Source organism: Sminthopsis crassicaudata, chromosome 1 (assembly GCF_048593235.1).
Source record: "Sminthopsis crassicaudata isolate SCR6 chromosome 1, ASM4859323v1, whole genome shotgun sequence".
Classification (NCBI taxonomy): domain Eukaryota; kingdom Metazoa; phylum Chordata; class Mammalia; order Dasyuromorphia; family Dasyuridae; genus Sminthopsis; species Sminthopsis crassicaudata.
Window position 1 is genome coordinate 428,987,059 of NC_133617.1, and position 144,179 is coordinate 429,131,237.

Below are 144,179 nucleotides of genomic sequence, written 5' to 3' on the forward strand. Positions count from 1 at the left end.
ATCAATTAGCTTCTATAAAGAGATATTTACTTTGAAAATAGAGCAAGAATACAAATGTTTCCCTTCAACGATTGTTTACTGATCAGTGAGATCACTTCTAGCTCTAAATCTATAAACTATGGTCCACTATCCAATGAGATCTGACTTTCAAAGGATTGACTATGTCACCACCATTTTACTGCAGAAGGCTTTCAATTAGTATAGAAAGTTCCAATTCTATTTTCCAAACTTCACTTATTAAGTTAGGAAAATGGACTCAGATGTTCTTAAAAAGACTTCTGGAACACATACTCCCCTATAAAACTTCAGTCCCTGGGAAGAGTGAGCCCAGACTTAACAATTTCTACATATCATTACTCTTCATATCCAAAAGCAGCATCACTACTGGATGAACACTTTTCTTAGTTACCTCTTGCCTGGGTCCCAAAGATTTCTCCTTGCTCCTCAGGACCTCAAGGTTGGCACAGATCACAGCCAACCTTGGCATGGATTCAACTCCTGGTCTTCTCAAAACCCACAGGGTCATAATCATCTCCTTGCAATGTCACCTGAAGTTATAGAAGAAATAGACCAAGACTTGTATTCACAAGTCTTCTGCAGATGGGTAAGACCTTTTCCTTTATATCATTGTCTCTTTTCTTTCAAATTATGCTGAAAACTGAAAAAAAAATCTGAAGAAAAAAAGTCCAAGGCTATGGTTGGCTAGTGTCCTCTGAATACACCCCATTAATTCTACCTGAGCCAATCCAAAAAGACTTCTTGATTGATTTCCTCAGGAATACTGAATAGAGGTAAACTCTAGGGGCAACTCAAAGCATCTACTGTGACCTTGAAAATCATTCTAATTTGGGCAGTTCAATATTTCCCAATGACTCAAACAAGTGGAATCTGTAGCCTGGGCACTGTCACTGAATGCTACCTGAGGAAGGCACCGATTGGTAGAATTTGAGGGAATGCTCATCCTAGACAACTTTCTTTCTTTTTTTTCTCATTCCCTCTCTTTTTCTCTACTTTTCTTACTCCGCTCTTTTCTTTCTTTTTCTTAAGTCAAATCATGATAGTGACTCCTTAGTGTTTTGTTTGACTACCCAAGATGACAAAATTGATCCGTATTCTAGATCTTAAGTTGTGTGTAACTTCCAGTAACCTTTTTTTCCCTGAGACAATTGGGATTAAGTGACTTGCCTAGGGTCACACAGCTAGGAAGTATTAAGTGTCGGAGGTCAAATTAGAACTCAGGATTGGTGCTCTATCCACTTCTCCACCTAGCTGCCCTATTTCCAATAATCTTTGCCACTTTCAAGCTTTATAGCTCATTCTCTCCAGATCAATTCCCCCTCTCCTCTATGGCACATTTATGAGGCAGCATTAATCCTGTTTGTTTTGAATATTTTCTCTGTCTCTATCTCTGTCTCTGTCTCTGTCTCTGTCTCTGTCTCTGTTTCTATCTCTCTGTCTCTGTCTCTCTCTGGTGAAACAGTTGGAATTAAGTGACTTGCTCAGTCACCCAATTAGTAAGATGAATGTTTTATCTGTAAAATGATATGGACTCTGAAAGCTACAATCGTTTTCTGCTCTATTATATATATATATATGAGTCTATTATCCATTAAACAATAAGATTTAACTTCTCCTTTCCACCTCCCTTTTGCTTCGGACCTTCAATTAGCAAAGGCAGTTTCAATTCCATTTACTAAACTCTACTTACTAAGTCAGGAAAATGGACTCAGATATTTTAAAAATAACCTTCAATCCTATGAGTTGAGATAAAAGGTTAAGTTAATGAGAAAACTTCGTTAACTCTCAGTTCCTGTTCTCCAAATGTTCCAGTTATTCAGGTTTTGTCTGTAGCTAAGGGACCTGGGAGAACTTGAAAGGCTGGCTATGAAAAGAAGCAAAACTCTCTTGGGTTCTCCTTTACTCTCTGGATACATAGTCTGTTGTGAAGGTAACTTATCTGTAATTACTTCTAATAAGTAAGAGCTTTTTTTAAATATCAAGATTTTTCCCTCTTGGTTTTTACATAATACTTTGTTTTATATTCCTCTAATGAACGGAATGTTCTGTCTTTGTTTGTGTCTTATTACTCTATTAGACTATAAGTTTCAGGAAATAAGGATTTGTATCTTATCTAAATTTTTTCTTTACTCCGGTGCCTAAGATGCTCACAAGATACTTTTTAAAATGTTTTATGAATGTTCATTTAGTTCCCATTTGAACTTAGGGTTTATTGGTTCTGATGGGTTTCAGTAGGATTGAACAGCTTTTTGAAAGATGTTTTGAGGTTTAATGATTTACCTTGAGGGAGTTAGAGTTTATGAAGTTTGAATCAGTCACAAAATTTTCAAGTTCAACATGAGTTTAAGTTGCAACAATAACAATAATATATCTGTAGAGTACTTTATAGTTATAAAATACTTTCCAATTTGTTATCTTATTTGATGTTAGGAATAACCTGGGGTAGGACATCAATAATTTTCCTTTATAAATATAGGAACAGAAGCTCTATACTTCCAATTGACATTTTTAAAGTGACACTAGTTAATAGCAAAGCTGAGATGCCATTGCAGCTATTCTCATTTTTTGTCCAGTGCATTGTGCCAATGTTCCCTCCCTTCATCTTGACTCCATGCCATTTGATTAAAAATACATATATATATTCAGAGTTTGCTATGTGTGTGGCTAGGCAGTGTGGCTAATGGAGAGAGAGCTGGCCTAGGAGTCAGGAATACTTAGGTTCAAATCTCAACTTGAGATGAACTGGCTGTTTGATTCTAAGTAAGTTTCTAAGTCTTTGAGTGCCCAGAGTGTCTAAATTGCAGAGCAGTTGTTGATCTGCATTAGTAGAGGGATTTTTATCATTTGGAGTTCTTTCCATCAATGAAATCTGTTTAAAAATGAGCAAGGCACTCTATTCAATACTGAAAAAATTATGAAGATTAAATAAAACACGGTCATTGTCCTCATAGAGTTTATAGTTATCATGTAAGGAATGAGGAGGACAAGTTAGATATACAAATAGCTATTAAAGTCATGGCATGATCATAAGAGAGATTCAAAGTACTACACATGGTCTGGGAAGGAAAGGTTATTTGTGAATAGGTAAGTTAAAGTGGAGTTAGAGTTAAATCTTAAGCATTGGACAGTATTTTAAAAGGTTAACAGGGGGTGGATTGAGAGGCGTTCCAGGCACACAGATTAGCATAAATAAGAACAAAGGCAGCAAAGTACAAGGAAGTGAGAAATCTAGTTGGGCAGGATTGTGGGGTGGGTAGGCTACAGATAAAAAGGTAGGCTAATGTCCAATTGTGAAGGACCTTGAATGGAAAACTAAAGAAACTGAACTATAGTTGAGGAGTCTGAACATCACTGAGTTATGGACAGATTTTGACTGGTGTGGAAAAATGACTTTGACTTAGATCTCTGCATAAGTATTTTATTCTTCCAAATTGTTTCCTGACTTCAGACTTTATATTAAGACCAGGCTCTATGCATTTTGGAAGGAATGTTGAGGTTGTATTTGTATCTTCTTTTGGCCCTGTTGCTTTTCGGAGGTGTTGAATGTGTTTTATTCTAGAATCTCAGGGAAAGTTCAGCTTGTGGACTTGAAAGTTTTTAGTGTTCTAAAGCCCTTTGATGGTCAAGACTAATTGTTAACCTCTTCTGAACCCTGCAAGTTCCTGATCTGGGTTTGGTTCTGAGAAACACATTTATGGGCTTTCCTCTAATTGGTGTTTCTGTAGGCTACTATTAAGCTATCTCAAAAGGCTTGCAGGTTCAGAGACAGAACTCTAAGTTCACTTTTTGTCTGTCCTTCCTGCCCTAGTTATTCTGGGAATGTGTGGCTAGAACAAGTACTCTGCCCTGTTTGTGGGATCATAGATAAATAACTGCTGCTTATTTCTGAATTTATTGTCTAGACCTATTACTACTTCTAACCCTGGACTACCATCCCTAGAAGTAGGTCCCCTCTTTTTTCCACAATGGATTTGTGTGACCTGAAAATAAATAGTGTAAGCAACAGAATTGCTAATTAACACTTTTTCTTGTCTTTTTCTTGTATTTATTTATGTTAAATAAATAATAGTCACTATTCTTATTCACCCCCAAGCGGGATAGCTCTGTGGGGTGCACTCCTGGCTACCAAGCCCCAGTGTCCACAGACCTTACTGTTGGCTTCCCTATGCTGCTCTATTTAGGATCGAACAATGACTCACTGTGATTTAAAAAAAAAAAGTCTTCATCAGGATTTGTTTCTTGATCTTTGTAAAAGAGTTGTGGAGGAGAGCCTGACTAGACTTCTTTCTGGTATTTCACCATATTTCATTGGAACTGTTTCTACTTCTGTTTCTAGCTGTACTTTCAATTCCCTTCTATCTTACGGGTACTTAGGATAACTCATTAAACCCTGGCTCTTTTAAAGCCAAGGTTGTGACTCTGATCTCAATAAGAGCACTTGCATCTTGCAGATTATGTGAAGTTCTGTTCATTATATTTCATAAAAGACATCAGCTTTGGTAGGACTGAGAGAAGAGCAATTTCAGTCATCAAAGAATAACAGGCAGACTAAAAGGATAAAGGCCCTTTGTTAGGGACAGAGAGATTGAGTATGATAAAAGTTGATAAAATCTTGAAGGTTGTAGATTGGGACAACACAGACATGTTCCCTAAATCCCAGAATAGAAAATAGAAAAAAGCAGTTTTAGTACAGTTAAAAAATCATGTCATTTATATGATGGATAGTAAATTTATGCCTAAGAAGGCATACAAACAGAAATTTAAGTAGGTTCAATGTGATTCGGTTCAGTTTGGTTCAATTCAATTCAATGAGTATTTATTTAGTGCTAACTTTGTGCAGGGTATTGTCCTAGGCATTGAGGATACAAAAATGAAATATTCTCTTCCCCCATGAAGTTTATGTTCTATTAGGGGAATATAGTGGATATACAGATAAAGAAATATGAAATATATATATATATACATGTATATATATATGTACATATACATGTATATACATATATATATATATATATAAATTCAAAGTAATTTGGGGGGTATGGTGAGAGTACTAGCAAATGGAGAAGGAGAAGGATCTGAAGGGGAAGGGAAAGTGGATGGGAATAAATATTTATATAGTGCCTACTATGTACCAGGCAAAACAAGCAAGGAAAAAAGTCTAGAGATTGAAGACAAAAGAATGTTTAAGATATATTCCTGACCTTTGGGAATGACATCATTTAGGATAAATACTGTATCATTGCTTGCTGCCACTGTCTGAGGGAGAAAAAAGGCTACGGTTTATACCTTGATATTGTAGAGTATCCCAACTACATGTATTCCATTGGTCATAAGAGGTCCCTGGGAATGGAATATAGCCAGTTTATTGCTAATCTACCTTTGACACTAGGAAAGTTGCTTATAAAATCTTTAGTGGTTCAAGAACATTATCTTTGTATATGAAAGTAGCACAAGTCAGTTATAATCATTGGATTGTTTTCTACTTGGCTCACATCTTTGGAAATTGCTCCTTCAGCCAAGTCTTATATTGACATCTGTCCTGCAACAAAACATTTTAACCCCCTCTGCACTTTCAATTTGCTCTGCTGTCGCTACATTACCATCCTACTTGGATAGGGAGTTTCTGACATTTCTGTTGGTTTTCATCTTTGCCTTCTTCTTGTGTGCTTCAATCAAAGAAGTGGTGAACGAGGACTGAAGGACTTGTACAGTCTGGCTTTTAAGTTTAGGTAGGCTAACTTTATAAATATACCAGGAAGGACATTCTCATTTCTAAGTGGGGGCCTTAGCCAAATTCAGCATTGTGATGAAATGGGCAGGGCTACCATATTGTTTCAGACTTGGGAACCTGTATACAGCTCTGCCAAGGGTATTCTGGCTTAAAAGAGAGGTTGGCAACCTTTACAAGGGGTTCTGCCAAAATTTTGTGTACTCCCTTGAGAGCAAAGTATGTATATATTTCCCCAGCCCCGTGCATATATGTCTATCCCCTCCTTCTGCCTCCTTAGCTGCTGTGCCCAGAATGAATCTTATGGCTTAGCTGCCTCCTTTTGCAAAGTCTCAACTCTACCACCTGTCATGTGGCCATTAATTTTGCATTCTTTTGGGCCTTGAAGGTTTTCCATGTGGAAATAAACCTCTATTAATCCAGGGTAAATCCCCCTGGAAAGTAATTGATCATCATAAGCTGTCAGTAGCCAACAAGCCTATAATCAGTTATGACTTCAGCAAGAATTAGTTGACAGCCAACTGAGAACAAGAATAGAACATAAAACAACTAGTTGGGAGAGATTTGGGAAGCTTAAGAGGGCAATGGAAATTGATAAGACTCTGAAGAGGCATGTGTATGGATGCTAGAGGCAAATTTTGCTTCCTTATCAATTCTGAGTAACATTGGTTGATGGTATTTTTGGCCACAGGGCCTTCGAGGGAGAATTTTATTCCTGGTTGTACATGGCTAACTTATAAGAAGAGCAAATACATCATGTCAGCAGGAAGTCAGATACCAGAACTGAAATCCAGCCCATACACCTGCTAGCAGCCTATTCCCTGAATTCTATTGTCAGGATCTGGTGCAAAGCCACTTAGATTCAGCACATCTGCCTGGGTAAAAAACCCTTAGTGTGGCTTCTATTTTTGCTTCTCCTGCCTTGTTCCCTTTGGCAGCTCGGTGGAAATTAAAAGGCTATTTGCAATGACTAATGTTTCTAATTCTGATCAAACAAATGAAAATTCATCCGTTGCCATATTGGAGACCCACTAGGGAAGAGAATTAACACATCATTTGTGGTAATTTCTATGACAGTCTGATGAAAACAAAAAAGACATTAAAATTGGTTTCAATTCAAACCACTGTTAGTTAAACTGCCTCCCTTAAAATATCCCATCCTGCATTGTACAATAGTGTGCACTGTTCCCAGGATGCTTACTGCAAGCTTATTAGCGGTGACAAGAGATCTCAATAAGTTGGCTGGTGGATTAGCCTTAGAAACTTTGGAATCTGATTTGAATTCATACTTTCAAGATTTTCCACAACATTTTTTAAAACTCTAGAAGTTTATTTTTGCTCTGGCTTACTCCAAAAGTGTGTTTGGGCAAAATGTGTTACAAAGAAAAATGTGGGAGAGAAGTCTAGGCCTGAGGTCTGGTCTTAGCTTTAAGACTGAGTCATCTTGGACAAGTCAATTCCATTCTCTGGGTCTCTTCTGTAAAAAGAAGATAAGAAGAGATGACTTATAAGTCTAAAATTTTCAATATTTCATAATTAGTATTCATTTTTTATTTTTCTTTACTAGTAGTCTAGGTCCTCCTAGAAAGACAGTTAATAGGTTTCACTGCTTCTTCTTTATCTCCTGTCTTGACTTTTCTTATGATTCTCATCTCCCTCCTTGGTTTTTAAAACAATTTTTTTAGTATTTTCCCTTACAAAACCAATTTTTCTTCTACTCTTGTTTCTCAGTTGTGTTTGTGTCCCCCTTTTTCCAGTTTCTTCTTTGTGTAGGGATTCTGAGCCTAGGGTCCATGAACTTGTTTGTGGTTCCAATATTCTGATAAATGTTTTTTAATATAACCAATTTTCTTTGTAATTCTATGCATTTTAGCTTTTGCATTTAAAAATATCATTCTGAGAAAAGATTCCTGAGCTTTATCAGACTGCCAAGGGATTTTATGGTAAAAAAAAATTAATTACAGCTCCTGACTTGAATATGGATCATTCCAATGACCAATCACAATTCTAGAGGACTGATGATACCAGCCCCACCAGAGACAGAGATGATGGATTCAGAGTGCAGAGTGAGACCTTTTTTCTGCGGGGGGGGGGGGGAGATAGGAAGCATGACCAATGTAGAAATTTGTTTTGTTTGGCTATATGTTTGTAATAGAAGTTTTATTTTCCTTGCTTTCTCATTGGGGATAGAAAGGAAGTGAAGGTGGATATTTGTCATCCCCCAAAATTATTATTATTTTTAAAAAAGAGCCCCTGTCTTAGTGCTTTGCCCTTTTTTCAATTATTTTTCATTGTTTCCTACCCTGATTCTTTCAGATGCTCTCATAAGTAATCTTTTCTCTGGGACTACAGATTTAGAGCTGGAAGAGGCTCTTAAAGATCTCCACCACTCTCATTTTATACAAGAGGAAACTTACTCACAAGGAAGTTATGACTTACCTATGGTCACAGGGCTAATAAGCGCTTGAAATGGAAGTTGGACTTGGGTTTCCTCACTCCAAATCCAATACTTCATTCATCATACCAATCTATCTTAGTCTGGAAAGTATATTTTCTTGTTTTAAGATGTCAATGTCTTCATCTGAAGTCATTAAGTCTGAACTTTTATTTGTCTTTTCTTTCTACCCCCTGCAGTTTGTAAGCAGCAGTATTTTTGCCTGGTCTGTGGTATAACTTCATTCAAATGCACTGTCAGCAGCATACAGGGATGTAGGACAATCACATCCCAATGTGGCATAGGAAGGGGAAGGAGCCTGCTGTCACCTGGCAAGAACACCTGCTAGGAATTCTACTCTGGAGAGAGATTATAATTACCTGTAGAGTATTTTGTGGATATCCCAACAGCAGGAAGCTGTTAATGATTTGAGACTAACTCCCCCTTCCCCAACTATTGTACAGAGGTAGAGTATGGGACAGAACAGTGTATATTTCAGAGAGATTTAGGGAATAGTCTTTAACTTGGTGTGCTGATGTGATATCAGGTAGGGCTGGGCTCCTATTGGGATATTCTCTGGGATTTTGTATAGTGTTATTGGACACTAAGATACTGCCTCTCATTCTATGTTTCTTTAGAACAGAGGGCTCTGGACATTTTTTTGATTGTGTGACCTATGAGGGCAGTTACAGATGCATCTTTGTCAGTAAAAATAAAAAGGAGTTGTTCACCAAAATCACTCCCAGCTACTAGATGGAGAACTAGATGGCATCTGAGAGACAGGGGTGTGCTGGAGCCAGCTCTAACCAGCTGGAGAGTCAATTATTAGGTTTTCAATGTAAGCATTTATATCTCAAAAACCTAAAAGTGCTGCAAATCTGGGTTTGTTTTGTTGTTTTGTTGATTAAGAGATGGAAAAATGTCAATAATACAGAATACAGAGTAGACTTAAAAGGAAATCTATGAAGATTTTTCAGTTGTCAAAACACTTACCAGTACACCCTTGCTTAAATATCACCTAATTCAATCGCCTTGTTGTACAGACAAGGAAAATGAAGTCCAGGAAGGGAAACTAATGTCCAAATAAGTAACTGAGATAGGATTTGAACCCAAGTCTTTTGACTCCAATGCTCTTTTCTCCTGTATTCTATTGGCCTATAGCAGAAAGGGAAGAGAGTTAACCATTCTATAGCACCTATAGAATATAGTACCTTGAATGATGATGAAGATTTGGTTTGTGAAACATTCACGTAAAGGTGTTATCATAGTCACAAGGAGCCCTTTATTGTTGTAAAAGGTGCAGGAGCTAATCAAAATGATTTAGTGAAAGCAATATTTAAAGATCAGAGGTAAAGAATAAGGGCAGGGTTTAGAGAGTTAGGGAAGACTAGGAAAGGTCCTCATAGAGAACAAACTTGCATGCTCATTATGTCTAATGTCAGCAGTTGGGACCGCAGGAAATAAGACGTGCTAACATAGCATAATGAAAGTGCTTAGTTGTAAAGGTTATTTGTGGGGCAAGAGTATATCTATTGTGTCTGCTCAGAGGAGGAGGTGTCTGTCTCTTATCTGACTTGGTGAGTTGAATAAGCCTTAGTCATGTTGACATGACAGTTCCAAGAATTTGGCCTCCCTTTGCATATGTGACAAAGTTGACAATGGTGAAGATTCACATTATTTCTGACCATGGAAATAGGATAGACTTGATTAGAGTTCACATTATTGCTGACAATGGCTGCATCACATCATTACCATGTGTTTTTATAAATATAGTTAAAGATTTCAGACTTTAATATGCATTTTGTTTTATACTAAACTAGTGGTAGCGTTAACATGCCTTTTTTGAGGGTGGGGTGAGGGCTGGTTTCCTAGTTTTAATTACTTCAGCCTAATTTTTAAGGTACCTGTTCTTTCAGGCCGCATTATTAACAGGAGTGGATTCATTATGGAGAATGATTCAGGGGATAGTTCTATGTATGGGAAGGGTTTGTAGATGGTAAGTGGGTCAGGAAGAACCTGAGAAGGATGGACTTTTAACAGTTCAGCGTCCTTTAATTTGTTGAAGTCATTTCTTTGCTTCTCTTTTTCAGGGGGATACCTTAAAAGTGTTCTTGTTTTGAATTTTTTCTTCATTTTAATGATGCTAATCTAAATGAATTCATTTAACATTCATGCATTTCATATGTAGTTCCTTTGGTGTTCAAACGTTCCACTTCAGCTAAATTGGCATTTCTTAAGCATTAGGTGAGGAGTACTTACATTGAAACAAAATTTAGCAACATTTTTGGAGAAAGCTGATGGGACTGGTATACAGCAGGAGTTGACAAGGAAGACAATATGAGAATGAGTTTAATGTACACAATTGGCTTATGTCTCCCTCTGAGATGTGAAAATGATGCTGACATTAATCAGGATAATTCAATTTAGTCTCCATATAAATGTGTGAACCATCAGGTTGCCAGCTTTGGGATCCTGGAAAGAAACTGAAAGACTCCCTGAAAGGGAGTTGGATCCCTTTGGGGAGCCTGGTGAAGGAAAGAAGAACAGAACTGGCTATCCACATACAGATTTTTTTCTCTTCTGGTGAAATACTCTGAAGGATTCTCAGGAATGAGAGTAGGAATCCTAGACATATGTTTCAATGGAAAGAGAGTTGGATGTGGAGACAGAACATCTGGGTTCAAATGATCTCTCTTCCACTTAACTACATGTATAACCTTGGGCAAGGCATTTCATTGCTTGGGCCATCACTTCCTCATCTGTAACATTTGTAAAGGAGTTGGACCAAGTAACCTTTAAAGTCTCTTTTAACTCTAAATGCACGAGCCTTTGAACTGTTATAACTGGAAGGGATTATCTTTCATTTACTAGAAGAGGATTCTGAACTTCCTTCCCATAGGCTTTTGACAACAGTCATCTAGTTGATGACTTGAAGAAAGTCCTTTGTATGAAGCAAATTATTTCACTTCCTTGGTCTTCATTAAAATATACTGTTGTTTACAAACATTCTGGGATAACATATGCATATTATATTTGTGCATATAGATATATATATATATATGCATAATCTTTGAAAACTTTAAAGTACTCTATAAACATGAGCTATTATCTTTGTATTTGTCTAGTCCTATGATTTCATCAGTATGGGGATCTCTATCTCAATATCTTAACCAATGTAAATCACCTCTTTGCAACTTACAGTCTTTGAGAGTTGCCTAAAGCACTGAGTGCTCACATGATTTTCCCAGGGTCATAGAGCAATATATAGTACAGGTAAAACCTGAACCTGGGTCTTTCTGATTCCAAGATTATTTCTGGCCTCTATGTCTTGCTGGCTCATTTTTATTATACGAAATCAGTCTTGAACATACAAGGGAACACTGCCAAATAGTCCTAATATGTAGTTTAATTTCACCTTGTAGTTTCCCCCCCTCCATTTCAGTATAGTAGAATGATTCTATTAGAAAGAATGTTTTGAGTTGGTGTGTGGGGATGAGATTGGGGTTTGAGCCCCTGGCTAAAGGGCACATCCAACCAGAGGCTTATAGTTCATTGTGCATGTTCCCTCTTTGGTTGATGGTGGGGCTGAGCCAAAAGAAGAAACAACTTGTGAAAAATGAATGCTTTGCTCTTGCATTTAATAACTAAATATTGTATTAGTACCAAAGTTTTTCCACTTTTATAATTCCTCACCCAGAAGCCAAGCAGTGTAGGAAATTTCTTTTAAAGATTTACCTGGGCCAAGATCTAATCAGATGGTAAAAGAAATTTTAAGTTTAAGTTAATAGGTATATTCTTGCTTATTGTGTTTGCTCAGATAGGTCTGGGAAAATGTTGATTTATCCTACTGTCAAGAAAGGTCACATGAAAATTTATCTCTTTGACCAAGATTTGGGTGTCTAACTCATATACCTGAAGCCCTTTATTGTAATAAGTTCACATCTCAGTGTGTTAACCAATCAGAGTTGATTGGCATCCCTCAGGAAAACCTGCTTTTCTGAAAGGCATATTAATGGTGAGCCCATTGCCATGATGGGTTGGTCCAAGAGAGACTGCCAATTGGCCATGCTTTTATTAATAATATGCTGATATTATTATATCTGATATATCAGCACATTATTAATAAAATCTAGAAACAATGTCTCTCAGAATTTTTTAATCACCACACTTGTATTTTAGTTTTCATTTTTCTCTCTTTTTAGCTTGTGTCTAACATAGGTGACCAAATAGCAATCATGAGAGATAGACCTTCCAAATTGGTAGATACTTGGAAGTCCATGAACATCTCATAACATTCATATACCACAATTTAATTAGCCATTCCCCAACTTATGGGCATCTACTCATTTTCCAGTTCTTTGCTATCACAAAAAGGACTGCTACCTTTTTGCATATCTGAGTCTCTTTCCCTCCTTTATGATTTCTTCTTATGATTTCTTTGAGATACAGATCCAGTAATGGCACTGCTGGGTCAAAGGGTATGCACAATTTGATAGCCCTTTGGGCAGAGTTCCAGATTACTCTCCAGAATGGTTGGATCATTTCACAACAGGAAATTTCATATTTTAATTTTTTATCACTGTGGCCTTATGTGTCTTTTGTGTTTTAAGCATTTTTTTCATATGGAAGAAATAAATAGTTATCCTGTACCTGACTTACTATCTATACCAAGTTCTTTTCTAGTTAAGAACTAATCCTATGGACATTGATACATTGTTGGTGTGAACTAATCCAACCATTCTGGAGAACAATTTGGAAATATGCTCAAAAATTGACAAAATTCAACATCCATTCCTAATAAAAACACTTGAGAGTATAGGAATAAATGGAGTATTCCTTAAAATAGTCAGGAACATATATTTAAAACTATCAGTAAGCGTCATATATGTGTAATGGAGATAAATTGGAACCTTTCCCAGTAAGATCAGGAGTGAAACAAGGTTGTCCACTATCACCATTACTATTCAATATTGTATTAAAAACACTAGCCTTGGCAATAAGAGTCGAGAAAGAGATTCAAGGAATTAGAGTAGGAAATGAGGAAATCAAATTATCACTCTTTGCAGATGATATCATGGTATACTTAGAGAACCCCAGAGATTCTAATAAAAAGTTATTAGAAATAATTGACAACTTTAGCAAAGTTGCTGGATACAAAATAAATCTACATAAATCCTCAGCATTTTTATATACATCACCGACAAAATTCAACAGCAAGAGATACAAAGAGAAATTCCATTCAAAACAACTGTCAAGAGTATAAAATATTTGGGAATCCATCTACCAAAGAAAAGTCAGGAATTATATGAGCAAAATTACAAAACACTTGCCACAAAAATAAAGTCAGATTTAAATAATTGGAAAGACATCCAGTGCTCGTGAATAGACTGAGTGAATATAATAAAGATGACAATACTCCCTAAACTAATCAATTTATTTAGTGCTATACCAATCAGACTCCCAAAAAACTATTTTAATGATCTAGAAAAAATAACAACAAAATTCATATGGAAGAACAAAAGGTCAAGAATTTCAAGGGAATTAATGAAAAAAAATTTCAAAAGAAGGTGGCCTAGCTGTACCTGATCTAGAACTATATTATAAAGCAGCAGCTACCAAAACATTTGGTATTGGCTAAGAAACAGATTAGTTGATCATTGGAATAGGTTAGGTTCACAAGACAAAATAGTCAATAACTATAGCAATCTATTGTTTGACAAACCCAAAGATCCCAACTTTTGGGATAAGAATTCATTATTTGACAAAAACTGCTGGGAAAACTGGAAATTAGTATGGCAGAAATTAGATACACAAAGATAAGATCAAAATGGGTCCATGATTTAGGCATAAAGAACGAGATCATAAATAAATTAGGAACATAGGATAGTTTACCTCTCAGACTTGTGGAGGAGGAAGGAATTTGTGATCAAAGGAGAACTAGAGATCATTATTGATCACAAAATAGAAAATTTTGATCACATCAAATTAAAAAGCTTTTGTACAAACAAAACTAATGCAAACAAGATTAGAAGGGAAGTAACAAACTGGGAAAATATTTTTACAGTTAAAGATTCTGATAAAGGCCTCATTTCCAAAATATGTAGAGAACTGACTCTAATTTATAAGAAATCAAGTCATTCTCCTATTGATAAATGGTCAAAGGATATGAACAGACAATTTTCAGATGATGAAATTGAAACTATTTTCACTCATATGAAAGTGTTCCAAATCACTATTGATCAGAGAAATGCAAATTAAGAGAACTCTAAGATACCACTACACACGTCAGATTGGCTAAGATAAAGGAAAAAATAATGATGAATGTTGGAGGGGCTGTGGGAAAACTGGGACACTGATGCATTGTTGGCGGAGTTGTGAAAGAATCCAACCATTCTGGAGAACAATCTGGAATTATGCCCAAAAAGTTATCAAACTGTGTATACCTTTTGATCCAGCAGTGCTGCTACTGGGCTTATATCCCAAAAGAAATACTAATGAAGGGAAAGGGACCTGTATGTGCCAAAATGTTTGTGGCAACCCTTTTTGTAGTGGCTAGAAATTGGAAAATGAATGGATGTCCATCAATTGGAGAATGGTTGGGTAAATTATGGTATATGAATGTTATGGAATATTATTGTTCTGTAAGAAATGACCAGCAGGATGAATACAGAGAGGCTTGTAGAGACTTACATGAACTGATGCTGAGTGAAATGAGCAGAACCAGGAGATCATAATACACTTCAACAACAATACTGTATGAGGTTGTATTCTGATGGAAGTGGTTATCTTCAACAAAGAGAAGATCTAATTCAGTACCAATTGATCAATGATGGACAGAATCAGCTACACCCAGAGAAGGAACACTGGGAAATGAGTATAAACTTTTGGCATTTTTGTTTTTCTTCCCAGGTTATTTTTACCTTCTGAATTCAATTCTTCTTGTGCAACAAGATATTCGGTTCTGCACACATATATTGTATCTAGAATATACTATAACATCTAACATGTATAACACTGTTTGCCATTTAGGGGAAGGGGTGGAGGGAAGGAAGGGAAAATCGGAACAGAAGTGAGTGCAAGGGATAATGTTGTAAAATATTACCCATGCATATGTACTGTCAAAAAAAGTTATAATTATAAAATAAAAAAATTTAATAAAAAAACTTATCAACTGTGCATACCATTTGATCTAGCAGTGTTTATACTAGGCTTCTATCCCAAAGAAATACTAAAGAAGGGAAAGGGACCTATATGTGCCAAAATGTTTGTGGCAGCCCTTTTTGTAGTGGCTAGAAACTGGAAACTGAGTGCATGCCCATCAATTGGAAAATGGCTAAATAAATTATGATATATGAATGTTATGGAATATTATTGTTCTATAAGAAATGACCAGTAGGATGAATACAGAGAGGCCTGGAGAGACTTACATAAACTGATACTGAGTGAAATGAGCAGAACTAGGAGATCATTATACACAGCAACAACAAAGCTGTACAATGCTCAATTCTGATGGCTCTCTTCAACAATGAGATGATTCAGACCAGTTCCAATTGTTCAGTGATGAAGAAAGCTATGTACACCCAAAGAGAGGACTATGCGAAATGACTATGGAAGACAACCTAGTATTTTCATGCTTTCTGTTGTTTGCTTCCATTTTGTTTTCCTTCTTAGATTTTATTTCTTTTTAGTTCCAATTTTTCTTGTGCAGCAAGATAACTGTATTAATATGTATACATATATTGGATTTAACATATATTTTAAGATATTTAACATGTATTGGACTACCTGCCCTCTAGGGGAGGAGTTGGGGGGAAGGAGGGAAAAATTTGGAACAGAAAGTTTTTGCAGGGGTCGATGTTGAAAAATTACCCATGCATATGTTTTGTAAATAAAAAGCTTTAATTAAAAAAAAAAAGAACTAACCCTTTGGTTTAAGTAATTGTGAACTGAAGTTCAGTGAGCCAGAAACAACAAGACAATGGCCACTTTCTTTAGAGGACATCTTCCTGGACTGAACCCAGTTTAGGTGAATCAAGAATTAGAGTTCTTTAGTAGAAGGGAACTTTAGAAAGGGGAAGGTGCCATGTGCCTCTGAACTATCAGGTCCTTGTTGACATTGAAGTGAAATGATTAATAACACTTTTCCAATAGTCATATCTCCTATAAAATTTAACTGATTTCTGTTTGACTATGCTTATATGTACAGGGGTTTTCGTTTTTTTTCCCCTTCTCTTCAAGGTTGGGGAGGTAGAAAGACACTTTTCAAGAATTAAAAAAAAAAGCAAAACAAATTAGATTTTCAAAAGTTTAAGAGATTTCAGCAAAATCTGTTTTGTAAATTGACCTTTGAATCATAGAGTTTTTGCATTGGAAGATATCTCAGAGGTCATCTAGAGCAGCCCTATGCAGTCCAACTTCTCCTGGAAGGCCTTAGGTGAAACCTACCACCTCATGAAGCAGCCCATTTGATTTTTAGACAGCTCTAATTATTAGGGAACTTGTCCTTAATCATGCCTAAATTCACATCATCAAAATTTCCATTTATTTTTCTTCATTTTGCCCTCTGAAGGAGAGCATAGCAATTCTATTACATCTTTTATATGACTATTCTACATGTACTTTAGAAAGATGATAGCACCAAATGAAGTCTTATTTTTATTTTTTCAATTGCTGTCAAATATTTTGAGACCTAGAGATTTGTTTAAGCCTTATATGGTAAATCACTTAATTAGCATATTAAATTAAGCAGAATATACTATTTCTGAACCATTCTGGATAGACACAATTCTACTATAAATTAATTTCAAAAATCTACTTTCCTTGTGCTTTTCAGTCTCCTCCAAATTCTAGAATTTTTAAAAAATTATTTCCATTTTACAGATGAGTTTATTGAGGAAAAAAGCAGATAAAGTTAATTCAGCTCATTTCTTTGAAAAATACTGGGTACTCTGAAGAGAACAAAGTTAACACATGATTCTTGCTTTTAAGGAGCCAGTAGAGGAAGGGAGAACTGTAGCTAAATAGTATAAAATAGAATATGATCTGTATTATGAGACGCCCATGTGAAGTATTATGGGAGAGTAGTGACAGAAATAACATGTTTTCCTAGTTAAAAAGTTTCATGGAAGAATTGACAATTGAAACTGTTTTGAAATATGAGGAGGATTTTGACTGGCAGAGGTGGAAAGGAAGGTATTGTGAGGAAGGTATTGTGTGAGTAAAGACTGGAGATGGGGAAAACACATAATGCTTTGTAAAAGGGTCAGCAGTCCAGTTTTGCCAGAGAGTAGTCTGTGTGAAAGGGAGTATTTAAAAGTAAGATTGCAAAAGAAAATTGAGTTCAGATTATGGAGGATGTATTTTAAATGATTCAGATTTTATTTTATAGGCCATACAAAGCCATTGGGAAATGGGATGATCTGGGGCCTTAGGCTACTTACTTAATCTCTCTTTATCTCAGTTTCCTCATCTCTAAAAAGTGGAGGTTGAATGAATATAGTTTGTCAAGTCTACATCTATCATCCTATGATCAGAGATATACTTTAGGGATTTTTTTTTTTTTTTATTTTTTGGCATCAGTGTGCAGAATGTCTTGTTAATTTTTGAAGGGATGGAAAGACTGGAGCCTTAGAAACTTTTCAGAAGTTAAATAGAGAGATAAAAAGAAACCCCAAACTATATAGCTCAGACCTCCTAATTTCCTCTTTAACCTGAAAGACATTTATTCCAAATCTTATTCCAAATACTTCAACTGTTTGTTTTGGGGAGAGGGATAAGTCTTAGGAAAAACAATGGAAGCAGAGAAGGAGATAAAGGAAGCACATCTATTTTAATCAATGGGGGGAGCCTTAGCTCTTAGAAATGCCTGTGCAGTGTGATCCAGAAATCTCATTTCCCAGCTTTTCCAAGCATAAACTTTTTCAGATTTTAGGAGTGACTTGAGACACCTTAAATGGTATAAAGACTAGACCAAAAACAGCTTTCTTTTAGGAGAAAGAAATATCTATGGGAAGTTATCTTACCATACAGAGGGAGTGGAAAATGAATGGGGTGATATAAAGCAGGACTGATTATTTTGTTATATTGTGTTGTAAGTTTTAGGCATCTCTAGCACCATGATGGTGTTGGGCTTCTGAAAACAGTAATTCAAACACTGGGGGATCCCTTTCCTCCATCCTTCTCCTTATGTGTGAAACTGTCTTTAGGATTTCTTAATGAATGCAGGTATTTATATTATAAGGCAAATTCATTCAGGGATAAGGAGTACTTACAGCATGTCTTTCATGCTCTCTGGTGCATGGGCACTCTTAGAAATATTCTCTATCCCCTCAGTCTCTCTCAGAGAAGAAACTCTGGCTGGGAATATTTCTTTGGCACTTGTGCTAGGGCTTTCAGTTTTATTTATATTTATATTTATATTGTTTTATTTATATATTTATATTTGTACTTATATTTATATTTATATTGTTGTTTGAATTGTGTTCTTGAAGAGGACTAGGATATCGGAGAGGTGGATTCCATGACATGCAAGTGAGTTGGATTTAAGTAAGGGAGAGCTGGGAAAGATCATCGCCTCACTTTACTCTCCAGAGCCATCTGAGTCCAGCGACCAGATATAGATCAGGATGATTGGACATGGGCCTGGATGTAATGCAAAAGACCAAAGGCCTTGGTCTTTTTAAGCTAAAGTCTTCAACTGGTTTGACTGACGCTGCACCCATTCAGTGGTTAAAGAATCTCCTCTTTTATCTAGTCCAAAAGAAAATCTAAATAAATGAATTAACTTGGAGGGGAAGACCCTCCAGATAGGTGATATAGTGGATAGAGTACTAGGTCTGGAATTAAGAAAACTTGTATTCAAATCCACCCTCAGACACCTATTTGCTATGTGACCATGGGAAAGTACCTTATCCCTGTTGCTTTAGTTTCCTCATTTATAAAATGAGTTGGAGAAGAAAATGGCAAACCATCTCAGTATCTTTGCCAGGAAGACCATAAATAGAATCACAAAGAGTCAAATATTACTGAATAATAGCATATACTATCTTATGATATGCAACCTCCTTTTTTTTCTTTATATGTTACTTTTTTTTTGTTTTTTTTTTTGGAACCAAATCAAGATATTTATTTATAATTTTTTTTGACAGTATATATGCATGGGTAGTTTTTTTTTTTTTAACATTATCCCTTGTATTCATTTTTACAAATTATCCCCTCCCTCCCTCTACTTCCTCCCCTTAATGACAGGCAATCCCATACATTTTACATGTGTTACAATATAACCTAGATACAATATATGTGTGTAAATACCATTTTCTTGTTGCACATTAAGTATTAGATTCCGAAGGTATAAGTAACCTGGGTAAATAGACAGTAGTGCTAACAGTTTACATTCACTTCCCAGTGTTCCTTCTCTGGGTGTAGTTGTTTCTGTCCATCATTGATCAACTAGAAGTGAGTTGGATCTTCTTTATGTTGAAGATATCCACTTCCATCAGAATACATCTTCATACAACAATGAAGTGTATAGCAATCTTCTGGTTCTATTCATTTCACTCAGCATCAGTTGATGTAAGTCTGTCCAAGCCTCTCTGTTTTCCTGCAGCCTCCTTTATGTATATTATTTAATTTTATCCTCACAAATCTAGGTGGTGCAGAAAATATTGTGCTGAACCTGGAGTCAGGAAGACCATGTTCCTGAGTTCAATCAGACCTCAGATACTGACTAGCTATATGGTCCTGGGCAAGTCACTGAACTCTGTTTGCCTCAGTTTCCTTATCTGTAAAATGATCTGGAGAAGGAAATGGCAAGCCACTCTAGTATTTTTGCTAAGAAAATGTCAAACGGGTCAGAGTCAGTCATGATTGAAGCAAATAATAAAATAAATTGTAAGTTTTGAATGAGCCACCATTAATCTCAAATATATGTGCAAATCTTGAGAGCCACTGTCTTTAGGATGAGGGCTCCTGTGCATCAAAGATCTAAGATGTAGATATAGGGTTATCTAGTCTGATAACTCTTTCCATTTCATAGATGAAGAAACTGAGACCCAAGGAGAAAAAATGCCTTAACCATAATGATCTATATCTGGCCACTGGACCCAGATAGTCCCGGAGGGGAAAGTGAGGCAGATGATCTTGCCCAGCCTTCTCTTCATTAAATCCAACTACTTTCCTGTCATGGTATCACCTTCTTGATATCATGGCCCAACAAAACAGGGAGTTAGCAGTATAAACACATTCTGTAATCTGGTTCTTCAACTTCAGACTTCAGTATGCCTTTGATATTACCATATTGGCTCATCATGGACAAATCTCTTATCCCCTTGGGAATTGTTTTCTCATCTCTAAAGTGGCATAATAACACTTGTACTGATTACCATATAGCATTTGTTTCAGAGAAGAAAGTGTTCTTCAGATCTTAAAATGTTATAAAATATTGTATTGTGCTTCACTTTGGCATAGCAGGACCAGTATACATGCAGTGCTGTGCTAGCAAATATTTAACAATCAACTCTTCAAAGTGGGGGTGGGATGGGGGGCAGAGAAGGAGGACTTTTAAGTTCAATCCATATCATTAACATTTTCTCCGTCACTTTCATAAGTCTATTCAATCAAAACCAACAACAAAAATAAAATAAACCCTGGTTTATAATATTTTCTGACTTCTTAGATGTGAATATTCATGCTGAAAATTTAACCACTGGCTCTCCAAAGCACTTTTTTGTTGTTTAGTCCTGTCTGACTTTGTGTGACTGCATTTGGAGTTTTCTTGATAAAGCTACTGGTGTGGTTTGCTATTTCCTTCTCCAGGTCATTTTATAGATGAGGAAACTGTGACAAACAGGGTTGAATGACTTATCCAAGGTCATGCAGTTAGTAAATGACTGAGACTGTATTTAAACTTGTTAAGATCAGTCTTATTCCAATCTTAGTATTCTAACCACTGTACCACCTTGCTGTCCATTTGGCACATAGCAAGTGCTTAATTACTACCTATTTCACTGATTGGTACTATCTGTCTGGACTTATGACAATTGATACTTGCTTCATTGGTGGATTCTCTAATGTTCTTCAAGCTAGCAGCTGAGTACTTCACTATCTCTCACTGGCAAGTGCATGTTCAGGTGTCATATTGATGTCATTTTGTGAAGATCTCTGCAATGTTTCTCAAGAATCCTTCCCTGTCAACTTCTCCCTAAAGCTTGATGTCTTGTTTTTCTTTTGTTAGGCAATTGAAAAAACTCTTGTCCACTGTTTTTACATTAAGTGTCCTATGATTCACCTCTACATCCAGCACTGTGAGAGAGCTGGAAAATACAGAAAGAAAAAAATTGAACAAAAGGAGATTTTATCTCTATAAATGCAGATTTTTATTATTAATGGCAGAGTCAGGTCTAGGACCCAAATTTCTGATTCTCAATGGAGTATTCATTAAATCACTAGTAAAAAAACAAAGTTTAGGAGTGGACATGAAACTTTCAATGTATCCATTTCCTTTTCTCCTTTTATTGATTTCCTGCACCACTTTATTCTCTTTTCCCTCTTAAAAGATCAATATTCCATTGGATAATGCCAACTTGCCCATTTACTTAACAGGATGCTTTGGTGTTCTCATCTGTGGATTGGGATGGAAGAAGAAATTAGAGCTTTGCTTTTGTGAAGAGAGAGAAAAGCAGGGGCCACTGGCTGAGGATGAGTATCAAGAGATGATGTCTCATTACTCTTCCTTCTCACTAAGAACCTTTGTTAGTGATCAAGAGCTAAAAGTGCTGGTATAAGGCCTAGGACCAAATGGAAACTTGGGTTAGGGCTTGAAGGGACCCCTAGTAATTTTCTGAACCCCTCCAACATTAATTTTCAACTAAATTGTCAGAGCTTTATTGTTTATTTAATGCTCTGTGGACCTGTCTTCACTGATACAAATCTATATCTGAGTACTCTCCAATTTGAGCTAGAGTGAAATCCCAGTTTTCCTTTGGTGGGATTCCTTGGTGGACAGAATGTTCAGAATGATAGAAACTGATTGTGGAGGAGGAAGCTGATGTTTAATTAAATTTAATAAGTGTATATTAAATATCTACCATAACAGGGTAGCAAGATGGCACAGTGGATAGAGTGCAGGCTTGAAGGCCCCCAAGTTCAAATATGACCTGAGAGCAGACATGTATTACTAACTCTGGACAAGTCACTTAATTCTTTTTGCCTCACTTTCCTCATTTGTAAGATGAGCTGGAGAAGGAAATGGCAAACCACTTCGGTATCTTTGCCAAGAAACCAAATGGGGTCATGAAGAGTCAGACATAAATGACTGAACAACAAAAGTACAAGACAACGTGCTAAGCCCTAGAGATATAAGATAAAAAAAGAAATAATACCTGCCTTGAAGGAATTTACATTCTTCTGGGAGAATGAAGCATATTCACAGAGAAGTAAGAAGGAAATATAAAGAAAGTAAATAAAAAGCAATTTTGTTGGGGCAGGGATGCACAACTAAGGGGTGGGGAGAGGGGAAGGTGATCAGGAAAGATCTTTGGAGATGAAGACAGCTTATCCTGGAAAGGCAAGAAGAGAAGTCAAGTCAAATCAAAAAGCATTTTCATTTATCTATCTATTCATTCATTTATCCATCTATCTATCTATCTATCTATCTATCTATCTATCTATCTATCTATCTATTTATTTTGCTGAGGCAATTGGGGTTAAGTGACTTGCCCAGGGTCACACAGCTAGGGAGGGTTAAGTGTCTGAGATCAAATTTGAACTCAGGTCCTCCTGACTTCTAGGATGGTACTCTATCCACTGCATCATCATGCTGTCACAAAAAATTTACTTTTTAAAATTATTTTTTCCTTGTTTCATATTTTAGGTCCCTCTAGTTTCATGTAAAATAATTTTTCACATTTGTTTTTAAAATTTTGAATTCCAGATTCTCTCTCTTCTTTCCTCCCCACTCCTCATGAGAAGACATATGTGAAGTTTTGTTCAAAACATTTCCATAAAAGTCATATTGCAAAAGAAAATAATAGATCTTCTCCCCAAAATATACTCAAAGAAAAATGGTTCTTAAAAGTATGCTTCAATCTACATTCAGACATAAATAATTGTTTCTTTGGAGATATATAGCATTTTCATTGGAAGTCTTTCAGAGTAATAACAAACATTTATTAAATACTAAATATGATGAGGTGCGAGAATTGAGGATAAGAAATCCCCTAACAGCAACGGGATCCCCTTGGCTGGTGGCAGGTTTTGGGAAAGAATTTGCAAACCCCAATAAATATAGGCATGAGGTTAGTGACAAAGAATGGGTTTATTTACACTAAGAAAGCAGTAGCTAAGAAGACAGTTTTCTTAGCAGGCAAACTCCTGATTAGGAATTTAGCAAAGATGGGTTTACACTGAGAAGAAAATATCTTCATCCGTGATCTAAGTCCAAAAGGGCATTTAGCAAAGCTTCAGGATTGGGGGCCAATCTCTGGATGAATCTGAGATACTGATTTTCAATTTAATTCAATTCAAAATTGAATGAGATTATTTATCTTGGGAGTTGTCTGGGAAGAGTTTGAGAGTCAAGAGCACTCTTCCCCCCAAAGGAGACACAGTTTACATCAGTCCCATCCAAAGATTAAAAGGGACACAATTTACATCAATTATGTGCCATACCCTTGATAAATGCTGAGAATTTATATTGAAGCAAAAAGGGACCATTCCTGCTTTTGAAGAAATTATATTCTATGGGAAGAAAAAATTTAAAAAAAAGGAAGCTGAGAAGAGGAGTTTTATATATAAAGTGTAGTAGAGAAAGTCTGGAAAGTTAGAAGTAGAGCTTGATGAGTAATGAAGACTTGGCTACTCTGGAAACTGTTATTTTTAAATGTAAATTCTAGGAGGAACCAATCAATCAGAGGAAGGGGCCACAAAGGTAAGCATTTATTTCCAGTGTGAAAAGTCCAGGAGTGGAGTGAATCTCCAAGGTGAGGGGACTTCTGGGACATGCTAGAGCAAGTTCAAAGGGTTAGGAGAGGAGCCAAATATATCACATCTGAACAGAGGAGACTCCTTGGAGTGCCTCAACATACATGATTTTGCATGGATTGGCAACAGAGTATGGTTGCAGAGTCTTGGATTCTTTTCAGTGCAGGAAGAGAGGGAGATGAAGGAAGAAAAGAGAGCTTTTCTTCCTAATCCCAAGGCACTGATAAAGAAGTGGGCTATGGGCAGAAGTGCTTAATTGGAAAAGAGGTTTAGTTAGGAATTCTATCTTGTCTCTCTTCTTTCTATCTGCTTCTATGCTGCATTCAATACAATTGAATATGTAAATGTTAAATGACTAGTATGTATCTGGAACAGTGCTAGAGTATGGCGATATAAGAACAAAAATGAAATAGGCTTTCATTTTTAAGGAGCTTGTATTCTTACTGGAGGTTGGAGTACAAATACATGTGGAAAAATAAATACAAAATAAAATGATCTTGGGAGGCAAGAAGGAACTCACAGATAAATTAAGAAAAGCCTTCACTAGTGGGGGGGGGCAAATCAAATCAAACCAGAAAGCATTTATTTAGTGACTACTATTTGCCAGGCATTATGCTAAGTTCTGAATTGAATCTTGAAAGGAGGAGGGGATTGTACTATGTGTAGAGTTGATTCTGAGCTTATTTCCCCTTTCCTTGATTCAGTTCTAATAGTGAGTTGTTTGGACATCTTTACCCTCATATTCAGACACAACAATTCTGGGTTTCAGTGGCTCCATAGAGCCTCTTCTTATCCCTTAGGAAAAACTAGAAAGTGAAGTCTGAACAGTAAGTAATTCATTTGCCACAGGGTTTGTCAAGTGAATTTTAAACATTTCTGTGTGAAGGTGGTCACTGGAGGCTCTTAGCTCAGGGCGACCACACACCATTGCAGCTGAAACATTCTATTAAAAAATTTAGGTTTCAATGGACAATTGACCTCTATAAACAAAGAATTGTGTATTGGGTAGCATGGATATTTGGTTGGGAGGAAGGGCAGGGTGCATATGGGTCACTTTTCTTTTCTGAAAAAAGAGGGATAAAGATTCCATTGGGATTTCATTGACATAGGAACTTCCTGACTCAGAAAGTCCCTCTACCAATGCAGGGTGACACCTTTTGATTTTAGAGAGTTACTTAAGAACTTTAAAATAAGTTACATGGCTTGAACAAAGCTATATAGCCAAATCTCTAACCTCAAGGTCAGCTCTCTATGAATTTACCTGAATATGTCACTGACTTAAGAGTTTTGTCAAGTTGTGTTCCCCCCCCTCAAACCTCCCCACCCTACCAAATTACTAAAAGGTTTATTGCTTTGATACCTTATAGGCTTAAAGTTCTAGGGCTAGAAAAGGAATTGTAGAGACTGTCAAGTCCAAAACCTTTATTTTACAAATGAGGAGACTGATGCTTGAGAGTGCTTAAGGGATTCAATCAAGGTCACACAGTAAGCTTCAGAGTTAAACCCAGGTCTTCTGACTTTAGAGACAGTGTTCTTTACACTGATTTTCAGTTTCTTTTGGGTGTGTGCTCTGTTCAACAAAGCAGATCAGAACCTCTTAAAAGTCTCTATAGCTTGTGGTATGTGATTATGATGAGATATTATTGTGCTATATGAAATTCCAAGCAGGATGATTTCAGAAAAAAAAAACTGGAAAAAACTTACTGATGTGTTGTAAAGTTAAGTAAGAAGAACCAGGAAAACATTGTTCACAGAAAGAGCAATATTGTGTGATGATTTATGAATGACTCAGCTATTCTCAGCAATACAATGATCCAAGAGAATCCTAAAGGACATACTATCTGAAAAAGCATAAATATAAATAAAGCATACTATCTACTTCCAGAAAAAAATTGATATTGCTTGAATGCAGACTGAAGCATGCTATTTTTTACTTTCTCTCATTTTTGTTTGAGTCTTCTTGTATGAAATGACTAATAAGGAAATATTTTAAATGATTACAATGCATAACCTATATTCTGTCTGCTTATTATCTCAGGGAGGGGAGGAAGAGATAGAATTTGGAACTCAAAATGTAAAAAAAAGTTTAAAATTATTTTAACATATACTTGGGAGAAAATAAAATACATTTAATTTTTTTTAATTAAAAAGTCTCTACAGCTTAAAAATCCATCATCTTTTAACTAGTTTTTGGGTTGGTGCTTAATATTTTGCTAGGCTGATTAGTCCTTGGAAAATAGACACAGTCTATAACTGAAGGTTTTCCAGCTTGCTTATAATCTGCCAAAGTTTTTGCTCCAATGTCATGCCTTTTGGGTCACCTTTATGCCTGCAGTGAGGCATCAGAGGAGGACTTTAGGGAACACCAAAGGTTTCAGAGTGATATATTTAAGCATTTTCTTTAAATGTTTGCCAAAGGAACTTGAGGTGAGAGGAATTTAAAGCTGGAGTTTAAAGCTAGTACCAATTGCTGACCCATCAGAAATGTTGACAAAACTGCTCTGAATTAGGAAAAAAAATGGAAAAGAAATCCATGTTACCCAGAAAAAGTGGCACTGTAGTATGAAAAAAAGACAACTGCTTCAGGAAACCTGAATTCTATTCTTTTTTTTTTTTTCAGTTCTGTCAGTGTTTGAGAGGTACTTTGTTTCTTCACATATCAAATGCTGATGCTAATTTTCATCTGGTTTATTTCAAAAGGTTATTGAGTGGATTAAATGAGAGTGACTGAGAAGCAGTATGGTATAATGGATGCAGAATCAGGAAGAAGGTAATTTAAGTCCTGCTTCTGAGATTTATGTAGCTATATGACATCAGAAACTTCTCAGTACTCCTTTCACTTTTTCCATCATGGAATCAACATAGTATAATATTGGCTTTGAATCAATAGAATTGGCTTAAAATTCTTTTGCTGTTCACTTGTTTTTCCTGGACTTCAGTTTCCTTGTATGTAACTTGAAAAAGTTGAATTGGATGAACTTTAAGGTTCCTTCTAAGCTCTAAGTGTAGGATCATAAGTTCTGCTTCTAACATATACCATATAACATATACAAGTGACCTTGGACAGAGTACCATTTCAGTGTATCCATTTACCATATCCCAGGAAACTCTCTAAGGCTGTAATATAGAATAGATAGAATAGGATGTTTTCTTATTGGTTCCCTACATCAATGAAATTCTAGATCATGTTCAAAAGTAAGTAGTGGGGAGGGGGGAGCTTCAGCGGATAGAGAAAATGAATAAGGTAACACACAAAAAAATAATTATCATTTTTATTTACCAGATATATGCATGGGTAATTTTACAGCATTGACAATTGCCAAACCTTTTGTTCCAATTTTTCCCCTCCTTCCCCCCACCCCAGATGGCAGCTTGACCAATACATGTTAATATGTTAAAGAATAAATTAAGTACAATATATGTATACTTGTCCAAACAGTTGTTTTGCTCTACAAAAAGAATAGGACTTTGAGACAGTGTACAATTAGCCTGTGAAGAAAATAAAAAATGCAGGTGGACAAAAATAGAGGGATTGGGAATGCTATGTTGTGGTTCATAGTCATCTCCCAGAGTTCTTTCACTGGGTGTAGCTGGTTCAGTTCAGTTCATTACTGCTCTATTGGATCTTATTTGGTTCATCTCATTGTTGAAGAGGGCCACGTCCATCAGAATTGATCTTCATATAGTATTGTTGTTGAAGCATATAATGATATCTTGGTCCTGCTCATTTCACTAAGCATCAGTTCATGTGAGTCTCTCCAGGCCTTTCTGAAACTGTTAGTCATCCTGTTAGTCATTTCTTACAGAATAATAATATTCCATAATATTCATATACCACAATTTATTCAGCCATTCTCCAATTGATGGGCATCCACTCAGGTTCCAGTTTCTGGCCACTACAAAAAGGGCTGCCACAAACATTCTTGCTCATACAGGTCCTTTTCCCTTCTTTAAGAAGTCTTTGGGATATAGGCCCAGTAGTAACACTGCTGGGTCAAAGGGTATGCACAGTTTGATAACTTTTTGAGCATAGTTCCAAACTGCTCTGCAGAATGGCTGGATGTATTTATTCACAATTCCACCAACAATGTATCAGTGTCCCAGTTTTCCCACATCCCCTCCAACATTGTGCATTATCTTTTCCTGTCATTCTAGCCAATCTGACAGGCGTGTAGTGGTATCTCAGAGTTGTCTTAATTTGTATTTCTCTGATTAATAATGACTTGGAGCATCTTTTCATATGGCTAGAAATAGTTTCAATTTCTTCATCTGAGAATTATCTGTTCATATCCTTTGACCATTTATCAATTAGAGAATGGCTTGATTTCTTATAAATTAGAGTCAATTCTCTATATATTTTGGAAATGAGGCCTTTATCAGAACCTTTGACTGTAAAAATGTTTTCCCAGTTTATTGTTTCCCTTCTAATTTTATGTGCATTAGTTTTGTTTGTATAAAAACTTTACAATTTGATTTAATCAAAGTTTTCTATTTCATGATCAATAATGATTTCTAGTTCTTCTTTAGACATAAATTCATTCCTCTTCCACAGGTTTGAGAGGTAAACTATCCTATGTTCCTCTTATTTATAATCTCATTCTTTATGCCTAGGTCATGAACCCATTTTGACCTGATTTTGGTGTATGGTGTTAAGTGTGGGTCCATGCCTAGTTTCTGCCATATTAATTTCCAATTTTCCCAGCAATTTTTGTCAAACATTGAGTTCTTATCCCAAAAGCTGGGGTCCTTGGGTTTGTCAAACACTAGATTATTAAAGTTATTGATTATTTTGTCCTTTGAACCTAACCTATTCCACTGATCAACTAGTCTATTTCTTAGCCAATACCAAATGGTTTTGGTAACTGCTCCTTTATATTATAATTTTAGATCTGGTACAGCTAGGCCACTTTCATTTGATTTTTTTTTTTCATTAATTCCCTTGAAATTCTTGACCTTTTGCTTTTCCATATGAACGTTGTTGTTATTTTTTCTAGGTCATATGAGGTAACATTTTTAAGAATGTGGTGTTAAATTAAAAAGCATTATAGAAATGTAAAATGGATAAGTTGTTGTCCATAGAAGAGGCAGGCCATTGGGGAAGGTATTCCTTAATCAAGAAACAACTTACTTGTGTTTTTTTCATGAGTGATTGCTATTCTTTCCCACTCCCTATCTACTTAGGACTAGTGTGTTGTTGGACATTCTTTTTCTGTAAAGCTTTTCCCTACCTCTTTAGGGTGGCTTCACTTCTAGCTTCTAGAGGAGGAAAAGGATATTTAGAGTGGAGAATGGCCTAGAAAGCATATTATCAAGAATAGGTCAAGGAACTAGGGAAATTGTTTTTCCAGATGTTCACATATTTGAAGCTCCAAAATGGATCTAAAGAACAGTAGTTACGCTTAATGTTAACTTGGAGAAAGAGAGCACTAGGGGAACATTTTAGGGATTTTCTATAAGGGCATGTTTTTTGATATTTATATTAATAGTTGAAGGCATAGAAAACTTAGAAAATTTCAGGTAGCTAGCATGTTGGATAATGGAGTAAGGATTCAAAAAAATCTTGACAGAGTAAAATGATGGTCCAGATTTAATGAGATGAAATGTGACAGGGATAAATGTAAAGTTTTATAGTTAGACTAAAATAATAATGATAATAATTAGCTATTATGTAGTACTTTTAGGCTTACAAAAGTACTTCATGTGTCTTGTCTCAATCGAGTCTCACAACAACCTTATGAAAGAAGTGCTATTATTATTCCCATTTTACAAATAAATAAACAGAGAAGGAAAATCACATAACATATAAATATTTGAGGTAGGATTCAAACTCACATGTTCCAGTTCCACATTGAATATTTTTTCTATTGTGCTGCCTACCTACCATCTTAGGCTTTTCTAAAAGAGACAATGACCTGAAAGAAGAAGGCTATTATAGTTCTGCTATATTCTGCCTTGGTTAGATCCTATGGAGTATGGCCAAATCCTGAATAGTTACAACAATGAATCCCCCAAAGTGGTAACATATATTCAATTAATCGAACATATTGAACATATATTCAATTTGAAATTGTTGGAATTACATGATGGTAATTAGTTCCATGCAATGGAAATACGCAGCATAAATTCAAATAATGAAGTCACTTTAGAAAGATGCTTTATTTTCTCTGTGTTCAGTTCTGGACTACACATTTCAGGTAGAGTATTAATAAAGTAAACCTTCAATGGTTTAGTTTAGAGGCTAATTCTCTACCAGAGTAGGAAAGTGAGTAGAGACCATACCATGTGAAGATAGTTAAAGGAAATGGTGATTTTTAAGCTTGAAGAAGAGAGATCCGTGGGGGAGGGAAGAGTAGAGATGAAAATTAATAGACATTTTCAGGCATTTGAATGTATTTGTCATTTGGAAGGGGCAATAGACTTGTTCTTGTTTTGGTCTTAGAGAGCATAACTAGAATTAATTAATGGATATTGTAGAAATATAGATTTGAATTTGGTCTAAGGAAAAAAATAATAATTGGGATTGTTTAGAAGGGATTTGGCTGGTTTTTGGAGGTGGTGGGTTTTCTCTCACTTGAGATTTTCAAATGGATATTGGATGACCACTTCAGGGACATCATGGTATGGTAGAGTAAAGTAGGGTGGGAAGTGTTTCTTTTTGCTATAGTTTGTGCAAGATGTCTTCTGGAGTCCTTTTCAACTTAGAGAATTTGTGCTTCTGTGATCTATGACCTCTAATATCCAATGATGATTGATGGGTAAAAGAGAGGATATAGGATAAATAATCCCTCTATTCCCAAATGCCTTCAATCTTCTCATTCAGTTAAACAGTATGAATTCTTGCCAAGACTTTCCACTGATCAGAGATTCCAATTCCATTCCCTCCCCTTACTCTCCTAAGCTTGGTGGATAAAACATTTGCTGACTCCCAAGTTAAAGCATTAAATTTGATTAAATGCCAAATGCCTGTTCCTGTCAAACTGTATTCAAAGGAGAAATGAAACTTCTGTTGTTAAGTGATTGCATATTATAATAACCAGAGTAAGAAGTGGGCTGAGAAGTCATTTTACTCCCTTGATCCTCTGCTGGTGATGGGACACAGGAAACATGACTGAAACTGTTATTTTGGGTCTGATAAAAAGCAGCAGTTTGTCATGGCTGAGGTCCCTTGTCCTGGGCTTTTAGAATCCTTTAGTCCTAGGTCAAGACTTCATTGTGATATTAAGGTGACAAGTCTAGTAGATTCTACCACACTAAAAAAATTTCTCAAACAGGTTAAGAAGTGAATTGATTTGTTCGTCTAAAGATCAAGCCAGCTAAGTTGTTTGAAGACTTTGTGAGAATAGAGAGCTGGACTTAGGAAAGAAAGGTTAGAACAATCTGGATTCAATCTCTCTCTTGGACATTAGTTGAATGACTCCTGGTAAGTTATTTAGTTGGACTTCTGTTTCCTCAGCTGTAAAATAAGAGATTTGGACTCAGCAATATATAAGATCCCTCCCATTTCTGAATCTATTATTTCTCTGTTCTATTATGTGCTGAAAGGCTCATTATCATTAGGTGAGTCACTAGGTGATAAATTCTTTGGCCAACGCAAATCTTTGGAGCATTAGGAAATTGTGTCTCTTTCCCCTTTGGTTTTGTTAGTTTCTGTCCATGGGAAGCAAGTACTGCAATTTCAATAATGTGGGAAAAGCAATCAGGAGGAAAGAAAGAGCTATTCATGCATCCACTATTAACAAATCACCATGAGTTTTATTAGCCACTCCAATAAAAGCATAGGATTATAGATTTAGGACTGGAATGAACTTCAGACCTGTCAATTTCAATTTTTCACTAATGAGGAAACTAGAACTCAAAGGCAATAAGTTTGTTTTCCTTGCTTCTTCAATGTCCAGGAAAGAAAAAAGGGAGAGACCTGGGACCTGAAAATAAAATAATTCATCTTTTTTTTTTAAATTAAGTTTCTTCTAGTTGTAGGAGATAGTAATTAGAATTAGAATTTGAACCCGAGTCTTTCCATCGAAGCTCAGTCTTCTGCTCATAACAAAAATCCTGGAAGATATTAGATTGGGCTCAAGATAAGACAATCTAGGAGTGAATAAGCAATTAATGGAAACAAAAAATGTGAGTCAGAATATCAGCTGTGCAGCCTGATGTTTTGACTGCATGTCAGAACAACCCTTTTTTGCAAAGCATTTGTTGTTCAGTCATTTTCAGTCATGTCTGACTTTTTGTGACCCCATTTGGGGTTTTCTTGGCAAAGATAGTGGAGTGGTTTGTCATTTCCTTCTCCAGCTCATCTTTCAGATGAGGAGGGGAAGCTAAGTGACATAATGCATAAAGAGCTAGTTTTGGAGTCAGATAGAGCTGAGCTCACATTCGATCTCAAATACTAGATATGTGACCTTGGGAAAGTCACGTAACCCTGATTGTCTCAAAAAGCCCTCAAAACAACCAAGCAGGTGGGGAAATGGAGGCAAATGGAATTAAATAACGTCCCTGGGGTGTCACAGCTAGTAAGTTTCTGAGCCATGTTGAACTCTAGTCTTCCTGACTCCAGTGCTGGTGCTCAATTCACACAGCTGCCCTAGGAAAGCATTAGTGAGAATTTGAAACAAAATTTGACCCCTGTCTTTTCTTTTCCCCTCAAAGAAAGGACCCTGCAGACCTGTTATTGACTCTTTCATTAAATGTGAAACTTGAAATAAGTCACTTCCAAGCTCAGCCTTAGTTTTTTTTTTTTTTTCCAATTATAACAAAAGAGGTCAGATCAGATGGCAGAATCTTAGGATCTAGATCCAGAAAGGGGTCTATAAGTTATTTAATCCATTTGTATGAGGAAATTGGAGACTGGAGTAAGTGTTTTTCAGGGTAACACAGTTAATGAATCTGTGCTCTGATTTTTAACCCGTTTTTTTTTTAAACTCCAAATCTATCCCTCTATTCATTGTGCCATGCTGCCTAGCACTTTCAATTTAAAAAAATCCTAAGATTTGACCAGTTAGCTCATTCACACAGAACTTCAGAGTTTTTTTTTTTATGGTCCTTTCCTGTCATATAGGATGTCCTGACAACGTTGCTTAATGTGATCCAGGTAGAAGGTACGAGGCTGACTCATTCATTATTCTGAGGCTACATTCGGCAAGATGGTAAATGGTTTGGTGTTTTATAAACATAGCCCTGCACTACTGGCCAGCTAAAACCTCAGATCACACCTTCTATATCAGAGTAGGCTTCTCTGGACTTGTTTCCATTAATAAAGTCAGTCAAACTTGCCTTTGGAAACCCTCGGGCATAACCAGAAGCCATAAGTCTCAGGAGCCTGGCAGAAACCATTTGAATTGGTCTGGCTAATTGTTTGTGATGGAGCTTATAACTCACCATTCACAACCACTATATAAGGGAACATTTGAAAGAATTATTTTTACTGATGATGCAGAGAAAGTCCTAAGTGAGATGAAGATGTTATAAATCACCAACTTCAAACACTGCCTTATTGCCAACTATAGAATTATTAGAAATAGAGTCTACACACAATTTCTCCACTCTGTCTTTTTTCTTTTACAATCTCTTTTTATTAGAAGTTGCAAAAGATTTATTTATCTCTGCCAAACTCTTTTCTTTAAGCTTACGGATTAAATGATCATGGATTTAGAACTAGAAGAGATTTATTTTTTTTTTTAAATTGGATTTTATTTTATTTTCAAGTCCCAGTTCTCTTTCTTCTTTCTTCCCCTTACTTTCTCCCCTGGACATTGAGAAAGCAAGATAAGCAAACCTCACTACAAATATGTACAGGCAAATAAAACAAAGTCCCCATATCCAAAACAAAAACAAAAATAAAAACATAAGCCTTAATCTGTACTTGAGGCAGCTAGACAGGACACTGCTGGGGCTGGAGGAAGGAAGATCTGTGTTCAATTGTATCCTCAGACATATGCTGACTATGTGAACCTGGGCAAGTCATTTAACTTGTGTGTACTTCAATTTCCTCATCTGTAATATAGGAATAATAATAGCATCTATCTCTCAGGATTGTTGTGAGAATTAAAAGAGATAATATTTATTATTGTTGTGTCCTTCATTCTCAAAGAGGAACATGACATTGGGAAGGGATGCTGTGATATGCAAGTAATTTGGATTTAAGTGAGGATGGGCAGTGCAAAATCACAACTTCATTTCTTTGCACATAGTAGCCACTTAACAAATTATTATTTTCCTTTATTTTCTTTCTTATACTCTGAGTATACTATCTCTCTGTTAGAATATCAGTGTCATGTTTCAGTAAAATATTCTGGAATTGTGATTGGTTATTGATTAGCATTCCTAAGTTTTTCAAATTTTTCTCTACAGCTTGTCATTGCATACATTATTTTTCTGGTCTTGCTTTTTTATTTTGCATCAATTCATATGATTCTTTCCAGTTTTATTTTGAAACCATCCCCTAAAATAAGGGTCATCTGGTCTAACTCCCTCCTTTTATAAATCAGGAAGACTCCTTCTAGAGTCAAATTATTTGTCCAAGGTCACAAAAGGAATAAGTGCTAAAGGTGAACATCTTCTTATTCTGCAATCAGTGTGCTTTCTGCTGTACCACATTACTTGTGCCTCTCATCCCTTTCCTCAATGTAGGATGTTTCCTACTGGGCCTCAGACATATTCTTTAAATATGTCTAAAGCCATCACCAATACAATTAGAGCAGGAATCAGACTAAGATTGGCATTCTGAAGAACAGGGAGAGTTTTTAAAAACAGAAAAGTGACTTTTTTGGGCAGATAGACCCAAATGAGAGGCAGTGTGATGTAATGGACAGAAAGATGTTCTTAGAGCTGGGAGATCTAGGCCCTCCTTCTGATATATTTTCCTTGTTTTATCTTGAGCAAGTCACTTAATTCCCAAAGTGCTCTAGCCAACCCTATAAAACAGGATTAGCGGCTCTTTTGAGGCATGGACTTCTTTCTCTTTGGCAGTTGGGTAAATCCCAGAGTCCCTTCCCAGAATGTTGTTCTGACAATATCTTTGAGTTCTCATGAGAAAGATGGGTTGGGCAATGAAACAATTAAGATATAGAAATCTGTAGAAATTGCTCCCAAGCTCTTTGTTACTCCAGCAGAAGGATTTCTCTGGATTTAGATGTTCAGAATATATCCTGTATTTTGAGAACAAGGAAGAAAAGCATCTGTCTTAAAGCCTAAGTTTATACAGAAGCTACTTCTAGTCCTGGAGGTTTGTAACCTCTTATTTATGTGTGTTACTGTCCCTGTTGACAGTGTGGTAAAACCTTCACATAGAAATGTTTTTAAATACATAAATCATAGGAGAAAATAATTATATTGAGATACAGTTTTCAAAATATTAAAAAAAAATCTTCAAGTTTACTAGCCCCAGATTAAGAACTTTTGTAAGACAAAAATTGAAGGGAAGATCCCAATCTTCATTGATGATCCCAATCTTCATTGATGGAGTTTCCTCATCTGTAAGTTACTTATATTAATGAAATCATGGGTGTAGTTCTGATCTTACTCATTGAAATAGATCTTGTAAAGATGGTCCAGTGGTTATCAGGCCTGGTTCCTTACCTTTTGTTCTGAAATTCAGTGTTAATTTAAAGGTGGGCAGAATTTGGGAAATTTTAGCTAAAGTTCAGATATTCCAATTTAATGAAAACAGTGACATATATTGTGTCCTTAGATTATGAAGACCAAATTTAGTAGAATATTTTATTCACTTAATGTAACTTCCTGGAATTGATACAAAACCAAAAGAACTTTGTGTTTAGGAGAATGACCTTCTTGAAGAAAGGAAAATGATAAGAAAGCAAAATGAGATCCAAAAAAGAATAACTTGCAAGGAATAGTTCTCCAGTCTTAACTCAATGTCCTATACCCTTCCCCTGTACATTTGAAGTTTGGTTCAAAGGGAAATGGTGTTTAATGGTAATTCTGATTTTTTGCAAGAATTCCTGGGTTTTCAGCCACCAGAGATTCAGTTTTCCTAAGAACAATTAAAGCTATTTGAGACAAGGACTTTCATTTTTTTCTTTATTTCTTTATGGACCAACAATGCCTGAGATGTGGAAGATATTTGTTTAAATAAATTTGATTCACTGGTTTTACTTTACTAACACAGAAAGAGAGAGAAATTATATTTTTAATATAGGTTAAAAAAGAAAGGGTTTTCTGGTTAATGAATCAGAAAATTAAAATCATTCAACGATTCCCATCCCCAAGTAATATGGATAATTGAACTTTGATGTAAAATAATGGTATTATATGTAGGATATTATTTCTTGGCTATGTCCATTGCATACCCACATACAATCTCTATAAAACCCTTGGAAGATATCCTCTTCTTATCTTCTCATATCAAAGAAGGACAATACTTTTTAGAGAAATACTTTAAGGAGATCATAGGTCTATAATTTAAGTAAGAATATTTAAAAATAGACCAAGCAACAGTTAATTAAGAAGCATTTTTTAAACATCCACTGTAATGGACAGATAGATGGTCAAGTGAATAAAACTCTGGGTCTGGAGTCAGAAAGACTGACTTCAAATCTGGCTTCATATACTTACTAGCTGGGTAAACCTGAGCAAGTCACTTGCTCTGTTGGCTTCAGTCCCTCATATATAAAATGACCTAGAGAAGGAAATGACAAATCACTTCAATGTTTTTGCTAAAAAACACCAAATGGGGTCATGAAGAGTTGGACATGACTGAAAATGATTCAACAACAAACAACAAAAACAATTCCTCTGTGATAGCACTGAACTAGACATTAGGTATATAAAAATTTTTTAAGAAGTCTCTGCCTTCAAGTAGTTTACATTCTGCATAAAGAAACTACAAACACACAAAAAACACAAACACACATACTATGTGTATATGTATATATACACACATATGTACATATCTATATATCCATAGAGATTTATTTATCTCCCTATATAATGATATAGATATAGATTTATACATATCTCTGTATGCAACATATTCAGCAGATGTTGAAACATATTCAAGATAAACAAAAGATAATTTATTAGGGATATATTATTAAATGGAGGAAGATTAGGAAAACTCTCCTGTTGGAAATAACATGTAAACTTTTTAAAAAAAACTTAAATTGTTCTTTATTCCTTTTAGGAATATTTTGTCATTGTATAAATATAAATCTTGAGTGTGCCTTGGGAGATTAACTACTGCATATTTGGATTTTTTTTATTTATTAAAATTCTGAACCAAAACATCAAAAAGGAGTATTTCCATATACATAGCAGAACACAAAAATATTATTCTATATGAAGTGATTAATCTCCTTTTTTATTGGCTTCCCCCCTCTCAATACTATTTTATTTTTCCAAATACATGCAAAGATAGTTTTTGAATCAATTAATGCAAGACATTGTGTTCCAAATTTTTCTGTCTCTCTTTATCTCCCTCTTTCCTAAGATAGTAAGCAATCCAATATAGATTAAACATGTGCAATCTTTTAAAGAATATTTCCAAATTTGTCATGTTGAGCAAGAAAAAAAAAGATCAAAAAGGAAAAAAAAACCCACAAGAAAGAAAAAGCAAGCAAATGAATAAAAGAAAGGTATGCTTTGATCCACGCTCAATTTCCATTGTTCTCTCTCTGGATGCAGATGGCACCCTCCATCCCAAGTCTATTAGAATTGTCTTGAATCACCCCATTGCTGAGAAGAGCCAAGTCCATCACAGTTATGATCATCACATAATCTTGCTCTTAATGTGTACAATATTCTCCTGACTCTGCTCACCATGTGAACTAAATTTTGAAAGATATTGGGTAATCTAAGAGGTAGACATGAGGAAAGAGTACACATCAGGTGTGGAAGATACCTTTGCAAAGGCGCAGAGATAGGAGATGGATTATTATATGAGAGCAACAGCAAGAAAACCAGTTTGGCTATCCTGAAGATTTGTTAAAATGGAAGGTACATTGGAGCCAAGTTGAAAAGAGCTTTAAATATCAAATAGTAGAGTCTGTATTTGATTCTAAGGCTAATGTTTATTGAGTGAAACAATGACATGCTCAGGCTTGATAAATATCACTTTGGTAACTATATCTCTCTTTTTATGTCTCCCTCCTTCCCTCCTTCCCTTCCTCTTTCCTTTACCTTTTTCTTTCTGTTTGTGAGGCAATAAAGGTTGTGACTTGCCCAATATCACAACCTCAAGTATCTGAAGCCAGAAGAGGGAGGAAACAGTTGAGGCAGGGAAGAGAGAAGGAGGAAGAAAAGAATTGCAATAGTACAAGTGATGGGTTATGGAAACGGTCATATAAATAGGGCTAAAGGGATAGAAGTGAGAGTTATGGAGGTAAAATTGATAAAATCAAGAGATTTGTCCAGACAACTAAATATAAATGAAAACTAAGTGGGACATTCTCTGTGTCATTTTGGTACTGACATGTGGAAAGGATTATGAGATCATAAAACGAACTATACTAGATTGTTCAGTGAGCCTGGTTTTCCATCTTGAAGAAAACCAAGGAATTTACCTGAAAGACCAGGACAATGGCCACACATAATGCACTTTCCTTGTCAAAATTTAGGGGTGTCTCCTCAAATCCCACTCACTTTCCTAAAATAATCAATCTTTTCATTATAATGGATTCAAACACTGATGAAGAACTTTGAAGGATCTCCCAATAAAACACGTACTCCAGAATTTCAGGTTTTCTTTTACCTTTATAATACACAATTAAGGAATAGTTTAACTGAATGGTAGTCAGTGTTATATCTTTCTGTGAATTTCACTGTGGGGAGGCAGCATGATATTGCTCATGACAAGAACAAATTTCAGCTCTTCTGCTTAGCAGAGAGCCAGGATCCAGATCTCTAATGTTCTTTCATATCCTCAAATCTTGGAGCACTTTTGGATTGTTCAGCAATAAATCAGATTATTTACAGGATAATTTTATTGATGACTGATCACAGATTGTTTTTATTCTTCCTTTGTTTTCTGTCTGCTTTTCTGTCCCACCCACCTTATCATTCTAGTAGTCAGACTCCAGTGTGGTAAATAGTTCTGCATTTGTCCACATTGGGAAATATTACTCCCAGAAACAAATCCCAATTGCCCACAGAGGAGCATTTTGATATGGAATAGGATTTAATTGCATTCCATCTTGTCTGAGGCCAATAATCCAAATTAGTTCTCCCTTTTTCTAATTGTTACCATTTACTTTCCCTTCCCTTTGTTGTATAAGTAAAGATATCAGGCAGGTTAGTTGTGAAGGTTGAATTCCTTTCTAATTATAAGAAAAATTGCTACTTCTTTCTTTCATTATCCTTAATGGAAATTAGCTGCATAAATTTTTGAGGCTTGAGGTAAGGCTATATATCTCTGATGGCATTCCCAAATTCAGGTCATAAACATTAAAGAAGAAATCAGACCCTGCTGAACTAAAAAGCATTCCTGAGAGATGGGCATGGTCTTGCCAGGGAATAAGATCAATCAACTAAGAACTCACCAAGGACAGCTCCAATTTGGCCAAAGAGTATGATGCAATTATTTTTTGAGGAGAAAAAAAATTCCTGGCTCCCTTGTTTCTTTTCTGAGAGTGCTTCTTATACTGGACATGATATAAGTGTTCTCTTTTTCAGCCTTTGTGCCTGAGGGACCATCATAAACCATGCAATATTCATTCAGAAAATATTTAATGAATTCCTATAATGTGCAAGGCTTTGCAGTAGGTAGGCTCTTAAATTGGGAGTGTTTCTTCCTAAAATAAATTTGAGCTATTAAAAGGCACATTGATTCCTTTTAGCAACTAGGGTAGCATATTGGATTATTGCCACAAAATCATGAAATAAAAAAAATTAAGTCAATTCTTAATTTTTTTGTTTCTATAGATTTAGTAATTTTCTTTCACTTTTTTGTAAGCAAAAACACCTGTTTTATTAAATTCTCCTGTTGAACATGGCTGATTTAGTAGTTCTGTCTCTTAACCTTTTTTTGTTGTGTTATGGGTCCCTTTGATAGTCTGGTAAAACCTATTAATTTCTGAGTTGCTCAGTAAACATCTATCAAATACCCACTATATGTGCCAAGTAATATGTTAAGTGTTAGAATGTTTTTAAATGCATAAAACAATACATAAGAGTACAAAGAAAATCAACTATATTCAAATACAATTATTAAAATATTATGAAAAACAGTTTCCAGAGTTCAAGTTAAGAATCCTTGATCTAGTTCAACTGCTCCATTTTTCAGATGAGGAGACTAAGGTTTGCCTAGGGGAAAAGATTAAATAACAGAGTTGAAATTCCAGTACATATTTTCTAATTTCCAAGGCTCTTTCTGCTACAATACAGCTGTCTCTTAATCCCACAACATTTCCATTACTTTATACCAAGGCCCAGGTTATGGAAGATGCCAATCCTTTGTTGTTTATGTGCCTCCATGGGATTCTTGCTTAGTGACTGTTCTGACTCAAGTAGTCATCTTACTCCTTTAAGAAAAAGAGCTGTGGTTGAGGTATGCAAGCAGAATAGATTCCTTTTGGAGATTTCCATACCATTATTCTGAATTTGGGATGTATTTGACATTATACATTCTCTAATGCTTGCTTACTTGATGCTAAATGACTGTATATTTCAGGGCTCACCTGATCTTACTAGAAGATTACCTATTCCATTGCATTCTTTCAATAATTGATAATTTTTGTGTACTCTGACTGTTTCTTCACTTGGAAGGTAGGGATAATAATAGCACCCACCCACCAGAGTTGCTGTGGAGATCAAATGAGATATTTGTAGAGTGCTTTATAAAACTTAAAGTTTTATATAAGTACTAATTATTAATTATTATTATTATTATAGTTCTCTCTCTAGAACATATTGGCTGTGTGGTCCTGGACACGTCATTTAATTATTCAGTTCCCCAAACAACTTTTTTATATTGGATGCAGTAGAATAGTTGCAAATCTGCATTGGTAGAAAGTTTCCTGTGGATGAAATCAGAGGTCAGGAATAAAAAAAAGTTCCTATTTAGAATCTGATAACAAATGTTTATAAATGTTTATTAACTACCTAATAAATATTTGTTTAATTGCCTGGAACTAACCTTCTATTACAAGCCCTACGGGTATTAATAATGAGGTCAGTTCTTTTCCAGTTCCATCATGAGAAAGCTGCGTGGCTGATAAAATCTTCCTTCTTCCTTTTCTTCACTATTGGGACAATAATAGTTACTAGTCCATCAATGCAAATTAGTAGAAGCTTTGGGGTCTCTCTGGATTGAATCTAAGTCTCTTACACAGAAATTCCAAGGACACAGAGACAGTTGAAGGATTGGTTTTTGCAGCATCACTGATCATGCTGTTGTAAAGAGTCATTTCTCATTCATATTTTCCTATTGAATATCTGGCTTTGTAAAATGTGAAGGACAGGTAATGAAAGATAAGAAGAAAAAGGGAAGAAGAAGAAGGGAAAGGAAAGGATAAGTGATGAAAGAAAAGGAGACCAGAGATAGAGAGAGAGGAAGAGGAAGAGTGAAGATAGAAAAGAGAAAATAGAAGGAAAAGGGAAAAAAGAGAAGGGCATAGAAAGAATGAGAAGGAAAGAGGAGAAAAGGGGAAAAAGAGAAAAAGTGAGAAGAGGAATGAGAAATGTAGGAGAAGAAAGGGAGAAATAATTAGGAGTCAGGAAACCTAAGTTTTGATTTCAGTTATGCCAATAATGAGCCACATGACTTTGAGTAAATTGTCATAAATTAGTTCAAATATATTTATTTTAAAAAATTTAATTTAAAATTTAGTCTCACTTTTCCTGCAGTAAAATAAAGGGTCGGATTAGATGATTTCTAAGACTTTTTGAACTGTTTAGAAAGAAAAGTGAGGAGAGAATCCTTAAAGGTTTGTCCAGACCACCATACTCTCTCCAAACATGCAGTGAACTCAGTTTTCATACATTTATGCTTTTGGTCATGTTATTGCTTTTGTTTCAAATATCTCTCCAACTTTTCTTTAGAACTGAATTATGCAATTTTCTTTTTGGAGGGGGGAGGTGGGAGCAATTGTGTTAAATGACTTGTCCAAGATCACACAGCTAGTGTGTTAAATGTTTGAGGCTGGATTTGAACTCAGATTCTCCTGATTCCAGGGCCACTGCTCTATTACCTCAAAATATTTTAAAGCTTTTTTCAAAGGCCTCTTCCATGAAGCTTGCCCTTTTGAGGTAAGGAACTATCATTCCCTTAAGTCTTTACAAAATACTTGGATTTGCAAGCAGGAAGGAAGGAAACAATTACTTATTAAACACTTTACAAATACTGTCTCTTTTAATCCTCACAGAAATTCTGGTGCATTGGTGCTAATATTATTCTCATTTTACAATTGAAGAAATTGAAGCAGACAAAGGTTAAGTGATTTACACAGCTAGAATGGAGCAGTGGATAAGAATGCTGGGCCTGGAGGCAGGAAAACTCAACTTCCTGAGTTCAAATCTGGTTTTAGGCATTTATTAGCTGTGTGGTCCTGGTTAAGTCACTTAACCTAATTTGCCTGTAAAATGAGGAGGAAATGGCAAATCACTCTATTATCTTTGGCAAGAAAACTCCAAATGAGGTCATGGAGAGTTGGATACAACTGAAGAAACGGAATAACAGCATCAAAAGTGTCTAAAGCTGTATTTGAATACAGATCTTCCTGAATCCAGTCCAAAATTCTATTTCTTATACCACCCAACAATCACCAATCCTATGGTTATGTAATCTGTATTGTAGGCATAAGATTTTCTGTTTTATCACTCTAACAGACTAAATTCCTTGAAAGCAAGGATTAATTAAACTTATCCCCTCTAGCACCCAGCATAGTCCTCTATGCATAATATGTACTTAATATGTTTGTTTTTATTACTAGCCACATATTACTCCCACTGTGGGAGATTCAGAACTCAATAAAACAGTTCAAAAACATTTCTAAAGGATTGAATAGATAATAATTAAAAAATAAAATTGCATTGATAACTTGTCTTTACATCATTTATGTTTCTCAACATATTCTTCCCTTTCTCTTCCTCTCCCAGAGACTCATTCCTTACAACAGGATATTAAAGTGGGCAATAAGTCCAGAGAAATTAAATAAAAATAAAAAGTCTGACATTATATGCAATATTCCATATGTATATGCTTCCATCTCTTTTCTTTTTTTATTAATTTTATAATTATAAATTTTTTTGACAGTATATATGCATGAGTAATTTTTTTATAACATTATCCCTTGTATTCATTTTTCCAAATTTTCCCTCCTTCCCTCTACTCCCTCCCCTAGATGACAGGCAATCCCATACATTTTACATGTGTTACAGTATAACCTAGATACGATATATGTGTGTAAATCCAATTTTTTTGTTGCACGTTAAGTATTGAATTCTGAAGGTATAAGTAACCTGGGTAGATAGACAGTAGTGCTAACACTTTACATTCAATTCCAAGTGTTCCTTCTCTGGGTGTAGTTGTTTCTGTCCATCATTGATCAACTGGAAGTGAGTTGGATCTTCTTTATGTTGAAGATATCCACTTCCATCAGAATACATCCTCATACAGTATTGTTGTTGAAGTGTATAGTGATCTTCTGGTTCGGCTCATTTCACTCAGCATCAGTTGATATAAGTCTCTCCAAGCCTCTCTGTATTCCTCCTGTTGGTCATTTCTTACAGAATAATAATATTCCATAACCTTCATATGCCATAATTTACCCAACCATTCTCCAATTCCAGTTTCTAGCCACTACAAAAAGAGCTGCCACAAACATTTTGGCACACACAGGTCCCTTTCCTCTCTTTAGTATTTCTTTGGGATATAAGCCCAATATATACTTTTCCATCTCTACAAAAGAGATGGTTAACTGACTTTTTCATATATCTTCTTTGGAGTCAAGCCTGGTCATTGTAGGAGCAGTTATGTGGTGAAGTGGATAGAGTGATTGTTCTGGAGTCAGGAGAACCTGAGTTCAAATGTGGCTTCAGACACTTACTAACAGACCCTGGGCAAGTCATCTAACTTTGCCTCAATTCTTTATTTATTTTTTCCTTTCTTTTTTTTTTTTTCCCTGAGGCTGGGGTTAAGTGACTTGCCCAGGGTCACACAGCTAGGAAGAGTTAAGTGTCTGAGACCAAATTTGAACTCCGGTCCTCCTGAGTTCAAGGCTGGTGCTCTATCCACTGCGCCACCTAGCTGCCCCCTCAATTCTTCATTTATAAAATGAGATGGAAAAGGAAATGGCAAACCACTTCAATATCTTTACCAAGAAAACCCCAAATGGGGTTCTAAAGAGTTGGATATGACTGAAATGACTTAATAAAAGCAATTGGTCATTGTAATTTCAGAGTATTCAATTTCTATGGTTTTATTGTTATTGTTGTTTCTATTGACACTGTTGCAGTCATTATGTATGCAATTTTCCTCATTGTACTTACTTCACTTTATAACTGTTCATTTAAGTCTTCCCAAACTTCTCTTGGAAGACTTTGAAGAGCATGGTCCTTTATTGTATTTAATAATAAAAATAATAGCTAGCATTTATGCAATATCTACTCTATGCTAGGTACTTTAAAATATTGTCTTATGAGCCTTACAATAATCCTGGGAGATAAGTTGATATTATTATCACCATTTTATAATTGAGAAAACTGAAGCAAATAGAGGCTGAGTGACTTACCCAAGATCACAAAATAGTATCTGAGGTTGCAGTTGAACTGAAGTCTCCTGACTCTTGGTCCAGTGTTTCATCTACTGTGATACTTAACTGCTTCAAAGTTTTCAAATTACATAATTACAGATAATTAACTGTATTGAAGAAGCATCACAGGGAGATGAATCTTTCAACCACAGCATTTCTCAAAGACCGTTTACTAAATCATAAAAGATTTTCAACTTGAGCTGGTAGAGGGAATACTGAGAGCAGAAAAATATGGAAAATACTTGACAAGGAGGTCATGGGAATGGTAGGAGACCCAGAGGATGCAAAAGTATTAGGAGCTGATGCCAATTGAATGTCCATTTTCCAGCTATTTCTCCATTGAGTTGTGAATTCTCCAAACATCATTACTGCTTCTCCACAGAAAACTTGGATTATTCTTCAAATCACTCTGGATACTGTTAGATAAGTTTTTATTTTTATCTAGGCCTCTCTCTTCTTCCTGGCCATCTCCAAACTATGGGACCTGCTCTCTGGCTTACATCCTCATCTACTCCCCAATGGAATCTTGGACTCTGTCCCTGGAGCTCTGGTCATCCTTACCCCCATTAGAATGCAAACTTCTCAAAGTAAGGACTATCTTGCTTGCTTTTATTTGCATTCACAGCACAGAGTAAGTACTTAATTAATGTTCTATCTGTATCTATTTCTCTCTGTCTCTGTCTCTGTCTCTCTCCCCTTCTCTCCATATATCTATATCTATCTATCTATCTATCTATCTATCTATCTATCTATCTATCCACACACACACACACAAACACATGTGTATCTATGTATATACACACATATATACATATGTATATTTATCTATCTCACTGAAGATAAATCATTCTGAAATTATGAAGGCTATGGGGAAATGTGATTTGAGTTACAGATGCAGGAGAGATCCAGGCTTTTTCAGTGACGCATTGGTTACATAAAAAGGAAGAGGGGGTGTATGTGGATCCTCATAAAACAAACCAGTGCCCTCACCTCTCAGAGGACTGACTGCATGTACCTCTCCTCTTCCTAAGAGGGTTTTGATGAACACTTGAGGGGAAATAAGAGTGCAGCTCAGCGGCTTTGGGGGTTGGAAGGGCAGCTGTGGATCAGAAGCCAAGTCAGTTTATCGGTTGAAGGCTTTGATCAGCAGAAATGTGGTGGGAAATAAGCCCTCTCATCATTTTAGTCTGTTCAGCAGAAATGTGCTGATGAGCATCGGAACTAGGACAGCATGCACAAGCAAAGACAAGGCAGCCGGGGGGTGCCTTTAGCTATTCAAAGCATTTCTCGAGACAGCCAAGGACCTGTAGCACTAACTTCCTGACTGATGACTGCAGTTAGAAAAGTCCTAGGACTTGAATTTAACTCTTGGTTGGAAGGGGAAGTTCTTTTCACAACTGAAAATTGCCCAACTAAATTAGAAAAAAAACCATACATATGCAAGGAAAGAAGCAGCCCATTGGGGCAGCTAGAGGTATGGCTGAGAAGTCAGGAAGGCTCATATTCCAGGCTTACATATGATAACAATCTGTGTGAACAAAGGCAAACTAAGTAACCTCTTAATATTTTAGGCAATATTTTAATTACTACCTGTGTGATCCTTTTGGTTTTTTTTGGGGGGGGTGGAAATGCAATTTATTTTATTTTTAATTTATGAAATTAAACTTATTTATGGGATAAAATGAAGAGTTTGGATTAGATGACTTCTAATATTCCAAATAGCTTGAAATTTATATATTGCATTTTGTTTTTGTTTATTTGTTTGTTTTTTGTTTTTTTAATTAATTTTATAATTATAACATTTTTTGACAGTACATATGTGTAGGTAATTTTTTACAACATTATCCCTTGTACTCCTTCTGTTCCGAATTTTCCCCCTCCTTCCCTCCACCCCCTCCCCTAAATGCAGCCATTCCCATACATATTAAATATGTTATAGTATATCCTAGGTACAATATATATGTGCAGAACCAAATTTTGTTGTTGTTGTTGCAAAGGAACAATTGGATTTGGAAGGTAAAAATAATTTGGGGAGAAAAACAAAAAAAATGCTAACAGTTTACACTCATTTCCCAGTGTTCCTTCTCTGGGTGTAGCTGATTCTGTCCATCATTGATCAACTGGAATTGGATTAGCTCTTCTCTATGTTGAAGATATCCACTTCCATCAGAATATATCCTCTATACATTGCATTTTGAAATGCAAAATGAATAATTTTGATTACATTAAATTACAAAGATTTTTGCACAAAAAAGCCAATGTAGCCAAGATTAAAGGGGAAGCAGAAAGCTGGGAAATTTACAGCCAGTCTTTCTGATAAAGACCTTACTTCTAAAAGATATGGAGAACTGAGTCAAATTTATAAGAATACAAGTCATTCCCCAATTGATAAATGGTCAAAAGATATCAACAGGCAATTTTCAGACAAAGAAGTTAAAGCCATTTATAGTCATATGAAAAAATGCTCTAAATCAGTATTGATTAGATAAATGCAAATTAAAATAACTCTGAGGTACTATCTCACACCTCTCAGATTGGCTAAAATGACAAGAAAAGGTAATAATAAATGTTGGATAGGATATAGGAAAACTGGGAATTGTTGGTGGAACTGGTGGTGGAACTCCATTCTGGAGAGCAATTTGGAGCTATTCCCAAAGGGCTATAAAATTGCATATCCTTTGATCCAGTAGTGACACTACTGGATTTATATTCTCCCCAAAATCATAAAATAGGGAAAAGATCCTATATGTGCAAAAATGTTTCTTGCAGCTTTTTGTAGTGGCAAAAGATACAAAAATGGGTAGATACCTTTAAATTGGTGGATGGCTGAATCAGTTATGGTACATGAATGTAAAGGAATATTATTGTTCTATAAGAAATGATGAGCAGGCTGATTTCAGAAAAGTCTAGAAAGATTTACATGAGCTGAAGCGGAATGAAGCCAGCAGAACCAGGAAAACTTTGAACACAGTAACAGCAAGATTGTGTGATGATTAACTATGACAGCTTTAGCTTTTTTTCAGCAATTCAGTGATTCCAAAAATTTTCAGATGGAAAATGCCAGAGAGAGAACTATGGAGACTGAATACACATCAAAGCATACATTTTCCTTTATTTTTTTGTGATTTTCACTTTTAATTCTGATTTTTTCTTCCCCAACATGACTCATATGGAAACATATTTAAAATGAATGTACAATTTTTTAAAAATTAAAATATAAACAATTAGCCTCACTTCTGAAAAAAATACATATTGCAATTGAGTTGCTAGCCTGTGTTGGTGAAGGCAGTTCCTTACACTAATGGGTTATAAGTTTTTATTCTTCCCTGTCTCTTCCTTTTCCAAGAAAACAAAATATAGTCAGGAAGTGGGATAACAGGTTAATCCAATATGCTGAATAGCAGGGTTACTACATCCACAACAAATAAGCTATATATATATATATATTTCCCCCCCCCCCCCCGAGGCAATTGGAGTTAAGTGACTTCCCCAGGCTCATACAGCCAGGAAGTATTAAGTGTTTGAGGTCACATTTGAATTCAGGTCTTCCTGACTTCATGGCTGGTGCTCTTTCCAGTACACTAACCAGCTGTCCTTAGGCAATATATTTAAAATAAATTAGAATGTAATAAAACTGAGACTTCACTAGCTCACTACAATTCTTGAAATCATTGGTAGAGGTACTCCTTTCCATCAGTATAGACCAGACTTATCTATGTCCTCACCTTGTGTTATTTCTATGCATGATTTCCTATAAGTGCTTTGAAGATTTATTCATTGTTTTAGAGGCTTTCCTAATCTTTGAGTTCTGATGCAATACTCAACCTTTGCACTAGCTATCTTTTCCCCCCCTACATCACCAATCCAATTTTTAATTTTCATCTTTTATATCATTGTTAATATCCATTTCTTGAACAAAGATTAATTTTGAAAGTATTTTTATTATTTTGTAGCTTACTTGTACTACATACATCTCTTCATTGCTCTTTGCAGAACTATAATAATTATTATCTTTTATTGCTCAGAGATTATGGCATTTTAGTATCTATAGCCATACAGTCAACACTAAAACAAGTAATGGCATTAAAATGATGGGCATTTGTGATGAGGATATCAACATAGCATTATTTAAGGCACTGAGAAGCTTCTCACCTGCCATCCATCCCACTTTTTTCCTTCTAAACAATTTTGGTTTCTGCCTAAGTATGTGTACTGTTGGATTTATTCATTGAACTGCGCATCATAGTTTGGATGGTAGAAATGTTTCATTCATTTGTTTTGTCATATATGGATTATTAGGAGCTTCTCTTTTGAGTGGCCATGAGTCATTTTATGTAAGAATTCATTCTACAAATAATTATTAAATAGAATCAAAATCCTCTATTAGAGTTTTCTACTGGTGCTTGACTACGGTGGAGAGGTAATCCTGGGTTTTCAAGGACCATTTCACTGGAAAATGTATTCTGGTAGGTCTCACTAAGTTGGAAGAAACAAGTCTATTAAGAATTATAAGGATTGGCTAGCTAAATTCCAAGAGATCATATACTTAGACAAAAAATTAAATTTGTGCCAATAAAGAGTTTATCCCAAGAAAATGTGAACTTTTAAAGTTGCGAAGTATTTGAGTTGCACACATATTTTACAGGAGGGACTCAGGTTTTTTCAATGTCCTGAGATCTATTATTAAGCTGCAGCATCTTTCTCAGTCTAATAAATGATTATCTTCAGAAGAAGCAGAAGTATTTAATTTAAATACTTTTACCTGGAATTCAAAACCCTCTTTATTCTGACCTTATTCTATCCCATCTTATTTCATATTACTTCCCAAAATGAAGCAATCAGGTTAGTCAGTTTCATCATCTCTAATACATAAGATTATAGATCTAAAGTTGGGAGAGCCAAGAAGCCATCTGGCCCAATTCCTTCATTTTACAGATGAGCTGAAGCATGGAGAGGTTTGAGATCATTTCCTCTGATTTTTTTCACTATACCATACCAAGACCATGCAATTATTATTACATGACATGATAATTATGAATATTATATCTTTATGTGGCTCCTGAGACTTAATGACAATCTGCTTGTATTCTATATGAACAATTCCCATCCATTCTTTAAGGCTTAATTCAAGTTTTCATTTTCTATGTCTCCTGGTCATCCCAGCCAGACTTATTTGTTTTCTGGACTTATATGACGCTGAACCATTCATTTGTAACTTCTGCTCTAATATTAGTCTTGACTTAAGCTTTCAGTGGTGTAGATGGTTGACTTTCCAGTGATGTAGATTTTCTAGTATTCTAATGTTGTAAGTGATTCCTCAATAGTATTGATGATTCTCCATTGATTCCCCAAATGATTAGTTCCTCTTAATAATGCAGATCAACTATTCTGCAAGTTTGCCTCAGTTTCTTCATCTGTAAAATGAGCTGAAGAAGGAAATGGCAAATCATTCCAGTATCTTGCTAAGAAAATTCTAAATGGGGTCACAAAGAACTGTACACAACTGAAATAACTGAACAACAACAAAGGCTTTCAAAAAACTTTCCTAAAGTCATGGGATACTATATGTCAGAGATGGAAACTGAACCCAGTTTTTCCTAACTCCAGGGCAGGCTCTCTATCCATTATTCTAAATCTATTCTTTATGTTATATTATAGAAGGCAGCTAAATGCTTCATTGATTTGAGTTCTGAATTTCAAATCATGAAAATCTAAGTTCAAATTCTGCCTCAGGAATTTAATAGCTAATTCTTTATAGGTAAGTCTCTATAAATCTTAACTTCCTCATCTATAGAATGGGGATAATAATAGCACCTACTTCTGCAAAAATGAAATGAGAAAATATATGTAAAGGGCTTTGCAAATCTTAAAGTTCTATATAAATACTAGATATTATTGTTTTCATGTAGATGTCTTACTACCAATTAATTTATAAGTTCCTTCACAGGGCAGGACAGCTACCAAGTATTGGAATTAGGAGACTTGCATTAGAAATCTGCTTTCATTACATATTTGTGTGGGTCAGACACAGCCTCTAGGAGTCTCACTTTCCTCATTTACAATATGGGAATAAGATTAATTTCACTACTTATTTTACAGGGTTGTTCTAAACCTTGGTAAATCATAAAGTTATTATTGGAACCAAGCTTTGTATAAAATAGAAGCTTGATATATATGTATATGTATATATATATATATATTATATCATTAATAAGGGCAAGCCCTTAATGAAAAATTATTAAATGCTTCTGAATGACAGATTGCTGTAGTTATTAATTAGCTTACCTGATTCCTAATTTTGTTTTGTATCAAGCACTTATATTCTGAAAGTCAAAGAAATATGTTTCCCAGCTTGGAAGACCCTTTAGCATGATATGTAAGAAAAGTTATCAGACAAAAAAACATATTTGAAATAATATGATCAGACAAGTCCACTATTTTGCCCATAGTAGGTTCTTACTGAATTAAATTTAATTAGCAACATTTGTCCAAGAAAGCCCTGACTCCTGGAGCTTCCTAAGTTATGAGATGATTAGCCACTTTGGGAAGTCCTGTACTATTTATTGTTCATTCATTCAAGAAATATATAGACGAGCAATGAAAAGACATTGAATTTGAATTCAATGGGCATTATCTGGAATCATAGGTTCACTTACAACCTGTGAGATCTTAGAGAAGTGACTTAACCTCTCTGCACCCCAATTTATTCACTAGTAAAATGAGAGAATTGTATTAGAAATTCTCTGAAGGGTCAGAGAAGGTGGCTGGATAAGGTACTTGGTCTGGAGTCAGAAAGACCTGAATTCAAATCAGACCTTAGACACTAGCTATGTGACCCTGAGCAAGTCACTTAACTCTGTTTGCATCAGTTTCCTCATCTGTCAAATGAACTGGAGAAGGAAATGGCAAACCTCTCCAGTGTCTTTGCCAAAAAAACCAAAAAACCAAAAACAAACCTAAATGTGGTCATGAAGAATCAGATATGACTGAAAACAATTAAACAACGACGACAATATTAACAAGAAGTCCTTTCTAGCACTAAATTTGGTGATTCAGCGATGCTATTAGCACCCACTATGGCAAACGTTTGTAAAACACAGTACCATGTGGGGAATGCAAGGAAGTCTGAGACAATCCCTGTTTCCACAGCTTGCAGTTTGGCTGGAGATATAGGACACACAAACTTGAACAGTAAATGACAACAATGTGCAAATGCCAAATGACATAGCAGATACCTTACGCTATGGGAGGAATGAGAAAACACTATGTATGCCCAGTCAGGAATTCTTTACAGAGCAAGTGAGACTTTATCTGGGCCTTGAAGAATGTGGGAATGCAGCTAAATTGTATCTGTTAATGTTCAGAGGCAGGAATCTAAGTGGACCGTGGTACAAGTCCTGGAATTGGAAAGAGTTGAGTTCAAATTCTGCCTTAGGCACTTATTAGCTGTGTAACTTTAACTTCTAAAGCTCTCATGGTCCTCATCTATAAAATGAGGGCAAAATGGTCTTTAAGAGCTCTCTCAGCTCTAAAATGTTGAGTTTAAATATGGGGAATAGTGAGTAGAATAGTCTGGGTAGAGGGTAGAGCACAGGGATAAGTTTGGAAAGGTAAGTTTGGGCCAGATTGAAGGCCAGGAAACAGATTTGAATTTTTATTGCCCAGCAATGTAGATCTGCTGTTGAAGGTTTTTGAATGGGGGAGATGACAGGATGCAGGGGATTTTAGCAAGATTAATTTTTTTTCTTCACAATTGCCTTGGGTTTGCTTTGTGCAGTAGTTAAATATCCCCAAATCCTGGTCCAGATGGAGGATTGCTGCTGTCTGGCAACAGAAGCACATAGTCAGTGCCACTGCCCAGATTTTCTGTGAATTCTGTATTAATGCTAACATCCTCCAAGGAGGAACTCTGTGCAAGTTGAATTTTATAACTTCAGCACTGGGCCAGGTGAAAATGATGACTAAAATGGTTAGATCTATGGATGGGTGGGAATAGATCACTCACATGTCCTTTCCCAAAATTTGTCTAATACCTTAAAATAGAGCAAAGGTCTTAAAGGGAAATAGTGGATTACACATAGTAGGTATGTTTTAATATGTAATAAATGTGTCAGATTTGTTTAAACTACCAAGAAAAGGAAATGATTGCTTCTCACCCTTTTCTTCATAATAAACTGAGAAAAGCAGACTCTTTCAGAGGACACTTTAGTTTACTTAGCGGTCATTAAATCTTTCAGAATTTTAATATTCTCATCTGTTAAAGGAAGATAACAGCATCCATTGTACCTGATTCACAAGAGTTGCTGTTAGTAATGTGTGAGATCACAAAGTCACTGAATGTCACACAATGTCAGAAAGGGAATTAGGACCTGTACTTGAACATGAATGCCTTGACAATCTCCTGGAGGTCATTTAGTTTTTGTTTCAAGGCTTCCAGTTAGGGAAAGGCTACTATCAATGAATCAATCAACAAGTATTAATGGTTTGAATAGGGAAGACAGAGTACATTGGTCTCATTACCAGTTTAGTCCTGTTCACTTTGACACCCTAGAGCTTTCCCTTCACAATGAACTTTACAATTCCTTCTATTTATTTTTTGACTCTTTCCTTTCTTGACTCTACATCCTCCTCATTCATTATTTACCATTTCCTTTTGTATCCTTCAATTCCTACTTTATTCATCACCATTATTTCCTTTTTTTTCCCTCTCCCACTTCTTTATCCATCTCTACTCCCTTTCCATGTTTTTAACTTCCTTCCTCTTACCCTTTTTTTTTCCTGTTCAACACCTACATCCGTCCCCTTACATAGACCACTCCTTGGATGGCTACCAAAGCTTGGGGCTCTCAGGTCAATGTAACTCTTAGATATTGTGAAACTGGGCACAGAGGTTTTTCAAGTTGGTCTATGGTCTCACTGATATGAAAGGTACTTCTATTACAGCAAACCTCCTCTTATTCATGATCTTCCAAAATTATCCATAGACAATTTATCTAATTAAATTAAATAGAGACTTTCATCTAGGTCTTAATCAGTCAGATCAAAGAACATTTATTAGGTGCCTTCAATTTGTCAGGTAGTGTGCTAAATGATGAGGATACAAATACAAATAAAAACAAAGATAATCCCTGCCCTCGAGGAGTTTAAAATCGAATGAGGGAAGACAATATACAAAAGCTGAAAAGGTGGGGGAGAATTTTTAATATTAAATTTCATGGATAATAGGATAACTCTAGGGCTTCATATATTATTCTATGTTTTTGAAATAAGTCTGGCTGAATACTTTTTCTCACACATCTTCTATGCCTTTAGTCCCCAAACTCAAAGCTTGCAAGAGACATAGAAAGATCTAGAAATTCCCTTCTTTGCAGAGGTGAAGGACTCTTGTGTATGGAATTTTGAATGGACTTACAAGGGTATTGTAGAGATCAAATGGAATAATATATGGGAAGAATTTGTAAATTTTAAAGCACTACATATAAAAGTTACCTATCTTTTTGGTTATTATTATTTTACATTGATTTTCAGATTCAGTTGATATGTTGGTTAGCTTTGCTTACCTGCTTTTTTCTTTTTCTTTGTTACACTGATGCTGTGGATATGGCAGTAACCTATTCCTACTACTGACACTTTCAGACATCCTTGTGCCCTTATTCAATGCAGAGGTTGTAAGACAGGATACATTCATAGTTGCTCTTATAAAGAATGTTAACATTGATATAAAGCTCATGGAAAATCTAAGTAGAGACACCAAGAACCAGGAAGTGAGATATGCTTAGAAACAAAGGTGATATAAAAACCAAAGATATCAATAAAAATTTCAAAGGCTTTCTAAAAAGAGGTGTATTGTTGAAGGATATTGTTTTGTACCTATAGTGTATAAAGCATTGGGCTAGAAAATGGGGGAAAATTTAAAGTTTAAATAGTAAACTGTTTCTGTTCTCATATATCTTATAGTCTACTTGAGGAATGTGACTCACATAGATTACAATAATAATAATAAAAAAACAGAAGAGCATATGAGAGATTTTCAAAGCAGAATATTCTCAGAGGTATGATAGAGAAAGTTACTACTGACAGGAGGAACTAAAGAAAGAATGACTTTATGGAGGAAATGGTAGTTCAGTTGGGCTCTAAAGGGCAGGTAGGAATTTAACAGGTAAAGATGGGGAAGAAGGATTTTCTAGTCATAGAAAATAGTGTGTACAAAATAGACAGTATATATTGGGTGTGTTCTGGGGATAGAAAATAGTCTAGTTTTATGAAAGGAAAAGTATGAGATAAGATGATAATTCAGGATGTCATTAAATCATGGAAGGCATTGAAAACTAGGCAAAGAAATCTGAACTTTAGCCAATAAGTAATAGGGAGCTATTAAAGTTTTTTGAGCAGAGGAGTGACATGAATTAGATCCATGAATAGATGAAAGTAACCTGGAAGTGACCCAGAAGAATGGATTGAAGAATTGAGAGAGCATAGAGGAGGCCAGAAAATCTGTTAGAAGACTGTTTTGGCAGTTCAGGCAGATGTTAAAAAAAAAAAAACTTGTACTAGGGGGTGACAACAGGAAAAGAGAAGAGATGGGTATAATACTGAAAAGGTGGAATCTCTAGGTCTTAGCAAGGGAAATATGAGGAAGAAGTATTTTGACTAACTCCATTGTCTCTCCTAATGCTGAGTGCTGCCTCTTCATAGATCTTTAATATGGTTGGAACTTCAAGGACATATTGATTTAGCTTCTGTGTTCACATATGTAAAGCATTTCCCCCATACTGCATATAAGAAAATTGAGGTTAAGAGATATTAAATTGACTCAGATTCAGAATCTCATAGATGGAAGGGACCTTCTTGATCATCATCTAGTACATCTGGCCAAAAGTCCTCTATAATTATATACTTGTCATGTGGGCATCCAGCTCACCTGAAAACTTCTAGAGAGAAGAGAAAAGGCTTTGGTGAAGCTCTTGGTATATGTCAGTCCCTAAGCTAAACACTTTACATAATTTACTTTATCTAATTTGATCCTTACAATAGCCCTGTGAGATATGTGCTATTATTATGCCCCCTTTATATATGAGCAACCTGAATCAAATGGTAATTCATTGATTTGCTCAGGATAACATTTCCTGTCCATCACTGGGGTCATATTTGAACCCAGCATTTCTAGATAGCTCTAATTATTATAAAGTTAAGTACCTTTACTATTAAATCTACATATTCCCCTTTGCAATTTCTACCTATTGCTCCTCTTATTGGATCAATGAGATGATGTCTAAATATGCTTTACAAACTTTAAAGTGCTATATAAATGTGGATTAGTGTTATATTATTACTCTACTCCTCTTTGGATTAAAAAAATTGAATTTGTCCTTCAAATACTTTAAAATATCCATTATCTTCCCTAAATCCTCTTTTCTTCAGATTAAACTTTCCTGTTTACTTCAACTCATTTTTAAATGATAGTGACTTACCCAATATCTCAAGTTAATGAAGAGCTAGAACTACAACTTGAATCTCCTGACTTAAAGTCCAGAGTCACTATTTCCCACTAAAGGGAGTCTTCCATATTTCTTGAGCTAGATATACTTCAAGACTACCTCTCCCTCCTATTGACCTTTAGAGCCAAGTCTTATGTCCCCCCCTTTTTTTTTCAGTCCAGACATGAAAGATGAGTGGCTGGCAATGCACCACCTACTCCTCTGCAGTGCCCTTGAAGACCAGGAAGCTATTTCTCTGCTGGTTCTATCAGTGTTTAAGAAAAATGATCCCATGGAGATTTTGTAATAACATTATCAAGAGTGGACCTGAGAAACAGAAGGTTTTAAAAAAATGAAGATTTTTTTTAAACCTGATTCTGGGAGCAGAAGACTACTAAGACATGCTTTTGGGTAGCTGGTCTTTAATTTCTATATAATCTCAGTTTATGTAAGGTTAAATCTCTCTTTCTCTCTTTCTGTGTATGTGTTTTAGAAGAGGACAAGATCAATCATCCCATCATCAAGATGACAGGTCTAGTTGGGCTATGAAATAACTAACAACATTTATTAAATGTCTGTTATATTCTAGACACTGTATGAGATGCTTTAGATATTAAAAAAATAGTCCTGGTCCTTCTGACAGGGGAGATTTGATATATATGTCTCTAGATTTCTAAATCTATTTTCACACACATATATAAAACATTAAAAATCAGTATGAGGTGATTTTGAGTGTGAAAGAAACTCTAACAATTGGGGGTAGGTGGGAATCAGGAAAGGCTTCATGTAGAAGATGGTACTTCACCTGAGTGAATTGGTTATCCAGATAAAGAGTCTGTATGCCCATGAAAAGTCACCTTAAATCTACTCTGCCCTTACAGAGGCATTGTAAGCAAAGACCCTGCCTCCTGTTTCAGTTTAGTTATCCTGGTATGCACACATGATGAGAGAGGAGAAAGTGGGGTTGATGACCCATTCCCAGTTTAGGTTGGATTAGCACAGACCCAGATAGACTGCTGAATCCTAAGTGGAAGTTGTTTATTTTTCTATTAGATTGGCTTGGGAAAGGATCTAGTGCCTTTGACCTAATCATTCTTATGTCAAAGCTTCCAGATCCAGGATGATAACATGACAAAGGCACTTGATTGAAAAAGAAAAACAAAACCCTAGTATCAGGAAAGAAGAATGTGAATGGCCAGTGTGTGAGAAATGTGGTTCTCATGTTCCTAACACCTGATTGGCCTGCAGCTTTAAGCCAGCTTCTTACATTGTGTTTTATAAATTGTTTTTGTCTTCTGTGATTGGCCCAATATTTACCAGGGCTCCCCCTCTTCCCCTATAGCAGGGATTCAACAAGGATTATTGCTGTTCTTCAGTAATTTTTGACTCTTTATGAACTCATCTGGGGTTTTCCTGACAAAGATATTGGAGTGATTTGTCATTTCCTTCTTCCAGTTCACTTTTACATTTGAGGAAACTGAGGAAAACAGGGTTAAATGACTTGCTCAGGGTTACACAGATAGTAAGTGTCTGAGGCCAAATTTTAATTCAGGAAGAGGTGTCTTCTGGACTCTAGATCTGGCACTCTATTTACTGGGCCACCTAATTGCTCCTCAAAAGAGATTACTTTCCCCTAAAAAAGTGATAAAATTATTTCTGGATCTTGATTGGTCCCTGCCTCACTTAATGTTGTCTCCTAGATATTTTATGGCATAACAAGTCCCAACCACATGGAGAAGAAACTTAGCTGAACTGGTAGATGTCCAAAGACCACATAGGACTCAACATTCTGATATTTTCCATTTGGAAGCTGCAAGATAGGCTGTGCATCCATAGTAGCTAAGTATCATTATATTCTTATGGCATATCTTTGCTATACAGGGTGTCCTAAAAGTTGTTGGGAAGTTTTAAACTATTATAGCAATAATTTTACTTAATTTTAATTAATTCATTTTTTATTTAATATTTTAAACTATTATAACTGTAATAGCTTAAAACTTTGCTAAGACTTCTGGGACACTGTGTTTTAAGACAAAGTAAATTTGTTTAGTTAATTCTTCAATGATTGATGACATATTTCATGGCAAATGACCTTTTTAAACTAAAAATCAAATTTATAGTAAGCCCCTAACATCTCTTACAATGATTGTTTTTCAAGTAAAGTCAGGAGCAGTCAAATCATTAAATGTAGAAAATAAAAAAAGAGAGTCATGGATATGACAAAGAGACATTTAAAAAAGAGGGGAGGAGGCTCAGAGTTTCTATCCAATTCAGGGAGCAGAGAGCTAGGCAGTATTTGGTCCAATGGTGAACTTTCATGTTCTTTCTCATTTTGGGTAATTGGTCTGTTTGTATCTTGCCATTCCAACACACACACAGATGAAATCAGTAGCAGAATCACTGAAGTCCCAAATTAGAATGGTCAAAATTTTTTTTAGCACAACTCATACCTGAATAAAAAGCCTAGCTAGGACACATTTGGGTGGTCATTGACCTTTTATTGAAGACTGCATTCTATTTAATTTCACAAGGGATTTCTTGCTGGTTTCTGAGGAATTCCATTGTACTATTTATCAGGAGATTTTTTTCTTATATTAAGTTGAAATTATCATCTTTACTGCTTCTAACTATTGTTCTTAGTTCTGCCCTTGGATACCAAACAGAACAAACCTGATCTTTCTTCCACATGAAAACTCTTCAAATTCTTTAAGACAATTATCATGTTTCCCTTAAGTCTTCACTGGTCCTATTTAGTCTCTGAAGATGCTTCCAATTCTAAATCTATGATCTCATGATCCTTCAATCTACTCATGCATGGAATGTACTTGAAGCCCACTGCCATTTTGCTTGTCTTTCTTTTGGCAATCTATTAACATGCTTACTAAAATGGGGTTCCCAGACCAGGGAACAATGTGTTTTAAACAGGACAGAATGAAGTAAGACCCTACATTCTTGAATGCCATGACATTCTGTATGTAGCCTAAAATTTAATCAGCTCTCTTTTCATACTGCTGATGTATGCTGAGCTCATGGTCCACACTATAAGCCCTAGGTCTTTTTCAAATGAACAACTTTATAGTATTCCCCATCTTGTACTTCTCAGGTCTATTGCAAGTGACATAAAAGATGTCATGAAGGATATGTGCAATCAGAAGTAGAAATGGGACAGTCATATAGTCATAGCAAGGGAAAACAGATGCATGTTTGTAATGCCAAAAATATTAAAAGACTTAGAGGGGGACTTTAGGACATAGATTTTCTGTGTGTGGTATTAGTTATGAAAGGACATCATCAATAAACACATAAGATGAAAAGGCCTACATGAATTATAACCTTCCATGATAGAGAGAGAATACTTATACCAAGGAGATGAACTTTATATTGAAGGAACATATAAGCTAGGGGTTTTGGAGCATTAGATGCTTCCTCTGACCTGAGTCATTTACCTCCTATGGAACATCCAAGAAATTTATGAATTTTTGTAAAATAACCAATATATTAAAAAGTTTTTGTGTATTATGGGGAGGGGAAGGAGGAGAAACTGAATGTAACATGGCAAGTTAGATGCAAAGGAATGGGGGGATAGGAGGCAAAAATTAGAAGAAACAAAAGAGCTAGATATCAGGGAACTTGATGAGTTAGGAATGAATAAGGTCATGTGATCAGAGGAATTATTGGTGGAGAAGGTGAGGAATTAGGGAGAGGGACTGAGAAGTTAAGAGTAGGAAAAGAGGTTAGGGGAAGTGAAGAGTTAAGGTGAGGGAAAGTGGGTGAGAGAGTTAAGGAATAACTTATCCATTGTTAATTCCTATAGCTTGCTGTACTCTAACATTCTAGGAGAGAATCAAGAAACAAATTAACATGTAGAATGCAAAATGGCATTTAAATGGCAAGAGCACTGAACTCAAAGGCAAAGGGTCTAAGCTCAAATCTCAGCTTTTTTATTTATTAGAATGGGAAAATAGTAACATTAGGTAACTTGCTTTATCTTAGTTTCCTTATTTGTAAAAAGGAGGAGGCTGGTCTAGATCAGAGGTTCTCATCTTTTTTGTTTGTTTCATGAACTCTTTTACTTTGATGGACTCTATGGATTCCTTTTTAGGATAATGGCTTGTTACTACATTTATAATTGAAAGGAATTCTAAGTTTCAGTTAAAGGTTAGTGAAAATAAAGATGTATTTTCCCCATCCCAAATTCACAAACCCCTTTAAATTAGGGACACAATTCTTGTTCTCCTAGAATTTAGCTGGAGAAATAGACTTCCAAGGATATAGTTAGTTGGAAACTTTCTCCCTACCAATCTCCCTCCAAAAAGGAAGTACTACCATGAGATTTCAAGTGAAGTCTGGGCCAAAGAGAGAGAGGGAATGTGAAGGAAGGTCAGAGTTAGAAGCCTTGGTTGCAAATGCATCTCTGATGATAATCACAATTCAGCATAATCCTTCTAATGGAGGATGGAGCCCATCATGACAGTTTAACCAGAGCTAATAGCTGTGAGCCAGACTCTTTATTACCCAGATCAGTGATAGGGAAAGAATGTGACATAAATAATATCATCTATTGAGAGCTGTTAAGAAACACACTTAATCACCTCCTGACCACAAGCTATGATGATGTTTTTGAACTAAGGGGAAAAAAAAATCATTAGATAAGGTCATAAGAGATTTACTGCTCAAGGCCCAGCACAACAAACTAGGTCATCTTTACTATATAGCAGACACTCAGCAACCTTGCTGTTCCAATGATTTCCAACAAAGTGGTATTAATTTGCATTAGGGCATATCCTAAAAACAACTTGAGAATGGATTATTTACTATAAGCTATTTAATAAAAATTGCATGTTAATCACCCAGAGGTTAGAATGCCAATAACAGTTGGGGAATCATTGGGGGGGGGGGTGAACAACAATGTGAAGAGCCATGAACTTGGAATTATAAGGACCTAGGTTAGAATACTACTTTGCCACTTAGAATTTTGGTATCCTTGGGGGAGCTGCTTCCTCGGTCTCAATTTCCTTATCTATAAAATGAGGGGGTTGGATTAGATGGTCTCTAAAGTCCTTTCCAGCACCAAATTCATGATGCTATGATCTCTAAAGTCCCTTCCTAACTTAAATTTGTGATGAATGTTTCTTAAGTTAGCTGTGTGTGCTTGGCACCTAGGTGGTACACTAATTAAGCACCAGGCCTGGAGTCAGGGAGGCTCAACTTTATGAGTTCAAATTTAGCCTCAGATACTTCTAGTTGTGTGGCTGAGAAAGTCACTTAACTTCATTTGCCTCAGTTTCCTTACTTATAAAATGAGCTGAAGAAGGAAATGGCAAACTACTCTAGTATCCTTGCCAAGAAAGCCCCATAAGGAGTCACAGAGAATTGGATTCAACTGAAAAAGAATTCAACTCAACTGGAGATAGCTATTGAAACAGCTAAGAGGTCTAAATGGATAGAGTGCTGAGCCTGGATCCAGAAAGACCAAAATCTGGCCTCAGGCACTTAACTAGCAGTCCTGGGAAGACTCCTTAATCTCTGTCTGCCTCAGTTTTCTCAACAGTGAAATAGGAATGATAATAGCTTCTACAATGAAGGGTTGATCAAATGTGATTATATTTGTAAAGCACTTAGTGCAATATTTGGTATTTACTAAGTGGTATATAAATGCTTAATCCCCTATTAAGGAGATACAGTGGATAAAGGATGGACTTGGAAACTGAGTAGTCTTAGTCTCCATATGCATTGCATTCATTTTTACTACCAGTGTGCTCACAAAGGTGGCTCTGATGTACAATTGCCACATTATCTCAAAATGGTATTATTCAACAGTCATCTTCAAAGCTCACAGGGCTCAGAGTCTTTGCATTCATTTTCTTTTTCATTTTTTTAAATTCTTAGATTCTCCCTTTTCTGTACCTACATAGCTGAGCACTCTATTGCTGGTCATCACTCAAGTTCTGCCCTCTGACCATGTGTGTTTCTGTCTGATATTCTTTTCTCCCCTCTTTCATCTGTTCTCTTGGTGATCTCATCAGTTTCTATTAATTCATGGATTTATCTTTGCACCTATGACTTCCATCTATCTTTATAAATCTAGCCCCCTAACTCTCCTTTGGGAGTTCAAGTTCCCAATACCAAGTACCTTTTGGACATTGGTAAGCATTTCAATTTCAACACATCCAAAAGAGGAACCATATCTCTCCCCTTCTCCTCCCTCAAATCTCCTGTTAAATAAAATCTATGTTCCAGCCCAATTGTTCTATTATCTATTTCCTGATCTTGGTATTCCATTTCAAGCCTCTGTGCCTTTGTCCAGGCTGCTGTTCTCCATGCTTGGAATTAATTTTGCCCTTACCTCCTCTTCTTCAAGAATTTGGCTCCTTTCAAAGTTCAGCTCATATAATACTTCTATGAGTTATCTTTTCCTGATCTTCTTTTTTTTTCTCTCAAATAATCAACTCTATTTACTATAATGTAAGCTCCTTGAAAACAGGGGGTGCTTTTTGTTTTGTCCAGAACCTAGCATAGTTTTTTATTCGTAATGGATGCTTAACATACACTTGTTAGATAGGATTAGAATGAATCTCAGAAATACTTCAGGGTGATTACAGAGGTTGTTCTCATTTAATGTAATCATTCCATTGGATTGGACAGAGACAAAATAAATGAATGGAAAGCATTCATTATGCATGTATTGTACCAAATGTTATGCTAAGTATAAAGAGTCCACATGCAAAAGTGAAACATTTTCTACCCTCATGGAGCTTATGGGGGAGAAAACACATATAGGGAAGGAGTCATTTGAAAAGGCAATGGATGATGATGATTTGTTTGTGATTTTCAGAACAGGAGGTAGAAAGCGGGTAGGGGAAGTTATTCATATTTTCAGGGCAGAAAATAGACAATGGGAAGATGAGGACATGTGGTTCTGGAAATGATTAATTGAGTGAGTTACCTCTTTCTGGGAATGGATTTTGGTGGTCTAATTTGGAGGGTAAGATAGAAGATGACCAGGTGAAAATGACAACCAGAGGACAGAAATGTAGGTCTCTGAAACAAAAGGAAATAGAATAATACAGAATGTCAAAAACTTATGGATGAAGAAAATCATCAAAAGATGTTCCTTCTTCATTCTGGAGGAGAATCAATGACATGAGAGTGATGACATGACTTGCAAGTGAATTGGAATTAAGTGAGGAAGATATAAGCAAAGTCATCAGTTCAACTCTTTCTTCCAGAGTTATCAGAGTCCACTGGCAAGACAGGGTCAGGTTGACTGGCAAAAGCTTCCATCAAAAAATAGAGAGGTAGTTAGAAATCACTGCCTCTGGAAGATTTATACTTTAGAGTCAAGACTGTTAGAGAAACCCTAATACATCAATCTTTATAATTTTGTAACTTTTCTCGGCACCTTTCTTGTTTACATTGTTATAATCGTAAATGTTGTTTTTCTTGATCTGCTTTCTTCACTGCAACAGTTCATGTAGCTGTTTCCATGTTTCTTTGTATTCATGACATTGCTCATTTTTTACAGTAGAGTAATATATGATTACTTCCTATACCACAATTTATTAAGCTGTTCTCCAATTAACGAGAATCAACTTTGTTCCTAATAACTGTATTTTGCTATAACTTTTTCCATAATATTATACAAATTCTTCTATGCATTTAAAGACATCAGTTTAAGAAAGTATTCATAGGCTTTACCAGACAGCCAAAGAGGCCTTATGTTAAAAAAAAAAAAGATTATGAATCACTGGATTAGAAGTAGCATCTATAAAAATGATCTTTGGTTTTAAAACACAGGCTTTTCTTAAATGTTCTCAAAATAAGAAAAATATTCTGAACATGTTGAATAAAAGGGAGTGCTTTGTATGGATTTAATATGGAGTTTGGATGGAATTTCTTGAGATTCTTATTTTATATTAATCATTGTGTCTTATTGCCTCACTTGTCCCCTCTATAAGAATTCAGCTCTGTTAGTATTCTGACATCAGTCAGATGTTGTCCACTAGGTTTTGCATTCTGTGATCCTAAGTCACAGAATGTCTTTCCCACAGCCTGGAACGTGAGCACTCCTCACAAACCCTGATAGCTTAGCAGATCCCCTTCTTAGGAAACAAAGTTAATTCAAGATTTATGATCCCATGACCATTGATATGTATGAATTTAAGCCAGTCATTTCTTTACTTCTCTGGATTCTATTTTCCTCACCTGTTAAATAAGGGAGTTGACCATAAGGTCATTTCTATAAATGCCATACTGACAGTATGTTGCTTTGCTCTGCATTGAGGGGAGGGTTCTTGTCGATCCTTACATCATATGAATGAGGATAATTGCCAAGAGAACTGCTTAGAAAGCAAACATGTACCCACATATATAACATAGAGATACATTTAAACACACATATTTTGGTCATTTAGTCATTTTAGATTCTTCATGATCTCATTTAGGGTTTACCTGACAAAGATACGGATGAGAAAACTGAGGCAAACAATGTTAAGTGGCTTGACCAGGGTTACACAGATAATAAGTATCTGAGACCACATTTGAACTGAGGTTTTCTTGACCCTAAGCCTGGTATTCTATCCACTGAAGCACTTAACTACCCTATAGACACATATATTTATACATGTATATATGTATATACACACATACATACATATGTATGTGTTGGCTTTACTCTGCATTAGTTTTATATAATATATAATCACACATATACCTATACATATATGTACATATATTTCTATATATAAATATGTATATATACATGTGTGTATATGCAAATATATATGAGTGTATCTAGATATGTCCATATACCTATCATCTATCTATCCATCTATCTGCCTGCCTATCTATTTATCTGTCTGTCCATCTGTCTGTATGTTCATTCATCCATCCATCTATCTATCTGTCTATTTATCTATCTATTCATCTGTCTGTCTGCCTATCTATTACTCTGTCTATCCCCTCCCTCTCTCTCTCTCTCCCCCCGCCTGCCTGTCTATCTGTCTATCTACCTGTCTATTTGTCTATCATCTATTTATCATCTATCTATCTTTCTTTCGTTCTATCTATTCAGGGTCAATCATTGTTCTGATACTTTCGTTCTTTCTCCTCTGGCCTAATCCTCTTTATTTTCTTTCAGAGCCAGAGGGAGCTGTCACCTTCCTCTACTGCTTTTGGGCTCCCCTGCCTTTTTTGTCCTTTACAAAATATTCATTCTTGTCCCTGAGAAAGCAGCTTACCTGTGCCATGCCGCAGTCTGCAATTTGCTGGGAATTTATTGCAATCACTGTAACAAGTCGGCCAGCATCATTAAACTTTCATTTTCTCTTCCATTTATTTGCAGTGAAAGGTCAGAATGACTTGGGTTCTTAAGTGAGCACTGGGCTGATGGGCTCAGGCTCTGCCTCTTGCTTCTCTATATTCTGCTCATTCTCTGGCTAATCTCTCCATTCAGTGACTTGAAAACAAATTGATGTAGGCCACTTCTGTTTTTGTGCCAACTTTTTAATCAAGGGTGCAGGGATGCAAATATTTTGGCTCTGAGCACAGTGTAACGGACCATGATATCCAGAGGTAAGCATATCAGTATCACTTTGCTATGGCCAGGCTTCCCATATAGAATAACAATGAAAATAATTCTTTGCTGGTCAGGTAGGGAATATTCTTCTAGCAGAAGGTAAATAACATGGTTCTGGCAAAATGCTATCAATTGCAGCATCTTCTGTGAATATTTTTCATTCCATCCTGCCATGTGCTCTCCTAATCCACCCCCACCCCCACCCCAAGATGTCTCCCACCTGTTCCCATGGAGACAGCATGTTTGCAGTGGTAGCAGCAAGCAAATAAAGAAGTGGGCCTTCTTATAACAGTTTTTAATTGCTGCAAAACTGCTCTGGGCAAATTTCATTCTAGAAATCAGTATAGTCATTAATTCAGAAGGGAAACTTGGAAGAAACAAAACTATACCATTTTATCACAACAATACTCTGATCCCCCTTCCCATGTATGCAGTTATATTTTGCTTAAGGTCATTAATTAGTTTGGGGAAATCACAATATTAGGGGGAGCGATATACATTTTCATGAGATTGTCATAGGATCATAAGTGGCACATTGGATAGAATGCTGAACTTAAGAGTCAAGTATCAGCAGTACGACTCTGGGTACTTTAATCTCTGAATGCCTCGGTCTTCTCATCTGTAAAATGAGAATAATAATATCACTCTCCTTCTGGGGTTGTTTTAAGGATCAAATGAGAAAATATTAGTAATAATAATAAAAGTACTTTACAAATCTTGAAGCACTGTACATTTAGCCATTATTGTTATCATTATTATTGTTATTGTCATCTAGAGCTGAGAGGGATTTTAGACACTATTTTGTTCAATCTTTTCTTTTATATGTAGGACTCTGAGACTTAGATTGGTTAAGTGAGTTGTTTTTGATCACATCTAGTAATTGATGAAGGTGGTATTTAGACTTAGTTCTTACTGATTCCAAAGCCATTATTTCATAAAGTTATACCATCCTGCCTCTTATAGATCATCCCTGTATGAGCCATGCTAATCTTCTAGGAGTGGAAGTGACCTTTGGTACTTGAGATTATATCAGAAGACAGCAAGCTCTGGAAGATCTCACTGAGCTAGGATGCTTTCAGTGTGGACTCAGGAATAAACTATTGTTTGAGGACTCACTAAGGCTATTTTTTGAGAGGCTAGTGGGACTGTAAGGGGATATAGTTTTCAATCACCTTGCTAGCATGTGAAAAGTTGAATGGTAAATAGCTCAGTGTTTAGTACAGTGCCTAGCAAATAGAAGATACTTAATCAATGTTTATTGACTCATTGATTTTGCAGGGACTTCCACAAAAGCTGTTTTAAGTAAAAAGCAGCTGTTTCTAGTAGGTTTCAGGACTTTGTGACAGAGTCACTTTATCATGAAGGGCTCATTCAGTCAACAAGTATTTTATTTAGTGTCTTCTGTTAATATGAAGAAAAATTCAAAAATTCTATTTAACAAATACTTATTAAATTTTTGCTATGTGCTATCTGTTAGATGTTGAGGATTCAAAATAAAAATGAGAAGTTTCTGTCTTCAAGGAGTTTATAGAGAGGGAAGAATGTACTGAATATATAAGTAACTAAACAGAAGCATTCACTAAGTAAGGCACAATGATTTCTTTAAAATTTTTAATAATAGTCTTTTATTTTCAAAATACATGCAAAGATAATTTTCAATATTCATCCTTGTAAAACATTGTTTTCCAATCGCACGTTTATGTTTTCCAACTTTTTCCTCCCCTTTTCTCCCCCACATCCCTTTAAACGTGCGATTCTTCTAAACATATTTCCACAATTATCATACTGCATAAGAAAAGTAGGATTGAAAAGAAAAAAAATGAGAAAGAAAAAAAAAGCAAGCAAACAACAAGAAAGGTAAAAATGTTATGTTGTGATCCACATTCAGTCCCCATAGTCCTCTTTCTGGATGCAGATAGCTCTCTCCATCACAAGTCTATTGGAATTGAATACACAATGATTTCAAGAATGAGAGTTTGTTAATACTGGGAGGGTCAAGAAAGATGAAAATGGCTCAGAGTAGCATTATTCAGGGCAGGCCTGTACATGGATAAAGCAAATGGCAACTAGATGGTATAGTGTCTAGAATGTTGGACCTAGAGTCAGGGAGATCTGAGTTCAAATCCTGCCCTCAGATCCCTATAAATTTTGTGATCCTGGACAGGCTACTTTATCTCCTGTGTTTTATTTATCTCATCTGTAAAATGGAAATAATAATATCATCTACCACCAAGAATAGCTGTGAAGATCAAATGAGATGATATTAATAAAGCACTTTGCAAATATATATAATGTTAATATAATAGTTTACATTTATGGAGCAATTTAACGATTGTCATCTCTTTATGCATATTATCTCATTTCACCTTTATGATAACCCTCTAAGGAAGGGACTACCATCTTACTCCATTTTACAAATGAGCTAATCGAGACCTAATGATATTAAATTACATAATTAATTTACATGTTACATGTTAAATTACATATTAAGCTACATAGTTTGAAAATGGCAGACTCACTGGATCTAAGTCTAGGGTCTTTCTGTTTCACCACTTCATTCTGAATTAGTGTCTTGCCCTAATTTTCCTCTGTACTAATATAGTCTCCCATGATTGATTACAAAATCCTTGAGCTCAGGAATGTGTCTTCCATTCTGTATCTGCCTGGATTCAGAAAGTGCCTATACATTTGTCTAAAATCTTTATTTTCCAAATGGAGAAACTGAGTCACTGACTGATGTCCTAGAGGGAGAAAGCAGCAGAGAGGAGCTTGGTGCCCTCTGACTCAGAATGCAGTATGTTTGCCATCATCCCACTTGAACTCCATGCAGTATATGCTTAATCAATCTTCTTGGAGGGATAGATGATTTCCTGGGGATAAACTTTTCCTAATCCTACTTCTTCAACAAATAGATCTTCTCTTCAAGGAATGTAGTCCTTATTTTTCAGGCTTCCATGTTATTCAGTTATTTCTCAGTTATGCCCAACTCTTTGTGATCCCATTTAGGGTTTTCTTGGCAAAGATATTGGAGTGGTTTGTCACTTTTTTCTCCATTTTATATCTTCTTTTATATAATTTTATAGATAAGGAGACTGAGGCAAACAGCGATAATAATAAAATAGTGGCTAAGGTCAGATTTGAACTCTGGTCTTTTTTATTCTGGGATCAGTTCTCTATTCACTGTCCCACTTAGTTGCCCCTTCAGGCTTCCAAATAAGTTATAAAGCTTTGCCAAAGGAATTTCCTCTACCAGTGTGACCTTGGAAAAGTCACTTAACTAATTCTTTGAACCATTTTCCTTAAATGTAAACTAAAGTGTTTGGATTAATTGAGCTCTGAAGTGCCTTCCTGTACTTGAATGATGGCCTCATGACCTGACTGTGCTCCTGGATTCCGTTATCAGTCAGTAGGCTGGTTCAGTCATATCTGCATGACATCCTTCTGCCTCAGTATGGACCGCTATGGAACTAGGTCTCTGCTTGGGGGTAAGTAGGAGACTACAGGACTCTAAACAATATTCCAAAGCTCCCTCTTATAAAACTGGTATTAGGAAGGAAAAAGATTGCCTGCATCCCTTATTTTCCATGTTGTGGTGACAGAGGAATTCTGCTTGCACAAAGGGATCAGATTTGACAGAAAGTTGGTATGAGAAAGCACTTAATGGCAGGATTTGACTGTTTTCATCTTCTGCTGGAATTGGAGATCCATCCACCTTTTTCCATGCTCTTATTTCAGTACCTCTCCCAGACTCCAGGCTCAGAAATCAGATTCATTTGTATCTGAAAGCTAGGTTATTAGCTGAGCCTTGGGAGATCCAAGCAGCTTTTGTTTTCTCCAAGTGTGGGTGAATGAATTAGCTGATGCATAATAGTTGTTTCTGTGCAGTTCCAAGAACTGTTTAAGCAAAAGGGCAGAGACACCTCCAGATCTGTCTGTGGGTGGGAGAAATCATCTGCATCCGGCTGAAAGCTTTGGGCTTTAGAACCTGAAGTGGGGGAGACCACTTTGGACCATTTTCTTAAAAGTGGGACACCTGCTTGACTCGTTTTTGGTTTTAGATAGAGCTGTCCTCATTCATAGCATTATAGATTTAGAATTCAAGGGGAGCTTTAGCGACCATCTTAGTCATTTTATAGATGAGGAACTGAATAATAGGCAGTAAGTAGCAGACAACACTTATGTGACCTTTATTTTCCTAACCCTCAATTTCCCCATTTATATAAAGAAGGATATTCTAGATGAATCATATAACATATTCTTCTCTGATATTCTTTCATTCTATTATTTGGAAGACTACACCTCTTTCTACATCAAATGGGGAAGACTGCACTCCTTGGATGAGGAGAGTATACAAATTTCTCCAAAGAACATTTGGCCTTTCCTTATTCCCTAATAAATTTATCTATGCTCAATTTGGGGCATTGTGGATAAAGATGATCTCATAAATTTCTGAATTTTTCTAACTGGATTTGTCTGAGCATCTCCAGACCATCCCAGAAATACATTTAAGCCCAATGGGCAACTGTGAGTGTTGTAGGAGTATGATGATAATGATAATAGCAATCATCAGTTAATAAACATTTGCTGAGTGACTACTATGTGCTAAATACTGTGCTAAGTGCTAAGGATACAAATAGAGGCAAAAGACATTCCCTGCCTTCAAGGAAGTTATAATTTAAGGACAGATAACAATCAAACAAACAAGCTATATGCATATATATAAGGAATAGTTGAAGAGAAATGGCACTAGAATTATGAGGAAAAGGTTTTTTGTAGAAGATGGGATTTTAGATGGGACTTAAAGCAAGCCAGTAAAGGCAGTAGCTAGAGATGAGAAAGAAGAATATTCCTGGCATAGGGGATAGCCAGAGCAAAATATCCAAAACCAAAATAGAGTGTCTTGTTTGTGGAACAGCATGGAAAGTAGTGTCAGTGGATTAAAGAGTATGTCTTTAGATGCAAAGTGTAAGAAGACCTGAAAGATAGGAGGGGACTAGCTTATGAAGGTCTTTGAATGCCAAATAGAGCATTTTATATTTGCTTCTAGAGGTAATAAGAAGCCTCTGGAATTTGTTGAGTGGGTGGGTGGGGAGGTGACATGATCAGATATTATCCCTCTCTTCCTCTCTTCCCTCTCTTCTCTCTTTCCTCCTTACAACCTTTTACAATTAACAAAACATTCTTCTTGCTTCAATCCCATGAGGGAGATAGAACAAGTATTAGAATTTCCCTTGCCTATTGAGCTTAATTTCTTTTTTATTTTTCACTTTTTAAATAGCTTTTTATTTTCAAAATACATGCAAAGATAGTTTTCTAAATTCACCCTTGTAAAACTTTGTGTTACAATTTTTTCTCCCTCCATTCCTATCATCCTTTCTCCTAAACAGCAAGTAATCCAATATATGTTAAACATGTGCAATTTTTCTACACATATTTCCACATTTATTATGCTGAAGAAAAATCAGATCAAAAAGGAAAAAAAAAGAGAAAAAACCAAAATGCAAGCAAACAACCAAAGATTAGAATACTATGTTGTGATCCACATTTAGTACCCACAATACTCTCTCTAGGTGCAGATAGCTCTTTCCATCACAAGTCTATTCGAATTGGCCCGAATCACCACATAGGGACATGTCCATCAAAATTGATCATCACATAATCTTGTTGTTGCTGTGTATAATGTTCTTTTAGTTCTACTCACTTCACTTAGCCTCAATTCATGTTGTCTCTCCAGGTCTCTCTGAAAGCATCCTGCTGATCATTTCTTATAGAACAAAAATGCCCCATTACATTCATATCCCATAACTTATTCACCCATTCCCTAATTGACGGGTATCCACTGAGCTTAATTTCTAATCCTAACATTTGAGGTGTGTTGTGATTTGACTTCATCCCATTTTTCCTTTTTTTTTTAAATTTTTATTTTATTTTATAATTATAACATTTTTTGACAGTACATATGCATGGGTAATTTTTACAACATTATCCCTTGCACTTACTTCTATTCAGATTTTTTCCCTTCCTCCCCCAACCCCCTCCCCCAGATGGCAAGCAGTCTTATATATGTTAAATATATTACAGTATATTCTAGATACAATATATGTGTGTAGAACCGAATTTTTTGTTGCACAGGAAGAATTGGATTCAGAAGGTAAAAATAACAGTTTACATTCATTTTCCAGTGTTCTTTTTCTGGATGTAGCTGGTTCTGTCCATCATTAATCAATTGGAATTGGATTAGCTCTTCTCTATGTTGAAGAAATCCACTTCCATCAGCACACATCCTCGTACAGTATCATTGTTGAAGTGTATAATGATCTTCTGGTTCTGCTCGTTTCACTCAGCATCAGTTGATGTAAGTCTCTCCAAGCCTCTCTGTATTTCTCCTGTGGGTCATTTCTTATAGAACAATAATATTCCATAACATTCATATACCATAGTTTACCCAACCATTCTCCAATTGATGGACATCCATTCATCTTCCAGCTTCTAGCCACTATGAAAAGGGCTGCCACAAACATTTTGGCACATACAGGACCCTTTCCCTTCTTTAGTAGTTCCTTGGGGTATAAGCCCAGTAGTAGTATGGCTGGGTCAAAGGGTATGCACATTTTGATAACTTTTTGGGCATAATTCCAGATTGCTCTCCAGAATGGTTGGATTCTTTCACAACTCCACCAACAATGCATCAGTGTCCCAGTTTTCCTACAGCCCCTCCAACATTCATCGTTATTTGTTACTGTCATCTTAGCCAAAATGACAGGTGTGTAATGATACCTCAGAGTTGTCTTAATTTGCATTTCTCTGATCAATAGTGATTTGGAACACTCTTTCATATGAGTGGAAATAGTTTTAATTTCATCATCTGAAAATTGTCTGTTCATATCCTTTGACCATTTATCAATTGGAGAATGGCTTGATTTCTTCTAAATCTTATAAATCCCATTTTTCCAACCTCACTATGTCCTTCACATTCTTAGTGTTCCATCCAAACTATTCTACTCTTTATACTTTGTTCTCATCCTGGGCTCTCTTTTCTATGCCTTTACTCATACCCCATGCCCCAATTTCTAGAATCATGAAGAGTAGAAAGAACATTGGATTTAATAAGGAACATGCATTCACATTTAGATTCTTATTTATTACTTGTATGATCTTGAGCAAATCACTTTTACATCTCCGGTTTGCTAATATATAAAGTAAGGTAATTGAATGTCTGACGTTCCCATGCACAGCCCTATCTATTTCCACCTGCCAGCTGAAATTTTTTTCTTATTTCAATAGCCAACTCAGAGATCACCTCCTTCTGGTTGTGTCTCCCTCCCAAAAGTAATTTCTTTTGACACTTTGTGTGGGTCTATTCCTTGTATTTATTACATTCTCCCTTCTGTCATGGTTATATGTGTCCATGTCTTTTCAATTCAATTCTATTCTACAAACATACAGATGTAAGATTTTAAAAAGCAGGATCTAAGTCACACTACTACAGGGCCTTTCACACAGTAGATGTGTTTAATACATATTGAATTGAATAGCAGATGATGAAAACAACTGCATATAGCAGGTTTGGGACCTGTGGCAAATAACATGAAATATGACCTCACATCAACTTGCTAAGATAAAATCTCTATGTATATATGTGCATATGTGTGTTTGTGTGAACACATGCAAAAAGTAGGAACAGGGTCTTATGTGAGAAGAAATCTTGTAGAAGAGAAACAGAGGTCCCAATACAGTGGACTCTGGACACCAAGAGGCCTCTGTGGGTGAGGTTGCAGCAGATAGATTGGGGAGAACAAATGTGTGTGGGAATTCATTGGGATGGAGATGGAGGAGCTCAGCTGGAGTGCAATTGAGGTGGAGTTGGCAAGGAAATAAGCCACCTGGTAGTGTTCCTATCTTAACCAATTATTGTTGCTTAGTAGGTGTTAAGCTTAGTTGTTTCATTCCTTCTGGTGAAGAATGGAAAGTGCTTTCAGAACTCTATAAATTTCAATGCTGTGGGCATTGAAATTACTGCTCTGGGGCAAAAACCTCACCACCCCACCTTAGGCTGTGACTGTGGAAAAAAGAGACTCAGAGAAGTTAAGCTTTTCTTAGGATTCTACAATTATTAAGTAGAAGAAATGAGATTCAAATCCAAGTCGTTTGATTCTGAAGTGAGTGGTTTTCCCATTGCACCTTGTCCTAGCAGCTATATCTTTTGTGAAGCTAAAGCACTGGGAATGTTCAGGAATGTATAGAACTTTAGTGCTAATGCAAATAGATCTAAACCTGTGCTTCTGCATCCAAAAGTCCATTTTCAATGATGAAATAATGATGGACTATTTGAAGATTATCTGACTCAATCCTGCAATACATAATATGAATCTGTCAGTTTTAAATCCTCTTCTATCCTTCTGGTGATTTCAGTCATTAATACACAAAACTGGAAAATTTATCTGGATTATTATCCTCAACACTATAATCATCATCATTGTCATTTTAATAAGAAAGCATTCATTAAGCTCTTGATTGCACATGATGCAGGTCATTTTCCAAAATAAATATATTTTATTTTTATGAAGGCACATCCTTTATAAATGTCAGCTGACAGACTCAAAAAATTTGCTAAAATAACACCATCTTGTAGAATCCTCTAAATTATAGATTTTTAAATTTGGGAATGAATTTAGTCCAGGGTTTCCTTTTGTAAGCATCTCTGATGTGTGGTTCCTGGCAAGGCAAGATCAGAAATGGGAAATTGAAAGGGATGTCAGAGATCATTTAGTCCTTCTTCATCTTACAGATGAGTAAACTGAGATACAGAGAGTTGAAAAGACTTCCCCAATGTCACATTCACAATAAGGTTACACGGGCCTCTGCTTGAACGTTTTTGATGATGAGGAAGCATTTTTCTTTTTTGGTTATTTCTAAATGGAAGTTCTTGCTTATATTAAGCTGAAATCTGTCTTCTTATAACATTTCTAATTCTACTCTCCGGAACTCCACAAGAATAAGTGTAATTTTCTTCCAGATGGCAGCTCTTCAAATGTATGAAGGCAACTCTACTGTTTCACTTTATACTCTTTTCTTCAGGAAGGATGGTGTAGTGGACAGTGTCCCAGCCTTGAAGCAAAAAAGGTCAGCCCTTAGCACAGACTGGCTGAGTGAGCCAGTGGTGCCAAAGTTGAATGGAAACAGAGGGCATCGACATAGAAAACAACATATTAACATTATCTGTGCCTTATTGTATTATTAAATTTTATTTTGTTGAATACTTCTTGATTATATTTTAATCTGATCAGGGGCCATTAGGGAACATTGAGTATATGATACCTCTGTTCTAGGCAGACTTTAACTTGTAGAGAAGATGTAGAAAAAATTGATAGAGAGAGTTTCTTCCAGGAGTTTCCTGGTCAAATGCAATCACAGATCCAGTCCCTATCCCTAAATCTCAAGTTAACTTTCTCCAACTCCTTGCTCTTATGGCACAGTTTCCCCATCCCTATCTATTCTATTCACCCTGCTATGGATGGACACTAGACTCTTCATCTCATCTTTTGCTTGTTTAAATCCTTAAACCCCCAGTTGGAAGTCATCTCTCTTTCCTCAAAATTTCCTTCAGTGTTCTGTCTGGTTCTTTCTTTTGCCTCTAAAAAATTCTGACTTCATAATTTGTAACTTTCCATCTGCTCTGTAACTGCATTTTTTCTGTATGTATCCCCTCAGAGGCTCAATTTGGAGTCAAAAGTCCTGACTCTACTTCACTAATTGTGAAATCTTGGTTAAGTCAATTAATCTCATTTCCTCAGTTGTAAAGTGAGGGGAATTGTATTAGTTATCACAAAGGTCCCTTCAAACCTCAAATTTGTCCTTCTGTGATAGAGGGTGAATTCCCTGATTAAAACTAAATAGATGTAAGTAAGGAAAAAAAGATAGCAATTTCATTATTGAGTATCCTATTCGTGAGTGCATTTTTTTTTTTTTTTTTAATGTCAGTTCTCTAAGGAAAAGTTTTTCACTTTAAAAACAGACATCTTAGGAAACATATGGGCTTTTTCATGAATGGAATTTGCTATTATCACAATGAAATTCTAACATATTACATGCTGCTAACAGATTGATAAGAATATCTTAATGCTCAGCTCTGATGATGTCAGGTCCTTACTCAAAAACCTTCATCTGTTTCCAATTAATTTTCAACTAAAGTCCAAATTAGTTTTCCTGGAATTCAAGTTGCTCCATGATTTGCTGCCAGCTTACTTTTCCAATCTGATCTCCATCATTCTCTTTTATGAACTACATGCACACCTCACACACACACACACACACACACACACACACACACACACACACACGCATTTGTTCAGTCATTCAGTCATATTTGATTTTTTATGACCTCATGAACCGTAGCACAATAAGCTCTTCCATCCTACATGTCTCTCGAAATCTGTCCAAGTTCATGTTTATTGTTTCCATGACACTATTCATCCATCTTATCCTCTGCCAATATCTTTTCCTTTTGTCTTCAATCTTTCCCAACTTCAGGCTTTTTTTTTTTTCCCCAATGATTCCCATCTTCTCATCATTTGGCCAAATTATTTAAGCTTCAGCTTCAGTATTTGACCTTCCCACTGGAAGTTAACCCTGAATTAATTTAAGTATTGACTGATTTGCTCTCCTTGCTGTCCAAGGGAAACTCAAAAGTCACAGATTTTTACATATATATATATATATACATATGTATATATATATATTCATATACCATTATTCTATTGTGATGGATTTTCATCTGTTTGAGTGAATAAATGAATGACAAATGAATAATGAACTGTTTATTAAGTACTTAGCATGAAGAATGAATGTATTGTGCTAAATGCTGAAGATAAAAATGCAAGAAAGGGAGACAAAATCTCTTACTTGAGGAGCTTACATTATAGTGGGGGAAGATAGTTTGGTTATATGCAGGGAAAAAGGTGCAGGTTTGGTTCTAGGCAAAATCTTGTTGTTTGACCTTCATTCTAGAAGAGGACCATGACATAAGAGAATTGGATTTAAGTGGGGGTGGGTTGTGGAAAGTCATCAGCCTCCCTTTCTTCTCAAGAGTCATTAGGGTCCAGTGGCCATATATAGATCAGGATGACTGAAAGTGGCCCTGAATGCAGGACTTTAGCATGTATCAGTTTGACTGAGACAACACCCATTTAATGATTAAGGTAATTATTGTTTGTTCTTTGTTCTTGAATAGGGTCAAATCATCAGGGAAATGATTCCATGACATGCAATTCCAGGCAAGATAAGGTAAATTCAATTATCAGTGTACATCCAGGGTGATTCCAGGGACAGAGTTCAAGATTCTATGAGAAGGGAATAACAATGATGAGAAATAAGACCAGAGTACAGGAAGCATAGTTTGAAAAAAACTGAGAAATTAATGTCAAATTCTATTTTCTTCATGAATATTGATCTGTGAAAATACGGGCAAACCTTAAAGACTTGTTTTCAAATCCTAGCTCAGCTACTTACTATCTGTGTGAATCTGAACAACTCACTTAATCTCACTGGCCTCAGTTTCCCCTGACATAAAATAAGAGAATTAAATAGGTGATCTTCAGGTAACTTTCAAATCTATGATCAGTTATGTCTCTGCTCTCAATGACCATCACAGGTTGGTTCTGAGAAAGTCTTTTAAATGAAACAACATTGTAGGAAGAACTCATTTCCATAGTAACCATGTTGTACATGACAGAAATATTCCTGGGTGACCAAAATTCAGACTGGAAATGCTTGAAATGTATTTTTACTGAAAATTGAAAATTGTAAAATGTTTGCAGCAGTATTATGAATCCCTGCTCTCACACAATCTACTTTTTTTCTGCTACCCCAGCCAACCTGGGAGACTCTTATTTGGTTGGTAGATTCTCATAGTCTTGGGTGTCCTGTATTCCCACAGTGCCCTTTATATACATGACAAGCCTGAGGGAAGAACCTCCACTGGCACCATATGGGGTCTTCCTCAACCTTCTCATGTCCCCACATCTCATGAGTTCTGTTCTCTTTACTTCCTGAAACCCAGAATCAAAGCTGCCCTCATCAAGCTTTGCCTTGGGCAGCTAAATGGCACCACAGTGCATAGAGTTGGGGGCCTGGAGCCAAGAAGACCCATAGTCCTGAATTCAATCTGGTCTTAGACACTTACTCCTCATCTCTAAATGAGGTGGAGAAGGAAATGGTAAATCCCTCTAGTGTCTTTGCCAAGAAAATTCCAAATGGAGACATGAAAACATTTCTAATAACTAAACAACATTTGCCTTTCCCCTCACCTTTAACTCCCAAGTAATCAAAGGAATTAAAGCTAGAAGGAACCTAGACTAAAAAAAAACTTAATTGAACAGATAAATTAAGTCAGGTCTAGAGGGACAAAAGTTTAGCTTTAGACTCTGTAAATTAGAGACCAGTATTTGAACCTACACCAATAAGATCATCACGCTAGTGCTGAAAGGTACCTCAGAGACCATGTAACGCAAAGGTTCCTAACTTTTATTTTGGCATACAGCTAGCAAGTCTAAGATAAAATTTTAACTCAGGTCCTCCTGACCTCCTTGCTAGTACTCTATCTATTGAGCCACCTAGCTACCCCCTTTTTTTTTTTTTTGAATCAGTCCATTCTCAAAATTATGATTTTTTAAGTGTTTGAAGGAAATAATTAATTTCAATTAGACTTTTGTAAAAATAATGATTTAATTTTGGTCCCACTTAAACCTCTCATTTTACAAAGTAGGAAACTAAAACACAGTCTTAGATTCATTCAATTAGGAAGTATCAATTGGTATTGGAACCCATTCTCTGACTTGAGAAATAATGCTCTTTCCACTATGTTACACTGCTTTGGAGGAGGAAAAGTTGGTAGTGGCTTGTACTAGTTGGCTGAAATTTCTATCCATTTGAGTCAGAAACCAAAGAGAGTGGGACTTGCAAGGATTTATTGCAAGGATGAGGGGATATAGGGTAAGAAAGAATAATTCTTCTGATTTGTTAGGACCAACCCCAATCTTGTTAATTAAATTAAACAAACATTTACTAAGACTCAAGTATATATAAGACACTACTCTAAGTACTAGGAATACAGAAGAGGAAATAAGCCTTTCTGTATAGTTAAGGAGTTTGCATTCTGTCGTCAAGAATGCAACAGGCACTTTGTCCTTCATTCTTAGATTTAAGTGAGAGATAATTCTAGGAGGGAGAAACCAACTATGGGGTGGGGGAAGTTATCAGGAAAAATTCCCCATGTAAAATAACACCTGAGCTGAGCTTGAAGGAAGTTAGAGATTCTTAAGATGAAGGGGAGAGTATATATGAGATAGCTGGGTGATACCATAGTTCACAGTGCATTGGACCTGGAGTTAGGAAAACAACTTCCAGAGTTCAAAACTGGCCTCAGACACTGATTAGTTCTGTGACTCTTGGGAAGTCATTTGTCTGCCTCATCTGTAAAATAAGCTGGAGAAGGAAATGACAAATCACTACAATATCTGTCAAGGAAATCTCAAATAGGGTCATGAATAGTTAGACACAATTGAAATGACATAACAACAATAACAATAAAAGGCATAAGCTATAGCTCAAGCAAAGGTGTGATAATAGGAAATAAAATCTTAAGTTTAAATAATAGCTAGTAGATAAATTTGAGTAGACTATAGAGTATCTAAAGGGAAATATTAGGGATAATTTGAAATAAATCTGAAAAGACTAGATTATGAAGAACTTTACATATCGAGCTGAAGAGTATATATTTTATTCTAAGGTGCCTCTAAGAATTCTTGATCAGGGAAGGTCAGTCCAATGTCTTTGGAATATTAATTTGGCAGTAATTTGAAAGATGGATTAAGTGAGAATAGATTGACATTATAGGATGCAATAACAAAGGGAAGAAAGGCCTAAACTAGAAAGAGCAGAGTCCTATTCTACCATTCATCCAAATGGAGAACAGACAGAAGTGTGAGATGTTGAAGCAGTAGGGGAGATCTGACAATTGAGTGGCTTGTGAAGGAAAGGGAACATTCAAGGATGACTGAGATTTTAACCTGGTTTAAATGGAAGAATAATAGTTTTAAAAAGAGGAAAGTTGGAGATGGGGGTCAGTCTAAGGAGGAATATAACTTCATTTTGGATAGGTTTTGTTTGAGATGATGATGGCAATTCAGAAAGTTATATCCAGCAAATAGTTACTATTGGACTATAGTTCAGGAGTGCTGACTTTGTAAAATAGAAGGTTTAGAAATGGAAGGGAATTGAGAAGCCAACTCCCTCTTTTTATAAATAAGGAAACCGAGGCACACAGAAGTTAAGTGACTTGCTCAGTAGCTAGAAAGTATCTGGGATGAAATTCAAACTTTGATCTTTATGACTCCAAGTTGAGAATCATTTCTTTAGAGATAATAATGAAATTCATGTAAGATATTGAGATTAGCAAAGGAACATAGAAAGAAGTAGACATCAAGCAAATTCTTAGGGGATGATTAATAGGAGAGGGATGATGACCTTGTAAGATACAACTTTTCCAAAGATAGGAAGAGAACTGAGGGAGAGATGTGTATTAAGAACAAAGGGAGATAAATTACAGGGGGTTGAGAACTGATTGGTAAGTGAGGAAAGGGAAACATGGAATGTTTGTTGTCTAGAGTTTGACTATGGAGAGATGGGAATTGGAGCTGTGCTTTTCTTTGGTATGCCAGGTGAGAAAGATGAGAAATTTGTAGTCTTAGAGAACTGCCTAGAATGCTAAAAAGCAAAATAACTTACTTAGTCACACAATAAGAATAAGAGGTGAGATTCAAACCCACAGATTTGAGTCCAGCTTGCTCTACTATGTCGTTTCCTTTCTGGCTGCATTAAGAAGGTGGCAAAGTCAAGTGAAAAATGTGGGCATCTTAGTAGGTAATAAAGAAAGGGCCATTGTGAGAGACAGACAGACAGAAAAAGAAAGAGAGACAGAGACACACACAGAGAGACAGAGAGAGCGAGACAGAGACAGACAGACACAGAAACATAGACACAGAGAGCTAAACAGAGAAACAGAGAGACAGACAGACAGAGACAAAGACAGAGAGACAGAAAGACAGAGACAGAGACAGCAATATAGAATGAGAAAGGGAGCAAAAGTGAGAGCAAAAGAGAAAGGGAGAGCAAGAGACAGAGACAGAGACAGAGACAAAGAGAGAGAAAAAGAGAGAGAGAAGAGAGAGAGAGAGAGAGAGAGAGAGAGAGAGAGAGAGAGAGAGACAGAGAGACACAGAGAGACACAGAGAGACACAGAGAGAGAGAGTTCATAAGGAGCTCATACAGGGATAGGGTCAAGATATAAGAAGAGAGGTTGACAAAAAGAGCTACTTCTTCCTCAAATAATAAAGCAAAGGAGAAAAGAATGGCTCACAATGAAGAAGGGTAATGGTTGTACATATATAACCCATATCAGATTGTTTGTGGTCTTGGGATTGGGGAGGTAAGAAAGGAAGGGGGAAAATTTTGGAACATAAAATTTTACAAAAATAAAAGTGGAAAGCTATGTTTACATGTAACTGGAAAAAATACTATTGAGACAATAAGATGGGTTTTGAGGTGTAGAGTAGGAGGAGCAGAGGGAACTTACAGCATGACCTCTACTTTCCCCATAAAGTAGGAGGGTGTCATCTGTTGAGAAGGAGTGGGAAAGGGAATGAACTTCCTCTGCAAGGAGAAGAGAAAAGATTTGGAATCACTGTTGAGGGGAATATGATATCAAGTCAATTAGGGAAGAATATAAGAATTGTCATGCAGCAGGGAATGTGATTAGATAATGCAAATTGTAATGGGCCTTGGCAGTATAGTTGAGTTATTTTCTCTCAAGGTATTCTGTAGCATTTGATTAGGAGTGGAGAGAGCAGAGAGCCCTTAGTATTTGTTTGAGACTAGTTCTCCCTCTGTGACAGTGGCTACTTACAATCTTGACAGCACTACTAGCTGGCCTTAACGCTTTGACCTGCTCTGTTTCCAATGTGGGTTGGTTCAACCTTCCTCAAGGAGTTTGGTGGTCCCCCTGCTACTGGAAACATACTGGTGTTTGACTTAGTGTAAATGCCTGCTTGCCTTTACTTCCATTACAACCCAGAACTCAAACAATCTACCAACCTCAACCCAAGTTCCACCATGTACAGCAGGGAGGTTGATAGGACAAGGGGGCAAAATTATTCAATGAAGAAGAATGACCTGATCAGTCATAAGGTCAAGAAAGGAAGAAAAATTATTTTTGAGCAACTTCATGCACTTGGACTTTAGAGTGGGACAGAAGGACTAGAGGTCATGGTGAGATTGAAGAATAGGTTTAGGAGCAATAGGCAGAAGGAAAATAATAATAGCAATAATAATAGCTAAATATAGCTTTAAAAAAAGATTTTTAAAGTGTTTTGCCAAGATTATCTTATTTTATCCTTACTATAACCCTGTGAAGCAGTTATTAGTTTTATTCCTATTTTATAGATTAAAGGAAAGAAACAAATAATTAAGTGATTAGCACAGAAACTGGGCTAAGTGCTTTACAAATATTGTCACATTTGGTCCTTAAAACCTTAGGTAGTGGGTGCTATTATTATGACCATTTACTGATGAGAAGACTGAGGCAGATAGATAGGGGTTAAGTGATTCTATCTACTTTATCACCTAGTTTTAGCATAGGGGTTAAATGACTTATGCAGAATCATTTAGCTAAGTAAATCATTTAGTAAGTAAATGAGTTGCATTAGATCTCAGGTTTTCCTGAATCCAAGTGCAAGCTGCCCATGGAGAGAATGAAGGACAGGAGATTATGATAAGAGAGAGAAATTTCAGAGTTTAATACTATTAGGGTTAATAGTGAGATCTAAGATGTGGTCATTCCAATTAGAGTGAAAATATAAATTATAGGGACTGAAGAGGTTAGAGGAGAAATCAGTGTGCATATTGAAATCCCTAAAGGCCTTTTACTGAGAAATTTTAAGGAAGGAGGGAGAATGACACAAAGCCTGGTAGGTGATTGAAAGGAGGATCTGAAATGAATGGTATAGACAGGGAGAGTGCACCTCAGAGGTAAATAAATTTTCTAGTGATTGTGCAAAGTCTAAAAGTAGTAATAAAAAGCAAGGTGCATATTTGTTCTTCCTCCTTGCCCTGAATATAGAGAGGTACAAGAAAAGGAACATTCAGTGTTGGAGCACAGGCAGGGTTACAGTACCTTCAGCAGGGAGCCAGATTTCTTTGTATAATTAATGATGGAAAGAGTATGAGGTGCGGAGAAGTAGGGTGGATGGAAATTTGTTAATAAAAAGGGAAGGAGGTCCAGAAGGCACGGTGAAGTTGAATGATATTGGAGAACAAGGACTGGGAGGTCTAAGATAGGTTGGGGATGATTGTATAGGGAGAAATAGCAGAGGGAAGAAATTTTTGCTTTAGAAGCATCTATTCTGAATCATAGCGATGAAGGAACAAGAAGTGGGAGTTTGCTAAGCATATGATGGGCAAAGAACCAGTCAGTTGGGGAGCCTCCAGCCTCCTGTGATGAATAAGCAAAGCTTTGGTGCATTAGTCGTTACCAGTTACTATAACTTGCTATTCCAAATGCTAGAGAGCTCAGAGTGTAGGTGGCAGGTAAAGAAGGCAAGTCCTGTCCAGGTGTCATATCATAGCTATGGCTTAGATGGACTGAACTCATTTTCAATGCCAGCCCTGTAGGCACATCCCAAGATGTTAGGTGATAAGGACAATCCAGAAAGTAACCTGAACATGTCTCAAATGCTTGATTTGCAATCTTAGTCTCTCAAAGTGTAGGCCCTTTGATATCTTTGTGGCACCAAAGTTTGAGATCCCTAATGTTATCTATTCAGATTTGGGACCCTTTGATTTTATTCCTCCTACTGCCTTTAGCTCCTGGAGGCTTGAGATTCTCTGGTGGATGATAGCATATTGGTAACTATATTTTGATTGGCCTTTGTATTTAAGATGCTCAATATGTTTTTCAGAAATGGAGGTTGAGATCCTGAGCCAGGACTTCTTTATCATGCAAAAATGACATTATTGCAAGATGTTTGTTTGGGTAAGTTATATGGCATATTGAGTGATGCTTGTCTCTGCTAGGGAATATGAGGCTATGCAATTCACACCTACTTTTGGAATCCAAGTGAATGATTTCATTCTGACAGGCAGGAATGACAATAATAGACTAAGGCATCTTATGTTCAGATAAGACACCGGGACAATCAACTCTCAATTCATTTTTTTAGATATAGATTTATCCGTTCAAATTTGGTTTGTAAGCTTATAAAACCAAATCACTTACCTTTCCTAGTCTCCAGTTTCCTCATATATAAAATGAAGTGATTTCAATAGATGACTTCTCGGGTCCTTCTCAACTCTATTTCTAGGTCCTAAGTGTTGACTCATTTTGCCCCCACATGGGGGTTCCTTTGGGAACATCAAAATATAAATTGCTTTTTCTCTTATCTCTTCAGCAGGAAGCTTAAAGGATCATAGATCTAGAGATGGAAGAAGACTACTATGTAGTCCAACCTCCTCATTTTGAAGATGAGAAGGTGAGGTTTAAAGAGGACAAATGACTTGGCTAACATCAAACAAGGAGTACATGTCACTGGTGAGATTTGAAACCAGATTCTTTGAGTGGAGAGTCAGCAATTTTCCTGCAACTCTGCCCTGTGATATCAACTCATTAATCTTGATTGCTGTTGACTCTCTATGGCCTTAAAACTTCCCAAAGGGAACCTCAGAGGCTATCAAATCCAACTCTCTCCTATTACTGATAATTAAACTGAGTAGGAGAAACGTCAAGTGACTTAGCTACTAAGTATTGCAGGTGGTATTTCCTCTTTCCCTCTCTTCCTTCCTTCCTCCCTCTTTCTCTTCCTTCTTTCCTCCCTTCCTCCCTCCCTCTTTTCCTTCCTTCCTTCCTTCTTTCCTCCCTCTCTCCTTCCCTCCCTCACTTCTTTTCTTCTTTCCTGATTCCAGGGCCAATGCTTTATCCATTGTACTACTTAGTTGTCCCTCAGGTGGTATTTGAATCCAGGTCTTCCTTATTCTTCACCACATTGAACAGTGTCACCATCAATATGATGTCAATATTAGAACATTGGGCTACATTAAAGCATCCAAAAAAGAGGAAAAGTCAAATCCACTTCTGATCAAAGAGTTCATAGTCTGGCAAGGAGATATAAGACAGAAAAGAGATTCTTTTATAGTGCATCTAGTATTAATTAGGGTGAGACTTATCCCAGTTATGTATTAGTTCAGATTTAATGTTAGAATGAAATGAAGCACTTGTGGGTCATTGAACCATTAACAAAGGGATGTTTATTTAGTCTAACACAACAAGGACATGCAGGAAAGCTCCAGTGGCACTTAGCTTTGGTAAACATGGCTCCTCTTGTCTTTATATAGAAAGTGGTGGGCTCAGCAGCAAAGAGAATAGAGAATCATAACATCTTTAGGCATCCATAAAGTCTGAAAAGAACAGATCTCCTATGGATGTGACTTATTATGCCCCTAATTGACCCAGGAAAACTCATCCACAGAACCGGATGCCACCTTCTGCTGCAGCAAGGGAGTTAGAGATTGAGTCCTGTCTGTCTCTCCATCAGCCAATCAAATCTAAGATTTATTTCATTTTAGGAAGAATTTCATCTAACCCATATTGGGGTGATAGAAGTTTGGTCCTGTTATATACACTCAATCATACATGACATATAACAGGACTAGGTTATCTTTCCTTCCAGTTTTAAATCAGTGATTCTATTATATATGTATACTTACACATATAAAATATAGTTATACACATTTATGAAGATATTTTTTTGGCTTTGCATGAATATTCCATACTTGGAGCTGAAGTTAACTAAAGTTCCATTTGTAAGAGATGCAGTTCAGATGCCAGCAGCAACCTGAAGAGGGAGGAGGAATTACCAGATGGAAGACAGACTCTATTTCCTTCAGGGATTTATGTCTTTAGCATCCAAACCACTTCTGTAGTTTGAATCCTATTCTTCAGCTGTGACACTGGGATGGGTGGGATGTGCTGAGCTTAGTTCTGGAAGCTGTCTGGAAGTGATGATGGATTTCCAGAAACAGATACTATTTTAATGCCTCAGCTTTATATCTCTCCTGGGAGATCTTTTTCATATGCCAGATGGAACAATGTCAAGGGATTCCCCTCCTGCTCTGCCCTCTCCTTAACTTTAACTAGTTTCTTTTTGTTTCTTCATGATCAACTTTGCTATCATGAATATGATTTGGGGGCCTTTAATAATTGTATGATTTTCATTGGCACTATGACTGGACTCTTAAAACAGTAAATTTTTCTACTGTAGTAATAAAAACCCCACAGTTAAGAGATGTTAATGAAGAAATAAAGTACCCCAAGTCAAGGCTCCTCAAGTCCAATTGATTACTATGTATTTCTACATGTTCTCAATTTTAAGTTCTTCAGAATGAAAGGTGAATGATCCTTATTGTTTTGTATGTAACAGTACAGATTAGGACAATTTATTTGTGGCAGGTTTTCTTTAAGGATAATAGATGTTGGTAGCGAAGTGTTAGAAACTAGATAGGCAACTTTTATTACCTGGAAAATACTCCACAAATTGTTAAATGAATGATCGTATGCTAAGTGAAGTGAATAGAACCAACAAAACATTGTATACAGTAACAAGAAGATTATGTAATGATTAACTGTGATCAACCTGGCTCCTTTTCACTATGAGGTGATTCAGGCCAATTCCAATAGATATGTTATGGAGAGAACCATATGCATTCAGAGAGAGGAACTATGGGGGATTGAATGTGAATCACAACATAGTATTTTCATCTTTTTTGTTGCTCTTTGCTTGCTTTTCTTTTCTTTCTCATCTTTTTCTTTTTTTATTTGTTTTTTTTTTTCTTGTGCAGCATGAGAAATGTGGAAAAATCTTTAGAAGAACTGCACATGTTTAACCTATATTGGATTAGTTGCTGCCTAGGGGGCAGCGTGGTGGGGGGAGAAGGAAGGAAGAAAATTTGGAACCCAAGATTTTGCAAGAGTGAATGATGAAAACTATATTTGCATGTATGTTGAAAATATAAAGCTATTATCAAAACAAAAAAAATAAAGGAAAAAAATAACAATCCAGTTCTCCAAAGAGGAAATAAACTAGATTTATCTTTGCAAGTAGCTGGACTAGAAGAAACAAACAAATAAATCCTTTGATTTACTTAAAAATAAATAAATGAATGATCATAAAATATATAGCCTTGGGGGGCAGTTAGGTGGTGCAGTGGATAGAGCACCAGCCCTGAATTCAGGAGGACCTAAGTTCAAATCTAGTCTCAGACACTTAACACTTCCTAGCTGTGTGACCCTGGGCAAGTAACTTAACCCCAATTGCCTCAGCAAAAACAAAACAACAACAACAACAACAACAAAAACAACAACAGAGATTGTTCCTGTCTTATCTTTAATAGGATATATTATTTGACTTATAACTTCCGGTAGTTGTGATGGGTTTGCATGGAACCATTCACATTCTCCAACCTGGTATGTCTTGTGACCAATAACATAGATTTGAGTTGGCCTGGCTTAATGTTGTCTATTTTTATGAATTATAAGGGTATTCAATCAGTCAATAAGTAGATGAAACCAGTGGTATGTGCCTCATTGACATCAGTTTCTAAAAAATGAGCTAGTGACTCATAGATTAAAAAGAGTTTTTTTTAACTCTAATTTTTTATTACAAATTTAAACATCAACAAACATACTTTATAATTAGGAATAGGAAAGAAGTTTGTGAGTGAAACTGTGAACTTCTATAACTTCATAGTTTTTTAAAATATGTATTAGATAAAGTAATAATTCTTCCTTTCTTGTCTCTGTCCCCTATAAAACTTCTTTTTGATCTCTTCCATGTATTTTTTTCAAAGCTTTTTATTTTCAAAATATATGCATGGATAATTTTCAACGTTCCCCCTTGCAAAACCTTGTATTCCAAATTTTTTCCCTCCCTTCTCTCTACTCCCTTCCCTAGACTGAAATATATGTTAATCCAAGATATGTTAAACATGTACCATTCTTCTATACATAGTTCTATACATAGTTCCACAAATATCATGCTACGCAAAAAATCAGATCAAAAAGGAAAAAAAATAAGAAAGAAAACAAAATGCAAGTAAGCCATGTCCACAGTATAATCTTGCTGTTGCTGTATATAATGATCTCTTGGTTCTGCTCATTTCACTTAGCATCAGTTCATGAAAATCTCTCTAGATCTTTCTGAAATCATCCTGCTGGTCATTTCTTATAGAACAATAATATTACATAAGATTCATTTATCATAACTTATTCAGCCATTCTCCAATTGATGAGAATCCTCTCAGTTTCATTTCTGGATACTACCAAAAGAGCTGCTACAAACACTTTTGCACAAGTTGGTCCTTTTCCCTTCTTTATGATTTTTTTAGGATACAAGCCCAGTAGAAACATGGCTGAATCAAAGAGTATGCACAGTTTGATAACCCTTTGGGTATAGTTCCAAATTGCTCTTCAGAAAAAGGTTCAATCAGTTCACAAAACTCTACCAACAACGTAATGGTGTCCCAGTTTTCCCGCATCCCCTCCAACATTCATCATTATCTTTTCCTATCATCTTAGCCAATCTGAGAGGTGCATAGTGGTATCTCAGAGTTTTCTTAATTTGTATTTCTCTGATCAATAGTAATTTCGAGTATCTTTTCATATGAATATGAAGAAACAGTTTTAATTTCTTCATCTAAAAATTGTCTGTTCATATCCTTTGACCATTTATCAATTGGAGAATGGCTTGAATTCTTATAAATTCTTAAAAATCCTTATAAATCAAATTTATATGTATTTCCCTACATATTTTAAAAATGAGGCCTTCAAAAAGTTTCTAATCAAAATCAACTCGTTATGACCAACAGGGAAGTCATCAAACTTGGTTGTACAGGACAGAAGCCTAATCTCTTGGTTTTATGATCTTTACTTTTAATAGAAGGATAATCTTAAAATCAGGGAGCACACATAAGTGTGCTCTTACCTAAATTCATGAAAGCTGACTGACAAAATTCTGAAGGCTCCTTATAGGTTTGATTTTCTATATTTTGATCTTCTATAAAACTGGAATGATCCCAATCTGTACTAATGGTTACCTTGAGAATTCCTAGACATTAGGTCCTGGGAAGACAAAATAAAAAATGTGATGGTAACTGCTTTCTAAGAGCTTACATTCTTTGTAGAGGATTTAAAACAAACAGATAAGGACAATTGAGGAAGGGAGTAAAGGAGACAAAAGAGGGATCAGACAATGAATTCTGTGAGTACTAGAGAAAAGAGAGAACATCAATAAGTCCAAGAGGAAGATTGGTGTAAAGGATCAGGAAACACTTGCAGGAAAGTTAAGCCAAAACTCAGCTGAGAAGAGAGATAAGAATTTTTAAAAGGCAGAGATGAGGAAGGAATGTTTTCTAGGTGGAATGGCTTCTGTGAAGTAGGGAAGTGGGAGATGGAATTATCAGTAGATGCTAGTTATCTAGGATAACTGGAATACAGAATGGATTAACAAGAAAAAATGTGTAATAAATAAGAAAGGGAAATTGATACTGGATTTTAGGACTTACATGTCCATCTAAAGAGTTTGCATTTTATCTTAAAGGCAATACAGAATCATTGAAGCTTTTTAGGCAGGGGAATGGCATGGTCCATTTTATTTTGGCAACTGAAGGACTGAAGAAAGAAGTGATAGAAATTATTTTCTAATAATAACCTGTTATTAATTATGATCCAGACATTTTATTTCCTCATTCAAGGACTGGCCTCTCTAGGTCAGTTAGCCAGTCTCTGAAGGACATAGCTGACATATGAGTTTGCCCTGATTGTTGGGGAGCTTCTCAATCTTTGGCAGGACCCTGCCCAACTAGGAGAACTTGCTTCTGTTTAGATGATAAACAGAATCTAATATAATCAAGCCCTTGCACCCAGTTCTCTTGAAAATCAATCAGAATGGTCTGGGTGGAGATGGATTCCTCTGTATAGATTGCTAAAGGTGGCTGAGTCACGTGATAAAGCCACATTTTCAGCGGTGAAACTGACCATCAATTTGATTATTAGCTAGCCTAATTAATAAATTGATTAATAGTTATCCAGAAACTCTGATTCTTTGATTTTTCATTCATTGTAGAAAAGACTGATGGCAGAAGGAAGAGTGATACATTTTTTTTCCCTGCCACTAACTAGTAAAGGAACTCAATTTTCTTATCTGGATCTCAGTACTCTCATCTGCCAAGTGTTGAAGCACAAAATTTTCTAATTCCAGATTCAATGAAATGCTAATTCAGCAAATACTTATTAAATCCCTGCTATATGCTAGGCATCAGAGATACAAAGACAACAATGTATCCTTATGGACATCTAAGTGGTTCGGTGGTTAGAACACGGGACCTGGAGTCAGGAAAATCTGACTTCAAATCTGGTCTCAGGCACCTACTAGCTATGGAATCCTGGGCAAGTCTTTTAATCTCTACCTCAGTTTCCTCACCTGTAATGTGGATCATAATAGCATCTAACTTCCAGGGTTCTTATGAGGATCAAAATGGGATAATTATAAAATGCTTAGCACAAGGCCTGGAATATTATATATTTATTCCTCTTCTCCCCTTATTTTCTACTCGTTAATATGGATAATAGAATTACCTAGTATTATATACATGGGTCACAAACTTTTGAAGAATCATTGACCACTTAAATGATAAATTATTTCCTTCCTTCCTTCCTTCCTTCCTTCCTTCCTTCCTTCCTTCCTTCCTTCCTTCCTTCCTTCCTTCCTTCCTTCCTTCCTTCCTTCCTCCCTTCCTTCCTCCCTTCCTTCCTTCCTCTTTCCTCCCTTCCTTCCTTCCTTCCTTCCTTCCTTCCTTCCTTCCTTCCTTCCTTCCTTCCTTCCTTCCTTCCTTCCTTCCTTCCTTCCTCTTTCCTTCCTTCCTCTTTCCTTCCTTCCTCCCTCCCTTCCTTCCTTCCTTCCTTCCTTCCTTCCTCCTTCCTTCCTTCCTCCTTCCTTGCCACTCAGTACCGAGGCCAACACTTTTAACCTTGGATATCTTTGCCTTTTGTACCTGTTGTTCAGAGAACTGTAATCAAACCAATATTGCTGTTGTTTCTGGAAACGAATATTAATAGTGTTAACCATCCCTGTGACTCCTTAGACCAGAGCACCTTTTCTTGGTCAGAACTCCCTTCTATTTATTCTTTCTCCCTATTAGAATATAATCTTTTTGAAGGCAGAGAAAATCCCACTTTTTAATTTTTGTCCATAGTACTTGACTACTTAGGATACATCTAATAAGTACTATTCATTCATTCATTCAGGAGAGGGAAGAGTAAAAGATGACTCCAAGTTTATAGCCCTGGGAGACCAGCAAGATGGATGCCATTAACAGAAAAAGAGACTTGATAGGAATAGTTTTATTAGATATAATAAAATCATAGCTTGGATGCTGGAAGGAACCCCAAAATTCATCTAAGTTAATCCTCTTGATTTACATGTTAGGAAACTGAGGCCTAAAGAGATCAAATGAATTTGTCCAAGGTCACTCAGGTAGATAGTGTTAGAGCCAAAGGGTAAATTCTTGGTCTACAGATCCTGGCTATTTATAGTATATACCTATTTTGAGGTCTTGAGGAAATCTATGTAAAGATATCCAGAAGGCATGTGGAAATACATACATACATACATACATATATATATATATATATATATATATATATATATATTATATAAAATACTATAATTTTGGGAGATGAGGAGTCAAGATATAGATTATTAAAATGAGGATATATATATACATATATGTATACATATGCATGTGTACACATATTTATTGGTTGATCAGTAAAGATAGATGGATATGACTCATCTGTTTAGAGCTGATAATTGAAGTCATGGGAAAAAATCAGGGAGAAGACCTAAAACAAATCCTTGGGAAATACCTGTTTTTTAAAGGGAGTCAAGAGGAGGATGAGGAAGCATTAAAATAAATAATTTGTTAGATATGATCTAAATTGCAACCAGGTTTTGTTTTATTCTTCCAGGTGGTTATACTCACAATGCATCCAAGTTTGAGAAATGGATTGCTGCTAGAAATAGAGGGACCAGAATTAGTCATAATTTCTCCCTCTACTGTTGGTTGACACATCCCTGGACCCATTTGGAAAGATGGGGGTGGTACTGGGATTGAAGAGAAAAGTGGTTTTTTCAATTGTGTGAAAACAATACTGGGAAATAATATTATGCTTCTTTTCTACCCTCCAACATAATTTTTTATCTCCCTCTCTTTTCTCCCCAATATACACAGGGAGCAGATTCCAACAGGCACCAGAATGAATGGATCTTCATTAGGCAGCTGCATGTTCTTCCTGAGATTCTGAGGTCTCTGGGTAATCTGTCAAAGTTCAGTAAATTCTGTGATGCTCCTGAGAGAGGATTGCACAGCCCTGGGCTTATTGATGGATGATAATTATTCCATTTGGAACAAGACGACTATTACCTTGATGGAAAATTTCATTTATAAATCTGTTTCTTTCACAATCCCTTCAATAGCCCACCTCCAGCATAGCCCCTCTGTGATGAAGCTTTGCCAAGATCTCCTGCCTGCCCTGGGCTTTAGCATTCCAATGATCTAGAGGGACTTTGGGGAAGATTTGCAACCCACACCCTTCTCCTCATCTGATTTTTCACTCACAATAGATTTCAGGGACAGGGGATCATTGACTAAGAACTTCAAGGTTTTTGTAGATAAGGGGACACTCAGAAAGAAAGAGTTCCCTGAGAAGAGAACTTGGTCCTGATGTAGTAAGTTTGGGGCAAAGGATAAAGTAGTGAATGAATTGAATGGTGGGTTATTTATATCTACATTTTAGCCTCCCCCAACTTTGTCTCATGTCATCCCTGACCCACTATCTAGCTGAGTGATCACAGGCAAGCCAATCCATTTCTTAAACCCTGAGTTTCTTCATTTGTAAAATATGGGCTTAGACCAGACTAGTGGTATAGCCAAATAGAAAAAGGGGGAAGTAAACCTTACATAAGAATACCACAGTAGATATTAACTAAGAAAAGCACATATAAACATTGTGTTTGATTATATTTTTATTTGGTTAAATATTTCCAATTTCTCCTCTCCTGTCCTCTCTTGTCCTCTCCTGTCCTCTCCTCTCCCCTCCCCTCCACTTCTCTCCACTGTTCTCCCCTACTCTGATGTCTGGTCCCCTTCCCTCCCTTCTCCTTATCCCCCTCTTCTCCTTTCCTTTTCTCTTCTTCCTTTCTTCCCTCCTTTTACCTTCTCTTTTCATCACCCGAATCACCACTTCCTTTCTTCCTTTTAACAGAGTACCTCCTCACACTTTACAAAAAACAACCCTGAACCTTTTTGCCACATCTCTTTCATCCCACTTTTACACTTCAGTATCACCTTATGTCCTCTACCCAGGGAAAGATAAGCTCATCCTTTCCCTTGCTAATACCAACCTCTCTTTTTGTTTCCTTGATCCACTCTTCCAGTCTCTCCCAAGAGTTTGCCCCTTCAATCATTCTATCTCTTCCTAAATTTCAATCCTTCTTAATCCATTGGCTCTTTCCCTGTTGATGCAAACATTCCCAGACATCTATCCTTACGCGCACACACACACACACACACACACACACACACACACACCCCCTTCTCTTGACTGTATTATTCTCTCAAACTGATATCCTACTTCTTTTCCTTTTTATAGTCAAATTTATGGGGGAAATAAGGGGAGTAAAGAATTTCCTGCTTTCATTTCCTTCAATTTCTCACCTCATACACAGTCTCTTGCAATTGGATTTCCAATGCCACCAGTCATTTGAAACCATACTCTCCAAGGTCACCAATAACTATTATATTTGCTAAATCCAATTTTTTTTAAAACTTTTTTTCAATTCGAAGCTCTGGACTCATTGGGTTTTCCTGAGAGTGCTCTATTATGGTTCTCTTTTGATCTGCTGGAGAGTGCTTTATTAGCATGCTTTGCAGATTTATCATCCATGACCTGCTTCCTGTGTGTTTGTTTCCTAGGGTCCTATCCTGCATGGTCTTTTTTCTCTTTCATTCACTAACTTGGTGAATTTAACTGCTTATATGGATTCAGCATTCATATCTTTTTCTTTCAAGGTCATCACCATAGTTCTAGTTAACCAGGCTCACAGCCTAGGAGTCGAATTCAATTTTTCACTCTCTTTTACATTTTCCCCCTTCCCCTCCCCTATCAAATGAGATAATTCTTGGAAAGCTCTTAGACAAATTCTTGGCCCATTGGAGGTGCTTAATAAATACTTGTTCCTTCCCTTTCCCATAAGTAGTCAGTTGCCAAGTGAATTAGTAATTAAATTATGAAATGGGGACAGGCACACCCAATAGGTTCTTTGGGTACTCATTAGGAAAGATCAGATTAGCAATGGGAAATGTGGCAACAACTGCATTTTAATATGGTAGAAATTGCTGTTTGTCCTTCATTATCCTAGAGGACCATGATTTAAGTTTTGGAGGGATTTAAGTACCTCACTTTCCCCTCCAGAGCCATTTGGATTCATAAACAACAAAAAGTGGGGAAGAATACAGAAGCAGACAGTGTGTCTTGGAGAATGGAGGAATGGGATGATGAAGGAAGGCAGCATGGAGAAGAGGATGGGTAGGGGGAAAGGCTCATGTATATGTTAAGAGTTGGCAGTGTTAGGCAACATGAATCCAATGGAGATGGGAGAGCACCAGGGGAGATGTATGAGGGGAAAGAGTTTGAGGTCTCATTTTTACAGTGCTTTGGGGAAAATAGACCAACTCATATCTGTGCCATCTTAGGCTGAGTTCATTAACATATCCAAATCATCTCAAAGTTTTCAACAAAACTTCAAAGTTTTGTTTCAAAGTTATCAGCACCTTATTGATGCTCTGCTTGTCTGGAGCTATGGAGATCTGCATTTTGTTTGGAATTTACCTGTCATAAAATTAGAAATCTTGACAAGCACATATTACCAGGATATGAATTTTAGTTAATAGATGATGCAGCTTGTAAATTAAGCTCCTTTGATCTTTGGAATGGTTTGTACATGATTTCCAGATTTCCCTTTGCAATCTAATTTATTGCTAAAAGTTATTGTTTAGGGATGATGGTTGGGGGGAAGGGGCAACCAGAACAAGGTATGATTTTAACACATCAAGCCCTTTCCTCAACTTTTCTTGCATGTGTCCTTTTATCTCTACTCAGAATACAACTATTCTAGATCTGGCTCTCCTCATCTTTCTCTCAGGCTATTGTTTTCAATTCTTTTTTAGGTCCCTCTGCTTCTTGTCTTTTCTTTCCCCAATATATCTCCCATACAGTTGCCAAAAGTATTCCTAAAATGCCGGTTTGAGATAAAATGTAGATCTTTACCTCTGCTTAGGAAGCTTAAGTAGTTTTATATTGATCTTAGGACACTATAAATTCCACTGTTTGGTATTTAAAGTTCTTCATAATCTGATAATCCATCTCCAATTTTTTTAAAACTGATTATTCATGATTCCCTTTCATACACTCTACATCAGGGATTCTTAAGTTGTGGTCCACAGAGATATTTGGACAGATTTCAGGGATCTGTGATAGCACCTATGGAAGTGAATCAAATAGCATTTATCTCAGACACATATTTGGATGCAAACTTCCTCTTTATTGGGTGATAATGGGTTGAACCTGGGACAATGAAGTGAATTATGGGACCAGAATGCATCTGTCAGATAAATAAAACCATGTTTGTCTTTTGTGCTTCTCTCCTGCTTTCTTTTCTTTCTCTCTGCCCAGATTGAGTACAAGGATTTGTCATACAGGGACTGAAGTTTGAATTCCAGCTTTTGTAGTTACTATGACCATTGGATCTAGGGCAAATCTAACTCTGGAGGGCCTCAGTTTTATCATCTGTAAGATGAGAGGCTTAATTAGATTATCTCAGAGGTCCTTCCTGGCTTTAAATCTTATAATATCCTGAACCTCATGCCTAAGTTTTCATCTCATGTCCCATTTTTTAAAACCTTGCTTTAAGTTGGTGGTCACTCAATATCATTTATTGTTAGATAATAATTGGCCTAAGTTGCTGCCTTTTTCAGGGTATTTAATTTTAACAGGAAAAATTTGAAAACTGAAAAGTCTTCAAGACACCAAAAATTGTATCTTTAGTGGTTGAATTTTGGGTACCATGAACAACAGTGGGAGGAAATATATTTAGGACTGGTTAAGAGTGTGCTAGTGCCCCTTCAGACAGCATCACAGAGGCAATCTTTTCTGATTCCAGGATTTCTTAGATGGCAGGATTTATTCATTAATATACTATTTCAGGTTTTATTATCCCAAGGAGAAAAAACAGAATCTTAGAGATTCATGCAGTATTATAAAAAGACGAGATTTACTATTCTCAAAGCCTTACTAGAGTGAACAAGGAAGAAAAAAACACACTAAATTAAATTGACTAAAGAACAGATAACAGAAAATTTGGCAGCATAGATGCTCTGGCAAAGGCTAAGTGGACTGGGAAAATACTTAAATAGGGAAGAAAAGGAGGAAGGGAAGTTATAGAAAAGTGTCTCCTCTCTTCTCTACGGTGATATATATTCTGCCTTCTCTGACCAGAAACAGCTTCTGTGGGTCATTTATCACAAAGGCCCTATAAAAAAATCAAGCAAGGAAGTGAGAGTTTTAGGAGGAATTATAATGCTTCTACCCTCTCTTTCTCTCTCTGAATCATCTCTGATTATGGCCCTGCTGGAGAAGCTGCCTTCTTGGTTCATTCTTTCATCTTTCCTTCCCAAATCTCTTGAGATTTTCCCTTTCTTGGGGTAGACCAAAATTTACCAAGAGAAAACTGGACCTATACAGAGTTTTCCAACTGCCAGAGGCTAGAATTGCTATCGGGCTTCAGGGGAACCTAGGTCACTCTAACCCTAGTGTATCATATTCTCAGGTCATTTGCAAGGGCTTACCTGAGGCATGTGCAGCTTTGGAAAGGAGCCTTTTATCATTTGTATTGTTATTAAATTGTGTAGTTTCTTTATGACCCTGTGAAGCATATGGCAGACTTTTTATGATGCTCTGAACCATATTGTCCATGGGGCTTTCATGGCAAAGATACCAGAGTGATTTGCCATTTCCTTCTCCATTGGATTAAGAGATGAAAGGACTTGCTTAAGGTCACAGAACTAGGAAATATCTGAGGCTGGATTTGAATTCAGGTCTTCTTGACTCTATATCAGTTCTTTATCCACTGAACCATCTAGCTGCTTGTTCTTATCATTTAAATATAGTTATTTTATTTGTTGAAGACATTTTACTAGGATGTTTTAGAATTTGAATTCATGTTCTTGGAGATAAATCTTAAGCATTGCCATGGGATCTTGTAAATGGGTCTACTTATCAAAGTGTCATAAATAGAGTTGGAAAGAGGCCAAAGGATCATGCATTTAGTGCTGGAAGAAGGGCAGGGAAGTCATTTTGTCTAATCTGGCCCATTTTATAGACAAGAAAATTAGAAAAGTTCACTAACTTTCTCAAAGTTACTAATTGCTAATTGCAGATCTGGGATTTCAATTCGATTCCTCCAACTACAATTTCAGGTTCAGTCCAGTACCTTGAATCGCCTCATCTATGTAAAGAGTGGATCACCTATTTATTTGTCACCTGATGGTGCTGAGCGACCATCTGAGGACAGACTTCATTTCTTTTCCCCAAATATTTTCCCCATTGTCTTTGTATGATTGGTGAAATTTTACTATGAGAGATTAGCATAATAGAACCCTAGATTTAAATTGGGAAGGGGCCACAGAAGTCACTGAATCCAAACACTTCATTTGACAAATGAGGAAACTGAGCTACAGAGAGTCTAAATCACATATCCAAGGTGCTATAAGTGGCTACCCTTGTGCTGAGCTTTGCACTAGAGTTGGGAGGGCCTTTTAAAGCTTTTTTTGGTCTAATTTCTTACCCCTTGCACAAATTCATTTTAGGGAATTTCTGATAGGCTCATTGGCCTTGGGTTCCCTATATTTGCCATAAAGATATAAGAGAAAATAGCCTTTGGCTTATGATTTTTGTTCCACTCAATCAACCAGCTAGGCAGGTAAGCAGGTAGGCAGGCAAATAGTCACGAAGAATTTATTAAGCACTATGTAGGAGGAATCATGCTAAGAAATCTGAGAATACAAATAAAGGCAAAAACTATCCCTGCTCCCAAGGAGGTTACATTGATGATGGTGGTGAAGACAAAATAAATATAGAGTAATTAGACAAGGACCTTTGAGGCTGTAGTAGCTGGAGAGACCAAGGGAGGCTTTCTGAAGGAGTATTTTCGTTGTCTTAAGTTAGTGAGGGATTTATTTTTAAAAATTGTTTATGTTTAACATTAACTAAAAAACTAACTTCCAATTAGTAGTGTTTTTCCTTCCTAATTGTCTTGAACACATAGTCTATATTTTATATTTATTCGATATATATTTATATATGCACTTTTCTTTTCTAATCTAATATAAGGTCCTTGAGAGTAGAGGTTATTTCTTTCATTGTATTATATTCCCTGACACATAGAAGGCACCTAATAAATGCTTATTGATTAATTGATCAATGTTTCAGAATTATTCTCTGAAATGAAGTGATAATTTTACAGCCAAACTTTAGAGACCACCTATAAACTTGCCTTAAGAACTGAGTTCTATGTGATTAAGGTAGGTAATATAAATACTCCTATAGTGAAGCTGTTCTCTAGAACAGCTGTTCTTGTCCTTTAGAAATTTTGATTCCTTATATAATGCTATCAGTATCCATGTATTGGGATAGAGGAGATTTCTCTCCTCAGGTGCCACACTCTAAGGACTAGACTTCCCTACTTTCTTTTCTTTATCTATCTCCACTGAAAGCTCTGTTGTCAAAAAGAAGTTTCCTTATTTTCAGGTAGTATGCCAGGTAAGTAAATGGAAATTTGATGCAGGCTTGCATGAAGAGAATCTTCCCTCTACTTCATAGAATTCATCACTGTCATCTGACTAATTCTTATGGATCATGACAAATTAATAATTCCCTCTTTGGCAATAAAAATTCTTTAATTGGATGCTGAGCTAAAATTCTATGTATATATTAAGTAGTGAACCCCCATATCTCAACTTCTTTTCTCTAGAGGATTTTAAAGTGAGCTACATAATGTGAGGGTAGTGAAGAAGCATAAACAAACCCAATGCAGTCAGAAATAGAAGGAAAACAAGAAATGGGGGAAATTTTTAAAAGTGTGTTTCTCTGATAAAAGTCTCATTTCTAAAATATATAAGAAACTGAATGAAATTTATAAAAATAAGAACCATTGTCCAAATGATAAATGGTCAGTAGATATGAAGACAATTTTAAGAAGAAATTAGAGCTATGTAGAATTATAAAAAAAGAAATTGAAGCTATGTAGAATTATATAAAAAAGAATCATATAAAACATTTAAAGATGTAGAATCACAAAAATCAAAAAAAATAAAAAATGAAGCTATATAGAATCATATAAAAATAAATCACTATTGATTGAACTACAAATTAATATAACTCTGGGGTACTATCTCCCACCTTTCAGATTGATTAATATGACAGAAAAGAAAAATGGCATATGCTAGAGGGGATATGCAAAAATAGGAACAGTAATGTACTGTTGATAGAGTTGCACAAATTATTTGACTCAGCAATGCCTCTACTAAGTATGTATCACAAAAAAAAGATCAAAGAAAAAGAAATCCCTATATGTACAAAAACATTTATAGGAGCTCTTTTTGTGGGGCAAAGAATTGGAAATTCAGAAATCTCCATCATTTGAGACTGAAAAAGTTGTGGTATATGATTATGTCGGAAATATGCTATAAAAATGATAAATAAATTGGTTTCAGAAAAAGTTGGGAAGGCATATATCAACTGAGGCAGAATAAAGTAAGCAGAACCTGAAAGTAATTGTATACAATAACAGCAATGTTACAATGACTATCAACTGTGAAAGACTTAGGCACTCTGATCAATACAGTGATCCAAAACAGTTCCAAAGGATTCATGATGAAAAATGCTATCCACCTCTAGAGAGAGAACTAACAAATTTTTGACTACAAATTGAAGTATAATTTTTTCATTTTCCTTAATTTTCTTGCTTCCCTCTCCCCTCCCCCCCAACATGATTAAAGGTCAATAGAATGGCAACTAGCAATTATATTATAAGGAAAATATTTATGACAGTGAGTGGATAGTGATGATGGAACAAAAACCAATTTGACAATGGATGTAGTCACAATAGGAAAGAGGCTGATTTCCTAATGAGTCCAGGCTGGACCCCTGTTAAGAATGGTAGGAATAAGGCAAGTATGAGGAGAGCAGCATCTGAGCAATTGGAACCAGAAGGGATGCTCCAGGACAGGTGTGACACATAGCAGCATAGCTTAGTTAAGGATGGCAAAGCATTGGAATGGTTATCGTTAAGAGCAGGAGAGATATTTCTGTCTCTGTCTCAGACAGACAAAACCCTGTTCATCCTGTGATTGCTCAGTATCTAGCACTCAATATAGTACCTGTCTTCCCTTTTGTGAGTGGGAATTTCTGTGTCTCATTGATTAAAGCAATCTACTTATAACACTTCCAAATGAGCTTGTTGCATAAAGTGAGGTGCACTCATAAACCACAAATTGTTCAACCCAAACACTCTTGGAGGGAGGGTGGCAAAGAGGGAATACTGGGAATTGCTCTCCAATGGAATCTCCTGCCCACTGAACTAAATCAGCTCCATTTCTCAGGCTCTCTCAAGTTGTTCTGTTATTGGCCAGCATCCCTTGCTCAGCTGTGCAACAAGAGTTTCATGAAAGCAATAGGGCTCACCTATCTACTCATGCCTAATGAGCTAATCAAGTTTAAAGTCGTGATTACAACTATTATCAAAGGAATTAATCATCTGTTCATCCAGTCACAGTAAGATGTGGAAAATAATTAAGAATCAACCCCCCCCTTTATGAATATTTTTTGTTTCTTGGAACAGATTGTCTTGTCTTTTAAAAATTTCATCTGCAGGGGTCACTGGAATGTTAAGATTCAACCATGAGTGATTGGTGGGAGTGAGAGGATGTGGGGAGAAGAGCTAAAGAAACAGAGAAAGGTGGCTTCCTTCTGATATGCAGACATTCCACTAATCAGGAGTCCATGATGATTCCTGTTGTATTATTCCATTCCTGATCCAAGAACTTTCACTGGGTTCCTTAGATGTAGAGACTCATGTATTGGAAACTTTAGGAGACTAGGGAAATGAAGCAGATTTAGTAAAATAGGCAGGTACAGATATTTGCTTCTCTTTAAATCTTGGTCCTTTGTTTAGGATGTTGATGCTATGGTATTTGCTTTGCATACTTCGAGGTAGCTGGGATAATCAACTCAGCAGAAAACATGTGGAATAAATACTTGAAAAATATATACAATGCTACATTGCTGCATTAATGTACTGTTGGGCTCAGAGAATGACTAGTTGCAGAGGAAGAAAAGGTGACTCATTAGAGCTGGATGTTCAGACACTGTTTTTTCCCCCCTTTATCTTTTCTCCTGAGCTTTATGAAATTTTTCTCTTTAAAATATTTTGATAACTATTTTAGATAACTGGTTTCCTTCGTAATCTTATGTCATTTATTTTATGTATTTATAAACATTATTCTGAGAAGTAATCCATAAGTTTTATCAGAACTCCAAAGGGGTCTAGGACAGTAGTTAGTAGAGAGGGTGATGCACAGTTTTTCTTTCTTTTCATTTTCAAAGTCACCTTAAAAATCGCAACCTTATTTTAAATTTGTGGAATAAACTGATTCTTAGGGGTCAGGGTACAGTGAAGAATTTACCATATATTAGGAGCATAGATTTAAGATTGGAAGATACCTTAGAGATCACTGAATTTACCACTTTTGTCTCATCCCTCCCTGCTCCTTTTTTATTTTATTTTATTTTTTTTACCAATAAGGAAATTACAGTATAGAGATATTAGAAAGTTAAGAGACTTGCCCAGAGTCACATAGCTAGTAGTATCAGAGGTGAGATGAGATTTGGATCCAAATCTTTCTAATTTAAAGATCAGTGCTGTGTCAATGCTACCATGATGTCTGGTGCATTGGCAGGTCCCTAGTGTTGAGAACTGTTTGACTTGAACTTAGGAAAATTCTTTTGAACTTCCTGCTGAGGTTATCTGATGTCTCCAAGAAAGAAATCTATATGAGAATAGCCTGATTTGTCATTTTGGTGAATTAAAGAAACTGGTCTGCTCTAAGAATGGGTCTTCAACTATTTGTCTAAGACCTGGCTAAATTTCTATTTTCTCCATAAAAACTATTTCTACCTTCTCCATAAAGATTTATTATTTTCTTAGTCTATACTGATTTCTCTCTTTTTTGACTCCTATAGTATTTAGTGTTATTGTTTATATTATATACTGTCATAAATTTTTATTATTGTTTCCTGAATTATCTAGTTGTTGATATATTATTTAACCTTCCATATATAGGTCTTGTATTCCCAACTAGAGTGTAAGCTCCATGAAGATATCCTGTGTTTTATATTTCATTTTGTCTTTTTCATTCCCTAGCATAGTGTTGAATAATTAGTAATTCATCAATTCTTGAATGAAGTCTCTGTATTCAGCTTTTAATGCCATCTCATTTCGTGTAGGAGTTTGAAAACATTATTAGATCTGTGGTTATTCTGCTAGGAAGGACTGAAGCAAAGAAGCAGCCTCCTGTTCCCTAGATGCTTGTTAGGGAGGATGTGATGGAATCTGATATTAACTACAAATTGTCCCATTAACAGGCAAGACTGCAGCATTAGGATCATGCTTTCTGTGCTCCGTTTATCTCCTCTTCAGCATCTGTTTCCTCACCTTGCCGACACGTGGGAGCTGGCCCCACATGCCGGCACATCCTTCTTTCTATGGTGATGACTTAGGAACTAATATATAAATTGATTTTCCACCTGGTCTCAGTGCATAGAGTATCATGATCATGGAACCCAGCCAGAAGAGTCTATCTAGCTAGAGGTAGATATGGCAGCTGGCCAAGGGAAGTGTGACTTGTGAGGATCACTTTGGATGATAATATGATACCTTCAGACATTAAAGACAGCTTTGGACATTGTTATTATATTCTATCATACTATCTATCTGTATAACACAATTAGATTGTTACATAGTGAATGCTGATACATACAACACTGTTCTTTTTCTTTGATTGCTTCATATGTATCAGTCATGTCTCTCCATGAAGATTCTTTTGAGTTCTTGGACTGGGATTTATACTTCCAAATACACCCAGTGTCTGGCATAGTTAATTGTCAGTGAATTCAATAATTATTACAGGATTATAAAGTGCTAAATCTAGAAATGATCTTAAAGATAATTTAATTCCAGTCTTCTCATTTTACAGGTAAGGAAACCAAGGTCCTGAAAAAACAAACAAACAAACAAATAACTTGATTATTACTAGTAAGTGTCAGAGGCAAGATTCTAATCTTGTCTTCTGATGCTGAATTCAGGGTTTTCTTCTATTATATCACATCACTTCTTCATTTAAGACTTTATTAAGGTTTAGTAAGCAGACAGTTATAAGCAATTTCATTGATGTTGATTAAAGAATGGTAATGCTTAAGGTGGAGCAGCTAGGTGGCCTGGAGTCAGGAAGGCCCATCTTTCTAAGTTCAAATCTGGCCTCAGGTGTTTACTAGTTGTGTGATCCTGGGTGAGTCATTTAACCCATTTGTCTCAGTTTTCTCATCTAAAAAATGAACTGGAAAAAGAAATGATGAACCCTGTAGTATCTTTGCCAAGAAAAATCTAAATGCAATCATGAAGAATTAGAAACAATTGAATAACAAAATACAAAATAAGATAAACATTTGATAGACTGAAGGGAACTCAGATGCTGTTTTGTAAAAAAAAAAAACATTACTGAAGCACCTAATACCACAGTGATTTTCTTTGGAGGGGGTAATCTTAAGGGAATTTCCTTTCTCCTTCTCACCCTATCACAAGGTACAAATAAATAAATATGCTATACTTCACTCCTGGAAGAATATGAACTTTTTAACCCTCTTGATAAAAATATACTAACCCCTTTTAAAATATTTTTTGCAGTTTTCTAATACTATTTTTAGTTCTTTTTGCAGATTTATTGAGGGTAATTAAAAGAGCCCCCTTATCAGCTGCTATAGGGTACTAACTATAGAGTTAATCCTGTGGTCTGGCTCCTTTTAGGGATGGGGTTTTAGGATGGGGTTGGGGGATTCCCCTGATTACACTAAAAAGAATTGTTTTCTCTCATTGATAAAAATTGCTATATAGAATATTGGCAAATGGACTGTAAATCAATATAACCAATTGCTGAAAAATAAATCAAAAGAGCAGGGAAGGGTTGGGTTATAACAGATTAAAAAAGATAGCTGAACTAAAAAAATTTAGAAGTTAGGTGACACAATGAAGAGGGCAAAGTCAGGCAGATCTGTATACAAATCTTACCTTACATTCTTATTAGTTGTGTGGGCAAATCATATAACCTCAGTTTCCTCATTTGTAAAATGAGAATATTGAACTTCATGGCCTCTGATATGCCTCCTACTTCTAAATCTATCATTTCTCTTACATGAATGGTATCATAGATATAACTAGAGGAAGTTTGCACCATTGTAGGACAATGTGATTTAATATGATCAAATTGCCAACATTTGCTGAATTTTGGAGAAAGCAAGGGAGCTTCAGGAAAAAAAACTCTGCTTCAATTTCATTGACTATACTAAAACCTTCGATTGTGTGGATCATAGCAAAATGTGGCAAATTCTTAAAGAGATGGGAGTACCATATTACCTTGGCTGTGTCCTGAGTAAACTGTATGCAGGGCAAGAAGCAACAGTTAGAGCCAAAAATGGCACAAATGGTTGGTTTAAGATCGGGAGAGGAGTGCAACAAGGACTTAATATTGTCATCTTAATTATTTAACTTTTGTGCAAATTGCATCATGTGAAATGCCAAACTGGATGAATCAAAAGCCAGAGTTAAGATTGCCAGGAGAAACATCAACAATCTCATTTATGCAGACAATACTATTCTGAAGGCAAAAAATGAAGAAGAGTTAAGAAGCCTTTTGATTATAGTGAAAGAAGGAAGTGTGACCCTTCCTCCCCCACTAAAATAAATAAAATAATAAATAAAATAAAAGAAACAAAAAGAATAGAAAGAAATAAAAAGAAAAGAAAAGAAAAAACCCCAATAACTTAAGATCATGGCAATTGTCTACTTACTTCCTGGAAAAATAGAGGGAAAAGAAATGGAATAGTAGATTTTATATTCTTGGGCTCAAAGATCATTGCAGATGGTGACAGCAGACATTAAATTAAAAGACACTTGTTCCTTAGAAGGAAAGCTATGACAAATCTGGACAGCTAATTAAAAAGCAGACATCTCCTTGCTGACAAAGGTCCATATAGTCAAAACTGTGGTTTTACCAGCAGTGATGTGCAGTTGTGAAAATTGGACAATAGGAAACTTGATTTTTTGAATTTTGGTGCTGCAGAAGATTTTTAAGAGTTCCTTGGAAAGCAAGGAAATCAAATGTTAATAGTTGAAAGAAATTAATTAGACTATTCATTGGAAGGACAAATATTGAAGCTGATGTTTAAATCCTTTGGTCATACATTGAAATGACAGGACCCACTAGAAAAGACTTTAAAGTTGGAAAAGACTGAAGGCAAAAGAAAAAAAAGATGATAGTAGAGGATGAGATAGAGAGATAGTGTTATAGAAGCAACATATATGAGTTTGGAAGATAATATAAGATAGATAGACCTGTTGTCCTCTGGTTCATGGAGACAAGAAGAGTCTGACATGATTAAATAACTGAACAGCAAACAACAACAATAAAGTTTCTAGGGACATTGTTCTCTAACTCTATTTTATAAAAGGAAGAATTTGTTGCAGATCATACCAAGGAATGATTTGATGAGCTAGACTGAAACCCAGATCTCTTAGATTCCCAATTTAATGCTCTTTTCACTGCAGAATACTCAAAATAGCGAATTGGTCCTGCCTCTTACCTCTTGTCATGACAGAGACTCTGTCACCAAGTTAATCTAAGATAGCTGAATAAAGAAGACAACGTCTTACTTAAGGGCTGTCTATAAACTTTAAAGGAAAGAAAAGGCAGCTTGCTAGAAAGAACCACTAGCCTCTTAATTCCTGTGTTTCCTAGACTTAGTATGATTAAATAAATTTCAAATTTAATTTCTGATGCTTTCCCTTTTAAGATTTCAATCTACCAAATTCTTTTATGTATTCTCTAGACCCTCTTGACATGCCCAGGATGCAAGTGGCATAGTGGATAGAGTTTTGGACTTGAGGATCAGGAAAAGCTAAATTCAAATTTAGTCTTAGGCATTTACAAGCCATTAAACCTGGGCAAATCAACCTGTCAAATTCAGTTTTTAAAAATAAATAGAATGGGTATAATAATAGTTCTTACCTCACTCAAAATGAGATGACATAAATAAACTGTTTTGTGTACCTTAAAGTGCCATATAGATATTAGTTGTTATTATTTTAAATTAGAGAAAAAAATTCACCTTTGTGTTACAAAACAAAATAAAATAGCACCCTATCACATAACAAGGAGATGTACTTGATGTAGATGAACACCTGATGCTCAGGTTGGAAATTCATATAGTATTTCTCTCTTTGATCCTCAAGGAGTTAACTTGTACTTGGACTGACAAGAGCAGATTATAATTGACAGTGGTCAGATTTCCTTTTTTTTTTTTTTTTTTTTTTTTTGATGACAAAAGAAGGGGAAATAGTTATGCATCAAATGCCTTAGAGAAAGAGACATACTATATGTTGTGTAGAGGCAAGGGGACTGGGATGAGGTATCCTTGCTTCTTTATCACACCCTTCCAAATTAGTGAAAGTGGAGTAGTTATCACAACTTTTCAATAGTGAGACCGAGACAAAAGAAGCTCCTGTGTTTGAGTGCTAGCACTATTGTTATCTTTGCTGAAGCAACAACTGGGGTGAATTGCAGGAGTTGTACAACACACTGTAAGCCACCTTTGTATGTCTGCTTGGAATTATGATACCATTGACTTTCCAATTTCTTTTTTTGCTTTTTAACTTTCCCCTCTTTCTTTTGGTGAGGCAATTGGGGTTAAGTGAATGCCTAGAGTTACACAGCTAGTTAAGTGTTAACTCAGGTCCTCCTGATTTCAGGGTTGATGCTTTATTCATGGTGCCATCTAGCTACCCCTCTCCTCTTTTTACTGTGTTCTGTTTCCCTTTTTCTTTTTGAAAGACAGCCACTGCCCTCAAGGAGCTTCTTTTGATCTGCCTTTCTTTCTTTCTTTCTTTCTTTCTTTCTTTCTTTCTTTCTTTCTTTCTTTCTTTCTTTCTTTCTTTCTTTCTTTCTTTCTTTCTTTCTTTCTTTCTTTCTTTCTATCATCTATCTATTATAAAGACTGGACACTGCTGCCTGGGCATTACTTCATACCTGAGTCTTCTTACCAAATTGTTCTCCAGAATGACTGAATTAGTTCACAACTCCACCAACAATGCATTAGTGTCCCACTTCTACATCTCCTCCAACAATATTTGTAACTTTCTTTTTCTATCACATGAGCTAGTCTGATAGGTGTTGGGTGGTACCTCAGAGTTGTTTAATTTTTGTAGTCAATAGTGATTTAGAATATTTTAAAAATATGATTATAGATGGATGGCTTTGATTACTTCAACATACCGTGTTTCCCCGATAATAAGACACTGTCTTATTATTTTTTTGGGACTAAAAAACACCAGAGGGCTTATTTTCAGGGGAGGGCTTATTTTATCCTCCATCATGCCCCTTTTATCCTCCATCATGCCCATTTTAGCCTCCATCATGCCCCTTTTAGCCTCCATCATGCCCCCTGAGTGCTTATTTTATTCTCCATCGCTTACTGAACTTACCGAGTTTTTAGATGGTCCTGTCTCAGCTCTACTCCGCGGCGCTGCTCTCAGTAGCGCCAGCAAGCAAATCACCAGGGAAGAAGAGGATGACGCGCTCACTGCTGCAGCTCTGATTGGATGCAGCTCGGAGCGCGACGTGCGTTTCACCCGGGAGGGGAGGGCGGCGCTGCTTACTGAAGGTACCACTACGCAGCATATAGCGCAGGGGATCACCATGATGACCGTTTTCATAGTAAGTTCGATAGGGCTTATTTTCGGGGGAGGGCTTATTTTAGCGGAATATTAAAGAGTATGTGGGTGTCTTATTTTCAGGATAGGTCTTATTATCAGGGAAACACGGTACAACACTTTCAAGGAGCTAAGGATTATTGAGGAAAGGGGAAGAGAAACAATCATACTCAAATAAATAGGAATAAAGAGGCAAAAAGATATGAGCAAAAAGGAAATTTAGTCAGGTAAGTTGAAAATACTGTTTTTGCAAGCCTCCAACATATTTTTTAAGGAAAGAAGCAATTAATTTTTTTAATAAGGAAAAAATTATTTTTTCTTCCATCCCATGTTTTCCTTTCCTGTCCTCCATCAGAAAAGAAAAGAAAAAAATAAAACTTTTGAAACAAATATGCATAGTCAGGCAAGAAGATTCTTTGGCTATGTCCCACAACAACAGTAACAACTGACAAGTACCACCCACCACCATTGACAACGAACCAACCATATCTCTATGTATCCTGTGTTCATTTCCTTTTCTGTTAAGTTTCATTGTTGCTCTTTTGGAATTTTCGTTGGCCACTATATTGATCAGAGTTCTTAAGTCTTTCAAAGTTATTTGTTTTAATAATGCTGTTGTTCTTGTGGTTCTGCTTACTCCATTTTGTATAAAATCATTAAGTGTTCCCAGATTTGTTTTTGAAATTGTCCCTTCCATTAATCTTTTATGGCACAGATAGTATTCCAATGTACTTTTCAAATAATATGCTTCTAGATATTTGTTAAATAGGCAGTCTTCCTGGCAGCCCTCAGGTGGCTCTATGCAGGTGACTGGCAGTCTATACTGCCTTTGCAGATGGTTAGTTCTACTAATAATTACAAATGCTGCTTTTGCTAGTTTCTATAGCCAAAATGAAATTGAGGAAGGAACAAACATTCAGTGCTTCCAGGGCTAGACATTTAGCTGATCTAAATTATTCAATTTAAGGAAAATAATTAGATGTACCACAATTTTTGGGGGGAATAAAATGAATACCTTTCCCTTCCAATCTTCCTGCTCTTACCCCCTACAATTCTCTTGCAATTATAACACAGAGGGGAAGGAACTTATAAAAGACATTGAAGGAGTAGTTGCTGAAGTTTTCAAGTAAAATACTTAGTCGCTCAGCTCCAATCATTGTCCTCTCTAGAGTAATATTTTAAAAGCAAATTTTATTATTATCCTTTGTTTTTATATAATCTAGATTTCTCCTTGCATTCTTTTTCTTCTCCCCTTCCAAACTTATTGCTTATGATGGAGAATGTTTTTTAAAAAAGGAAAATAGGAAAAATGAAAAGAAAGAACAATACTAAACAATTGATTAAGCTGTTAATTTGTTCAGTGTTCCACACTATGAATTTTGACTTCTATAAGAATAGAGGAAAGACTTTTTAATGTCTTTTTTATTTTGTCTTTTGCAGTTTTGCAATATTCAGTTTTATATGGTTGTTCCTTCCATTTATATTTTTATAGTTATCATATACAATATATTGTTTGCCTGATGCTGCTTACTTTATTTGCTTGTTCATGCCTTCCTATGTTTCTTTGTTTTCATCTTATTATTTCATTACATTCATGAACTATTTGCATAGATATTTCTCAAATAATGGGCACTTTTGTTGTTTCTAGTTCCTTTTTTGCCACAGAAAGTATCACCATAAATATTTTGGCTTATATGAAGTCTTTATTTTTGTAAATGATCTTCTTGGATTATATGTTTATCAGTGAAACATTTGAGTCAAAAGGAATATATATTTTAGTCACTTTATTTTTATTATTCCAAATTGCTTTCCAGAGTTATGCCATTTCTTAGCTCCATCAACAATGAATTATTGTGTTTGTCTTTCTATAATACAATATTGGTTGATCTTTTTTTCATGTTTGCCAATTTGTTAGATGGAAGGGAAACCTCAGGATCCCTTTGACTTGCATTTTTTATTATTATTAGCAATTTGGAATATTCTCCACTAGAGTAATAATAATGATGATGTTTCTCTCATTTGTGCTTCAACCCTTTGTGTTAGATACTGCAATTATTATTATCTTCATTTTACAGAAGAGAAAACTTAAGTTGCAAAGACAGAAAACATCAAGAGTTGTTGTATCAACTGGTCTCCCTGACTTTAAGTCCAGTGCTGCATTATAAAACACTATTTCTACTATTATTACCCCAAACAATTCCATCTACTCAGCTTTTCCACATACTGTCTTCCTGGAGGAATCAATCACTGAATATTTATTAATCACTTTTGTGTGCTAGGCATAGTACTAAGTTGTCGACATTTGAATTCAAGGTAAAAGATAGTATCCTATGCTGAAGTGAATTATTTTTTGAAAATAACACTTTTAAGCAACAACCTAAGCTACCTGTTCCTCTTATTTTGTTGTTAAAAGGTTTTATTTTAACTAAGACAAACTAAGGATAACAGAACACGGGGGATAAGGCCTTTCTTCAATGACAGTCTATGATGTTTCTCATTTTTCTTTAAAGAATAAAATGTATTATAGGGTGTTATTGTTTTGGGCTCTTTATACTTCACACATTGTTACCAAAAGAAGAAAATTCACCACAGCAAACTGATAATTCATGAAATGCAATGATTGATATATACAAGCCACAGTCTTAAATATCCTGGCACATGCACTTAAAATCAATAATCTATACATGTAAATGATCTAAAGTGGGTAAGGAGCTTACATTTGAATGAGGAAAATAAAAGGAAGCCTGAAAGTCAGGGAAGTGGTAGCAGGGTAAGCATAGAAGTAAATAACCTGCATGAAGAGTTTAGCTTTGTGGGAAGATAAAAATGGCTTGGGTGCCCTTTTAAAATAAAGAACCTAAAAGGAATCATCTGATAATGAGAGTGAAGGATCCTTTCAAAGTGTAAATTTTAGGGCTGAAGATGTGGATGATGATGATGATGATTTTTCTGGATAAGGTTGGAGAGTTTTCTGGGAGTATCCAGAATAATGCAGCCTGTTACGAAAAGAAACAGGGGAACAATGTCAGTACAAGGGGAGGCACACTTTTTTAGTCAGCTAATAACATGGTGAAAATTCTTCCAATGGGAAAACTTGTTCATTTTCACTAGCAAGTTGCTTCACATATAGCATTTTAATGTCGGCAGTTAAAAAAAAAAAAGATCAGATCATGGTTACATTATGACACCTCATCACCAGAATCATAAAAAGTTTCAAAGAAGATAAAAGAGATAAATTCTTTGAAGCAGAATTATTACTTAGAGCACTTTAAAGAGATCAAATTATGATCCATCAAAGAAAGATGGAGCTGTTGGGGGGGGAAGTGAGGTTTTTTTTCAAATGTCTCTTCAGATGATAACATTTATTAATTCACACATGATTGTGCTTCACTCAATCCCAGCTTGGAAAGTTACTGACACAATTTAACATGCTAAAATGGGATAAATCATAGAACGTATGAGGTAGGGAAATTGAATACCCACACAGCAGAAAATCCTCTGACATCTTTGGGTAATAAGCATGGAAGCATCATTCGAAGCTATTCTTTTTTCCTTTTAGATAAACTAGCTTCTTGCTTTATCCATTGCTTTTGTTGAGTTCTGTAAACCTGGATCTACACAGGACTAGTAGTAGTTTTGTCAAATTTAGAATTCAAAAAAATTTAAAAGAGTGTTAATAAATAATATTAAAAAAAAGATTACCCAATTTTTTATTGAGTTAACTGATAGTTTTGAAGAAGCTAAGCTAAAAACCTTCAAAGTTTTGATAAATCGTGGATTTGATTTGGTTAACTTGAGTATAAAATTTGTCTCTATTGCTCTGAGATGAGTATCTAATCTCTGTTATATTTCCCTTCAGTCTTCACATACATTAATTGAAACATAACTGGTCAAAGATCATTCTAGTCCAATCCCCTTGTTTTATGTATGAAGAAACAAATTGATGTCAATAAAATTAAATTACTTGCCCAAGATCACTCATGTAGTATGTAGCAAAATTGTGATTATAGGGTCAGAGAATTATAGATTTTCCAGGAACTGGAAGAGACCTTTCTGAGAATACAATTAAAAGCAAGACAGTCTTTGCCCTTAAAGAGCTTACATTCTAAAGGAGTAAGAAAAAAGGAGAAAGTTAGAGTGTTGCCATGCTCGTCATGGTTAGGAAGTGAGATGAAGGTCTGGATTTAGCCAAGATTAGTAGGAAAGAACTCTAAAAAAAGAAAAAAAATCTCTATTCGTGCAAATTGGCAACTAAACCCTTCATTTTGCAAATAAGGAAATTGTGGTCCTGAGGGATGAAGTTTTTTTCCCTAAAATATCATAAATATTTAAATGGCCAATCTGAAATTCCAACTCAAATTCCAGGGCTATGATATTTTTGAGAAAACCTTTAGCTTTTAATTTCTTATCTCTAAGATTAATAAAATACCTGTTGTACTACATTGTTCTGAAAATGACATGTAATTTTGGATTTATAACATCAAAACTAATTATTAGTATCCAGTTCAAATCAAAAAGTCTTTATAAAGCACTATTCTGGGTAAGTCATGTGGTAGGCATTTGGGGATAATGCAGAAAACTCTCAGTTCTAGTCTATCTTATGAGCTCCAGTCATAGATCACCAGGTGACTTAATTTAAAAAAAATATATTATTTATTAATAGTCTTTTAAGTTTTTTTGAATTCTAAATTCTTTTCCTCCATCTCATTCTTCCCCTACCTACAAAGAAAGCAAGGAAATGGAGTTCAATGACACATGTGAAATCATATAAAACATTTCTACCTTAGCCACATCACACATGCAAAAAACCAAAACAAACCCAAGCCAGAATAAAGAAAGTAAGAAAAATATATTTCAGTTTGTACTGAGAGTTTATCAGTTGCTTTCTCTGGAGGTAGGTAACATTTTTTGATCATGAATACTTTGGAATTGTCTTGGGTCACTGTACTGACCAAAGTAGCCAAGGCTTTCATATTTGATTATAATTATAACATTGATGTTGCTGTGCACAATGATCTCCTGGTTCTTCTAATTTCATTTTGCATAAATTCATATAGATCTTGCCATGATTTTGGTTTTTGTTTGTTTTTTTCTTTCTTTGGTGAACTCACCCTCCTCATAATTTCTGAAAATACAGTAACATTCCATCAAAATCATATGCCACAATCTATTTTTCCTTATGCCCTCCAGCGTGTCATTTCTGATGTATGAAATACTTCCTCAGAATTGTTTTAATTTGCATTTCTCTAATCAGTAGTGATTTAGAGTATTTTTATATGATTATAGATAGCCTAGATTTGTTCTGAAAAATATCTATTCACATTTTTTGACTATTGGAGAATTTATTTTTATTTACTTATTTATTTTTCTATAAATTTGACTCTTTTTTTTTCTATATTTGAGGAATGAGGTCTTTTTCAGGGAAACTTGTAGTAAATTTTAAAAAATGTTACTTCATTGTCTATAGCACTTTTTAGCAAATATAGTTTCTCTAATCATTTCTTTTAATTAGGTCAATTATTGCTTTTGCCCGAGATCATGATTGCTATCCCTGCCTTTTTTTTTTTTTTAAAACTTTAGCTTAAAGAATAATATATTCTGCTCCAGTCCTCTTTTTTATATTCTGTGTGTATTCTTTTTCAAGTGTATCTCTTGTAAAAAATGTACTGTTAGATTTTGGTTTCTGATTCATTCTCTATTTGCTTCCATTTCATTATTTATTTATTATTCCATTTTATTTCCCATTCACATTCATAGTTATGATTAATAATTATATATTTCTTTCCATCCTATTTTCTTCTATTTGTGTTTTTCTTTCTTTTTATACCATCTTTCCTATGTTTGTTTAGCTTTTGACCACTTGCCTTCCTTAATCTGCCCTTCATTTTTTATTACTTCTCTGCATATCTCTTATCCCTTTCCTCTCCTATTTCCTTATTGGGTAAGATAGATTTTTATATACAATTGAATGTGTATATGGACACACTTCCCTCTTTGAACCAATTGCAATGAGAGTGAGACTCAAACATTGCCTGCCACTCCTTTCTGTGTTCTCCTCCACTATAAAAGCTATTCTTTATGTGCCTCTTTTATGTGAGAAAAATTTCTTTATACTAGCTCTCCTTTTCCCTTTTTTCTCTATTCCTTTCTGACTTCTTATTTTTTTGAGGTCCGCCCAGCATAATTGACTTATACTATACTTTCTGTCTATGGAGACTTCTTCTAACTTGTAATAATGATTAATGTCTTAGTTGTTAACCTATATAATCTTCCCATATAGGAATGTAAACAATTTAACTATATTGAGTCTCTTATGATTACTCTTTCTTGTTTTCTTACATAAAAGCATAACTTTTTATGCTTCTTTTGAGTCTTGTTTTTGAATATCATATTTTCCATTAAACTCTTATTTTTTCATCAGGAATGCTTGAAAGTCATTTTTTAAAAGTATTTATTTTTCCTCTGAATGATTATATCCAGTTTTTCTGGATAGGTTCTTCTTGATTTTGATGCTAACTCCTTTGACTTCCTGAATATCATATTGCAAGCCATCTATTCTTTTAATATGGAAGCTGTCAAATCTGGTGTGATCCTCAATGTAGCTCCACAGTATCTGAATGGTTTCTTTCTGGTTGCTTGCAATATTTTCTCCTTGACCTATGAGTTCTGGAATTTAATTATAATATTTCAAAGGGTTTTCATTTAGAGATTTCTTTTAGAAGGTGATTAGTGAATTCTTTCAAATTCTATATTACATATTGGATGTAAGATATCAAGGTGGTTTTCCTTAATGATTTCTTGAAAGATGATATCTGAACTCTTTTTCTGGTATTGGCTTTCAGATATTTCAGAAAATCTGAAATTTGCTCTCCTTGATTTATCTTCCAGGTCAGTTGTCTTTCCTGGGAGATAGTTTCATGTTTTATTTTTTTTCCCATTTTGATTTTATTTTATTGTTTCTTGATGTCTCATAGAGTTATTAGTTTCCACTTATACTACCCTTTGTATCACAGACCTTTTTTGCCAATCTCCTAAGTTGTTTTAGAATGTTAACATATCTCGCCTAGATCTTTTATTGGATTTGTCACTGAAAAAATTGTGTTGAGGCCTTATTTTGAAGTTGTTTGGAGGGGAATGTTGAGGGAGTTGAGTTGGGTTTGTTGCCTATACTCAGTGATCTTGGCTTCTTCCTAATGGATATTTTGAACTGAATGTCCTATAGGCAGCTCAAACTCAATATGTACAAAATAGAGCTCATTATCTTTACCACTAAATACCACTTTTCTCCCAAACTTTCTTAATAATATTAAGAACACCTCTATACTTCTAGTCACTGAGGTTCAAAACCTCAAAATCACCTTGGACTCCACTTAGTTGCCACCTTACACAACTTCTCTATCCCCTACTATCCAATCTATCCCCTTCTATCCAAACAGATCTCTACCTTTTTAATTCGTTCTCTAATCACCTCTCTCTTAGACTGCTCTAGTAGCATTCCAAAATGGTCTTTCGGTCTCAAGTCTTTCTGCTCTCCAAATATAGCAACATAGATTTAGAGATGGAAGAAAGCTTACAGGAAATTGAGTACTACATTGGTAAAGTGATAAACACAAGTATGGGGGAGCTAGATGGTACAGTGGATAGAGTGCTGGCCCTGAAACCAGGAGTACTTGAGTTCAAATCTGGCCTCAGACACTTAATACTTCTTACCTGTGTGACCCTGGGCAAGTCACTTAACCCCAATTGCCTCAACAAAAGAAAATTTAAAACAACAAGAAAAAAAACAACAACAACACAAGTCTGAAATCTGGTTTGTTGATTCAATATGACATAAAGTTTCCTATTACCTTTAGGGTTAAATAAAATTATTCTGATGTTTAAAACTCTTAAAAATGTGGTTTCAATATTTCTTTCCAGGAGTATTATATATTAGTCAACGTTAGTTATTCTATACTATAGTCAAACTGGTCTTCATTTGTTCTTTCTACATGGTATTTCATTTCTTATCTCTATATGTCATTGAAAATGCTGTCAGTCAATAAACATTTCTTTAGTGCCTCCTATATTCTAGGCATTATATAAATTACACATAGTGAAAGGCAAATGAAGGCTCGTTCCCTTGTGAAGCTCATTGTGGGAAAGAATATGCAAACAACAATATACAAACAAGCTACCTATAGGATAAATTAGACATTAACAGAGAGAAGCAGCTAGGTGCTTTGGACAGCCAGGTGATGCCATGGTTATAGCACTGGGCCTGGAGTTGAAAGATCTGAGTCCAGTCTCAGACATTTGCTAACTGTGTGGCCATGAGCAAACCCTGTTTGCCTCAATTTCCTCATCTGTAAAATAAGCTGGAGAAGGAAATGACAAACCACTGGTATCTTTGCTAAGAAAACTCCAAATGAGTCACAAAGAGTTGCACACAGATGAAACTACACAAACTAGAGAGAAGATGCTAGAATGAAGAATGATTAGGAAAAGCTTCTTGTGGAAGGTGGGATTTTAGGTAGAACTAGAAGGAAGCAAGGGAAGCCAGGAGCCAGAGATGAAAAGGGAAAACATTCCAGCCATGGAAGACAGCCAGTGAAACTAGAGCCAAGAACTAGAGTATCTGCCATGCTTGGAATATATTCTTTCCTCCCCTCAACTCTTAGAATTCTTTTTCTTCTTTAAAGTTTAGGTGGAGTCACACTTTTGCATAAGTTGTCTCCTGTTTTCTCAACTAATAATGTCTTCTCTCCAATTTTAATGTGTATTTTTATGTGCGCATAATTTATATGTATATATGTTTTTTTCCTTGATAGAATATGGATTCTTTTAAGTAAAAGACTTTTTCTTTTTTTAGGAAAGTAATTGGCTTTCTGTAGGTGCTCAACACTAAAAAACCAAAATTTTTTCAATTGCTTATTGAATTTATTGCTTTGAGGTAAATACTGAACATATCATCATCTTCATTATTATTATATGTTTATTGATATCTTTTGTTATTACATCATTTACATTTTCCACATATTTTTCTCTCTCCTGTCATTCCTTATAACATGATTAAATTTTTTAAAAATTGAACTTTAAAAATTTTTAATAGTATTTTATTTTCCAAATACATGCAAAGATAATTTTCAATATTTACCTTTGTAAACAGTGTTCCAAGTTTTCTTCCTCCCCAAGACAGCAAGAAATTTGATATATGTTAAACATGTGAAATTCTTCTAAACATATTCCATGTTTATCATGCTATGCAAAAAACCCCATCAGATCAAAAAGGGAAAAAATGTGGAAAAGAAAAAAAAACAAGCAAACAAACAACAAAAAGGTGAAAATATGCTTTGGTTCACATCCAGTCTTCACAGTTCTTTCTCTGGCTGCAGATGGCTTTTTCAACACAATTCCTTTGGAATTGTCTTGAATCACCTTATTGTTGAAAAGCATCAAAGTCCATCATATTTGATCACATAATTTTTTTAAAAAAGAGAAAAAAGAGGAAAAAAATTCCACAAACCTATCAATACATTGAAGAAATTTGATATTATATGCAATCTTCTACATTAGTGTATTCACCACTTCTATTTAAAAAAAAAAGAGAGAAGGTATCTTCTTATAACTCTTCTTTGGGGCCAAGCTTCTTTTCTAATATTAATTTTTATTATTTGTAATTTAGTATCATGTATATTGATTCCCCAACTCTGCTTACCTCACTTTGCATCATTTCATATAAGTTTTTTCATGCTTCTCTGTATTCATAATATTCACCATTTCTTACAGCACCTGACATTTCATGCCAGTCATGTCCAACAGTTTGTTTAAGGGCATGCATTATTATTCCCATTTTTACAAATAAAAGAAACAAAACAGAAACTCAAGAAGACTATCACAACCTGTAACTAGAATACAAAATTTTAGGGGTAATAGCTAGTTGAAGTTTCCAGAACTAGAATGGGGCAATATTTCTCTTTGTTATGTATCAGGTATCAGGTCATCCAAAGACAGAAAGATGCCAGAAATCAAGTTTTATAGCTCATTACCTCTTATACCATAAAGGGACAGACTTACTGGGATTTTAGGACCAGACTGTGGCAGAGCTAGGACTAGAACTCATGTCTTCTGATTTATAGTGTAATATTCCTATGGGTCAATATTTTCTTGCACCCAGCAGTCCCATTCTCATCAAGACAATGAGTTCTTGGGATATTAGATAAGGGCAATCAAAGTTATATCTTCATGACGGTGACATATCTGAATGGCACTATTCACATGAATATATTTCCCTATTACCAGGCTGATCTGACAAATCCAGCTGAAGAAAGATTTGAAGAAAACTCTGGAGGCTTATCATTGATATATCCCTACAAGATACACACACAACAAAGGTTTGTAGTTACTCTCCATGGAAACTTCTCTGTCTTGTTGCTGTTAAGTTATTTCAGTTGTGGCTGATCTTCATTGAGGGTTTTCAAAGATATTTGAATGTTTTCCATTTCTTGTAGATCCATTTTTTAATCAGGAAATCGGAAGTTAAGTGATTCCCAGAGTCACATAGATAGGAAGTATCTGAAGCTGGATTTGAACTCAGTTTTTCCTAACTCTAGACCCAGTATTTTATCCATTTAACCACCAGATTTAAAACATGGCCTTCTAATGACCCCACTTATTGTCCAATGTATCAGTGACACAAAGTTGACTGAGCTTTGAAGAAGCAATTTGGTAGAACGGAAAGAATATCAGGCTAGGAACAGATGTGTCAATAGAACAATCTTTCAAGCTCAGTTTCTATCTAGATATAACCTTAGACAAATCGTTTAAACTCTTTGAATCTCTTGGAATCATTATACTTGTATTAATGAAAGAAATTGAACAAACATTTACTAGGTATTATTATTCTCATAATCTTGGAAAGAACACTTTTAGCCTAGAGGTAGGGTTGACATTGTAAGGGGGTTAGGAAAAAAACTGTTATAGGGAACAAGTGTTAACATATATGCAAATAGCCTTGAAAAGCACAAAAATATATGAATGTAAGCTATTTGTATCAGCCTCACTGTGTCCATATATAGGACCATGAGTTTTGCCTCATTATCTGTGAAAATCCATCATTACCTTTTGGGCATATTTTTCCTACTGAGATTCTAAGGAGAAAGCAGGACCAGGACTAGAACTAAGATTAGTGCTGGTGCTGAATTCCAGGATAGCAGCCAGGACTAATAATGCTGGAGCTGTTTCCCCCCCTAGTCAGCCCTGTACTTTGTCTCTCCTTGTTCCTGGCTGAATGCTTTCTCTGGTCCTCACCTGGCTGAATGCCTGTAAGACAAAACCAATAGCATTTCTCTTCTGGCTCTATTTGTCACTCCCGTCTTGGAACAGGCTGGACAATTAATGAACCAGGCTTGCAAATGAGGCACTGGTTTGGCCAGGATGGGGGTCACGGTAAAGAAATAGCTTTCAGTGTTATTGTGGCAGTGCTTCCAATGTCCTTCAAATGGTCAGTTAACTCCCAGAGGTATGTAAGTAAGCTTTGTTCTCCTCAGTGACTGCCAGTATCATTATTCCTCTTTCCTTCCTTCCTTCCTTCCTTCCTTCCTTCCTTCCTTCCTTCCTTCCTTCCTTCCTTCCTTCCTTCCTTCCTTCCTTCCTTCCTTCCTTCCTTCCTTCCTTCCTTCCTTCCTTCCTTCCTTCCTTCCTTCCTTCCTTCCTTCCTTCCTTCCTTCCTTCCTTCCTTCCTTCCTTCCTTCCTTCCTTCCTCTTTCTGATGTAGAAAAGATCATGTAGTGAGTTAGTGAAAGAGATTTATAGGATTTTGAGCTGAAAGGACTTTCAAAAATAGTCTAGTCCAATCCCTTCATTTTAAAGATGAAGTAACTGAAGTCTAGAGAGTTTGACTCACTAGAATCCAGGTGACCCAGAATTTGCAGCTGGAAGGACCTAGTTTGCAGTTGATAAAAACAAAGATCTAAGAGGTGATGTGATTTCTCTTGTCTCCCACATTAAGATTCTTGCTGCTTTTTCAAGAGATTTGGGACAAGACCCCATTCTCCTCCAAATTGTGGCTAGACTTCTGATGAGAAATGTATCCAGGACTTTTTCCCCCCAAAAGGATAAATCTAGGAGAAAAAAGGCAATGAAGTTAAATACCTCTCAAACTCTTTGCAGTTTTCCCTTCCAGCTGACTTGGCTAAGAGCAAACCTCTGTGAAATCAGAAATTTGAAGAAATGATAGGTGGGAAGGGATGTGGGATAAAGGGATGCTGTGGCCAGCATTTTATGCTTGGTGAAAGCTAGCCTGTCCTCATTCTGCTGATCTCTTTTCTACTCAAGAGGTTTTATACTTATAAACTAGTCCATTTAAACTTATATTATTCTCATGGGTCATTTGCCTAAGTTTACAATCAGTCCCTGGGATGGCTCAGCTTAGGTGCTGATGAGAACAGGTGTTCAGAGATAGTTCCTGGGAGACCTAAGTACTAAAGTAGAAGGAACAAATGGAATTGGAAATCTCAATGAAAAAAAAAAGGACTCAACAAATATTTAGCTCTAATAGTCTAGGAGCTATAAAAATGAATCTCATGTCTTCTTCCTGATAGATTAATATAATCATCAGAACTAAAAGACAAAATGAAAGTTTAGAGAGCCCAAAAGAACTTTCCCATGATCATCTTATCTATGCCTGTCAATAGCTGTTCCTCAAGTTCCCCACGTGTAAAATGTCCACTTGCTCCCTGGAGTTTTCAGAACAACTTCCAATGTAGAACTCTGAGCAAGGAACATGTGCAATTTTGTCCCAGAAAAGTGGCATGAGATAATTGAAAATTATTTAGATGGTCCATATGTACTGGAATTGGAGACTTTGATTTTGGAATTTGCAGACTATTCTCCTCCTTTCCAAGGTTCAAATTGAACTATTTCCCTTAGTAAAAATATAGCATACCAATCAGTGAGCTAACAAGCCTGTAAAGACTCACCACTCCAGGTCTGGGTTGGTACGATCTGAGAGAGAGAAATGAATGCAGTTCAGTTTGGTGTGATACTGTCTTCCTCCTAGGAAAGAGTGGTACCAGCTCCAATGAGCAGCATTTTGATTGTTATATGGACTTTCTTTCCTGCAGGAAGCCAACAAATTGGCAGCTTTTTCTTTCTTGGAAAAAAGAATTGACCAAAACTAATCATGCTATTACCATTTATTTATTTATTTGAAATAATACAGCTTTACAGTTCTGTGCACCCACACAGAGATTTCCCGAGACAAGATTGGTGGTGGTAGTGGTGGTGGTGGTGGTAAAACCCAGTGAGTTGTGAGCTCTCAGGGTCTTTGAGTTGGTGAAATAGTGGGTGGTTGGGGTATCATGTGACTCAGAGAATCATCAGACAAATGAAAGAGATGGAAGTAACCCAATCATTTAGTTATTGAAAATAGCTGAACACACAGAATACATTGAGGAAGTGGAATGGCATATTAGGAACATTAGAATTGGAATAAAAGGACCTGGGTTTATATCCTCATATAGACACCTTTGTGATCTTGGGCAAATTATTAAGTTGTTTGGACTTACTTTTTTATCTATAAAAAGAAGGATATTGGTCTGGAGGACCTTCCAGTTCTATATCTATAAAACTACAGTTATATTTTCTCTTCTTCTTTACCAAGGAATGGGGGCATCTATGGTACCACTTGCCTTTCTCTATACCTTTCCTTCAAGTTATTTTTCCTTTGGCAGTTAGTTATATGATTTCAAACTGGAAGAGATTTTGAGTATCATCTGCTCTGTAAGAGTCTACTCTGGATATAAAGTGTAGCACCTGAGAAACCCTCATCAATTTACAGGATGAGTCCCCCAGAGAAAGTTTCCCTGTATCTATTTGAAACTATATTTTTGAGCCCCCACTATGTGTTTAATTTTTAATAGTCATCCAGAGGACTCAACTAATTTAAAGCAAAGGCATTTAATGAAATAATCTATGTAAGAAGTCTCAATGAAACCTTGGGAAATACTCTCTCAAAGATTCACAATGGGAATTAGAATCAATATTCTAATGGGAAGAATGACTGCATATGGGGAATATGTGAGAAGAGACATATATAGAGAACAGGTATATACAGTGTACACATGTGAAGGAGTATCCTATCTCTACCTATCTCTAATCTATCTCTAATCTATGTACCTATGTATCTATGTATCTATCAATCATCTATCTGTCTAGCTAGCTAGTGGTCATAGCACACTTGTGGAAGGGTACACAAACAAGAAGCATATATGGACAAAGAATATGCATACAAAATTAACTCCTCACCAATGCTGCAGAGCTGCTGATGTCTTTTAGTGATGTCATCATTAGGTAGTTCCTACCAGACTGCTTCCTTTTCATCTTCATCAAAAAATGAGAAGAATCTTAAATATGATTTAGCTAAATCCCATAATTAATTTAAAACAAAATTTAAACTATTTTAAATTATATGGGAGGAAAGTGAACACTGTGATTTGTCACAAACTTCTTCCAAGGCAAGATGATACAGCTAAGAAAGCATTTGGTCTTAAGTTAGGGAGATCTGAGTTCAAATTCAGGTTCAAACACTTATGCAGCACTGGGTAAGTCACTTCACCTCTCTGCCTAATTTTTATCAACTGTAATTTGAGAATTATATAGTACCTACTTCCTATTGTTGTTATCAGTCGATCAATTCATTCTATTTAATAATAAGATCATGTAATTGATGTCTCTTGCATGCATGATTTCTTAAGAACATGCAGAACTCATTTTCATGGAGGATATATAATCCTGAATTAGAGTTTTGAGGGTGCCATTATCACAGCTCACAGTTTCCATCTGTTCTTTATCATACATTGGTTCCTGGTGAAGATAAAACTACAAGTTTCCCTGGCACATTAACTACAGTGACAAAGGAAGCATAAATAAGGAAAACAATTTGAAACCATTCATATTTTTTTTCACTTCTTTTAACAAAACAAAATAAAATCTGGCTTTAGGAAACTTGCTATGCCTCTTTACTTCTTATATTCTCCCCCTCCCACAAAAGAAATAAAAATAAATAATAGAGAGATTGTGTTATGAATTTGCCAATACCACTGTCTTTATTGGTTACCTTTCTTTAAGGAGAGCATCCAAGCCATTTATATCTTCATTTCTCATTAGTCTGCACTTCAGATTTTTTCATCATGTCACAAAAACGTCTATATTTTGGATGATAATTTCATCCCTGATTATATACCTTTGAATTATCTTCTTTCTGTTTTTGCTGCCTTTCTCTCCAGTTGGGTAATTCCCTTGTAAAGAAGGACACCCAGACCAACCATCTTTTCATTTCTAGACCTCTGCATTATGATCCTGGGGATATCTCTCCCTCATTTTCTTTCAACTTCTTTTTATGTTTCAGTTTCCAATTATAATTTTCTGGAGATTTAGGATTATCTTTCCTTTTGTTTACTATTTATATTTCCGATGTTTAGCACAGTGACCTTGGAATAAATGTTTGTTGATTGATTGTTTCAATGGGCTAGCCAAATTGAGTGAGAGGGCCATATGACCTTTGTTACAAAGACCATCTTATGATTTTCTACTTTTTGGGTATTTACCACATCTCATATCATTTCTCCCAACATATTAGTGAGGAAGAAAATTAGAACATAGGTAATAACTACTTCCCTAATCTCAAGAAGTGTCTTGAGATCCTGGAAAAAACTTTGACCTGGAGTCACTGGATCTGGGTTTGAGTCAATACACATTAATTTGTGTGACACTTAGAAAAGTCAATTCCAATGGGTCTCTGACTCTAATTCCCTAGTTAGATCTGAGTCTTAGTACCCTTATTTATAAAATGAAAGTTAAGGGCTAAATGATGAGCCATAACAAATCTATGCCCTGTATGAATCTGATATTCTAATAGAATATGGGCTTTCTTTTACAGATTAGGAAATTGAGGTCCATCTTTTCCATTTCTTTTCAGTTCTCCTTTAACAGTTGGGAATGTCATGGATGAAGAAGTAGTAAAGAAGACTAAAAAGGAGCAGACAAATGAGTAGATGGAATAGCAGGGATGGGGTGGGGGAGGAGTATTGTCACTATAATCCCCAGAAGGGAAAGTATTCCGGAAGCATTTACTGTTCTGAAAAAAAAATGTCATATAACTTGGAGAAAAGAAGAATAGAAGGAGGAGAGAAATCTTAGGAAGTACTGAGTTTCTTATCACTTGATTTTTAAAGCTAAAGCTGATTGATTAGTGCTTTGGAATTTTGTAGAGGGCTTCTTGGTCAGGTATAAATTGTATTTGCTTTTCCCTAAAGTATAATCCAAATCTGTGATCCTTTGACCTAATTAAAAGTCCAGTGGTTCTCAATAGGAGTGTCTATGAGGGAGGAAGATACTGGTGAATAGTTAGCAGAAGTGTGCTGGTAAATATGTTGACAAATGGTTCTTTGGGAAAAATATATGCACATCACACTTGAAAGTTCAATCTGCATTATTAGCAACTTCACTATTATTTTTTAAAAGTCTAGAAAAGCAACAAAAACAAAAAATCAAATCCTGATTTGTTTGCTTGCACTGAAAATTGAAAAACTGGCTTTCTCAAACAGGTTTGAGCTGACTCCAGCATAAACTTACTAGGTAGTGGGAAAAGGGGAAAGGTGGTAAAGTCAATCATATAATTTTTTGAATTTAATTGACTTCCTCTCAAAATACAGAGCTTATAATTTTTTTTTACCTAATTGGGGAAAAAGCCCTAACATGATCCAGGCATTTATGAGCAGCAATAAATCATTTCAAATAGTAAAAATAATGTCAAATTAAAACCTCTCAACAATTAAATAGAAAAATTGGCATTGAATATGAAACATTCATCAGTACTAATAAACAAAAGAGCCATTTCAGGACAGCAGTAGCTGTAGGCCAAAAACATCATGTCCCAAAATTCAGTCTCATTTTTTTTTGTCATTACTTTTAAGGTAAAGATTAAGTCATAGGATTTCATCTAGCTTATATTATATGTGTTAGGCTCTTTCTGAGGTCTTCAAACAGGGTCAAACTATGATTTCCCCCCCCAAAGAAAGAAATCACAGTTTTTTATTTGCTGTAGCTTTAAGTAATCTGCTTAAAAAGATCAGAGGAACTGGAGTTTGAAAGGACCTTAGAATTCATAGGAATAGGTCAAAGTTAGAAGCCACCTGTCCAACTATCTGTTAAATAGATAATGAGGCCCAGCAAAATTAAATTATAGGCTTAAGATCATATGGGGAATCAAATGTCAGAAGCAGATTTTGAATCCAAGTCTTGTAACTTTTGAGTCAGTACTCTTCCCTTTGAAACTCCTTACATATCAAGCTGCTTGCCTTCATCCTCTAGTCCAAATCCATATATACTGATTACATAATTCAGCATGAGAACCAGAGTATCAATTAAATTAACCAATTAACAGAATTCTACAGGAGGTCCTTTGAGAGTCTGTGAAACCGACATCTCCCTTCCTTTTCCTGTCTCTGTTGTCCTTCTGTATTTGTTTTACGTAATCTTTGGAAAGAAAGTTTTAAAATCATAAGTTTTCTATGTCAGCAGTTCAAGGGTATAGCTGAATTAAACTGCAGAAAGCAAATTAATGCTTCACCCAGAGAGAAGGTGAACCCTTGGGACAATAGGTCCTACTCATTTACTTTTGCTTCAATCAATCAATCAATCAGCATTTATTTGGTGCCTATTATGTAACAGGTATTGGGAATCCAAAAAAGGAAAAAATAGCTAGTATTTATATAATACTTTAAATTTCCTAAGTACTTTACATATTTTATCTCATTTGGTATTTACAACAATCCTGGGAGATAGATACCATTATTATTATTCTATTTTACCTTTGAGGGCATTGAGGCAAAGGCTAAGTGACTTATCTAATATCACATAGCTAGTAAATGTCTAAGACTGGATTTGAATTCATGTCTTCCTTTGGGGGCAGTTAGATAGTACAATGGATAATGTACCAAACCTAGAGTGAGGAAGACATCTTCCTGAGTTCAAATCTAACCTCAAATATTTACTGTGTGACCCTGGGCACTTAAGTTTACCTCAGTTTCCTCATGTATTAAAATGAGCTGGAAAGGGAAATGGCAAACCACTTTAGTATCTTTGCCAAGAAAACCCCAAATGGAGTCATGAGAGATATGATTGAAAAATAACTGAACATATTCCCAATTTCAGGCCCAGATTTCTGTGTTTTGTGTGGCCTGCCTGCTATATCTGCTTCTATGATCCAAATAAGATTTGAATGTTAGAATATTGAAGAACTGATCATCTGCCCCTGATACAATGACATTTTCTTCATCAAAGTCTGTGATTAAGAGGAGTTAGAAGAAAAGCCTGTCATTCTCCCCTCCCCCCAGTTTTGTTTCTCTCTATCTCCAGTGGCTGGGAGCAACCAGATGGGACTAGGGGGTGGATACTGACACTGGCCATGTCAGCAAATGGTGAGGTTTCATTGCTTGTTTTGATGTTAATCCTAGCAGCAGAATGGGCATGAGAAATTAGGGCAGATGGAGCGGAGGAGGCTTCATTGGAGCGAAGTACCTGGAGAAATGCTACGTAGCTAGGAATCAGAGACAATTCAGCCAAAACAGATACAACAGGCTCAGTCAGACCTGTGGAATTGTCTCCTAACAAATTTCTTCAGACTAAAGTTGTATTTGCATAATGCAAAATATCTAACTGTTTTTTCTTCAAATATATGCATGTATGTTTGCTCATGTTGGTTTTATATCCACATGAACTAGGCTAGATGGGGGCCACATGGAGGTGAAAAAGGAGACATTGATTCTGCCAGGAGGGGAGGAAGAAGTTGGAATTACAAGATTGCCCATATTTCTCTCCTAAAAGAAGGTACTGGGCTAGATTTCTACTTTGCTATCTACTAAATATTGTTAGCTTAGGAGGTATACTTTTGAGTTTAACCCGGACCCTGCTTGCAATTTTTTTTTAATCAGGAAGGAATGCCCCAAGCTACCAATCTAAAGGTAGATTGACTCTCTTCCCACCAAATGCCAATTATATAAAGGCCATTACACACGATGAATAATAAACAAACAAATCCATTTATCCAAAGAGCAAATAATTTATAGAGATTAAAATATACCAGACAATGCAAGAATACACAAACTCTTTCACTGAAATAGGATGTCTCAGATCAACACAGATAATCAAGATCTTGTCCAAGAGAAAATTCTCTGAAGTCTCTAAAGTAGTAACCTGATTAAAGCACTGGTTTCTTTACATTGTCTCTTCTAAAAAGTCTTTCTCTCCTTCAGAAGCTTCTATCTGAAGAGAACTTGAAATCACACATGTCCTTCCTTAACAAATAAAAAAAACAGCATCTTTCCTCTCCTAAGCTCTAAATAACTCAACTCATTATGAAGGCATAGAACATCGAATAATAATTCTCTATCAATGAAGAATCATGCAAATGGATTTGAGCCTGGATACCAGATTTTCTTGTATATTACTCCCTAATTTGATTGAATCTGTTACCATTGTAGAAATTAGGTTCAAATACAAATGGCCAAAGTGTTCTGTCCAAGTTTAGGACATTATATATAAGATTATAGAGTCAGATTTTGGAGGGATTGAAAAGGCCTTCTTTTCTACCTTCTCATTTTGTGGATGAAGAAGTTGTTGTAGCCTGAAGAGATTGAGTAACGTGCCCAAGATCTCAAAAGTAGCACTTTCAGAGAGTTAGAAAAAACAAGTCCTATTAGCTCTAACAAGAGTTAAAGAAGAATGAACACTCTTGTACACATAGAAATTTGCTTGATTACTTCATTTGTACTTCAAATTCATTCACATTTTCTGTTTAAGTACATTTTAGTAGCTGAAGGTTTTGATTATTTTTCATAGATCAAATCAGAGCTGTCTTGGCATTTGTGTTACCAACCATACTCTAACAAAATATAGTGATTAGTTGGTTTGGAATGATTATAATTAGTTGTCTGGAATCAGGCAGTGTTTTATTTTGCTTATTATTTTGCATTTGGACTATAATAAACTGATCAGTCAATTGAGAGGCAGCTAGGTGGAACAATGGTTAGAGCTGGGCTTAGGCTACTATTTGTGTAGCCTTAGGCAGGTACTTAGTTTCTATTTGGTTCAGGTTTCTCAAATGAAAAGTGGAGATAATAATAGCACCCATTCCCCAGGGGTTGTCATAAAATTAAATAGGATAATATTTTCAGAGTTCTTTGCAAATTTTAAAACATTATGTAAATGCTAGTTATTTTATTAATTATTTACCAGTCACTATATCAGATACTGTGTTAATCACTAAAGATACAAAGACAAAAATGAAACATTCCTACCCTCAAGAGGTTTACATTCTAGATAAATATGCATGTATAGTCTGTAATATAGACACAAGGTTTGATAAATACATTTAGGATACTCTATGTAGTGTCAGGGATTTTGGTAAATTCCATTCTCCGAGGGAATTTGTTGTTTCTCTCTCTAGTTACATTAGGGAGCCACACTATGGCATCAACAACTTGAATAAGCACCAAAGGCCAAAGATGAACAGAGGGACTCAGAAACCTGAGGAATTCACCATGCTAAAGTAAAATAGTTTTAGAGCTTCATGCTCCCTCTTAAAGTTGCTGTTGAATGAGACCTTGTCCTTCTTGGATTGTATCACTAGAGAGGAGCATTTTAATGATGATTTTAGTGTGGGAGGGGCCCTAGAAGGAAAAGATGACAAGATAAGTCTCTGCCTGGTATTCTATTTGTCTAAGACTCCACAACAAAGTTTGACTTTTAAGGCTTGTTTATTTCTTTAGCTTTGTTTAATTGAAATATATTTTGCTTCTTTGAAAGTTCTTTACATTGAACTTAATAAAGCTGTGACATTGAGATAACAATGAGTAAAAAAACAAAAAACAAAAAACAAAAAACAAACAAAAAAAACCCCAGCTATATGACCCTGGGCAAGTCACTTAACTCCAAATGCCTCAGCAAAAAACAACAAGAACAACAAAACCCAAAAAACCAAAAACAAGATCTGGATTCAAGGAATACACAAAGGAGAGAAGTGGGGCAATGTGTCATTTATAAATTAATATAAATTATAGACAAAGTAAATGCAAATAATTTATGGAGGTAACTTAATGGAAAGGAAAGAATTCTGGATTTGGAATCTAAATGCTTTGATTCAAATATCACCTCTACAGTTGTGAGATCTGTGGTAAACCTCTGCCTCACTTAAATCCAATTCACTTGCATGTCAAGACCATCCTCTTGATGTCATTGATCCTCTTCAGGAATGGAGGACAAAGAGCAATAGTCTTTTTGGCCCTCACTTTCCTTATATACAAAATGAAGACATTGGGTTGCATGATATCCCATAATGATTTCAAGGAGGGACATAGAGCACTGAGTGAGGAAAGACTATGGATAGGACCTCCGATGCTACAGTTTAAAGGGGTTTTATTCTGGGGGACCAAGGGATTAATCTAACAAATAGAAATGATTCCAAAAGCTCTGAAAGATTTTTCCTCCTTTGCAGCACTCACTAAACAGTTAGAAATAAACAGAAGCTAATTCTTATTCCTTCTCCATGTGATTTCACCATTTACTGAAGATTTGCTTTGATTTCAAAAGAGGGTATTAGTCCCCTTGTGAGTAAGTAGGATCCCCAAATCTCAGAGTTACTGAATCATCTTCAAGGAAGAAGAATGTAACATTGGGCCTTGAAAATGTACATTAGCATATACGGTAGCTATTTATACTGCTTTTTAGATATTTCATGAATCCAATTTAAGCCCCAGAAAGCAGAAAACATGCTATCCTGTGCAACTCTTAGCATTCAAATGAGAAGCAATTACAATCTGTCCTCTACACCTACTAAATAATCAGCTTCTCTGTCTCAGCTCCTTGTGTGCATGTGCTGGGGTTCAAGGCCAGGGACAAGGTGGAGAGGAGGAGGAGAGTAGAAAGTTTGGGGACTAAAGAAATTTGGATAATGTTTAAGAGAGGCAAGTGTAAATCACTGAGTGATAAAAACAGAAATTTCAGTCTTTCAAGTAAACTTCAAATGGAGTCACGAAGAGTTGGACGTGACTGAACAAGAACAAAAGACTGACTTTAAATCCTGCTTCACTTACTACATGTATGCCTCTGGTCAAATCACTTATCTTCCTTCAGTCTCAGTTTTCTCACCTGTAAAATGGGGATAATAGCTGCTTCTTCATAAAGTTGTGAGTATCAAGTAAAATAATATATTTAAATGGTGTTACAAACCTTAAAATTCTATAGAAATTTTTAGCTGTTATTATTATTGCTTTCATTCCCAAGGTCAATCCAAATTAGGAATCTAGATTTCTGTTGTTTTGTATCTGTGATATTTTCACATGCTTATTTTCCTTTCCCCCAAATTCTAATGAAATATTGTCTCTCTGTGTTGCTAATTAAACCTCATGACCAAAAGATTCGGAAGTCTTTCTAGATTCTGAAGATCGACTTGCTTGCAATGACTAGGTTCTCCTGATTATATTAAGAACTTTACCATTTATCCCTCTCCCTTCAAAATCTCCTTAATAACAAAGACAATTATATAATGATAGTTTTGGATGGCAAATATTGGACATTATTCATGTACACAGTGTTCAGCCCATGGTAGAAATTCAGTAAATGCCTGTTGATTGCTTTATTAGTTGATTCTTGGGAGAGAGGCCAGGTGCCTATGGCCATGTCATCTGAGTTACTCTGTACAGAAAATTCTTTGAGTAAGTTTAGCTTAATGGTTTCTTGACTACATGCTCTGTGAATTAGGGCAGAGAAATTAGGCATGACTAATTTAACTCCTGGCCACTTAGGTGGGGAAGTGAATAGACTATCTAGTCTAAAGTCAGTAAGATCTGAGTTCAAATTTAGCCTCAGATATTTGCTAGCTGTGTGACCCTGAGCAAGTTATTTAATCCAGTCTGCCTCAGTTTTCTCATTTGTAAAGTGAGTCAGAGAAGGAAACCCCCCTCTAGTATCATTGTGAAGAAAATCACAAATGGGGTCATGAAGACTTGGACATAACTGAACAACTACAAAGTTTAATTCCTATTTCATCTATGCTAACTCTCATTTTTCCTTATACTGTTCTCCTTTTCTAGAATGCCTTCCATTCTCTTTCCATTCATTTCTCAAGGTCTGGCTCAAATCCCACCCATGGGTGAATCTCTCCCTGATTATATCAGTTCTCACTGATCCTCCCACCTTTGATACATTGCATTTATATCATAGAATCTCAAAAATTTAGAGATGGAAAGATTCTTGGAGACTAGTCTGATTTTAGAATCAAAGAATTGAATTGGAAGAGATCTCAGGTCCATTCTAGAATTTCCTCTATAGCTATCTCTGGTGGTCATCAAAGCTTTGTTTGAAGATCTCTGAGGATGGGAAACCCACTATTCCCCGAAATAACACACCTTATTTTGGGACAACTCTAATCATTAGGAATTTATTTCTTATATTGATTTGAAATTCTGCTTTCCTTTAATATGAGTTTCTATTTATTCTTAGTTTTCACTTCAATTTTAAAAAGCCATTTACTGAATACCTACTATGTGCCAGGCAGTGTGCTAGGTGCTGGACATGCACAAATTAAAAAATAAAAGTATTTGCACTCTAGAAGTTGACATTCAATTTGGAAAGGCAAAACATTCACATAAGAAAAATACAAATAGGAGAGAGAGAGAGAGAGAGAGAGAGAGAGAGAGAGAGAGAGAGAGAGAGAGAGAGAGAGAGAGAGAGAGAGAGAGAGAGAACATAGAAGTTTGGTCTCTGGGACAAGGTAGATGATGCTCATGTCCTTGACTTTATAGATAAGGAAATGTAGAGGTGAAATGACTAGTCCAAGATCACAGAGTTTATTTTCTAGGTGCTAGTTACATCCTTTTCCTCCTACTCTCTACAATGGAACATTTAATTATATACTGTCTTATATTGTTGCTGTTATTTGTCTATGTTAATCTTCTCTACTAAATTCTATTGCGTTCACTGGTACCAGTCTTTTACTTTGTATCTACCCAATGTCCTTCATTCTGGGCTATAGAAGTAATAATGAAAATACATTTATATAATATGTAATAACATGATTTATATGTAATATTTAAATTATATTATATAATAATATCCAAATCATATAAGTAATATATTTACAATGTATCTTTATACTATATTTTATATAATTTTACATATAATATGTTATGCAATAGTATAATTTATATATTACATATAATATATAATGTTATATAACAATAATACATTTACATAACCTTATGTTTTACATAAAGGTTTTACATAGATGATAAGAGTATGTTTGTGGGGGATTAAGGAAAGAAGAAAATATTTATATTTATATTTATTTGCTTATTTATATGCTTTTTATGTGCCAAGTATTGTGCTAAGTGCTTTACAAATAATATCTTATTTGATCCTCACAACAAGTCTGGGAGGTAGGTGTTATCATTATCTCCATTTTACTGTTAAGGAAACTGAGGCTGAAAGGGATAATGACCTGACTAGAGTCCTAGTATGTGGGACTACTGAAGCAGAATTCAAACTCAGATCTTCTTGACTTCAAGGACGAGAATCTCTCTGCCATATCACACTGATCCACTGATGCTAATCACTCTGTTCTTATCTGGTAATCTTAGGCAGGAGGAATGGCCATTGAATGAGAAGTTAGTGGGAGATTAGGGGATCAGGGGCTCAATGACTAGTTATTCATTCTGCCAGAAATGTCATCATATTCTTAGGACTATTCTGTTTTCCTCTTTGTAACCCCCAAATGCAAGCTTTGAGTAATACCCTGTGCCCAAAATTGAAAATAGGTATGTTTATTAAAGCATCACAGCACTAAGGGGGGGTTTGCTTGCCCTTTGGCATCATTGGTCAATTCACCACGATCTAGCTCTCATTTTGAGTTGATTTCAATGAGTGACAAGCAGCCTTGCATTTCTGGTAACAGCCTTGGGTTGTATCGGCTAAAAATAAACTCCTGGGTCACATTTTGCAACAACCCCAGTTGGCTGCTTTTCTCTTTTGAGGGCTTTTGTTGTTTATTTCAGTTCAAATTCAGATCTCACTCATTCCCTTTCTGGTATTTATATTTATTTTTAGCCCAGGGAATGTTATGGTAAAGGAAAAGAAGAGCTATTAATGAACATATTATTCAATAATGGAAGATAATAACCAGCTGCTCTAATTGTATTATACTCCTGTCACTGGAAGTTCATATCAGTGATTCAAGCTAAAGGTTTGAAGTATTTTTAAGTAAGAGCTCATGCTTTTAGTGCAAAAAGATGAGCAATTGCCTAGAAGTGGTAAAATTAACATCTCTTCATTCCTGATCCTCTGTAAAATGAAACCTTATTGGGAGGTGATTGAGAAAGGGTCAAAGGAATCTGACCATTCTTACCAGATGAAACATCCCTACAGAATAATTAGCCAAGATTTGAAAAGATCATCAAATGGGATTATATTTAATTAATTCAATAAACGTACATCGTCTCCATTCATTCACTAAACATTTATTCAGAGATTGTGTTGTTTTGGCTATTGTGTTAGGGGCTGGGGTTACAAAGAAAAAAGTGAAAAAAATTTCCTGCCCTCAAGAAACATAAATTCTATTGGCTGTGAGATGTGGGGCTAGGCATAGAGAGCTAAAGCTGCTATTTAGGAAATTGGGAGAACCTGACTTTCCATCTTGTCTAAGACTTTTGCTAGCCTAATTGTGAACAAGTTTCTTGATTCTCTATATGCCTTAGTTTCTTTATTTGTAAAATGAGGAGAATGATTGAGCTTAACCATCCCCCTTCAGGATTGTTGTCAGTATAATATGAGGTAATATTTGTTCCAGACACATAACTTAATAAATGTTAGTTTCATTCCATTCTTGGTGAAGACCAAATGGCATAATGGATAGCAATTTAGTTTATTAAAACCATTGTTTCCCTTTCTGAACTACCACCCTCATATCACTTTACAGATGAGAATAGATAGAGAAATAAAGTGACTTTTTCAAGGTCATAACTACTGACTCAGTTTTCTTCCCATTCTTATACTGTCTTATATTAACTGAACTGACCAATCATTCAACTGACAATAAGAAAGATCTGTATTGATGAAGCCTCATAATAACAAACATGAATATTTATATAATGTTTATTATGTGCTAGGCACTGTACTAAGAACTTCACAATTATTATCTCCTTTAATCTTTATAGCAATCCTGAGAAATGGATACCTTTTGTTTTCCTCTTTTTATGTATGAGGAAACTGAGGCAAACATAGGATCACACAACTAGTAAGTCATATTTGAGGACAGATTTGAATTCAGATCTTCTTGACTCTGAACGTGGCACTTTATCTACTGTACCATCTAGCTGCCCCTAAATGCTATCTGTTACCTCAACTTAAGACATTTTTAAAAAGGTGATATTTACATACAAAGTAACCACACTAAGCTTCTAGACAGAAGTGGAAAAACTTCATCAGTTATTGAGTTATTAAGATATTAAAGGATTTTTAAAATTAAGTATAGCCTCAGTTTCCCCAATAAGATGGGGATATAATAGCACCTATCTCATAATGTTGTTGTTAGGATACAATGTGATTACATATATGAATGTGTTGTTGCAAACCTTAAAGTATTTTATAAATGGTGACATAAAATTAATTCTGTAAAAAGAAAATCAGTTGATTGAATGAGAAAAAACCAAACAGGTAACGTTTGAACAATCTGGAGGCAAAACCAATCAGTTCCACTTTTTACTTTGAAATTGTTGTCTATTGTTCTGAAGTCAGAGGCTAAGGAACTGATGTAGAATGAAGGGTGATATACAAAATATTATTCTTGCTTAGATTCCCATCCCCAAATTCTAATTTGCTGCATGGTGATAGTAGATATGTGTATGTGAAGGTAACTGTATAGGTAACACAGAGGAAAGATTTCCATAACTGTATACATAACTTAGAATGGAATGCCATGACATATGATTCTTCTTGAGCCCACAATCTAGAGTGGGATGACAGATGGGACTTGCAAGGACCAGTCTAAGAGTAACATGAGGAAGGGAATAAGGAAAGGCTGCTCATTGCTAGATCATTCTCCATTATGGAAGAGTCAGAGATAAATAGGATCATGGACCTAGAGAGAAAAGAAAACTCCTTCTGAAAGTTTTTCTTCTACTTATTTTGTATACAAATATATTTGTGTTATCTCTGTAGACAAGATTTGCCTTCATATACTTATTTGTCCTGGAATGTGCCTGGTATGCAGTAAATATTTAATAAATAGCTGTTGATGAATTGACCCCAAAAGCCATCTAGTCTGATACTTATTTTTTTTTAAAGATTAAGAAGCTGGGAAACACTGAGGTTAAAGTGTCCTGCCCAACATCATGCAAGTTAGTAAGTCTGAAAAGTAGATTTGGAAACCAGGGCTTCTGACTGCTGTCATTGTTCTCTTCACCTTACTATTTAGTTGCTAAGGTTATGGGATGCTGAGGAGAAGGGCTCAAGCTAGAAATTGGTGTCTAGATCAGAAACAAGGATTGGTCATATTTTAAAATGGAGCTTAAGGACAGAGTTCAAAGATGTGGTCTCCTTTTTACTTTTCTTAGGATAGGAGAAAATCTAGCCCTTTTGCCACATTCTCACAGGCTTCTTAGGTGCTAAATAGATAAACATTGAGGAATTTCTGCCTGACAATAAAAATAGTTCTGAAACAAGCTGTTACTTTCATATATAGAAGAAACATGAATGGGGAGAAAAGGAAAGGAAATTGAGGAGGAGGAGGAAGAGAAAGAGACAGACAGAAAAAGAGAGACAGAAATTTTTGTGAGTATCCATTTAGATATAGGATTAGAGTTGTGCCACTAGAAAACAAGCTGATTGCAATGAATAATATAGAGGTATGTTGGTAGCAGTTTGTGAGAGATAATGAATATTTAGATCTTGGAAATTGGCAAATGCTACAAATCAGGACTTAAATATGATTCAGTTGACTGTTTATATTTAAGAAATTGATAAATTAAACATTAGTAATTAGTAACTTTAATTTAGCTATACCTGGACAACTCCTTCCAATGTTGGCAGTTTTATTCTCTGAGGAAATTTATGCTTCTAATCAGTAGCAGACACAGCTAGAAATGCAATCCAGGATAAAACAAGCCACATTTGTATTAAGAATCCCTAAGTAAAACACTCCTTCATCTGTAAACATAGCCCAGAGCAAAATCCCACATGTATATACAGAGACTAGAGTAAAGCATCACATCTGTAAACATACCTTAGAGTAAAGCATCATCTATACAAAAAATCCAGAGTGATATTCCAATGTATCAGAAAGAGCAATAGGTAAACTGAGGTGACCTGCTTTGCTCATAGACTGATTCCATGGTGGTTCTCTGGCCATTGGATAGGAGGCTTGTGTTCCTGTTTGTTTTTCCAGCATGAGTACCTACAATGTAATGCCAATATTAGAAAATTTCTCATTAGGGATACAAAATTGGTTCCAGAGAGTTAATTTGGTAAAAAAATGAGCTCAGTTGCAAAAGATTAGAGGGTTTGGGACTTGTTTTCTTGCTCTTACTAACAACCATGGAGGGCCAGCTGGGAAAAAAGAAAAAAAATGCAACCAAACCTTTCCTCCAAATTGAAACCACACGCCACACGCCAGTCTGAGACTGCATTCAGCTTGGAATAGGTTGTGAATGGGAAGGGGGCTATGATGTTAAATTTATAGAAAGCTTTGATTTCTGAACCTTTGGGATCTTGCAAGTGATATAGCAAATAGCCTATGAGAAACCCTCTTCTTTCCTCATCTCTTCCTAAACTGAAAGTATAAAGCCCAGATGAACTAGGGACAGAACAAATAAATGGAGGTCTAAGTGGATCCAGGCTCTGAGACACATTTACCAAGGGCAGTGAGATAGTGAAGATAGGCAGTTTTTTTTCCTGGTAATACCTGGTGTTTAAAACGAATTCTTTAGATCTAGAAAGTACCTTAGGCAGTTTCTGGTTGGATCCTCTCACTTTATTGATGAGTAAATAAAGGCTTGGAGACACCAAGTAACTTTCTCAAACCTGAACTGAACTGGATGTGCATAGAAGTCAGAGGTAGATGCAACCTTATAGCTTATCTTAACCAAATCCCTCATTTTATATTTGAAATGTGTCTGAACAATCATAGACATGAAATATGCCATTTTTATATATCACTATTTGTTTACTGGACCAGAATTTCAGGAGAGGGGTCCCATTTCATTTTACAAAAGTCATATGGGATCTCTGTAATCAACTGCATATTTTGAAGGAAAAAAGCTGTGTGACTGATTAGTTGAGCTGTTTCTTTGAATGCTCCCAGGTCTCATGTCACACTTGTTCTTGACATCAAAAAAATTCATGTCATGCTTTCATACCCCATTCTGGGACCTCTCCAATGCCTGTAGTTCATTCACTTTGAGGATCTCCAAGGGTAACTTCTTCTTTGGAACAGAATAATAACACTAATAACTGCATTAAAAATCCAGTGCTTTATACTTTTTAAAAAAGGTTCCATGTTTGTGACTCATTTGTTCTTCATTACACCCTTCTGAGGTAAGTCAGGAAGGGAGTATTATCCTCCTTTCACAGATGAGGAAGATGAGTCACAGACATCCAGTGCCTTTGCCAAAGTTGTTCAATAAGTAAAGAATCGAGTCACCAATATATATATTGGTGCTACAGTGAGAGCTTTTTCACAGGTGTTAAAAACAATCATAATAACAAAGGTGGATAATTTGGTGCAATTTCTATTTCATTAAAGGGACAGAGATTTGAAACTTGTAGGGATCCAAGAAGCCATCTTACAGATGAAAAAAAAATACTGAGACTTAAGTGACTTGCTCAGGGTCATAAATGGGAGAATTCTAAATCAGGTTCTCTGACTATATTTAGTGTTCTCTTCCCTGTACTACAATGACATTTGTTCTTGGAGAAGACACTGAACAGAGGTAGGATGTGGAAGATGTTAGCCTATTATTATCTTTGTATTGGCACATGCTTGATCTGGTGCAATCTAAGGAATACTGCTCTTGCAGTCAGATGACTTGGGATCTAAATGGCCAGACCTGGAAGAGGTCTTGGGGCTTATCTTATCCAAACCCCTCATTTGACAAGAAGAAAATTAATCCCAGTGGAGTGAAATAATTTACTTGAGGTCATGCAGTTTACTAAGTGTCAGGGTTGGACTCAAACCTAGGCATTAAGACATAAGTAGAAAGAAAACAGACTCTGGAGTCAAAGGATCAGGGTGCAAATCCTCTTATCTTTGTTCCTACCTGCATGATTTTAGCCAAGTCACTTTCTTACTTTATGTTTTACTCCTCATTTAAAAGATTCAGGGAGTACACGGCATGTTCTCTAAAGCTTTTTTCACAAGATATTGTGTTTTTGCTTTTATCTTCTTGAGAAAATTTAGGGGTCTTTTGGGGTTGGTGGATTGCATAGGTATATTTCTCTAGGAAAACTGGAGAGTTTCAGCTTCTTGGCATAGAAAATAGAAGGTGACTGTCTGCATTACAAAAGGATTTTCTGCTTTACCAAAAAGATTCCTTTAAATAGCAGCTCCCTAGTACATTTTAAGTGTTCCTTTCCGGATCATTAAGTACATGACAGAGAGGCTGGGAGCCCAAGCAAAGAAGCTTCCAGCTAAAAATGTTAGGAGCCAATGCCAAAGGAGGATCAATCAGAAATGAAGTCAGAATCTGAAATGGACACATAAATCACCAGAAAGATGAGCTGGCTTCTGTAATATTCCTTCAGTACTTACTTCAGTGTTACAAAAAGTACATGACAAAACTGACGAAGTTAAGAATTCTAATCTAGATGGTGAGAGGTCCCTTACCCCATGGCATAACTGGAGATCCTTACATACAAGTGAGGTACAACATTGAGAGAGGGACCTTTGGGTAATAAATTATTTAATAAGCATTTGTGATCTACCTATTATATGCTTGGTGATGGAATAGGTGCTTATGATAAAAAGACACAAATAAAAGTCTCTGTTTTTAAGGAGCTTAATGTTCTATAAGGGTAGACAACATGGATATGGTTAAATACAGAATGGATACAAAATAGTTGGGATGGATAAAACAAATATTTATTAAGCATCTACTATGTGCCAAAGACTTTGAAAATATTATCTCATTTGGTTTTCACAACAATTCCAGGAAATTGATATTATTATGAATCCCATCTTATAATTGAGGGGAAATGGAGTTGTAGGTGTAGAAAGAGAGAGGGCCAACTTGATTAAATAATCAAGCAAGGATTTCTGTTTTGGTGTCATTAACTCATTTGGCAGTCTGGTAAAACCCATAGATTCTTTCTTTGGCAGATAGATGGTGCTTACAGAATGTCAGGTCTGGAGACAGGAAGACTCATTTTCCTGAGCTCAGATCTGTCCTCAGACACTTACTAGCTGTGTGACCTTGAGCATGTTACTTAACCCTGTTTGCCTCAATTTCCTCATCTGTAAAATGAGTTGGAAAAGGAAATGTCTAATCATTCTGGTACTTTTGTCAAAAAGCCCCATGTGGGCACACAAAGATATGATTAAAACAACTGAACAGCATGGATCCTTTTCTTAGAACAATAATCTTAACTGTAGAAAAGATTTGAGAATTATAAACTAAACTATGTTAAAACAAAAATATAATTTTTCCTCATTCAATTCCATGGGCCTCTTGAAATCTATCCATGGGTCTTGAGTTAAGAACCCTTAGCTAAGTGACGCAGTGGATAGAGCACCAGCCTTGAATTCAGGAGGACCCGAGTTCAGATCTGGTCTCAGACACTTAACACTTCCTAGCTGTGTGACCCTGGGCAAGTCACTTTAACCCCAGCCTCAGGGAAAAAAAAGAACCTTTGTCTATAGAATGAAGGAAAAGATTAATGTATGATAGTTTGGGATCAGTTTGTGAAATGTTTTAAAAACCAATAGAGGACATTTTTATTTTATCTTAGAGGTAAATCACATAATCTCCTTAGCCTTCATTTTTTTTTATTTATGAAAAAATAATATAAAACTAAAGACATTGAAGTCCTTTGCATCTCTAGTCCCACGATGCTATCTATGTTTCTCTAAAATAAGTTTGATTATAGAAGTGTTCATCATCATGGGATTGTTTTTGTTTTTGTTGTTGTTTAAGTTGTTAATTTTTTGTGACCCCACTTGAGGTTTTATTGATATTAGATACTAGAGTGTCTTGCCATTTCCTTCTTCAGCTCATTTTACAGATGAGGAAACTAAGGCAAACATGATTAAGTAACTTGTCCAGGATCATATAGTATCTGAGGCCAGATTTGAATTTATGAAGAGGAGTCTTTCCTGCCTCCAGATCTGGTGCTCTATCTACTGTGTCAATTAATTGCCATACATGGAAATGTATATTACAGGATTAGGTTTGTAGTAGAGCAATAACAAAATAAGCATCTGCATAATTTGAGTGTGGGGTTGGATTGAACTTTTTAGTAGGGAGAGATTTAGAGCAAAGCTAAGCCTTGGAGTGGTTCTAATATCTCCTTTGATGCAGAGTCCAAATTAGGACACATAGGATTATAGATTAAGAGCTGGAAGGGACCTCAGAGACCATATTGTTCAATATTTTCATTTACAGATGAGGAAACTGAGGTTAAGAGAGATTAGGTGACTAACCCTCTTCGAAATATACTTCATTTGATCAATAAGCACTTATTAACTATGTACCATGTTCTGTGCCAAAAAAAAAAAATTAAGTAGTTCTTGATTTCAAGCAGTTTATATTCCACTAAGGAAAGAGTATGTACACAAAGAAATAATGAAATATATAGAAAGTAGACACAAAATATATAAAGTAGATATAAAGTAATTTTGGAGGAGAGAACTCTAGAAGCAACAGAGATGGATGAAGTAGTCATATATATTGGACTTGAGATTCTTGGAAGAAGCTATAGAAGAGATGCATGATGTGAAGCCAGGTATTCTGATTCCAAGTCTAGTGTAACAAGTTTGCTATACCATTTTGCTCTGGGACTTATGAATAACATTGAAGTTGGGAGCAGATAATTTGTTAGAAAATCTGTGCTATTTTAGGGGTGGGGAGGAAGGTAGCCATTTTCATGAGAGGTACAATGAAAAGGAGAAGAGGAGGCTGCTTGTCTCCCTTTCTCTCTTTTCCCACTGACTTTCAATTCCATTGGCTTTTCAGTTTTCTTCCTTCTGAGAACAGGAATTATAATGCTCCCATTTCTGGAAGTCTTGGAGCAGCCTTCTTTTCAGTAGATTAATCACCACAAGAATAGCTGGGTGTTAAAGTCCAAATCCTTTATTATCTCCTTCAAAATTTTGTTTCCTTTCCTGGGGCCCAGCTAGCTTTCTTGAGAGCTTTTCAGGAGTCTTTCAATGGAGAAGCAAAGGAGGAGACCCCTGCCACCAAGGTGGTGTGAGATGGGATGAATGAATCTGGCTCTCCTTGGCTCCAAGAGCTTGAGCTCCTGCCTCCAGTTCTCTTCTTGGCTCTGTTTCTGAGCCTCTCAGTCCCCCAGGAGATCCACCAGGAGCTTAAGTGAAGATGGAATGAATCTTATCCAGTCCTTGTTGGCTATTATATACTCTATTATAATTACATTATCATAGTACTAAGTACATGTACTGAATAAGAGAACCATTAAGTACCCTATTAAACTAGATAACCCTTGTCTTTATCAATTCTACTGACTTAACACCTTGTAAGAATGCTTGTTTCAAGTACACAGTTCTGGCCCATAACAGGGATGATGGTCTATGGACTATTGTGGAAAGGAAGCATTACTTCATCTGGCAAAAAAAATTCATTGATTTCTCCCAATTCCCTCATTTATCAGTGCCTGGGTCCAATTCTTAGCTGCCAATTCTATGCCTACTACTCCAATTGTACAGTCTGGATAGTTCCTGGTCTCATAACATCTTTTTGCTCTAGTCAGAGATGATACAAAAGATTAAAGTATTTAAAATGTAATAATAAACAATCTTTTTAAAAACAGTGATCATCAATATTTTTTAACACATAAACTCATTGCCTTCATTGTGGCAGCCACTGAATCCTATTACTCTTATAGATCCAAATCCCTGAAAAATTTCCTTTTGCAAAAATGTTTCCTGTTTGATTCCTAAGACATCACAGAGGAGCCACTGCTGAATTCTTTCTACCTTTTACCATGCTAATTCCATAACTGGGCTGAGATAGTGTGTCCTGTTCTTTTTCATTTATTATCCTGTAATGAATGAAAAAAATGATCTATTTCAATGTCAAGTTGACCAACTTGATCAACTTGCTTAGGGATATCTTGCCTCTGATTCCCTTTAATCCCCCAATGCCACAATTTCCAAATAGGAACTTTCAAAGGAAGCATCTTCAGAAAGGCTGGGATGATCAATATTCCAATAGCAGGAGATTCCACAATTTTCCCTTTCCTTCCTATCGTTCTGGCAATTGCAATTCACTTATGGTTCAGGTAGAAGAAGGGTAGCTCTTGTCACAACTATGATGGGACTGAAGTTTGGCTACCAGGCTTTCTTGCCTCATGGTTTCAGTGTTACCATTGTAATCTTCTCTATGTCTCCTTGTGTGGTGTCGTGTTTTTGCATTGTCCCAGACAAGTTTCCCCAGGCTTTAATCACTTCTACAATAATTGTCCAAGACTAGGATATTAGGGGAAGAAAATTTTGTATTATCTGATTTTGCCTCCATAGCAAAATAGGCAAAGGATAGTATAAAACTACTGGACCCATCTTAAAGATAGTCATAGGATCATAGAAATAGAATTGCAAGGTTACTGAGTACCAGGATGATACAGTTGAGAAAGACAAGACCAAGAGATGACATAAGTTGCCCAGGGTCACATAATAGTAATTACTTGAAGCAGGGTTTGAACAAGAGTCTTCATGACTCAATATCCAAGGCTCTACCCATCATACCCAACTGCCCCACAAGTCTGTAGGAGACAAGGAGATAGAAAAGTAACAAACACAAAATATGTTTAGTGAGTTTTTTTTTTTAATTTTCAAGGTGTTACTATTTTTCTTCCTCTCCTCTTCCAAATAAATTGTCTTGTATTTATATTTATTTTGTACATATCTCACATAAAAATAAGGACTAGACCTGTGATTTACTGGAAATTCTCACGTGAGAAAACTCTCTCTGCTAAAACAGATCATAACCTTCTCTGCATGTATCATCTTAGAGAGTCGCCTAGGGCACTGAGAGAGGTTAAATGAGCTGTCCAGAGAATTGGAATCAATATGTGTCAAATGGGAACTTGAGCAAAGAACTATCTGGTTTTGGGACTTGTTCTCTATATAACACAACATAATGTCTCTCATATATGGCATAAACATATTATATTGTTTCCCTTGGTGGAATATAAGCTTCTTGAAGGCAAGGGTTATTTAATTATTTTCAGTGTAATTCATAGTCAACAAATTTATCAACAAATATTTATTAATCATTTATTAAGTATTAAGCACTATGCTAGATGCTTGGGAAACAAATAAAAGAATGAAATATACATATACATATATGTACATGTATATGCCTTCAAATTCATACAAAGTAGACATAGGTGTTAGGGTTTCAAGTTTTCTTACTCCTTTCCTTCTTTCCTCCCTAAGATGGTAAATTGAACGGATGAGAAAAAGCTTTAGGCTGAAGATGATCAATTTTTTTTTGCAAGTGTTAGTTATTTTTTAAAGGTAAACTTAATATTCATTTTAAATAAAATTTTGAGTTTCAAATTTTCTCCCTCTCTTTCATCTCTCCTACCTAAAATGGTAAACAGTTTGGTATAGGTTATATGTGTGTCATCATGTAAAATATTTCTATATTAGTCAGTTGTAAAGGAAGAAACAGAACAAAAGGAAA

General features: G+C 35.8%; 1 long non-coding RNA gene across 2 annotated transcripts; it reads left to right on the forward strand.

The window, feature by feature from the left end:
• Nucleotides 1-1,843: 1,843 nt before the first annotated feature.
• On the forward strand, nt 1,844-93,650 carry LOC141554878 (uncharacterized). Of its 2 annotated transcripts, none has more exons than XR_012485996.1 (4): nt 1,844-1,948; nt 83,932-84,005; nt 84,421-84,560; nt 92,312-93,650. It is a non-coding gene; the product is annotated as an uncharacterized LOC141554878 (long non-coding RNA). The 2 variants fall into 2 exon arrangements; XR_012485994.1 differs by having other exon boundaries at nt 84,421-84,501.
• Nucleotides 93,651-144,179: the final 50,529 nt, after the last annotated feature.